At 45.1% G+C, this 144179-nt stretch overlaps 1 protein-coding gene across 4 annotated transcripts; it reads left to right on the top strand.

Moving 5' to 3' along the window:
* The first annotated feature begins 6783 nt into the window (after nt 1-6783).
* PPP1R12C (protein phosphatase 1 regulatory subunit 12C) lies at nt 6784-98994 on the top strand. 4 transcript variants are annotated; one of them, XM_077259570.1, is made up of 22 exons: nt 6785-7248; nt 50361-50491; nt 51810-51928; nt 54273-54432; nt 54519-54663; nt 54950-55024; nt 56371-56459; nt 57682-57821; nt 66470-66558; nt 75007-75189; nt 83832-83926; nt 84180-84323; nt 84589-84679; nt 89567-89686; nt 91316-91397; nt 91487-91587; nt 94839-94894; nt 95058-95151; nt 96121-96225; nt 96571-96621; nt 97479-97529; nt 98295-98994. In XM_077259570.1, the coding sequence occupies exons 1-22, from the start codon at nt 6916-6918 to the stop codon at nt 98379-98381; spliced, it is 2541 nt and encodes an 846-aa protein (XP_077115685.1). In that variant the 5' UTR covers nt 6785-6915; the 3' UTR covers nt 98382-98994. The 4 variants fall into 4 exon arrangements, with proteins under 4 accessions (XP_077115686.1, XP_077115685.1, XP_077115688.1 ...); XM_077259571.1 differs by lacking the exon at nt 84180-84323 and having other exon boundaries at nt 6784-7248; XM_077259572.1 differs by lacking the exon at nt 75007-75189 and having other exon boundaries at nt 6787-7248.
* Nucleotides 98995-144179: the final 45185 nt, after the last annotated feature.

The following is a 144179-nucleotide window of genomic DNA, read 5'->3' on the forward strand; positions in this document are numbered from 1 at the left end:
CAAGACTGGATTATGGGTCTGCAACCATGGCAACCCCAAAACAACCAAATCATGCATTTTATGCAAAACAAGAAAACGTATAACCTCCCGATGTTCAGGAGTCATACACATGGTAACCTGTGTCCAAAACTGCGGTTTATTTTCTGCCAACGGCGTAGCATCAATACCCCTAAGAGGGATAGGATTTTCTAATGGCTCAAGAACAAAACCACAGCGCTTGGCAAATGACAGATCCATAAGACTCAGGGCAGCACCTGAATCTACAAACGCCATGGCAGGATAAGATGACAGTGAACAAATCAAAGTTACAGATAGAATAAATTTAGGTTGCAAATTACCAACGGTGACAGGACTAACAACCTTAGTTAGACGTTTAGAGCATGCTGAGATAACATGTGTAGAATCACCACAGTAGTAACACAAGCCATTCTGGCGTCTATGAATTTTCCGCTCATTTCTAGTCAGGATTCTATCACATTGCATTAAATCAGGTGTATGTTCAGACAGCACCATAGGTGAATTTGCGGTTTTGCGCTCCCGCAACCGCCGGTCAATTTGAATAGCCAGGGCCATGGAATCATTTAGACCTGTGGGAATAGGGAAACCCACCATCACATTCTTAATGGCTTCAGAAAGGCCATTTCTAAAATTTGCGGCCAGTGCACACTCGTTCCACTGAGTCAGCACGGACCATTTCCGAAATTTTTGGCAATACACTTCAGCCTCGTCCTGGCCCTGAGACATAGCCAGCAAGGCTTTTTCTGCCTGAATCTCAAGATTGGGTTCCTCATAAAGTAAACCGAGCGCCAGAAAAAACGCATCAATATCCGCCAATGCCGGATCTCCTGGCGCCAGCGAGAAGGCCCAATCCTGAGGGTCGCCCCGTAAAAAAGAAATAACAATTTTCACTTGCTGAGCGGAGTCTCCAGATGAACAGGGTCTCAGGGACAAAAATAATTTACAATTATTCCTGAAATTCCTAAACTTAAATCGGTCTCCGAAAAACAATTCAGGAATCGGTATCTTAGGTTCTGACATAGGATTTCTGGTAACATAATCTTGTATGCCCTGCACACGAGCAGCAAGCTGGTCCACACTTGTAATCAAGGTCTGGACATTCATGTCTACAGCAAGCTTGAGCCACTCAGAGGTAAAGGGGAAAAGAAAAAAAAAAATGAGAGAGAGGAAAAAAAAAACAACTCAGAATTTTCTTTCTTATAATCCCGCTTCTGCAATGCATTTAACATTTAATACTGGCCTGGCAAACTGTTATGACCCCAATGGCGAGGGTCTCAGAGAAATAGGTAAGTCTGCGAAGTACAAAAATCCAGCTCATAGGGCAGTGGTAACTGGGTTGACCATATATCTACTCCTAACGCCAACACTAGAAGTAGCCGGGGAACATGCCTACGTTGGTCGCTAGATGTCTCGCGCCAGCCGGAGAACTAACTACCCCTAGAAGAGGAAAACAAAGACCTCTCTTGCCTCCAGAGAAAGGACCCCAAAAGTAGGATACAAGCCCCCCACAAATAATAACGGTGAGGTAAGAGGAAATGACAAACATAGAAATGAACTAGGTTTAGCAAAGAGAGGCCCGCTTACTAATAGCAGAATGTAGTAAGATAACTTATATGGTCAACAAAAACCCTATCAAACATCCACGCTGGAAATTCAAGAACCCCCGAACCGTCTAACGGCCCGGGGGGAGAACACCAGCTCCCTAGAGCTTCCAGCAAGGACAGGATACAGATTAAGTACAAGCTGGACAAAAATGCAAACAAAAAACAAATAGCAAAAAGCAAGAAAGCAGACTTAGCTTAATCTAGCAGGAACCAGGATCAGTAGACAAGAGCACAACAGATTAGCTCTGATTACAACGTTGCCAGGCATTGAACTGAAGGTCCAGGGAGCTTATATAGCAACACCCCTGAACTAACGGCCCAGGTGAGCATACAAGGGATGACTGACATACCCAGAGTCAAATCACTAGTAACCACTAGAGGGAGCCAAAAAGCAAATTCACAACAGTAGAACATACATGCAACATTTTCTGACTCCAGGCCAGAAGGGGGAATTCTGAACCCGGTTTAAGGGGAGCTTCCCTATATATATTCTGGCTTGGAGGAGGAGTTAGCGAGTGGAGGTAGTCGTCAGTAGGAGCCAGTAGTGGAGGAGAGTGAGAGAGAGAAGAACTGGAGCCGTGCAGACACGAGGTTCTGCAGCTCCTGACAGGACAGTCTGCAGAGAGTGTGAGGGGAGAAGAAGCACAAGAGAAGTGAAGAGAGGGGAGGGGAGCTGCGACTGGGCTCCATCCACGCTAAAGCGCAAGAACTGGATACCAGGAGTCCGAGGCTGTGTGGGACTGTATGCCCCACAGCAGAAACCAGAGGGCAGGGGATTTCAAGTCACCTGTCCACAACCACACCCGAAGGCCCAGCAGCTTATAGAGCCCGGAGTCTCCGCACCTGTAAAAAGGCTTGAGTTGCCTGCCATGCGGTACTGTCCTACATACAGGACATAGAGAGAGAGGACCTTGTGTGAAGCCTCAGGCAGCAAGGGATGCACACTACAGCGCAGTAAGGAAGGCTTCCAACCCCACCTGGCTAGGGGGATTCCAAATCGCTTCCAGGCTGGCCGGACCTCACCATCACCTGTGATCCGTACCCTGGACTGTGCCTGCAATCTACCAGTAAAAGGTAAAGAGACTGCAACCTTGTGTCCTCTAATTCTTTCTGGCACTACACCATCTACTATATCTTTGCCACTACACCGGGAGCCCTGGGGACTAAGCTTCACCTGTGGGAAGCCATAACATCCCTGCTGCAATAACATCATCCCCAGTGGACCCCTTTAAGCAGCATTGGTCATCACTGACCGAATACCACAGGTGGCGTCACGAACATTCTTTATTCAAAACAACCCCTTTTAAGACTTTCCCTTTAACTTGGACGCCCAGGGCCATGGACCGGGTCACTGTCCCTGTGACTACCCCTTTAACGACCACCGAACCCGGTACCGAGAATCCCCTAGGCCCTAGCGGGCGCTCCAAGTACTCACTGTAACCTTTAGTAGTTTATAAATTATTCTGTAACCAATGCTATCAGCATATTTTGCAACAATAAGGTTGCAAAGCTCTTGAGACAGCTCACTTGGTTTACCCATCATGAGATGTTTCTTATGGGACACCTTAGTAATGAGACACCTTTTTATAGGCCATCAGTTGAACCAGCTGATATTATTTTCACTAAGTGGCAGGACTGCTGTCTAATTACTGATATATTTCATCTGGTGTCTTGACTTCCCAGGGTTTTTTGCACTTTTCTTTCTTCATGTGTTCAATACCCTGTGTAATTTCACATTATTACACTTACTTTAATTTATGGACATGATTCCTTTGCCTTCGTGGATTGGATGGGTTGTTACTGACATCTGGTGAGAATTTCATTGTAATAGCACCTTTAGAAATATAGTTACTTAGAAAATTGGTGATTTAATACAAATTTCACATGCTGTATACTAGATGAGAAAAGAAATACAAAAAAACAAGTTCTCACACAACAATGTCAGCTATGTCACTGCTCTCGGGATAATTTTGAGGCAAAAATGAGAAACTATATTGGTCCTGAAAACCCAAAATTAATCGTTTTCTTGAAGGACTAAAGGTTACGTGTGGATTTGTCTCAGATATTGCTGTGGATTTCATCTGCAACATTGCAAATTTCTGTGCAGCTTTGGTGCAGATTTTTCCCAGTTGTTGCAGGTTGTATGTCTGCAATAATCCATCATGTGAGAGCCGAACCGGTTGCAATGACTAATTGCCATAATCCTTCCTATTGTCACCTGCGGTTCTTGCACTGAGCAGACGCTGTGTGCCCAAGGTAGGGGCTATTTGCACACTGCGGGCTTTCTGGGACACTACACAGGACGGATTCATTAGTTGCTATAAGACCTCAAACACGTATAAACCGACATATACCGCAACTTAGTATTCCCGGACCCTACAAACGGGATTCACACTGGGATCGCGGAGGAATATAACCATGGATGACATGATAGCACATCCTGGCATAACGTGACTCAAGGGAATAACATTAATGGGTACAGGGGTGCAGTAGCCCCCAGATCCTGGAGTATAGAGAAGATCAATACTATTCATGTAGTATAGATATATTTTTTATGAAATGCCGAATTTACTTTTAGGTTCTGGCCGAGCACCATAGCCATACACGAGACTGGACCGGCTATTCCCATTGCTACTAGAGATAATTGACAGGTCCATTTCTGTGCTACTAGAGATGATTGACAGGTCTCTTCCTGTGCTGCTACAGATGACTGACGGTGTATTTCTGTGCTACTAGAGATGATTGACAGGTCTCTTCCTGCGCTGCTGGAGATGATTGACAGGTCTCTTCCGGTGCTGCTGGAGATGATTGACAGGTCTCTTCCTGTGCTGCTAGAGATGATTGACAGGTCTTTTCCTGTGCTGCAGGAGATGATTGACAGGTCTATTCCTGTGCTGCTACAGATGATTGACAGGTCTCTTCCTCTGCTGCTAGAGATGATTGACAGGTTTCCTCCGATGCTGCTAGAGATGACAGACAGGTCTCTTCCTGTGCTGCTAGAGATGATTGACAGGTTTCTTCCTGTGCTGCTAGAGATGATTGACAGGTCTCTTCAGATGCTGCTAGAGATGATTGACAGGTCTCTTCCTGTTCTGTTAGAGATGATTGACAGGTCTCTTCCTGCGCTGCTGGAGATGATTTGACAGGTCTCTTCCGGTACTGCTGGAGATGATTGACAGGTCTCTTCCTGTGCTGCTGGAGATGATTGACAGGTCTTTTCCTGTGCTGTTAGAGATGATTGACAGTTCTCTTCCTGTGCTGCTAGAGATGATTGACAGGTCTCTTTCTGTGCTGCTAGAGATGATTGACAGGTTTCTTCCTGTGCTGCTAGAGATGATTGACAGGTTTCTTCCTGTGCTGCTAGAGATGATTGACAGGTCTCTTCAGATGCTGCTAGAGATGATTGACAGGTCTCTTCCTGTGCTGTTAGAGATGATTGACAGGTCTCTTCCGGTGCTGCTGGAGATGATTGACAGGTCTCTTCCGGTGCTGCTGGAGATGATTGACAGGTCTCTTCCTGTGCTGCTAGAGATGATTGACAGGTCTTTTCCTGTGCTGCTGGAGATGATTGACAGGTCTTTTCCTGTGCTGTTAGAGATGATTGACAGTTCACTTCCTGTGCTGCTAGAGATGATTGACAGGTCTCTTCCTGTGCTGCTAGAGATGATTGACAGGTCTCTCCCTGTGCTGCCAGAGATGATTGACAGGTATCTTCCTGTGCTGCTACAGATGATTGACAGGTCTCTCCCTGTGCTGCTACAGATGATTGACAGGTCTCTTCCTGTGCTGCTAGAGATGATTGACAGGTCTCTTCCTGTGCTGCTAGAGATGATTGACAGGTATTTTCCTGTGCTGCTGGAGATGATTGACAGGTCTTTTCCTGTGCTGCTAGAGATGATTGACAGGTCTCTTCCTGTGCACCTGGAGATAATTGACAGTTCTCTTCCTGTGCTGCTAGAGATGATTGACAGGTCTCTTCCTGTGCACCTGGAGATAATTGACAGTTCTCTTCCTGTGCTGCTGGAGATGATTGACAGGTCTCATCCTGTGCTGCTAGAGATGATTGACAGGTCTCATCCTGTGCTGCTAGAGATGATTGACAGGTCTCTTCCTGTGCTGCTAGAGATGATTGACAGGTTTCTTCAGATGCTGCTAGAGATGATTGACAGGTCTCTTCCTGTGCTACTAGAGATGATTGACAGGTCTCTTCCTGTGCTGCTGGAGATGACGGACAGGTCTCTTCCTGTGCTGCTGGAGATGACGGACAGGTCTGTTCCTATGTATCCTATGTATAATCACCTGTAGCTGCGCTGGACTAGTCCGGTCTCTGGCTATAGTTGCCAGATGTTGACTATGTGTTACAGAGACATATATATCCCAAGCTGCAGGTGGGATCTGATTTACGCCGGCCGCGGTTTGTACAGTGTGAATTGCTTGTATGGCGCAGTCGGCCGTATAAATCGGCACACATTGCACGGATCGGCCGGCGGCTCTTCACACACACAGTTGGGCTACATTATTTAATATGTATTATCAGGTTATATTACCCTACAAATAAATAAATACATTAATAACTAAACCCTTTTGGTCTTAAAATCACTATTTTCTAAGTTTCAGTAAACGTATTATATGTAGCTGTTCACATTGTACAAGTTGCATTCAAGGTAATAGAGACAGTTTGTAAAAAACAAAGCAGTCGGGTACAAAATAAATAATAAATGTGTACAGGGTGCTACGGTCCGGAGCACAAGGCGGAGGGAGGGCGGACACCGGCACCGGCTGGACAGACCCTTGCAAATATCAAAAAGATGCAGAACTTTGGGATTCCGCTCAGTTTCTGCACCGAAAAGTCAGCGAAACAACTCAGTGTGCACAAAAGATAAAAACAGACGCGTTTCTTTGGTCTCCTGGAGCCGGTGCGGACGGGACACGGGGCTGTATGCGGAGCAGCACCGCTGGTGTCCTGCAGGTGTCGCTGTGCTCCTGGTATGTCGGCACGGACGCCCCTGCCGCGATACAGCCCCGCCGCCCCGTGATAACGGTCAGTAGCGCACTCCAGGGGGCGGCAGCTGTGGGGTCTCGTACAGACACCCGTGTACTGTGGGAGTAATGACACCCGACCACAGGCCCCCGGCTATAGGAACTACAGCTCCCATCGGGCCGTGAGGCGCAGGCTGGTGACGTCATCACGCAGAGCAGCAGTCTGGCGGCAGGAATCTGAGGCGTAAGGGCGGAGGAGGAGGAGAAGGGGGGCACAGGCGGCGGCGGCACAAGGGAGAGACATAAACAAAACATGGCGGAAGGAGCTGCCGCCGCTGCGCAGGCGAAGGAGAGGCGGAAGGAGCAGCTCCGGCAGTGGGCCCGGTCCTGCACCAACCAGGAGGCGGCGGAGCCACGGTGGCAGCGGCGCAAGAGGAGAACGGGGGACGGCAAGGAGGAAGATGAGGGGGAGCCGGGCAACCGGGGGGACGGCGACGGCCGCACTGTGCGCTTCGAGCGGGCGGCGGAGTTCCTGGCAGCCTGTGCCGGGGGAGACTTACTGGAGGCGGAGGACATGCTGCGGGGACAGGCGGGGGAGGAGGTGATCGACAGCACCAACACGGACGGCATCAGCGCCCTGCACCAGGTCAGACACCGTGTGGATATAGTGTGTATGCATATATATATACTGTGTGTGTATATATATATATATATATATATATATATATATATATATATACTGTGTGCGCCCTGCACCAGGGCAGACACCGTGTGTATATACTGTGTATATGTATACTGTGTGTGTATGTATGTGTATATATACATATATACATATATATATATATATATACACTGTGTGTGCACTGCACCAGGTCAGACACCGACACCGTGTGTATATACTGTGTATATACAGTGTGTACGTATATATATCGTGTGTGTATATACCGTGTGCGCCCTGCACCAGGTCAGACACCGTGTGGATATAGTGTGTATGCATATATATATACTGTGTGTGTGTACTGTGTGTGTATGTGTATATATATATATATATATATATATATATATATATATATATATATATATATATACATATATATATATATATACACTGTGTGTGCACTGCACCAGGTCAGACACCGACACCGTGTGTATATACTGTGTATATACAGTGTGTACGTATATATATCGTGTGTGTATATACCGTGTGCGCCCTGCACCAGGTCAGACGCCGTGTGGATATAGTGTGTATGTATATATATCGTGTGTGTTTATATATACTGTGTGTTCCAGGTCAGACACTGTGTATATACTGTGTGTGTGTGTGTATGTATATGTGTGTGTGTGTATATATATATATATATATATATATATATATATATATATATTTGTGTGTGTATATACTGTGTGCATCGGGTCAGACTGTGTGTGTATGTATACTGTGTGTGCGCACTGCACCAGGTCAAACACTGTGTGTATATATACTGTGTATGTACTGTGTGTATTCTGTGTGCACCAGGTCAGGCACTGTGTGTGTGTGTGTGTATATATATATACTGTGTGTGTGTGCCCTACACCAGGTCAGACACTGTGTATATACTGTGTGCACCAGGTCAGAGACTGTATACTTTGTGTATATACTGTGCGTGTGTGTATGTACTGTGTGTGTGCGCGCGCTGCTCCAGGTCAGCCACTGTGTGTGTGTATATATATATATATATATATATATATGTGTGTGCCCTACACCAGGTCAGACACTGTGTGTGTATATCCTGTGTGCACCAGGTCAGATACTGTGTGTATATATTTACTGTGTGTGTGCACACTGCACCAGGTCAGCCACTGTGTGTGTATATGTATATATATATATATACTAGATGGTGGCCCGATTCTAACATATCGGGTATTCTAGAATATGTAGGTAGTATATAGCACAGGCTACGTACTATATTTCACAGTGACGTAGTATATAACATAGCTACGTAGTATATAACATAGCTACGTAGTATATAACATAGCTACGTAGTATATAACATAGCTACGTAGTATATAACATAGCTACGTAGTATATAACATAGCTACGTAGTATATAACATAGCTACGTAGTATATAACATAGCTACGTAGTATATAACAGCCACGTAGTATATAACATAGCCACTTAGTGTATTGCACAGGTATGTAGTATATTGCACAGGTATGTAGTATATTGCGCAGGCATGTAGCATATTGCGCAGGCATGTAGCATATTGCGCAGGCTCGTAGCATATTGCGCAGGCTCGTAGCATATTGCGCAGGCTCGTAGCATATTGCGCAGGCTCGTAGCATATTGCGCAGGCTCGTAGCATATTGCGCAGGCTCGTAGCATATTGCGCAGGCTCGTAGCATATTGCGCAGGCTCGTAGCATATTGCGCAGGCTCGTAGCGTATTGCGCAGGCTCGTAGCGTATAACAGAGCCCAGGCTCGTAGCGTATAACAGAGCCCAGGCTCGTAGCGTATAACAGAGCCCAGGCTCGTAGCGTATAACAGAGCCCACGCTCGTAGCGTATAACAGAGCCCACGCTCGTAGCGTATAACAGAGCCCACGCTCGTAGCGTATAACAGAGCCCACGCTCGTAGCGTATAACAGAGCCCACGCTCGTAGCGTATAACAGAGCCCACGCTCGTAGCGTATAACAGAGCCCACGCTCGTAGCGTATAACAGAGCCCACGCTCGTAGCGTATAACAGAGCCCACGCTCGTAGCGTATAACAGAGCCCACGCTCGTAGCGTATAACAGAGCCCACGCTCGTAGCGTATAACAGAGCCCACGCTCGTAGCGTATAACAGAGCCCACGCTCGTAGCGTATAACAGAGCCCACGCTCGTAGCGTATAACAGAGCCCACGCTCGTAGCGTATAACAGAGCCCACGCTCGTAGCGTATAACAGAGCCCACGCTCGTAGCGTATAACAGAGCCCACGCTCGTAGCGTATAACAGAGCCCACGCTCGTAGCGTATAACAGAGCCCACGCTCGTAGCGTATAACAGAGCCCACGCTCGTAGCGTATAACAGAGCCCACGCTCGTAGCGTATAACAGAGCCCACGCTCGTAGCGTATAACAGAGCCCACGCTCGTAGCGTATAACAGAGCCCACGCTCGTAGCGTATAACAGAGCCCACGCTCGTAGCGTATAACAGAGCCCACGCTCGTAGCGTATAACAGAGCCCACGCTCGTAGCGTATAACAGAGCCCACGCTCGTAGCGTATAACAGAGCCCACGCTCGTAGCGTATAACAGAGCCCACGCTCGTAGCGTATAACAGAGCCCACGCTCGTAGCGTATAACAGAGCCCACGCTCGTAGCGTATAACAGAGCCCACGCTCGTAGCGTATAACAGAGCCCACGCTCGTAGCGTATAACAGAGCCCACGCTCGTAGCGTATAACAGAGCCCACGCTCGTAGCGTATAACAGAGCCCACGCTCGTAGCGTATAACAGAGCCCACGCTCGTAGCGTATAACAGAGCCCACGCTCGTAGCGTATAACAGAGCCCACGCTCGTAGCGTATAACAGAGCCCACGCTCGTAGCGTATAACAGAGCCCACGCTCGTAGCGTATAACAGAGCCCACGTAGTATATAGCAATATAGGCACTATATGCGTGGTTAAAAAAGACTTAAAATAAAAAATAAACATATACTCACCTTCCGAAGACCCCTTGAAGTCCTGGCGCCAGTGTGCGGTGCACGCGGCAGCTTCCGCTCCCAGAGTTGGTATGAGCGCAGGACCTGTGATGACGTCGCGGTCACATGACCGTGACGTCATGGCAGGTCCTTCTCGCATAGCATCCTTGGCACCGGAACCTGCCGCTTGCACTGCCGAGGACATTGGACGACGTCGCAGGGTGACAATAACCTTTTTTTTATTATTATTTGCAACATTAGATCTTTTTACATAGTAATAGTAAAAAGTTGGGGACACACAGGGTTAATAGCAGCGTTAACGGAGTGCGTTACCCGCGGAATAATGCAGTCCGTTACCGCTGGCATTAACCCTGTGTGAGCGGTGACTGGAGTGGAGTATGCGGGCGCCGGGCACTGACTGCAGGGGAGTAGGGAGGGACTAATCGGACTGTGCCCATCGCTGATTGGTCGCGGCAGCCATGACAGGCAGCTGGCGAGACCAATCAGCGATGCGGGATTTCCGTGACGGAAGTTGCAGACAGACAGACAGACGGAAGTACCCCTTAGACAATTATGTATATAGATGTGTGTATATCTACTGTGTGTGCACCAGGCCGGTGACTGTATATGCTGTGTGTGCACCAGGCCGGTGACTGTATATGCTGTGTGTGCACCAGGTCGGTGACTGTATATACTGTGTGTGCGCACCAGGTCGGTGACTGTATATACTGTGTGTGCGCACCAGGTCGGTGACTGTATATACTGTGTGTGCGCACCAGGTCGGTGACTGTATATACTGTGTGTGCGCACCAGGGCGGTGACTGTATATACTGTGTGTGTGCACCAGGTCGGTGAATGTATATACTGTGTGTGCGCACCAGGTCGGTGACTGTATATACTGTGTGTGCGCACCAGGGCGGTGACTGTATATACTGTGTGTGCGCACCAGGTCGGTGAATGTATATACTGTGTGTGCGCACCAGGTCGGTGACTGTATATACTGTGTGTGCGCACCAGGTCGGTGACTGTATATACTGTGTGTGCGCACCAGGTCGGTGACTGTATATACTGTGTGTGCGCACCAGGTCGGTGACTGTATATACTGTGTGTGCGCACCAGGTCGGTGACTGTGTATTGTGTGTATATACTATTTGTGTATATACTGTGTGCACTGCACCAGGTGAGAGACTATATACTGTGTGTTTATACTGTATGTACACTGCAGCAGGTCAGATACTATATACTGTGTGCAATGCACCAGGTCAGAAACTACCGTATATATTGTGTGTGTGCCCTGCAGAAGGTCAGTTACTATATACTGCGTGTGCCCTGCGCCAGGTCAGATACTATATACTGCGTGTGCCGGGCAGAAGGTCAGATACTATATACTGCGTGTGCCCTGCAGAAGGTCAGATACTATATACTGTGTGCCCTGCGCCAGGTCAGATACTATATACTGTGTGTGCCGGGCAGAAGGTCAGATACTATATACTGGGTGTGCCCTGCAGAAGGTCAGATACTATATACTGTGTGTGCCCTGCAGAAGGTCAGATACTATATACTGGGTGTGCCCTGCAGAAGGTCAGTTACTATGTACTGGGTGTGCCTTGCAGAAGGTCAGATACTATATACTGTGTGTGCCCTGCAGAAGGTCAGATACTATATACGGTGTGTGCCCTGCAGAAGGTCGGTTACTATATACTGCGTGTGCCCTGCAGAAGGTCGGTTACTATATACTGCTTGTGCCCTGCAGAAGGTAAGTTACTATATACTGCGTGTGCCCTGCGCTAGGTCAGATACTATATACTGTGTGCCTTGCGCCAGGTCAGATACTACTGTATATACTGTGTGCCCTGCGCCAGGTCAGATACTACTGTATATACTGTGTGCCCTGCGCCAGGTCAGATACTACTGTATATACTGTGTGCCCTGCGCCAGATCAGATACTACTGTATATACTGTGTGCCCTGCGCCAGGTCAGATACTACTGTATATGCTGTGTGCCCTGCGCCAGGTCAGATACTACTGTATATGCTGTGTGCCCTGCGCCAGGTCAGATACTACTGTATATACTGTATGCCCTGCGCCAGGTCAGATACTACTGTGTGCCCTGCGCCAGGTCAGATACTACTGTATATACTGTGTGCCCTGCGCCAGGTCAGATACTACTGTATATACTGTATGCCCTGCGCCAGGTCAGATACTACTGTGTGCCCTGCGCCAGGTCAGATACTACTGTATATACTGTGTGCCCTGCGCCAGGTCAGATACTACTCTATATACTGTGTGCCCTGCGCCAGGTCAGATACTACTGTATATATTGTGTGCCCTGCGCCAGGTCAGATACTGCTGTATATACTGTGTGCCCTGCGCCAGGTCAGATACTACTGTATATGCTTTGTGCCCTGCGCCAGGTCAGATACTACTGTATATGCTGTGTGCCCTGCGCCAGGTCAGATACTACAAGTGCGTCTCACAAAATTAGAATATCATCAAAAAGTTAATTTATTTCAGTTTTTCAATACAAAAAGTGTAACTCGTATATTATACAGAGTCATTACAAACAGAGTGATCTATTTCAAGTGTTCATTTCTGTTAATGTTGATGATTATGGCTTACAGCCAATGAAAACCCAAACGTCATTATCTCAGTAAATTAGAATACTTTATAGCACCAGCTTGAAAAATGATTAAAAAATCCAAAATGTTTGCCTACTGAAATGTATGTTCAGTAAATGCACTCAATGCTTTGTCAGGGCTCCTTCTGCATCCGTTACTGCATCAAACGCGGCGTGGCATGGAGGCGATCAGCCTGTGGCACTGCTGAGAGGTTATGGAAGCCCAGGTTGCTTTGATAGCAGCCTTCAGCTCGTCTGCATTGTTGGGTCTGGTGTCTCATCTTCCTCTTGACAATACTCCATAGATTCTCTATGGGGTTACGGTCAGGCGAGTTTGCTGGCCAATCAAGCAGAGTGATACTGTTGTTTGTAAACCAGGTATTGGTACTTTTGGCAGTGCGGACAGGTGCCAAGTCCTGCTGGAGAATGACATTTCCATCTCCAAAAAGCTTGTCGGCAGAGAGAAGCATGAAGTGCTCTAAAATTTCCTGGTAGACGGCTGCGCTGACTTTGGTGTTGATAAAACACAGTGGATGTACACCAGCAGATGACATGACTCCCCAAACCATCACTGATTGTGGAAACTTCACACTAGACCTCCAGCAGCTTGGATTGTGGCCTCTCCACTCTTCCTCCAGACTCTGGGACCTTGATTTCCAAATAAAATTCAAAATTTTACTTTCATCTGAAAACAACACCTTGGACCACTGAGCAACAGTCCAGTTCTTTTTCTTGGCCCATGTAAGGCTACTTTCACACTAGCGTTAACTGCAATACGTCGCAAATGCGTAGTTTTGCTGAAAAAACGCATCCTGCAAAAGTGCTTGCAGGATGCGTTTTTTCTGCATTGACTAACATTAGCGACGCATTGCCACACGTCGCAACCGTCGTGCGACGGTTGCGCCGTGCTGTGGCGGACCGTCGGGAGCAAAAAACGTTACATGTAACGTTTTTTGCTCCCGACGGTCCGCTTTTTCCGACCGCGCATGCGCGGCCGGAACTCCGCCCCCACTTCCCCGCACCTCACAATGGGGCAGCGGATGCGCTGGAAAAATGCATCCGCTGCCCCCGTTGTGCGGCGGAGACAACGCTAGCGTCGGGGACCTCGGCCCGACGCACCGCGACGGGCCGAGCCTGACGCTAGTGTGAAAGAAGCCTAAGACGCTTCTGTTATTGTCTATTGGCCATGAGTGGCTTGACACAAGGAATGCGACACTTGTAGTCCATGTCCTGGATAAGTCTGTGTGTGGTGGCTCTTGAAGCAATGACTCCAGCAGCAAGTCCACTCCTTGTGAACCTCCCCCAAATTTTTGAATGGCCTTTTATTCAGTCGTCATGACAGCACTAACGAGAGAGGGGATCCGCCCTTCAGGGACAGGAAACCTACAGAGATAAAAGGGCGGCACCTCTCTCCCGCATCAGTTGGTTTCCTGTCCCTGACAGGGGACCCTGCAGAGGCCTTTTGAAGAAAGGCGAAGAAATTAGGACCCAGGTCCGACTCACCGATCCTGGAGGCGGGATGGCCCCTTCCCCGGTGTTGATCGCGACGCTGGAAGTGCCGCACCACAGAGGGCTGTGGGGGTAGGCAACAGCACGGCAGGAGCAGCCTTCAGGGGGAGTGCTGGCTCGAGTGGTGTCCCATCGCCAGGTGCAGGTAAGTATTGTGTGGGAGGCCCTCCGATACCCATCTGGTGGCACACATCGCAGCGGCGGTACTTTTGCGGCCGGCACTGTGCGCTGGAGCGTCCCCTCTGCACGGGCGTGTTATGCGGTGCATCGCAGCGGCGGGTTCTTAGGTACCGGCGTCGGGGCTAGAGCTTCCCCTTTACACCGGCATTCTATGCAGCACGAGCGCTGCGCTCAGCGTCCCGGAAACGGCGCACCGGAGGTGACGCGCATAAGGGGGGCGGTGCTTAGTCCGGCAAGAAGCAATGACGCTCGGCGCATGCGCAGTGCGTCTATGGAAGAAAAAACATGGCGGCGCCCAGCGTTCTTCCCTGCATAATCGGCGTGGGGGCGTTCTTGGTAGAATCTTGCGGCGGTACTTCCGGAATAAAGCTGTGAGTACCATTGGAGGGGTCTTGGGGAAAGGAGGGGCCTCCCACACACTGGCTGGCACCAGGCAGTTCACCGGGATTGGCCTGCTGTCCCCCCATCAGGGGGAGGTACCTTTAGGGGGCCGGCTATTTAAAGATTCATCGATGGCTGCCTCATGCTTCGTATCCATTGTTACAATGGAGTCTCAGGAGCAGGAGCAGTTGCCTTCTGAGCAGCAGCAACCCCTGGAGAAGCCCCATGCAGCAAACATCCAGCGACGTTCTAGTGGCAGTAGTCGTCCTGGAGGTAAAGCTGATCAATCTGCTAAAGCCGGAAAGTCCTCGAGCCGGATGGATATTGCTTCGGTGGAGAGGGTCCCCCCGCAATCTTCGGTACCACTCGGACACTGTAGGAGAAAATTCCTTTCAGTCTCAGGATCAGTTATCAGTCAGAAAGCTAGTATTCCAAAGATCTTGGAGTTCCTGCAGAAAGGTCTCGAAATGGGGCTAGCTACAAGCACCCTCAGAGTCCAAGTTTCAGCCTTGGGGGCACTGTATAATTGTGGGTTAGCTAAAAATTATTGGATTGCTCGGTTTATTAAAGCGGCCGCTAGATCAAGACCCATCGTTAAGAATAAACTAGCCCCGTGGGACTTAAACTTAGTCCTCTCAGCGTTAACGGAACCCCCCTTTGAGCCTTTAGAATCTGCATCTATAAAGATCCTGTCCTTAAAAACTGCTCTTTTGATTGCTCTTACGTCTGCTAGGAGAGTTAGTGATTTGCAGGCCCTCTCTAGACTAACTCCATATATGCAGATTAGAGATGATAGAGTAGTATTAAGAACTGATCCCCTCTATCTCCCAAAAGTAGCATCTAGGTTCCACAGACTCCAGGAAATAAATCTCCCTACCTTTTGTCCTAATCCTAAAAACCCAAAGGAACTCAAACTCCATACATTAGATGTCAAAAGATGTCTTCTTAAATATATTTCTTTAACAGATTCCTGGAAAAAAGACAAATCCCTGTTCATATCCTATCAGGGAGTCAAAAAAGGGTTTAGAGTGTCCAAAAACACCTTGAGTAGATGGATTAGGGAGGCAATTTCTCTGGCTTATTCAGCAGGTGGCCTAGAAGTCCCGGAAGGCGTAAAGGCTCATTCCACTCGTGCCATGGCATCTTCCTGGGCAGAGAGATCGGAGGTGTCAATTGAGGACATATGTAAGGCGGCCACATGGTCATCTCCGTCTACTTTCTTGAATCACTATAGATTAGATCTTGGTAGCTCCAATGATCTCACATTTGGTAGAAGGGTGCTGGAAGCAGTAATCCCACCCTAATACTCTTTTCTCTGTAATTCTCTCGTTAGTGCTGTCATGACGACTGAATAAATACTCAAGCTACTTACCAGGTAGCGGTGTTTTTCAGGAGTCCATGACAGCACTCCTATATTCCCTCCCTTTCTGCTGGTATGGGTTTCATCACGATAAGTATATTCTAATGTAGGTTAATTTTCTACAAAATTTAGTCACAAGGTGAAATGTGTTAAGATATTTATGTGTTACTAATCAATGGAGGTCCTCTCATGCTCTGTAATCCAACTGATGCGGGAGAGAGGTGCCGCCCTTTTATCTCTGTAGGTTTCCTGTCCCTGAAGGGCGGATCCCCTCTCTCGTTAGTGCTGTCATGGACTCCTGAAAAACACCGCTACCTGGTAAGTAGCTTGAGTATTTCTGAACAATCCTTTCAATGCTGTGATTATCCTGGTTGCTTGTGCATCTTTTTCTACCACACTTTTTCCATCCACTCAACTTTCCATTAATATGCTTGTAAACTGCATTCTGTGAACAGCCAGCTTCTTTATCAATGGCCTTTTGTGTCTTACCCTCCTTGTGGAGTGTATCAGACTGCCTTCTGGAGATCTGTCAAGTCAGCAGTCATGATTGTGGAGCCTACTGAAGACCTTTCTAAATTCTTAGGAAGCCTTTGCAGGTGTTTTTTTTGCTAATTCTAATTTACTGAGATAATGACGCTTGGGTTTCATTGGTTGTAAGCCATAATCGTCAACATTAACCCCTTTCTGATGTTGGGCGTAAGTCAGAATCCCTCCCTTTGACCTGGGCTCCGGCGCTGAGCCCACATCTTTCTCGGCACATGTCAGCTGTTTAGAATAGCTGACATGTGCCTCTAACAGCTGCGGGTGGAATCATGATTCCACCCGTGGCTGTGAACATGACAGCGGCATTTAGCACGCCGGAAATCCCGCTTATTGGTCGGCGCTCAAAGCAAGTCATCATTTCTGCTATACACAGACAATCTGATCATCGCCTGTGTGTAGCAGAGGCGATCAGACAACTGCAGCTTCTAGTCTCCCATGGACAGTATTGAAGCATGCAAAAAGTAAAAAAAAAAAAGTTTTTAAAAATATAAAAAAAAAATACAAGAGTTCAAATAACCCCCTTTCACCCATTCGAAATAAAACAATAAAAAAATCAAATATACTAGTTTGGTATTGCCGCATTCAGAATCAACTGATCTATCAATATAAAAAAAAGAATTAACCCGATTGCTAAACGGCGTAACAAGAAAAAAATGTAAACGTTAGAATTATTTTGGACGCCGCGACATTGCAGTAAAATGCAATAATGGCCGATCAAAAGATATGTACACCAAAATGGTATAAATAAAAATGTCAGCTTGGCTTTCACCCAGCCCAAGATCATAAAAAATGGAGACGCTACAGGTCGTGGAAAATGGCGGTTTTTTTTTCACCACTTAAATAAAAAAGCCCCTATACATGTTTGGTGTCTATGAACTTGTAATGACCTAAGAATCATAATGGCAGGTCAGTTTTAGCATTTAATGAACATGGTGATTAAAACCCCCCAGAAAACTGCAATTGCACTTTTTTTTGCAATTTCACCGCACTTGAAATATTTTACTCGTTTTCCAGTACACGATATGTTAAAACCAATGGTGTCATACAAAAGTACGACTTGTCCCACAAAAAACAAGCCCTCACATTGCCTGACAAGCCTTCACATGGAGTTATGGCTCTGGGAAGAAGGGGAGCAGAAAACGAAAACGTAAATCCGAAAATATCTCCGGTCATGAAATATTTCCAGTCATGTCCAAGAGATGAGGATCCTGAGCAGAGGACCCCTCACCCACCATTTGCAGAATCATGTTAGATTTGATAAATATGCGTTTGCATTTTCGAAACCCGTGAACCCCATTAATGTCGTGGCGTGCTTTAGCCTGTCCAAAGCTTTCCAGGTTTGATCTACAGCCCTGACACAGGAGCTGTAAAGATTATGGCCGTGTCTCGGATACGATCTACAGCCCTGACACAGGAGCTGTAAAGATTATGGCCGTGTCTCGGATACAGGGGCTCTTGCCCTTCTAGTCCTGGCATCTGTGTGCCCTGTACTTCCAGTAGCCGCCATCCACCTCCCACAGCAGATGTCACAGATGCAGGCTTTCACTCAGCATCTTATCTCTGCAGATTGTTGGCAGGTGCCCAGTGACAGCAGGAAGGAGCTGTCAGTCAGGAGCCTTAAAATATCCGTCCGCCTGGTTATATCTCGGTTGTGCTTTTACTGGGTGACAAGTATTGAGGAAGCCGCTTTACATGAAGGCGTCGTAGTGGCAGAATGTGTCATTTATCTTGGTGGTAGAATGTTATATTTTATATACAGTATATCTCAAAAAAAAAAATAAAGGGAACATTTACACACAATGTAACTCCAAGTCAATCACACTTATGTGAAATCAACCTGTCTGGTTATGAAACAACACTGATTGTGAATCAATTTCTCCTGCTGTTGTGCAAATGGAACACAACAGGTAGAAATGATAGGGAATTAGCAAGACAACCCCTATAAAGGAGTGGTTCTGCAGGGGTGACCACAGACCATTTCTCTGTTCTCATTATTTTGGGCTGTTTTGGTCACTTGCATTTTGTCAATGCTCTCACCCCTAGAGGTACTGTACAGTAGCATGAGGCGGTTTCAACAACCCACAGAAGTTGCTCAGGTAGTGCAGCTCATCCAGGATGGCACATCAATGCGAGCTGTGGCAAGAAGAGTAACTCTGTCTGTCAGCACAGTGTCCAGAGGCTGGAGCAGATACCTGGAGATGTGGAGGGGGTCGTAGGAGGGGAACAATAACCTACTGTAGGAGCTATTGTATATAGAGGAACCTCTGCCATTGTTAATGGGGTCCACACATAGTTGTGGGTCATCATATACATCATTCATTGTTTAATGATTCTTGGGTATATTTTAATTAACATGATTCTACAATATGCCTGTTATACTAATTGGTCATAATGCCTCCCACTTTTGCAAAAATGTGATATTGTCTAAAGTCTGGGCATAATTTACACTAGCATAAAATTATGATATTTTTCAGTTCATCATTCTGAAGATTGGCGGGGTTGTTGCCTGTCAATCTGTGGGCTCCGGAGTGGAACACATACTTTTAGCATCTCCTAGTAATGAGTGATGTGGGCACTGATGTGGTCCGGGTCATGCGCATCAACGCGTTCCAAACTTCGGTCATGCGCAGGCATCAAATATGCAGACACCGATGGGCTGTATGCGTTCCACGGAGGAGCATACGTGGTTCCGACAATGCACACTAACACTCATCGTCTTGCTCTTCAAGCCTTCCAGACACGTGAAGGTGTACGATGGACCTCTAGCGATGGGTTATTTGGCGCTTGCTCCTTATAATCATGGGGACAAACCTATATACCCATTAACATTAGTGTTTCTCCCCTTGTACAGGAACTACCTGGTCCATATGAGGAGCAGCAATTATATGATCTTTTTAAACAGGTGCATTAATTTTCAGACACAAAGGGTACCGTCTCACAGTGGCACAACTGCAGTTTCAACAAAAACTGCACTTTATTCCTTCCGAACGCTGATCTGTCACCAGATTTTGTAATATGGACCTCTTACAATATTAGAAGGATCTCATACCTGATGCAGTTGGTGTACATGGAGAATCCCCTGTCTGAATAGATTGAAGGTTAGCCATCTATCCTGATTGACAGCTCCTCATTATCCCTCCTCCCTGCTGAGAACTCACACTGATCAGTACAAGCTGCTGCTTCCAGCCTGTGTCAGCAGAGACTGAATACACTTGGGCTCATGAGCTTTATACCTGGACTCAAAACTCTTACCGTAAAGGGGTCCACTGCTAGGGCACGTGCACAATGCTAAGCTAAGTGACTGGCCAGAGCGCTGACTCTTGCTGTTCCTGTAATATCACTGCTGTAGTCAGCAGAAGTTTATTTTATGTATATTACACTCTTTTCTGAAAAGTGGGCTACCCCTTTAAGAACGGCTGCAAATTTTAATAAAGTGCTGCAGAATACGTTGGCGCTCTATAAATACAAATTATTATTATTAATAAGCAGTGAATTTCTAAAAGTTCTTATTTTTTACATGCACAATCTGAGAATATCCTTCTACGAAGATGGGACTGTGTTCCCAGATGCGCTTGACCTTGTGGGCCCCTAAGCCGCCTTTCCCTGGAGCAGTTTTTTTTGTGGTCTGCAGCATGTATTTCTGCCTATAGATGGGACATGCAAGGCTCGCTACAGTGAATGTGAACAGGCTCCAGCGTTTTAGGTTGCGCCAATTCCTCTAAATAGGGCAATCGTAATGATGACCCCCAGGGCTCTTTAGTATACTAGTGATGAGTGAACATGCTCGTGTGCTAGCCGAGTGTTTTCGGCGTGCTCGAAAAAAATGTCTGAGTCCCCGCGGCTGCAGGGATTTTCTTCTGCTCCCGTTCAAAAGCAAGATCTATTGACTGTTTGGACAGGCGACATCTTCCAGCCGCTGACCTGATCTTTGCGCTCTGCAATGCTGCAAACAACTTTGCCTATGAAGCAGAGTGCAGGGGTGCCGAAGTGGGGTGCCTGCAGTCAGTATCAGAGCTGTGCTTACAATCTGTAGAGAAAAGAGCTTGTAAGTGCTGCTCTCTTTGCCTAGGAGACCAACCTCCCCTCTAGTAAACTGCAGATGTGGCTGGTAAACAGGTCAGCGAGCAGTACACGATAGGATTAAGGCACACGATGCAGATTTCCTGCTGATCCGCAGCGTTTTTTACCGTGCAGAAACGCTGCAGATCCACAAGTGATTTACAGTACAATGTAAATCAATGGAAAAAAAAAAATGCTCTGCTAATGGTGCGGAAAATTCCACGCGGAAACAAAGTAGCATGTCGCTGCTTTTGTGCGGATCTGCAGCGTTTTGGTACCCATTCCATTATAGAAATCCGCAGGGGGAAAAACTCAGTAAATCCGCATCAAATCCGCAGCTGCGTTTTCTGCCAAGAGATGCATTATCCGCACAAAAAATTCCAGAGGCAAATCCGCAACGTGGGCACATAGCTAGCCTAATGCCCTTCGTTCCTGAGAACAAAGAGGATTTTTAGTAAGAAGTAAATTGAAAGCTGCTTGCTTTAGAGAAGTCAGAAGGCCGCATAACTCAGGCAAGGATCTCAATGTAATGCTCGGACTGGCTGGTGGCTCACCCGAATGTTACAGTTGCATAGAAATATGTGATGTCCCCATGGCCAGTCCGAGCATTGTGTTGTGATCCTCGTCCGATTCTTACCTTACAATCACTTTGCAATGTTAGCAATTAACGATTTTGAGATTAACACTTTAAGGCCTAATCACATGTGTGGTTTTTTTTTGTAACTGATTGCCACCAAATTAGTCCATATATATACAATTTGAATTATATACGATTCTACTAATCTAGATGAGCAGTTCGATTCACAGGCCACATCAGTAATCCATGGCTGCTGGGCTGGATCCCATCAAGCCTCCCCTTACCTGACGGCAGCTCCGGCTCCTGTTTTTGATTAGCCAGCCTGGCACTACACACCTGATGTCACTCAAGGCCAGCTAGTCAAAAGAAGAGCCGCAAGTGCTGGTGGGTGAGAGGCGACTCAGGCGGCGGATGCGGGTGGGTGAGAGGTGACTCAGGCGGCGGGTGCTGGTGGGTGAGAGGCGACTCAGGCGGCGGGTGCTGGTGGGTGAGAGGCGACTCAGGCGGCGGGTGCTGGTGGGTGAGAGGCGACTCAGGCGGCGGGTGCTGGTGGGTGTTAAGCGACTCAGGCGGCGGATGCTGGTGGGTGAGAGGCGACTCAGGTGGTGGATGCTGGTGGGTGAGAGGCGACTCAGGCGGCGGATGCTGGTGGGTGAGAGGCGACTCAGGCGGCGGATGCTGGTGGGTGAGAGGCGACTCAGATGGCGGGTGCTGGTGGGTGATAGGTGACTCAGGCGGCGGGTGCTGGTGGGTGAGAGGCGACTCAGGCGGCGGATGCTGGTGGGTGAGAGGCGACTCAGACGGCGGATGCTGGTGGGTGAGAGGTGACTCGGGCGGCGGATGCTGGTGGGTGAAAGGCGACTCAGGCGACGGATGCTGTTGGGTGATAGGCGACTCAGGCGGCGGATGCTGGTGGGTGAGAGGCGGCCGATGCCCCATAGATACATATGAAGCTGTGATGGTCGGGAGAGCTGCTGCCAGTCCATGCAGAGCACATATATGAATCGTACATTCACTGACTACTAAAATGTGTCAGTATAATCATCAACTCCTGCAGCTATATATATAAAATTAGAACAATTGGAGTCAAGCAATGATATTGGGTAAACAAACAATTTATAATAGTAACAACATGGACAAAATATTTGTAATAGAAGTACAGATACACTAGTAATTAAACCAGATATCAAAACAAATGAAGGACACCCGAAGAAGCCTACGCGAAATGCGTGTAGGGGCTGCCTGTCCTTTCATACGACCATTATGGGTGAGAATTCATTTTTGATTAGTTATTTCACTGGCTGTATTTAAAGCGCATAAATGTTTACTTCATGATCTTATTGATCAAAGAATTTGGATTCTCTGGTCGGACTGATGTTATTAGCGTTCTTCTAGGGACTTCTTTACCTGTGTCCTTCATTTGTTTTGATATCTGGTTTGATTACTAGTGTATCTGTACTTATATTACAAATATTTCTCTGACGCCCATGACGGCACCACGGAGAGAGGGGATCCGCCCACCAAGGACAGGAAACCTACAGATAAAAGGCCGGTACCACTCTCCTGCATCAGTTGGTTTCCTGTCCTTGATGGGAGACCTACAGACTTACCAACAGGAAGATCGTCGTGGGATTCCGGGGCCAATCAGTCCAACTCAGGCAGCGGGGGGTCCCCCTGCCTCGGCTGGTGTGACTCGAGGCACCACCGCTGGGGCTAGTGGGCCTCTAGGGTGTGCGGGGGAGGTGGCATGGAGTTCGCGGCCACCTCCCCAGGTAAGATGCATGCAGCAGCGACAACATCCAGGGGGGTCCCTCTGTGGTTGTGGGGAGAGCGGCGCAGCTCTCCCTTCAGAGCATTAGCCTGCACACTGCAAAAGCCGGGGGTTCCGGCGCGCAGCATCCCGCACGTCAGGCGATTAGCCTGCACATTACAAAAGCCAGGGGTTCCGGTTCGCAGCGTCCCGCGTGTCATGCGCGGCGCCATCTTGGATGGACTGCGCGTGCGCGGGATTTGGCCACAATTCTCCCGATTTTTCGCGATGTGGGCCATTGCGCATGCACCGGCGGCAAAGGCGCTACTGTGCAGACACGGGCTTGAAAAGATGGCAGGAATCCCCGCCACATAAAAAGGGGAAAGGTTGCCAGGTCAGGCGCTTCTGTTGAGCCCTACCAGGCATCATGAGCGACCTAGAGGCATCACCCCTATCAAAATCACCACCAGCATCGCCACAGCAGCAGCAAAAGCGACGACAGCAAAAAGGACACCAAGATGTTACCGGTAAAGAACGCCAAAGGTTCCTGCACAGCAAGGAGTCCAGTACGGCGTCTGGGAAAAGGACAGATGCAGAGCATCCCCAACCGGGGAAGAAAAGTTTAGGCAAGTCTAAGCACAGGATTTGTGCCCTTTGTAAAGAAGACCTTCCGACCACCTGGGAGAAAAGACTTTGTAGCATGTGTATACAGCAAAAGTATCCAAAGGGCTTCCTGGGTTTGCAGCCGGCCTCAAAACCCTGATAAAAAATCAGGTGGAAGACACTTTCAGGTGCCTAAAAGGTGGTAAAAAACGAAGGAAGACTAGACACCGGTCCCCATCCCCTGGGTCTAATACTACGGATAGAGAGGATGCGGACTCGGATTCGTCTAACTCCTCCTCTTCTTCTTCATCATCCTCTTCTTCCTCTGGGGGTCACAGTTGTTTTCCCTTGGAAGACACAGATGGCCTCATTAACCCTTTAATAACAGCCAATACGTCTTTTAACTGACCTGAGATATAAGAGAATAGCGTGCCCATACAGGTGACAATCCAGCAGTTGTCGCTGTGCACTATAGCTGACAACTTGCTGCATTAGCCACGATCAGTGTTTGCACCCTCCAAATCTGTTTAACCCCTTAGATGCTGCTGTCAATAGTGACTACATCAATATAAATGGTTAACAGAGTGGAGACTTCCTCTTCATCCCAATCGGTGCCCTTAGATCATGATTTTGTGGTCCTGATGTTTGCCATGGCAATTCACAACCAAATAGCGGCCTTAGAGTCTGACGGCTATAGTAATCTGTTCAGAAGTTAGAGGCATTTAGGTGGTAAAAATACACATTTTCATTTCTGTCATGCCACTTTGCATTAATTCATGAAAAGCACCTGAAGAGTTAATAAACTACCTGACAGCAGTTTTCAGTATGTCAGGGGGTGCTGTTTCTAAAATGGTATCACTTTTGGGGGTTTCCAAATATATGGGACCCCTAAAGTCACTTCAAACATGGATAAATTCGTAAAAAATAAATTTTGTAAATTTCCTTGAAAAAATGAAAAATTACTGCTACATTTTTAAACCTCCTAAAATGCTAACAAAAATAAAATAACATTTTATAAATGGTGCTGATGTAAAGCAGACATGTGGGAAATGATATTTATTAATGTTTTGCTGTGGGATGACTATCTGGATTAAAGGGATAATCATTCAAAGTTTGAAAATTGCTAATTTTGTAACATTTTTCTCAAATTTCTGATATTTTTTATAAATAAACACAAAACATATTAACCTAAATTTACCATTATCATAAAGTATAATGTGTCATGAAAAAACATTCTCAAGATCACTGGGATTTGTTGAAGCGTTCCAGAGTTATTACTACATAAAGTGACACTGGTCAGATTTCAAAAATTTGGCTCCGTCACTAAGGGGTTAAAGCAGTTAGAAGCACTATGGGGTTAGTGGACCCTCACCCCAAAAGATTCGGTACAGGACATTATGTTCGGGGGTCTTGAGCAAAAAAAGAGGAGAGCATTTCCCCTTAACGAGACAATATCCGCACTAATCAAAAAAGAGTGGAAAAAACCCATCATTAAGGCGTTAACACCAAAATGAAAGTACCCTTTTGAGGATGAATCTTGCTCCTTCTGAGAAAAAGCCCCCAAACTAGATGTCACCGTAGCTAAGGCATCAAAGAAATTCGCCCTCCCATTTGAGGACATGGGGGTCTTGAAAGACCCCATGGACAAAAAGGCGGACGCCTTTCTCAAAAGTTCCTGGGAAGCAGCTGGGGGAGGTCTAAAACCGCCAGCCGCCGCCGCATGCACAATCCCGTTCATTAATGGTTTGGTTAGACCAACTGGAAGGCCAGCTAAAAGGGAAAACATCCCGAGACTCCATACTAAACACCTTACTGGTGATGAGGGGAGCCGCCACATTTTTGGCAGATGCTTCCGCCGGTTCAATTAGGTTAGCTGTTAGGTCGGCAGTTTTCTCTAACGCGGCTAGGCGTGCCCTCTGGCTTAAGTGCTGGCCAGGGGACCTGCATACAAAGTCCAAGTTGTGTACCTTTCCCTGTGAGGGGGAATTTTTATTTGGCCCCACCTTAGATGACATCTTAGAGAAGGCGGGGGATAAAAATAAATCTTTTCCCTCCCTGGGTTTCCCTTCCTACAGAAGGCCCTTTCAGAGCAAGAGGTTTTTCCGAAGGAAGCCGGGAAAAAAACAGGAAAAATTGGAGGATAAGAGAAACAAGAATAAAGGGTTCTTGTTCAATAAGAGCCCCAGTGACAACAAGAAACCTTCCCAATGAAGGTTTGGCCCGGGTGGGGGGAAGACTATCCCTCTTTCTCTCGGCCTGGGAGAAAATTACCGTATTTTCTGGTGTATAAGACGACTGGGCGTATAAGACGACCCCCAACTTTTCCATATAAAATATGGAATTTGGGATATGCCCGCTGTATAAGACGGGGGTCATCTTATACGCCCAGTCATCTTATACGGCGTGTGGTTCCCAGGGTCTGAAGGAGAGGAGACTTTCCTTCAGGCTCTGGGATCCATATTCATGTTAAAAATAAAGAATAAAAATAAAAAATATGTATATACTCACCCCTCTGAGAAGCCTGGCTGTCACTGCTGCAAGCGTCTGCCTCCGTTCCTAAGAATTGCAGAGCATGAAGGACCCTCGATGACGTCGCAGTCCTGTGATTGGTCCGTGACCGCTCATGTGACCGGTCACCTGACCGTGACGTCATCGAAGGTCCTTCACGCTCTGCAATTCTTAGGAACGGAGGCAGACGCTTGCAGTGGTGACAGCCAGGCTTCTCGGAGGGGTGAGTATATACATATTTTTTATTTTTATTCTTTATTTTTTACATGAATATGGATCCCAGGGCCTGAAAGAGAGTTTCCTCTCCTTCAGACCCTGGGAACATCCAGGATCGCTCCCTGCACATGCCGTACCTGGCGTATAAGACGACCCCCGACTTTTGGGACAATTTTTAGGGGTTAAAAAGTCGTCTTATACGCCGGAAAATACGGTACCTGCAGTCCATGGATCCTGAACATAATAAAATCGGGTCTGAAACTGACATTTCTCAATCCCCCTCGCCCCTCCTTTATGATAACATCACCAAGGTCTTCAGTGGAAGAGCAACTGGCATTGGAAAACGAGGTCATTGAACTGGTGAACAAGGGGGTTCTCCTGGAAGTTCCCCCACAAGAAAGAGGGCAAGGATACTATTCCCCTCTGTTCCTGAGGAAAAAAACGGACTGGTCATACAGGACTATCATAAACTTGAAAAACCTAGAAGTACAAACATTCAAGATGGAAACAATAAAGACATTGATAAAAATGCTGTTTCCTCGGTGTTTCATGGTAGTCCTGGACCTGAAGGACGCTTACTATCATGTCCCTATCCACAGAGATCACCAAAAGTTTCTCAGGATAGCAGTTCACATGAGGGGGGGGGGGGTGTTACATCACTTTCAATTTTCAGCCTTCCCTTTCGGGCTAGCTATAGCTTCAAGGGTATTCACCAAGCTAGTCGCAGAGGTAATGGCTCACCTGAGGGAACAAGACACCCTGTTCGTGCCATACCTAGACGACCTTTTGGTAATAGGTTCCACTCCCCAACACTGCAGCAAACAACTAGAAACAATAATGCGCTCTCTAGAAAAGCTGGCTAATAAATCTAAAAAAATCCAGGTTGTTACCTTCCCAGATCCAGGAATATCTATGTCTCAGTCTAGACTCCGTGAGACAGGAATGCCGCCTTCCTGCAGAAAAAATATTGAGGCTGGTGTCCAAAATGCAAGCTCTCCCCCCATATCGCTCCGCCAAGCTATGTCCCTCTTGGGGTCCATGACTTCATGCATTCCTGCAGTCCAATGGGCAAGCTCCATTCGAGAGACCTTCAATGGCAAATTTTGTCAGAAAAAGTCTCTCTAAGGGGGCATTTAGAAGGTCGGTTCAGTTTATCTCCGCACACAACTCGGTCACTAACCTGGTGGACATCACAAACAATCTTTCCAAAGGGGTCCCGTGGGTAACCCCAATTTCAAAAATAGTAACTACAGACGCACGCCCCAGCGGGTGGGGGGCTTATCTGAATGACCTATTAGCCCAAAGCACTTGGTCACCGTCCCTCGCAAAAGAATCCTCCAGCATGAAGGAACTACTAGCGGTCAAGTTCGCTCTACTAGAGTTCTTGGAGTCCCTTCACTCCCACCATGTCGGGATCATGTCAGACAACAGGGTAGTAGTAGCGTACCTGACTCATCAAAGGGGGTACTCGCTCTCAAAAACTGATGGAGGTAGCCAAGTCAATATTCCACATAGCCGAAAGCAACCTTCTATCCCTGTCAGGTCTACACATAAAAGGGGTGGACAATTACAGAGCAGACTTTGAGTCGTTCCAGTCTAAAGCAAGGGGAATGGGAGCTAAATCAAGCACTATTCACCCAAATTACAGAAAAATGTGGGGTTCCAAGCATAGACCTCTTTGCAAACAACCTAAACAAAAAAGTAAACTCATTTTGCTCCATAACCCCATTGGGGAACCCAGTAGCGTTGGATGCGTTCCTGATTCCGTGGCTCCATCAGCTAGCTTATGCATTTCCCCCAATTGCTCTGATTCCGGCAGTATTGAGGAAGATTCGGGAAGACGGGGCTCATGTGATCTTAATAGCCCCGTTCTGGCTGAAGAGGCCTTGGTTCTCTTGGATGATGAATGTCGATATCCAGCCCGTGGGTACTTCCAGACCTCCCAAACCTACTCTCCCAAGGCCCAGTTCATCATCTGCAAGTTGCGAGCTTACACTTGACAGCTTGGCATTTGAGAGGAAGCTACTAGAAAGCAGAGCGTTCTCTCCAGGACTCGTATCTACTCTATTACAAAGTAGGAAACCAATTACAACAAAACAGTATGGGAAAATATGGAAAAAATTCCTTTCATCATCGGGCACTAAAATAGGTGAAGAAGTCCCTCTTAAATCCATCTTAGAGTTCCTACAAAATGGGTTGGAGATTGGTCTAGCCACGAGTACCCTGAAAGTCCATGTGACAGCATTGGGAGCCCTAGTTAACTATGATTTGGCAGGGAATCGGTGGGTTTCCAGGTTCATCAGGGCAGCAGGTAGATCGAGACCACTTCCAGTAAAGGTTACCCCTCAATGGGATTTAAATTTTGGTCCTTAAAGCCCTTACTAAACCTCCTTTCGAGTCATTAGGAGATATCCCATTGAAAATCCTATCCCTCAAAACATCCCTGCTCGTCGCCCTCACCTCTGCTCGTAGAGTTAGCGACATACAGGCCTTATCTGCTAACCCTCCTTACACACAGTTCTTGGAGGATAGGGTTGTTCTCAAAATAGACCCAGCATACCTCCCGAAGGTAGCATCCCGGTTCCATAGAACCCAAGAGATATCTCTTCCCTCCTTCTGTCCCCACCCTAAAAACATGGAGGAAGAATCCTTGCATACACTAGATGTCAGGACATGCTTCTCTTTTTGTGTGTTTTCAGGGTCCCCAGAAGGGGAAAAAAGCCTCCAAAGCCACTTTGGCAAGATGGTTCACGGATGCCATCAGCCTAGCATATTCATCAAGTGGAATGTCTGTCCCGGGAGGTGTCAAGGCTCACTCAACGAGAGCAGTAGCAACTTCTTGGGCGGAGAAGGCCGGAGCTTCAATTGACCAGATATGTAGAGCTGTTACCTGTTCCTCACCATCTACATTCTATAGGCACTATAGATTGGACCTTATCTCCTCTTCAGACCTTATCTTTGGTAAAAGGGTTCTGGAAGCGGTGGGCCCTCTCTGAATGTACAATCTCTGCAAATCTCTCCATGGTGCCGTCATGTGCGTCAGAGAAAAATATAGTTCTTACCGATAACGGTATTTCTCTGAGCCCATGACGGCCCCCGTACATTCCCTCCCTTCACTTATGGGTGTGCACAATAATATAGTGCCATATGTTAATTATCTGAACAAGTTACGTGGTATCTCAATTAGGTTTAAGTAATGTTAAAATAAGACTCTATTTCCTAGTCTCCCATCGTTCTCTAGTAAACAACTGATGCGGGAGAGTGGTACCGCCTTTTTATCTGTAGGTTTCCTGTCCTTTGTGGGCGGATCCCCTCTCCGTGGTGCCGTCATGGGCTCAGAGAAATACCGTTATCGGTAAGAACTATATTTTTTTTGTCCGTGTTGTTACTATTATAAATAAATTGTTTGTTTACCCAGTATCATTGCTTGACTCCAATTGTTCTAATTTTATATATAGGCATGGATGTCTGCATGAGCCCTTACACTAATGGGTTAAATGCTGACAGTAATAAAAAAAAAAATTATGGTCAATAATTAAAAACCTGTTGGAGAATTGGCATTACAATTTGTGGATGGCTCTCCACTGCTGCAGCCAGTCATGGTCAGAGGTGGGTGGCATGCTACAGCTGAGCCCGCCCAGTGACTGACTGCAGTTGTGACATTTACCGCTGCAGCCTGTTAAGAAAGAGTGGACAGGAGAGGGAGCACTGGAGGAGGGGAGTAAAAAACACTTAAAGGGGTGCCCAAAACCTGAATGTTTTACCCTTTAAGGTGCCATGTGTATGTGATGCAGTTCCTGAAGGTGCTTTTTGTAGTCTTAGGTGGGTGGTGCTCTCTCGTCCCCCCACCCCTCGGCCTGACTACAACCTTAGATCCCGCACACTGATTGGGATCGTTTAGCAATGTATTAGGAATGTGTGGCTGTGTCCTCCATGCTGGCTGATAATCAGCACATAGCAGGGCTTCCTTCCTAGCACTGACATATTCTGCTATACCAGGGAGGGGTCGCTCCACCGATCAGTAGCAATTCCAAACATCGGGTGTTAAAAATGTGGACATTTCTGTGTTCTCCTCCCTAATTTCCCTGCGACATTCACTCGGCAAAAGCAAAATTGTCAACTGTGCATTTTGTAAGAAAAGGTGAGATAAGTGACTGCCAGACTCGTGCTAAGCCACTTATTTCACAGGTAAACCAAGGGTCGGATTGTCTAAATTCCAACTTATTGACCCATACGCCCTATAACACGGCCTCCCTCGCTCCCAGGTAATGGGGATTGTGAATAGAAGCTGATCTGCTAATAAACAGTGTGCTGTGCACTTACACTGGCAGTCACCAATCTGATATTGGCGACCTATTTTCATGGTAAGTACTCCAGCCCCATCAGGTCTAAGGACTTATTTAATATTGTCTATATTGTAAAAACTAGTGACATCTATTTTTTTATTTTTTTTTCGTTCCTTATATTCTTGGTTAATAAAATTGCATAAAACGTCAGTGCGTAGGCCAGGACAGGATCGCCCTGCAGCACAGGGGATAAAAAAGTATGCAGCATAAATTAATTTGAAATTCGCAATGAGTAAATTAACACTGAGATTTACACGTTTTCCTGTATGGTTAAATGTTTGGAAAAATCTTGTCTTTCTTTCTGCTACTGTTTGATTAAAACCTAATGGTATATTCACACGTTGCATTTTTTTCTGCTAAAGAACGCAGCTTTTTACTTTACCAGCAAAGTGAATGAGATTTCTTAAGTTTTTTACTTGCAGCTTTGAAGCAGTTTCATATCTGCAGGATGTTACTTCTTTCATTGTTCTTTCAGCTTTTTTACTCATTCAATGAATGGGGGAAAAACTGCATAAAAAATGTGGAGAAAAAAATGCCACTTTTTTCCTTCAAACGAAAAATATCTGCAGTTAATTTTTCGGCTGCAAATACTGACCATCTGCACATAGCCTAAAGTTATATTCACACCCAGGTTTTGCTTGGTTTTTGGGTGCAGATTGCATGTGTGATTTGACTGTGGTACATGTTTTAATAACGTTTTAATCACAAAAAAGTCACATTTGCTGAATTTTTTGCAGTGCTTATTTTTCTTTCACTTACTCAATTCTTAATTGAAAACAATGCTGCAATAATTGACATGAGGCTGTTTTCAAAGTTAGGGAAAAAAGTGTGCACTTAAGATTTCTGAAATTTCATAGCTTTAAGGGTAAGTTTCCACGGTCAGGAACCAGCAGCGCTTTGGATGCAGCACATGTCCTCTCTGTCCAAAGCTGCTTTTGAACGCAGGTGATTCCTCATGTGTTCACTGAACCGTGCGGAATCACCGCTCCCAATACATTGAGCGGGAAATTTATCTTGCGGAGACTGAGCATCTCCACACGATAAATAGACATGCTGCAGTCTGGAAAGATGCACCGCATGTCTGTCTCCGCAGGAAAGCCGGAGGTGTCACTGCACGCATAGTGGACATGGGATTTCTTCAAATCCCATCCACTATGCTGTAACATCTGTCCGCTGCGGGTTTGACCCTGCGGATGAATACAGCATCCGACCCGCAGCGTTTACTGACCGTGGGAACATACCCTTACTGTAAAACACATGTTGTTTGCATAAAAAAAATCTGCAAAAACTCTGCGTGAATATGGTCTAAGGCTTCATTTGCGTGGTGATCTGTATAACACCTGACATATTTTTTCTAGTATAGTATAGAATTAGACTTGTATTTCTGATTTTGGTTACTTTTTTCTTATTTAGCCTTTGACATAGTCTTGGCACCCATGAAATTGTTCCAGAAAATTAAGTATTTCTCTTTAGAAAATTATTGCAATTATAAACGTTTTGTTATAAACGGTTTATTTCCTTTGTGTGTATTGGTACAATGCAAAAATAGAGATAAAAAGGCAAAGGCAGCAAAACAACCCCAAACATCTTTGACCCACCACCATATTTGACTGTAGGTACTGTGTTCCTTTCTTTACAGGCCTCATTCAGTTTTCGGTAAACGACAGAATGATGTGCTTCACCAAAAAGCTCTATCTTGGTCTCATCTATCCAAATGAAGCTTTCCCAGAAGGATTTTGACTTGCTCACGTACATAATAAATTGCAGTCTAGCTTTTTTATGTCTGTCAGCAGTGGGGTCCTCCTGGGGTCATATATATATCTAATGGGTGTCTGATCTGCTGTGGGATGCAGTTAGTGAAATCTGTTGCTGTATCCGTTGTGTTTTGCTCCCTGGTTTCTCGGAGTTTTACAGTCCCACATAGAATAACACTGGGGTCAGGATAGATCATCTGGGAAATTATCCACCCAGCAGTCAGATGTCTCACAATCGGAAGTCAGAAGGCTTTTTATCTAATGATCCCCCATTACTTTTCCAGAAATGTCTGTTTTCTGTAGCCTTCGCTTCACATGATCACTTCCTCTCCGGTCCCCGCCACAGATGTTGTGCGGTTTACGCCAGCTTCTATGGGAATACGATGCTGTAATTTGTAGTTGTGGTTGCTGCGCTGAACTTTTATTATCCCTTATAGAAAAGTAACATTGAGCAATCGCTTTACTACGTTTAAGGCAAATCTGTCTCCAGATTTCACAATGCAAGCTGCATAATACCCCGATTTGAAAAAAATGACAAAACAAAGTTATTTTATTTTCCTGTTTAGTTGGTATCTCAGTTCCTCACGTTTCAGGACTTCTGTTTGCGGTTCTTGAATGAGAACTTTCCATTCTTAATTCTACTGGTATACATAGGACCCTGTCCACATAGTGCATGCCATAAGTATGCTTTTTTGGCATATATCGAGGAGGTATACATCTGCTTAACATTTTTCTAAGTGGATAGAATAGTCTATAGAGGCATCCTGCAAAAAAACAAACAAACAAAAAACAACTCTGTATATCTGTTATTTCTCGGCGTATGCTTGGCGGCGTATGCTCTTTTGCCTTGATTCTCCTGCTAATGCAATAAATACAGCCCACAATGGACAAAAATAAACCCGATCTCTCACACATGCTCATAGCCATGTGTCATAAATTTCAATCGGAGATCACATTGCATTACATAGAACACTCCAACAAACAGTCAAATATACCTGAGAAAAAACGGAGTCCAAGTTAAGAAAAATATATATACCAATTTTTTATTCTGCTAAAAAGTCAATACACAATAATGCTGTCATTTAACAGTCAATAAATAGATTATACAGGGAGCAAGACTAAAGGTACCTTCACACTGAACGATATCGCTAGCGATCTGTGACGTTGCAGCGTCCTGGATAGCGATATCGTTGAGTTTGACACGCAGCAGCGATCTGGATCCTGCTGTGCCATCGTTGGTCGGAGCAGAAAGTCCAGAACTTTATTTCGTCGCTGGACTCCCGCAGACATCGCTGAATCGGTGTGTGTGACGCCGATTCAGCGATGTCTTCACTGGTAACCAGGGTAAACATCGGGTTACTAAGCGCAGGGCCGCGCTTAGTAACCCGATGTTTACCCTGGTTACCAGTGTAAATGTAAAAAAAAAAAAAACACTACATACTTACATTCCGGTGTCTGTCCCCCGGCGCTGGGCTTTCCTGCACTGTCAGCGCCGGCCAGCCGTGAAGCAGATTACAGCGGTGACGTCACCGCTGTGCTTTCCGGCCGGCGCTCACAGTCAGTGCAGGAAAGCACAGCGCCGGGGGACAGACACTGGAATGTAAGTATGTAGTGTTTGGTTTTTTTTTACATTAGCCCTGCGCTTAGTAACCCGATGTTTACCCTGGTTACCCGGGGACTTCGGCATCGTTGGTCGCTGGAGAGCTGTCTGTGTGACAGCTCTCCAGCGACCACACAACGACGAAACAGTGACGCTGCAGCGATCGGCATCGTTGTCTAGATCGCTGCAGCGTCGCTAAATGTGACGGTACCTTTAAGAAAACACTGAAAGTAAACCGTGACAACCCCTACACGTGTCTGCATGTATTGCATAGTAAAGTGCTAGCAGTGCTTATAATAGTGACAGTTATAGGGCCGGGAAGGTTACCTACTGCATGTTAAACATCCCACAGTGGGGTCAGAGTCCAGTACAATACACTAGAAGTCAGTCCCGGTTCCATAAACCTTACCCATTATGCAGACTCCCGGAGGTTACCACCGAAGCCCCAACGTGCGTTTCGCGTCGGCTTCGTTAGGGGGCAGTGCTGTGCAGTGTGTGGGCCACTTTTTATACGGTCCATAATCCTCCTTTCAGGTGCCACTCATTACGGCGCATGTCCCACATCAGTCGCGTCGGGAGTTGCATCACACGCGGCAAGCACCATGGCGCTGCGGTTCATGGTCGTGTACCCATGACATCATAGAGGGAGTGTCGGGCATATTACGCACAGAGGGAGCGTCGGGCATATTACGCACAGAGGGAGCGTCGGGCATATTACGCACAGAGGGAGCGTCGGGCATATTACGCACAGAGGGAGCGTCGGGCATATTACGCACAGAGGGAGCGTCGGGCATATTACGCACAGAGGGAGCGTCGGGCATATTACGCACAGAGGGAGCGTCGGGCATATTACGCACAGAGGGAGCGTCGGGCATATTACGCACAGAGGGAGCGTCGGGCATATTACGCACAGAAGGAGCGTCGGGCATATTACGCACAGAGGGAGCGTCGGGCATATTACGCACAGAGGGAGCGTCGGGCATATTACGCACAGAGGGAGCGTCGGGCATATTACGCAGAGAGGGAGCGTCGGGCATATTACGCACAGAGGGAGCGTCGGGCATATTACGCACAGAGGGACTGTCGGGCATATTCCTGGTGAATGTCTCTATCTAGTGCACTGAATAGTAAGGTTCATCTGTTGGGAAAGCTGGAACCTCTTATCTCGGCTACATGGTGACTTTAGGTTGAAACTGTGAACACTTTGTCTTGTCGCTTTAGATTTCCATTAAGTTACGGCTGCAGCGGCTCCCGGGCTGCTGATCCTGATTCATGGTATCGGTAGCCGTTTCTCTGCGTCACCGCCTGGGATTTGTAACCGGTGACACTGCCTGACCCGAGGTCGTAAACCACCACCAATAAAAGCTGATTTAGTTGCTGATTTAGGCAGGCCGATACTGATACACACAGCAACCGTTTAATAGCTTCTGTGTATAGGTTATTCTCTGCAACACAAAGTGCTGTCGAGAAGAATTATTCTGAAGTCCCTTTAAAATTTGTTTCACCGGACGAATGAGCCTGCTGGATGATTATTATGAACAAGCCCTGATAACTGACCAGATTAGAGCGAGTATGCGCTCCTTGTGTAAGGCTGTGTTCACACTTGATTTTCGACGCTCCATTTGTCTGCTTTGTTTGGGGAAACAAAACTGCAAATGGAAGCAGATTATTTTTAACAGGTCTTTGTGTTCTCGTTGTGTCCATTTTTAGAATGGTAGAAAAAGCGCAGCATGTAGAAAACATTTTTTCTAATCTTTTTTTTTTTTTTTAGTTTTCATACATAAAAACAAACGTAGACTGGACCCACAATAATTAACGGGGCCCCTCTGCTTCCAGGTATTCGCTGCTCGTATCTGTTAAAGCTTATAGCCACTAAAATAATAATATAATAATAAAATAATATTAATAGTAGCAGGATCAATGCTACACCTCCCTCTGATGGACCCTGTGGAGGCGCTAATGGCTGCCATATTGCATCCACCCCAGTGTAATGGTGCCGTGTAATTCATGGGTCCAGGTCCTGCCCTTGTGGCTGTGAGGACTGCAGGCGTCTGGGATATTCAGTACTCTGGACGGGGACGGATGGCAGGCAATGTCTCCCTTGTTTTTCCATGACTTCCTAAAATTTCGGATCCACTCCAGACTTATGTGTCTACCCGTACACACAACATTCTGCTTCATATTGTCTGAAGATTTCATGTTTTTTGGGAATTTATTAAGGCGTTTGGTATAGTCCAATGTATTAGAAACCAGAATAGTGATCAGAATTATGTCCCAATTTATAAGCCCCAGATTAGCCCTGATGTCCTATAATAAGGTCTGTTTTAGATAGAAATTGGCCTCTGATTTTTGGTCCGTGGCAGGTTTGCCCAGTATTTGGGGTATAAGCTCTCTCTACACTCCCAATGACTGACTATCTTTTGGCTGACCACGATATTATTATTATTATTATTTATTTATTTATATAGCACCATTAATTCCATGGTGCTGTACATGAGAAAGGGGTTACATACAGGGTTATAGATATCATTTACAGTAAACAGGTTTACAGTGACACACTGGTACAGAGGGGAGAGGACCCTGTCCTTGCGGACTTACATTCTATGGGATAGTGGGGAAGAGGCAGAAGGTAGGGGTGAGGCGGCGGCTCGGTTATTGTAGGCTGTAGGCTTTCCTGAAGAGATGGGTTTTCAGGTTCCGTCTGAAGGATCCGAGGGTGGTGGATAATCGGACGTGTTGAGGCATGGAATTCCAGAGGATGGGGGATATTCGGGAGAAATCTTGGAGGCGATTGTGTGAGGAACGAATAAGTGTGGAGGAGAGTAGGAGGTCTTGGGATGAACGAAGATTACGTGAGGGAAGATAGTGGGAGATTAGTTCAGAGATATAGGGAGGGGACAGGTTGTGGATGGCTTTGTAGATCAGTGTTAGTAGTTTGAACTAGATTCGTTGGGGGATTGGGAGCCAGTGGAGGGATTTGCAGAGGGGAGAAGCAGGGGAGTAGCGAGGAGAGAGGTGGATTAGGCGGGCAGCAGAGTTGAGGACAGACTGGAGTGGTGCAAGAGAGTTAGAGGGGGAGGCCACAGAGGAGGGTGTTGCAGTAATCGAGGCGGGAGATGATGAGAGCATGCACAAGAGTTTTGGTAGATTGTGGGCTGAGGAAGGAACGGATTCTGGCAATATTTTTGAGTTGGTGGTGACAGGAGGTGGCAAGAGCTTGGACGTGAGGTTTGAAGGACAGGGCAGAGTCAAGAGTTACCTCGAGGCAGTGGATTTCAGGAGCGGGAGAGAGCGTGATGCCGTTTACCATAATAGATAGATTGGGTAGGGGGGATACGTGAAGTGGGGGAAAGATGATGAATTCGGTTTTGTCTACATTGAGTTTTAGGAAGCGAGAGGTGAAGGAGGATATGGCTGACAGACACTTCGAGATTCTGGACAGCAGGGAGGTGACATCTGGGCCAGAGAGGTAGATCTGAGTGTCGACTGCATACAGGTGGTACTGGAAGCCATGGGACTTTGAGTTGTCCTAGGCCAAGGGTATAGATGGAAAAAAGTAGGGGTCCTAGGACAGAGCCTTGAGGGACTCCAACAGAGAGAGGGCGGGATGAAGAGGTAGTGTGGGAGTGGGAAACGCTAAATGTGCGGTTGGATAGGTATGAGGCAATCCAGGACAGGGCGAGGTCTTTGATGCCAAGGGAAGAAAGAATCTGTAGCAGTAGGCAGTGATCGACTGTGTCGAAAGCAGAGGACAGGTCAAGAAGGAGGAGGATGGAGAACTGTCTGTTAGCTTTGGCTGTGACTAGGTCATTAGTAATTTTTGTCAGGGCAGTTTCGGTGGAGTGGTGGGGGCGGAAGCCAGATTGGAGGTTGTCAAGGAGAGAGTTAGATGAGAGGTGGGAGGAAAGTTGACCATGGACATGCTGCTCAAGGAGTTTTGAAGCAAACGGGAGCAGTGATATGGGGCGATAGCTGGGCATAGCAGTTGAGTCAAGGTTAGTTTTTTTGAGGATGGGTGTGATGGTGGCGTGTTTGAAGGCAGAGGGAAAGGTACCAGAAGAGAGTGATAGGTTGAAGAGATGGATTAGGGCTGGAATAAGCGTGATAGTGAGGTTGGGGAGCAGGTGGGAAGGCATGGGGGCAAGTGCACAGGTGGTGAGGTGTGATTTTGAAAAGAGGCGTGTAAGCTCTCCTTCAGTGATGTTGGAGAGGGAGGTTATTAGGGAAGGGCAGAAGTCTGGTATATGGAGTGGTTGGGGTGGTGGACAAGTAAAGGTTTGCCTTGTTTGGTCGATCTTGTTTTTGAAGTAGGTGGCAAAGTCCTTGGAAGAAATGAAGGGAGTTGGAAGTGGCAGTGGTGGGCGGAGGAGGGAGTTAAATGTGCTGAACAGTTGTTTTGGGTTGTAGGATAGTGAAGATACAAGGTTAGTGAAATAGGTCTGTTTAGCAGAGGTGAGGGCTGATTTGAAGTCAAATGTAGCTTGTTTGAAGGCAGTGAAGTCGTCTGGCAGGCGTGTTTTCTTCCAACGCCACTCGGCAACCCTGGATGCTTGTCGAAGTTTTTTTGTGACATTGTTATGCCAAGGTTGCCTATTGGTTTGTCGCACTGTGCCATGCATGAGAGGGGCGACTGAGTCTATGGCTGATGTGAGGGTCGAGTTATAGAAAGCGGTGGCGCTGTCCGTGTCGTGCAGTGAAGATATGGAGGACAAGGGTAGAAGAGAGTCTGAGAGTCTGTGAGTGTCTAGATGTGCGGGCAGGTGAGGAGGACAAGGATAAGAAGGTGAGTAGATGGTGGTCAGATAGGGGGAAGGGAGAGTTTGTGAGATTAGATAAGGAACAAAGGCGGGTGAAGATGAGGTCTAGTGTATGTCCGTCTGTGTGGGTGGCTGTGGTGGACCAATGGGTGAGTCCAAAGGATGAGGTAAGGGCCAGTAGTTTGGAGGCTGGTGGGTGTCAGTAGGGATATTAAAGTCGCCCATGATGATGGTGGGGATGTCGGCAGAGAGAAAGTGAAGGAGCCAGGTGGAGAATTGGTCGATGAAGGCAGTGGCTGAGCCCGGTGGTCGGTATATGATGGCCATTTGTAGATTGGTGGGAGCGTAAATACGGACAGAGTGAACCTCGAAGGGAGGATAAGGGAGGGTGGGGGTTGGATAGGGTTGAAGGAGCAGTTTTTAGAAAGGATACCCACTCCTCCACCATGTCTGTTGCCAGAGCGAGGAGTGTGGGTAAATTGGAGGCCACCGTAACTCAGTGCTGCAGGCGAGGCTGTGTCAGGGGGCGTCAGCCAGGTCTCAGTGAAGGCTAGGAAGAAAAGGTTGCGAGAAGTGAAGAGATTATGGACCATGTGGAGCTTGTTGCAGACAGAGCGGGCATTCCAAAGTGCCCCAGAGAGGGGAAGCAGTGTGGTGGGGGTCAATTGCACAGGTTTTAAGTGTGAGGGGTTGCGGTGGTTTCTCATAGTGTGAGAAGGATAGGGTAAGGGGTAGTAATGTATGAGGCTTGGGGCAGTATTGGGGGATGTGTCACCAGCAGTGAGAATAAGCGGAGAAAGGGAAACAGGTGGGTGAAGGAAAGTGAGGATTAGTGGAGCAAAAACGGTTGGGATAATGTGAGCATGTTAAAGAGCAGGGGAGGAAAAGCAAGGCAAGAAAATTTAGAAGATAGTGATTAATCTTACCGTCTGGCCGATTTCTGGACTATTTCTGATGACACTTTAAAGATGTCACTTCAAATGATGGCACATCTGACCAAGGCCACATCTGACCAGTACCATGCAACTTATACCATTTGAAGAGTCCATGAAATGAATCCAGGTAAGAGAGGAAGAGGGAGGAGAAAGGAGGTGGGGGATAGTTCACAGCAGGGAGCAATTCACAGATTGCAGTTAATAGTACATTTGATTAGCATCAAGGTTGGTGAAGGATAGGATAAGATGGGTGGATAGAGCTACGTGTGAGGAACATGTGCATATCAATATGCATTCAGCAAGCTTGAAGTATGAAACATGGAATTAAAGTCAGGGAAAAAGCAGCAACATACCAGCAGTTAGAAGAGGGATAGAAGCACAAGGGATTCAGAGGGTGCAGTGGCAAGTTCAGATTAGGAGACAGTTCCCACATACCAGCAGTTAGAAGAGGGATAGAAGCACAAGGGATATCCCGAGTCCCCCCATTTTCGGCCTATAGAGGACTTGGTCCCTATACATCTCATACCTACAATATAGATTTAACTTCTTTAATTCTACAGAAAACCGTTTTTATTTGGTATGCAAATGGTGGCTTCTCTGCGCACCCTTGACGTGGCCGAGGGCTCTGTGTACCTTTCTTAATAAAGGTGCTTGATGATAATATTTTTTTTTTTTATAATAATCTTTTTTTATATAGCGCGAACATATTCCGCAGCACTTTACAGACATTATCATCGCTGTCCCCAATGGGGCTTACAATCTAAATTCCCTATCAGTATGTCTTTGGAATGTGGGAGGAAACCCGCCCAAACATGGAGAGAACATACAGACTCTTTGCAGATTTTGTCCTTGGTGGGATTTGAACCCAGGAATCCAGCGATGCAAGGCTACAGTGCTAACCACTAAGCCACCGTGCTGCCCTTGATTGATCTTACTAGCCAAAAGTGAGCCCTGCCTGAACACCCAGTGCTGCACATCTGCCCGCTCTCCTGTCTGCAGCACTCGCAGACAGGAGAGCGGGATGAGAGTCTCTGCCAATGACTGGCGTTCATATACTTTATGTATTACATTTTTTTACAGTGTTTTCTAGGCAAATTGCGCTTTTCCTTTACTTTATAAATCCTATTTATTATCCAGCGTCCATTGTAGACCGGGAGTCCATGAAAAGTTTGGGTTTCTAAGCAGGGGAAAAAAAGCAACAAAAATAAGAAAATCATATAAATTGGACTAAATAGAAATAAGTCTTGGAGAAATGCTTTGAGCGGCACGGGAAGCCGGAGTCTCCTACAAGGGCAGGAGCGGCTTCAGGGTCCGTCCTTGGCCCTTGGGTTCGGGTATAAAGCTGTCCATGGTTATTTGTCACAGCTGAGTAAAAGTGCCGCAGGACAAATATAACAGATCTGTGCATACAGAGGGCGCGGGGCAGATTTTGGGGTTGTCATACATTTCTCTTTGGAGCTGAGCGAGGACTTGAGGCAGTTATGGCACGGCAGGACTGGCAGCCACTCTATAAATAATGTGTCTATCTTGTGATGATACTGACGAACAGACTACCCACTCATGAAAAAAAAAAAATCGCTTTGGTATATTGACCCTGTTTATTGCAGAAGTGACTATCCTGTGTATGGAGAGCGCGGAGTGTCTTAACTCTTTCACCTCTGACTTGTATTGGGATTATCACATAAGGAAATGACAGGAAGTGATGGAATTGTGGAGTCACCTGGACATTGAACTCTGATTTTTTTTTTCTGTCTATTCTCAAGTCTACAGTTGTGGCCAAAAGTATTGACTCCCCTGCAATTCTGTCAAATAATACTCAGTTTCTTCCTGAAAATGATTGCAAACACAAATTCTATGTTATTATTATCTTCATTTAATTTGTCTTAAAGGGAACCTGTCACCTCCAAAATGGCTGGTGAGGTAACATTACAGAATGCTGTAGATAAGCTCCTGATGCCGGTGAGCTTACCTCACCAGCCATTTTGGGGGTGACAGGTTCCCTTTATATGAAAAAACACAAAAAGAATTGTCCTAAAGCCAAATTGGATATAATTCCACACCAAACATAAATAAGGGGGTGGGCAAAAGTATTGGCACTGTTCGAAAAATCATGTGATGTTTCTCTAATTTGTTACAGGAAAGATACTCTAATATGTGTAATTAACAGCACCTCTAACTTACCTGTGGCACCTAACAGGTGTTGGCAATAACTAAATCACACTTGCAGCCAGTTGACATGGATTAAAGTTGACTCAACCTCTGTCCTGTGTTCTTGTGTGTACCACATTAAGCATGGAGAAAAGAAAGAAGACCAAAGAACAGTCTGAGGACTTGAGAAACCAAATTGTGAGGAAGCATGAGCAATCTCAAGGCTACAAGTCCATCTCCAAAGACCTGAATGTTCCTGTGTCTACCGTGCGCAGTGTCATCAAGAAGTTTAAAGCCCATGGCACTGTGGCTAACCTCCCTAGATGTGGACGGAAAAGAAAAATTGACAAGAGATTTCAACGCAAGATTGTGCGGATGTTGGATAAAGAACCTCGATTAACATCCAAACAAGTTCAAGCTGCCCTGCAGTCCGAGGGTACAACAGTGTCAACTCGTACTATCCATCGGCGTCTGAATGAAAAGGGACTGTATGGTAGGAGACCCAGGAAGACCCCTCTTCTTACCCTGAGACATAAAAAAGCCAGGCTGGAGTTTGCCAAAACTTGCCTGAAAAAGCCTAAAACGTTTTGGAAGAATGTTCTCTGGTCAGATGAGACAAGAGTAGAGCTTTTTGGGCAAAGGCATCAACATAGAGTTTACAGGAGAAAAAAAGAGGCATTCAAAGAACACGGTCCCTACAGTCAAACATGGCGGAGGTTCCCTGATGTTTTGGGGTTGCTTTGCTGCCTCTGGCACTGGACTGCTTGACCGTGTGCATGGCATTATGAAATCTGAAGACTACCAACAAACTTTGCAGCATAATGTAGGGCCCAGTGTGAGAAAGCTGGGTCTCCCTCAGAGGTCATGGGTCTTCCAGCAGGACAATGACCCAAAACACTTCAAAAAGCACTAGAAAATGGTTTGAGAGAAAGCACTGGAGACTTCTAAGGTGGCCAGCAATGAGTCCAGACCTGAATCCCATAGAACACCTGTGGAGCGATCTAAAAATGGCAGATTGGAGAAGGCACCTTTCAGATATCAGGGACCTGGAGCAGTTTGCCAAAGAAGGATGGTCTAAAATTCCAGCAGAGCATTGTAAGAAACTCAATGATGGTTACCGGAAGCGGTTGGTCGCAGTTATTTTGGCTAAAGGTTGTGCAACCAAGTATTAGGCTGAGGGTGCCAATACTTTTGTCTGGCCCATTTTTGGAATTTTGTGTGAAATGATCAATGTTTTGCTTTTTGCTTCATTCTCTTTTTTGTGTGTGTTTTCATTTAAGACAAATTAAATGAAGATAATAATACCAAAGAATTTGTGATTGCAATCATTTTCAGGAAGAAACTGAGTATTATCTGACAGATGTGACAGAATTGCAGGGGTGTCAGTACTTTTGGTCACAACTGTAGGTAGCCATGTTCCAGACTGTAGACACACATGAGAGATATGCAGCCAGTGGGCATTGCCTCTTCCTGCAGATTTCTGCTCCAGTGTGTGATAGTCCTCGCTCCCTGCGGTAGTTGAACACTAGACTTCATTCAAACATCAATTTATTTTATTTTTTTGCATATGACATAAATTAGCCTCTGTGTTCTTCATACTATAAGTAGCACCTCAGGTTTAGATAGTAGAAAATAGGGAAAAAAAGTAAATTTCCTACTAAAAACTTAAAACCTTCTTGGTAGTGGAGGGGTAAATTTTGCTAATTTTAATGCACATGGGTAGAATAGGGAGACTAGAGAGCTGTTCTTAAATGGGCTATCCTGGACTATTTTGTTTTTTTCTCTTGTGAGTCTAAGAACGTACGGTCAGGTAGTTGCTAACGATTTACTTATTTTGCCCGCTGTCGGCTCAGAGTGATCACAGACCGCTCCTGCCGGCGATTCTGCTGCTTCATTTAGCCTCATGTCAGCAGCCGTTTCCCTTCCAGACTGCGGCAGACGTCATGCTGATGGACAGCCGGCTCCCCGCAGTTAGGTAGTGGGGAGCCGTCTGTCAATGAGCATGATGTCTACAGTGATGCCTTGTTAGCAGAGCAGAATGGAAGAGAAAAAGCTGCTTTGTCTATGTGCCGTCAACACAAGCTACACAATCGCTGGCAGGAGCAGTCTGTGACCGCTCTATGCTGTCAGAGTTCGGTGCCGGGTACATCAGGTAAGTATGTAGCAACTACCTCCCTGTTGGTACTTGGGACCATAGGAAAAGAAAATAGTCCTAGATAACCCCTTTAAGTGTTCTTCTTCAGCACACACATGTACAGTACATGCACACTCTTCTCTCCTACATACACGCTGTCAGTTGTCAGCCGCGTATAATTCTTCTCTTCTCGGCAGCACAGTCCTCGCATGTAATCCCGTGCTGGCAATAATAATGCAGAATGCATGTTTATAGATTAATTTCCCATCGTCCGTTTTCTTTAATGTTCCCCTCCGTGTCTATATGGATTAATTCACCGAGTTGTTCCGTGCCTCATGTATCCACCATTTCTGTAGGGAGTCCCTGCACTTTGGGTACAGATCAAAAATTAGTGCACACACTACAAAAAAAAAAAAATGGCGGCTAATCCTTTCTGAATCTGCTGCACAATCCTCCTGTCGAACATGTAGATTTTTCTGCAGATTTGAAAGGCGTGACCTCTGCAATGTAACCCCATGCGGCAGACTGAAAAATCCATCAGTATCCAGCACAGACAATATTCCACAAATGTGTTGCTCTTTCATCCTCTTGGCTGGCGCTGCTACCTGCTGAGGATATTTAGTGCACATTTCTGTACAGGGTGCATTTATCCTAAGTGCGTGGTGCACAGACCTGTAGGCTGATAATGACCTATATGTCCATATTTGCAAGACGTGATACATTTTGCAGTCAGAATTTGCACTGGGAATAGAAGACTATTTCCATTCCTCCTCCTCCCGATCGTTGTGTCTCCTTTTGTGTAGAGCGTTTCCAGTTCTGTCATTAGTCAGTGTGATCACGTTGTGTTACATGTAGGTGTAGTGGGATCCTGCTCCTCGCTGCTCTGCACAATCTGTCACCGCAGTCATAGTCACTCTTCTGCAGACTTTTGGCAAGTTTATTCTGGACACAAGCCGTGATCATCTCCTGGCTGAAGACAGGAAGCCTTAACAATAGCAGACAGGCAGTTACCGAAATAACCCACTTACTGTTAAAGGGGAAGGCTCCTCCTTTGAACCCTTTAAATAAAATATTAGAGTGGGTGTTACTGCTGAATCGCCTGCATGGCCATAACTTTACATTAAAGGGGAACTTTGGAGGAAAATGCAGCTTCCTATGATCATTTATTGGGGGTGCAAATAGTATTCTGACTCCTGTACTGGGTGGGCTTGTGCGGTTGTTTAGCAGTAAGAGCCGAGGCCGGAAGATGACCTTTTTGATCGCCATTTACAAGGTTGTCTCATCTGTCTAAATGGGTAAAATTGCAAAGCTCTTGTTAAAACAAACAACCTTTCAGCTTACTTTTTATTAAAAATCCTTTCAATTGCAAAGAATGTAGGGATTTGCCATTTCTGATTATTAGAGATTCTATGATAAAGGGCCAGTTGTGCCTGAAACGCATCAGATATACTTAGATCTCCATATATTATGCTTTTAACTTGAAGAAACTCAAGATTATATTTTAGACACTGGCTCATCTCCCTTTACTCATAAATGGGTATTGTCTGATAATGCTTAAAAATATAAGCAATTTTAGAAAAAAAAAATAAGACCGGAATAATCCCTTTAAGGAAACTCTGCTCCGATATCACAGGCTGCTGATGTGAATTGGCGCCATAGAAGCAATATACAGTAGATGAAGCTCATAGCACCTCTTCATCGTGATCCATCTGTCATGTGATCGTGGGGTGCTGGGAGAAAGCAGGACCTCCCGGGTCCGAACAGGCCCAAATCGTCTGTGCAGTGCAGGCAGGAGGCTAAATTTTCCCTGTAACTTGGGCTAATATACCAGCCCCGATTACAGGGGAAATTGGATAACGTTTCCTTGAATTGACCTGAATGGTTACCCGTTCAGAACATGAAATCTCCATCACTCCTGCACTCGGCTGCAGGGCCTATTAGTGGATGTTATAAAGGTGCTGGACGTGGCTGTGACAGCCGGCGGAAAGTGTTGGCAGCGGAAGCACCGCTGGGAAAGCGATCAGGGCAGTGGCGCTCCTCTGATAGCTGCTTTCCAGTAAACCTCTCGGCTGGCCCCGTCATTAGCAGGACAGAATTCTCTGCAGCTGGAAGTGGATTTGCGATGGATAATGACATCAGCAGAGCTCCTCTTGTGTTTTAAGCAGGGAAAATACTTTTGTATGGATGAGGTAAACATTGGCTGTAATCTCCATCCACGTTGTTTCCCAGTAGGGGATTAAATCATGTAGGTTCCGTGCCAGACGCGTTAATCAGAACGACCCGTGTGTTTCATGAGCGGAGTGTGAGACATGGCTAGTGGCCAATGTGACTATGTTTTGTGAACTCCTGTTCCTTTTCCACATGATTTTCCTTCACTCCCTAGGACATTTGTGCTAGATTAACTATATTACACTACAATGACACTTTTTTGTTGTTGTTCTGGTTAGGTGAGTAGGGGTTACGTGGGCTTTGTGACCACTTTGTGATATCACAAGTTACAGAGAAAGAGGCATAAAACATAGGCCACATCTGCAGATAAAATAAATGTATACGTTGGCTGTAATTATACATATTATTACTACTAAAACCGTTTTCATTTAGTTCATAAAGTCAAGATAAATCATACACACCGGGCCCAGGTATGCCATTGGCTTGTGCTGGGCAGGACCCAGGTATGCCATCTGTTTGTGCCGGGCAGGACCCAGGTATGCCGTCTGCTTGTGCCGGGCAGGACCCAGGTATGCCGTCTGCTTGTGCCGGGCAGGACCCAGGTATGCCGTCTGCTTGTGCCGGGCAGGACCCAGGTATGCCGTCTGCTTGTGCCGGGCAGGACCCAGGTATGCCGTCTGCTTGTGCCGGGCAGGACCCAGGTATGCCGTCTGCTTGTGCCGGGCAGGACCCAGGTATGCCGTCTGCTTGTGCCGGGCAGGACCCAGGTATGCCGTCTGCTTGTGCCGGGCAGGACCCAGGTATGCCGTCTGCTTGTGCCGGGCAGGACCCAGGTATGCTGTCTGCTTGTGCCGGGCAGGACCCAGGTATGCCGTCTGCTTGTGCCGGGCAGGACCCAGGTATGCCGTCTGCTTGTGCCGGGCAGGACCCAGGTATGCCGTCTGCTTGTGCCGGGCAGGACCCAGGTATGCCGTCTGCTTGTGCCGGGCAGGACCCAGGTATGTCGTCGGGCCCGGATAACACCATTCATTGACTTCATTGACTTCCATTGCCCAGTGTCGTTCTGCTAGTACAGTAATCTCTGGAGGCAGAATCTCGGGGAGATCTATGTCCGGCCTATAGATCTTAATAGTAAATTTCTCTGACATCAGATCACAGATATCATTTTATTCAGCTTCCTATTACCTCTGTGCCCATATAGACCACTTAGGAGGGTTGACCCAACTGATGGATTCTCTTTTTAAAAGGGTTGATCACTTTCAATAAATTAATACCCCTGGCTGCAGGTTATTATAAAGAAACAAACAGCATGGTGGACCCGGGGAAGGTGAGTACAGGACAGCTTGTTTCTTTACACTAACCTGCAGCCTAGGACATCCATTTACTGGAAATCTTTGAAGGCGTTTCCACGTACTTGGAGAAATAAAAAGGCATCATGAGTTTAAAAATGAAAAGTGGTTTGTATGATGAACGTTGTGTGCGAAAAAAATTCTTTGCGCATCTACCAGAGAGTAAAAATGCTGACTTTGATCAGTCTTCCTTCTACACCCCGCATGCGCCCTGCATGCTTAAGGGTATGTGCACACGTCCGGATTTCTTGCAGAAATTTCCTGAAGAAAACCGGAAATTTTCTGCAAGAAATCCGCATTTTTTTTTATTTTTTTTTGGGGGGGGGGGGGGGTTTTCCGTTTTTTTCGCGGTTTTTTTTAGCATTCTGCAAGCGTAATTAGCTTGCAGAATGCTAAACTTTTCCAAGCGATCTGTAGCATCGCTTGGAAAACTGACTGACAGGTTGGTCACACTTGTCAAACATACTGTTTGACAAGTGTGACCAACTTTTTACTATAGATGCAGCTTATGCAGCATCTATAGTAAAAGATAGAATGTTTAAAAATAATAAAAAAAATGGTTATACTCACCCAGACATCTCCTCAGCGGCGTCCGTTCCTCTTCCTATAGCTGCTGTGCGCGCAGGACCTTCCATGACGTCGCGGTCATGTGAGCGGTCACGTGAGCGGTCACATGACCGCTCACGACCAATCACAAGACAGTGACGTCAGAACAGGTCCTTCACCGCACAGCAGCTATAGGAACCGAAGCGGCAGCATGCAGCGGTGAGGCGGGAAGACATCGAGGGTGAGTATAGGACTATTTTTTATTTTAATTCTTTTATTTTTGACCAATTATATGGTGCCCAGTCCGTGGAGGAGAGTCTCCTCTCCTCCACCCTGGGTACCAACCGCACATAATCTGCTTACTTCCCGCATGGTGTGCACAGCCCCGTGCGGGAAGTAAGCAGATCAATGGACTCCTAGGTGTGCGGAATCCCCGCAATTCCGCATTTTTAATGAACATGTTGCTTTTTTTTCCGCGATGCGATTTTTTTCGTGGAAAAAATCGCAACATTTGCACAAAAAATGCGGAATACACTGTAAATAATGGGAGGCATATGTTAGCGTTTTTTTCGCGTTTTTATCACGTTTTTATAGCGAAAAAAACGCGGAAAAAACGCGAAAAATCCTGAACGTGTGCACATGGCCTAAGGAGCAGGCTGCCATACATTCTTATCTCATAGTTTTGTCAGGTTGTGACCTCTGTATCCACTGAGGCTACAGAAATGATTAAGGTCCCAGGAATGAGCAAGGTGTGAAAGCAGGGCCTCAGCTGTGGATTCATCCTAGTAAAGTGTGCGCCAAGATCTGTGATGGTGCCAGGGCCTTGGCACGCCGTAGTGCACCATCTGTGGGGTCATGAAACGGTGTAGTATACTGGCGAACGTAGAGGGTGCAGCTGCTGCCCTCATATTTGCAGAATTGAAATCTGTAGATTGAACTGAGTAATTAGAAGTTGACAGTCGTGCCACTTTGTGGACATGTTCTACATTAGTCTAGGCTTCTCTACAGTTCAGGTCCAGGCTTCTGAAGCTGAGCAGGGAAACTCGGGCACAAAATGTTGCTGTTGTGTTTTTTCAGGAAACTTTTTTTTTTTTTTTTCCTTGTTTTTTAAGGACCCCTGAAATACATTTTTTTTATTTTGTTCACCTTAACATAACAATTATTTTTATAAAATGCACATGTTGTTGTTTTTTCTCTCACCTGATTAGTAGTGATGAGTGAGTATACTTGTTGCTCGGGTTTCCTTGAATATTTCGGCGTGCTCAGAGATTTAGTTTTCGCCGCAGCTGAATGATTTTCGACTGCTAGACAGGCTGAATATATGTGGGGATTCACTAACAAACAGGCAACCCCCACATATATTCAGGCTGTCTAGTTGTCGCAAATCATGCAGCTGAGGCGATGAAAACTAACTCTCCGAGCACATCCAAATACTCGGGGACCACCCGAGCGTGCTCAGGGAAACCAGAGTAACGAGTATACTCGCTAATCACTGCTGATAAGTAATGGTGAGTTGAATTGGCAGCATTATTTTACATTTTATATAACCTTTGGGGCAAAATTCAATATTTAATCTGATTTCCCATGTAACTTGGACCATTATATTAGCCCCAGTTATAGGGAAAATGCAGCCTCATGGCTACATAAGAGCTAACTGGGGCACCAAGGACCTAGCGGCTCGTGCTTCCTATCTACACACAGCAATCACCTTTCTTGGGGCTGGAGGAGGAAGCACTGTCAGTACTTCTTATATTGTTAAGGTAAATAACATGGAGAAAACCAGTAATATAAATGTATATGCTGTATAATTGTCATCACAGGTCGTATTATTTATTTTGCACCATCTCATCCACTTTATTGGTACTGTAATATGCAATGAATCCTCCCCGGCCTCACAAAGTTCTTGGCTTATCTCTTATTTAACCGCATGAGTTCTCTCCGAGGTGGTAACCGAGTTGTAGACTAATTGAATCAGTTGAATCGCCTGTTGTTGTATTTTGTGTTTTTTGTTGTTGTTTTTTTTAGAATTATTGACAGTATCATTATTTCTTTCCTAGGCCTGCATAGATGAAAACCTAGAAGTGGTAGAATTCCTAGTAAACCACGGTGCCAATGTGAATCAAGCGGACAACGAAGGATGGACGCCTTTACATGTCGCGGCTTCCTGTGGCTACATGGAAATAGCAGAGTGAGTGGAAAAACCAAAAGGGCAGAGGAGCGCGCTACAGGCCCTCGTGCACCATGCCACTCCAGTGTTAGCGGTTGGACAAAGTAAAATCTCTGAATCCTTACCGATTTCTTACGTTACTTTTCATCTTTGTCCTTTTGGCCTCCGATGTGTAGGGAGCACCACATTGGCCCCCGGAGTCTGGATAAACCAGCATAGTTCTAACACGACCAATGGCTTAGTTATGGTTTTCAGACCCGTGGTCGCCATTTTCCATCTAAACAGCAATAGGTGTGAAATTTCGAGAAAGTGAGAGATGTTATATCAAGATTAGCGCCACTAGGTCGCAACAAATCCACCAAGTTTATGCATGGTCCCTACTGATGTAGTCATTGGTGTGTTTTATCCTATTTTATTACTCCCTTTCAATTTATAAACTGAATTTTTTTTCCGAAATTTTTAAAACACTCCTGTATTTTTTTTAGTATTTCTTTTTCTTTCATTTTTTTAATGCATGGTTTAATCCCTACAGGAAAGATATATATCTTGGTACCGTGGTTTAATCCCTATTAATTTCACACGAAGGTACCTGTTATTGCAGCTAGTTCGTATACTTATAGAAATTGTGTGGTTGTCGGCTCACTACGTCTTGCAATTCGCACATGGGTAAAAAATATGCACCGTGGCATAGACTTATATGGGTAATTTAGATCCGTTACTTTGTCTCCTTTTTATTTTTTTGCAAACGCGCACCCCCCAAAATAACAATGAAGACTAGCTGACGATCTCTGGCTGTCCCATTTAGATTGAATAGAGCGGTTGTATGTAAGATCGATCACCACTCCATTCACAGGGGCTCTTCAAAAATCCAGTTGTTTTTCAATCAGTGGGTAGTAAGGTATTTTTATTTTAATATTTCTTTTATTTTAGTGCTTTTATTTTAGTAATTGTTTTTTATTTTAGTGTTTCTCATACCAAAGTAAAAGAAAATACTAAAATAAAAAATACTAAAGCAAAAGAAATACTAAAATAAAATATACTAAAAAGAAAATACTAAAATAAAAAATAATAAAGCTAAAGAAAATGCTAAAATAAAGAATACTATATTAAAAGAAAATACTAAAATAAATACTAAAGCAAAAATACTAACGTAAAACAAATACTAAATTAAAAGAAAATATGAAAATATTTTATTTGTCTTTTATTATAGTATTTTTATTTTAGTATTTTTTTATTTTGAGTATTTTATTTTACAAATTGGAGATCTTAATGTATTTTTTTTTTTCTTCCAATGTTTTTAAAGCTGTGAATAAGACTCCTTTACATCTCCTCGTCTTAGGTATCTCCTAAAGCATTCGGCGAACATCGCTGCTGTGAACAGTGACGGGGATGTTCCACTGGACATTGCCGAAGACGACTGTATGGAGACCCTGCTCCGCGCTGAAATCACGAAGCGAGGTGAGGGTCCTGGCACTCGCTAATCTTCCTCTAAACAGCAGCAATTAATCCAGAACAGGAAAAGCCACTTCATGCTGGAAAATGAGGCTTATTGCCGGCAACGACCCTTAACTACACAGCAAAACATTTCCACAATGCAAAAACGCCTCCCGAATCATTTATTCCAGGAAAGCCTAGAAGATTAAATAATTTATGATGCCCAAGGCAACGTGTTATACAGAACGGGGACTTTAAAGGCCAAATGGGGTCTTCAGCCAAGGATCTGTGTGTCTCCCGCACTCCATAATTCTAGTGATGTCCTATTTTGCAGCCCCTGTTCTAGAAAAAGCCCCTCTGAGGAATAATTAGCTGTGCAGTTTGGATCCCAGCAGCCATGTGTGGTGGTTTTCTTCTCAATCACCTCTCGGTCTCGGGGAAGTTCTTGTTCCCATTGACTAGTAGGTATGATTGGATTGAGCAGCGCTCCACACATGGAGGATCGAGGGGTCATTTACAGGGTGCGACCGGAGGACACTACCACCTGTGCAGACATCTCTGCTGTTCGATAGTCCTAGTACTTTTATAATAATCTCCATCTAGTAAGGACAAATCAATCAGTATTGATTGAGCGGTGTGCGATGCTGAGCGGTGTGCGATGCTGAGCGGTGTGCGATGCTGAGCGGTGTGCGATGCTGAGCTTGTGCATTGTTACACAGGAGCCAAGATGAGGACACAGCTGCAGTGTAAAGCATGGAGAAAAAATAGGGGAAGGGCAGCAGCTTGAGCTAAGATAAAAGACAGCAGACTGGATTGCGATACTGGGAAAACGCATCCGCCCTCTATTCATCATTTGTGGGTTTTTGAAGTCACACTTTTTTTTTCTTTTTTTTTTTTCTTCTTTTTGTCTTGTGGTATTCATTTACGATTTTTTTTGCCCCAAATTCTTTAAAATGTCGCATTAGATTCCTGACTTTGGAACAAATTTTGCAGTTTTTTATTCTTTTGCACAAAAATGTCTGGTTTAAAAAAATATATATATTTATTCACAATCCATTAATCTGCAAAAAAAAGAAATACATCTGGTAATCTCAACTTGTGCACAATGTGACCAATAACAAAAAAAACAAGCATACACATAAAAAGTAGACTTTAAAAAAAAAAAAAAGTGCAAATGAAGGATAGGTGAAAAAGACCAAAAACTACACAAAAATGCAGTAAAGATTGGGGCCCATTGGGTTTCTTTTATATAAGAGACCTGAGCTGTGATATGGCTGTTGTAAGAGTTATCAGTGGGCCAGGTTTAGCACAAAGAAGGGAACCCTGCTGTGATTTTCCACATGTCATCGTGCCTGTTCCTAGCACCACTCCGGCTCTGTACCCCATTTGTATCCGCACAGCGGTTGACTGCTGAGATGCAGATCTGCATGGCTGTTCTTAGCACCAGTCCAGCTCTGTACCCCATTTGTATCCACACAGCGGTTGACTGCTGAGAAGCAGAGCTGCGTGCCTGTTCCTAGCACCATCAGAGTCTAAACAAAAGAAAGTCAAAACTGCACCCTTTTATATATAAATTGAAGGTCTCAGCGGACACATGGGCGCACGTCCAAAACCAGGGAGCCCATCCCGGCCAGTACCAAGACCACAAAGAACAAAAAGACAGCGCCACAATAGATGGTGTCTTTTTGTTCTTTGTGATCTTGTTCTTAGCACCAGTCCGGCTCTGTACCCCATTTGTATCCACACAGCGGTTGACTGCTGAGATGCAGATCTGCATGCTTGTTCCTAGCTCCAGTCCGGCTCTGTACCCCATTTGTATCCGCACAGCGGTTGACTGCTGAGATGCAGAGCTGCATGCTTGTTCCTAGCTCCAGTCCGGCTCTGTGTGTATCCGCACAGCACTTGGCTGCTGAGATGCAGAGCTATGTACCTGTTCCTAGCACCGGTCCTGCTCTGTACCCTGTGTGTATCTGCACAGCACTTGGCTGCTGAGATGCAGAGCTATAATAAGATGTGATCTGTAGTGCTCCAGTTAATGCTTGCTGGAATGGATAGTCTCGGGGGACTTACACTGCAGAGTTCACCGTCTAATTATTTATAGCCAGGATGATTACTAAAAAGGTTACTAAAAAGGCTTCTGTGCACATCCATTGGGGCTACTGCCATTTTGCACCTTGTTGGGTATTCCAGGCTTGGAGATAAATAGACACGTCACAGTCTTATATGTCAGAGATGCTACCAGGTCCTGACACCTAGCAGGATGGACCTAGGGGTGACAGGAGACCCCCAACCCCTAAAGAATTGCTCTGCATTTTATTAATTACGAGGTGCCAGTGTCATCCTGTCTTTTGCATTGTCATCTTTGCAGGCATAGACATCGAGGCAGCCAAGAGGGAGGAGGAGGAGGTGATGCTGCAGGATGCTCGGCAGTGGCTGAATGCGGGGAACATGGAAGACATCAGGCATCCGAAGACTGGGGCCGGTGCCCTGCACGTGGCTGCAGCAAAAGGCTACGTAGAGATCATGAGGTAGTGTGATGACATGGCCGGCCATTCTGTGCTGCGTGTACCCCGAGATGGCCATTCAACCCCGTCTCTCCGCATTCTCTGACCAGGCTTCTGCTTCAGGCCAACTCTGATCCAAATGTTCGGGACAAAGACGGCTGGACGCCCCTGCATGCCGCTGCCCACTGGGGAGTGGAGGAGGCCTGCCGACTCCTGGTGGAAAACTTCTGTGACATGAGCGCCCTCAATAATGTGGTAAGGCATGGTTGTTCCTACGTCTAGTTTTCTGGGGTTCCCCTTCCTCTGATTATCATCTTATGATGCCGAATGGTGTAGAAACCCCAGAAAATGGCTATCCTGGCTCCATCCGTGATAGTTTAGTTGCTTTTTTCAGTAAGGAGAAGCCTTTTTTGTATGTGTAGGGTATTATTTACTGTTGCGTCAGTACATGTCAGTGGATGGTAAGGGATGCCCACGTATCCACCCACGTGAGCTGCTTCTGACCTGGTTGCGTCCTTCTCACCAGACTTTCTGCTTTCAGGGGCAGAGGCCTTGTGATGTTGCAGATGAGGAGATCGTTAGTCTTTTAGAAGAGCTGCAAAAGAAGCAGGAAGATGTAAGTAATACTTCCGTCCACATCTTGCCTTTTTCCCATTCTCCTAGTCTTTCCCTGCATTGGCACTGTATGACTGACCTGCACATTTACTGAAGAAGATTTCTGAGTGTATCTGCATGTGAATAATCCACTGCTGAATCCAGGACGACTCTAGATGAGTCATTTTACATTATTTATTATATGTTGTGGAAACTTTCCGCTTGAAAATAGACAGCAGATTTTAGCATTTGCAATTTTTTGGCTATTTGCAAAAAGGAAACGTGCAGGCAACCTGCGAAATAAACCCCGCATGGCACATCCAGGTTTTGCTGCAGATGATCCATGGTTATGCGGGTAAATCTATCTTGTATGCATGCAGCCTTTAAAGTGTAACTGTCGTAAAAGATTTTCTATGTTAGGGCTCATTCCCACTTGTGATGATATCGGACGAATGCAATCCAATTAAAAATCAGATTGTATTCGGACCAATGTTACTCTATCATTGCTGAGAGCTGATATTTTTAGCCTGGGGGGGCCGTATCCATGGCTCTTTCTTAAGGCTATTAATATCAGCCTGTAGCTGTCTGCATAGCCTTTGCAGGTTATTCATTATAGGTGGACCCCCTATTTTAATAGCCAGTAAAGACTTATACAGTTGTGGGCTGATATTAATAGCCTGAGAAGCTTCATGGGTATTACCCCCTTCCCAGGCTATATACATCTGCCCCCAGCCGACTACTTTCCCTCTGCTGGTTAACAAAATTATGCGGGAGCCCACAACTATTTTTTGAAAAAAAATTAATTAAAATTAATTACATGTACAGTAAGCTGCACACACTGTACTAATTGTATTTGTCACATACATCTATATATCTATCTATTGTATATGTATTTACTATGTGTAAGCCATCTCTTCTATCCTGTCGGCTCTTGCAGTGATTTTACACGGCACCTGAATTGCCGGCTTTTATTCTATCTATTATATGTGTGTCTGTATCTATGTGTGTATGTATATATGTATGTGTGTGTATATATCAAAATTGGACCGATTTTTGAAATCGCTAGTGACTCCAGCCTTATAAGCACTGCGTGGTGCTCCTGAAGGCACCTCCTGCATGAGCTGCGAGCCGTGTACAGGTTCTATACGAGGTCTGTAGACATGTTCATTCACTCTGGGATGTGACTGGACCATAGAGTCACTAGTAAACCCATGCACCACCCTGTGTGCTTCTGTCCGGTGGCTTTTATACTTGAAGTATGTTGGTGGCAAACTCAACGGGGTTTGATGAATTGCAAGAAAAATATTTTGGCATAAATGGCTGCAAACATTTTTTTATCCCACTGATAGATTTCCATTGTCTTTGCAGTTGCGGAGTGAAAAAGAAGCAAATCTTAAAAGGGCCGTCATCGATACAGGCATGGACCAACAGACTGTAAATACAAGTAAACACCGGAGGTGAGCCATATTGTGGAGCATTGCTGCAAACCTGCGCGTAAAGGACTATACTCTGTGGGCCAGTGCACGGAGCACAGATTAGCTGTGGATTAGTCACGGATTTTCCATGCAGAATTTGCATAGAGAATCACCGTACTGTACAATGCATCCGAATCTGACCCCCTGCGGTAAGTACCCGGGATCCATTGCTAATACTTTCCTAATACTGGTTCACATCAGGCAGTAATGGATCCTTCTACTATCTTTGTATCCTTCTGCTGTTACTGGGAGAGTTGGATTTGTTTTATTAGTTGCTGAATTTCTTACAATTTGTAAGGGAATTTTTATTTTTGTATTTACTTTTGTTGTTGTTTTTTTTAATATTTATGTAAAACTTCTTCAGCTTAAAGACTACAATGATGTGACACTGGCTGCATTCACCGCCTGATGTCGGTGCTTTATCCTTTCGTGACCCCGCAGTGTCAGCACTTTATAAGCCTTATAACTCTGTGATCCTCCTACACCCGTGTATCTCAATGCAAACACAGCGAGTGAATATCCGTAAGGGCCGCGGCCCATTCACAAGCCGTGCTGTAGAAAATCCCTGTATCCCATAGACTCAATTAGAAATAGACGCCCCTTATGTATTCTCACCTACGGTCAGATCTAATAGGCATTGTTAGGCCTGCGGTTACCTTCCCTGCCCTCCTCGCAATCATACTGTATGAGTGGGGGGCTGACAGAGGGAGCGCTCTCCCTCCGTGAGACATGCAGCCGCCGGGACTGGAACATACTTTTCGAGCACATCGAATAAACTTTTAGCACCCGAGCATGCTCAGATAACACATTATCCCAGCACATTGACTCATCACTAGTTAAATCCTTTCCTACTAATAGTCAATACCTACCGCCACGTCCAGCTGACTACGCCAGTTTTTTAGCAATTCTTCAACAGGAGCGAATACAATCAGAGACACACATTACATTTCCATATGACCCCCATCCATTAAAGGTGAGATACAGATTTTTCTCCTTCCACTAGCTGTGATCTTCACACCTTTTATTTTAGTCCTTTTCATCAGTCGGCTTTTTTTCTTCTTTTTTTTTTGCCTTCACTTTGCTGCAAAAATAATGAGCAAAGAGCTGTGCGGCACTCTGTGCATTCCCAGCAGCGGACTTTTGTCTCATACCTCTGAAGTCTGCTTTACTGTGATTTTTTTTTTTTTTTTTTTTTTTTAAATAGAAGCTCTGTGTGTCGAATGAGCAGCAAAGAAAAGATATCTGTCCAAGACCAGTCAAAGGAAAGGAAGACCCTCGGAATGATTACTGTCGGCGATGAGGAAACCTCCTCCAGCTCTGAAGAAGACGACTCCTCCGTGAATGGTAAATGCATAAAATGCTGCATTTCTTACATACTTTATTGTGAAATTTCTATGAGCTTTACATTTATAAATAAAAATAAATATAATAAAAATATTTTTTTATTATATTTTTGCATTATCTGTGCCGCCGTATTTTCAGAGAGACGTCTTTTTCTATACCGTTGTGAGGTATTGTTTGTTTTTTTGTGTTTTTTGCAGGATAAGCCGTCATTTCTATTTGTACTGTTTCATGATATATTAGTCTTTTACAATATTTTTCCATTTTTGGGGAGGGTAAAGCAATTAATAGGATAAGTATTATTATTAAATAGTATTTGTTTCCATAATTCTTCATGTGATCATTCCTAAAATACTTTTTTTTAATAATTTGTTATTTTTATTGCTTCAGGAAAAAGTGGGCCATTTTATTTTTTGATATATACAGTAATGGCTGTAAGTGTTGACACCTTTAACCCCTTTCTGACATTAGACGTACTATCCTGTCGAGGTGGGGTGGGCCCGTATGACCACCAACGGGATAGTACGTCATATGCGATCGGCCGCACTCTCGGGATCGCGGCCGGGTGTCAGCTGACTATCGCAGCTGACATCCGGCACTATGTGCCAGGAGCGGTCACGGACCGCCCCCGGCACATTAACCCCCGGCACACTGCGATCAAACATGATCGCAGTGTTCCGGCGGTATAGCGAAGCATCGCGCAGGGAGGGGGCTCCCTGCATGCTTCCTTGAGACCCCCGGAGCAACGCGATGTGATCGCGTTGCTCCGAGGGTCTCTTACCTCCTCCGTGCAGCAGGCCCGGATCCAAAATGGCCGCTGCATCTGGGTCATGCAGGGAGGTGGCTTCACAGCGCCTGCTCAGAGCTCCAGTTCCAAAGATGCTGTGCCAAGAAGGACCTTCGTGACGTCACGGTCATGTGACCGCGGCGTCATCACGGTCATGTGACCGCGACGTCATCTCAGGCCCTGCTTGCACAGCAACTGAGACCGGACAGCCGCGTGCAGCGCTGAGAGTTGAGTATAGCATCATTTTTTATTTTAATTCTTTTTTTTTTTTTACACTATTTATGGTTCCCAGGGCCTGGAGGAGAGTCTCCTCTCCTCCACCCGGGTAGCAACCGCACATTATCCGCTTACTTCCCGCATCGTGGGCACAGCCCCTTGAAGAAAGCCCGCAACGCGAAACGCGCGTCGGGGCATGCTGTATGCACAGTGACTGCGCTATCACCTCCTGACATGGGTAAGCCTTGCCTCTAATTGCTGCTGTCCTGCAATTGCACTTTAGCATTAGCACTTTCTTTAGGACGGTATTAGTGGTACTCTCTTCACCTGTGAGTGGCCAGATACTTATATAGATTTAGGTCCCTATACCGGATATGTAATACATTTTTTACTATTCAATTCTAGTCTTGCGGCTTACTGTTATGGGTACAGGGCTAATATGCTAGTGATATAACCACCTACTGACCCATTTCTCAGTGGTGCCTGTGTGCGGCCATTGTGCATACTATTTAGTGCTCTTTTATCCCTTTCCAGACACTCGTCCATAGAATTTATGTGTATATATATTGGGCCCGTATGTTTTCTCTTTTTTGTATTTGGAGTCTATGTTGAACTTAATAAAATTTATATCTAATCAGATTTGGAGTTGGCCCTGTGTAGTTCTGAGTCTTGAGCTCCTTTCCTCTTATAGGTATCATGCGGGAAGTAAGCGGAACAATTCATTTCTATGGGTGCAGAATCGCTGCGATTCTGCACAAAGAAGTGACATGCTGCGGGTTGTAAACCGCTGCGTTTCTGCGCGGTTTTTCCCGCAGCATGTGCACTGCGGTTTGCGGTTTCCATAGGGTTTACATGTTAATGTAAACGCAATGGAAACTGCTGCGGACCCGCAGCATCAAAATCGCCGCGGATCCGCGGTAAAAACCGCAAAGTGTGAACATGGCCTAAAACTGTCCCACTAGTTAACCCCTTCAGTGAACACCGTAAAAAAAAAAAAAAACTGAGGCAAAAACAACGCTTTATTATCATACCGCCAAACAAAAAGTGGAATAACACGCGATCAAAAAGACGGATATAAATAACCATGGTACCGCTGAAAACGTCATCTTGTCCCGCAAAAAACGAGACGCCATACAGCGTCATCAAAGTAAAAATAAAAAAGTTATAGTCCTCAGAATAAAGCGATGCAAAAATAATAATTTTTTCTATAAAATAGTTTTAATCGTATAAAAGCGCCAAAACATAAAAAAATGATATAAATGAGGTATCGCTGTAATCGTACTGACCCGAAGAATAAAACTGCTTTATCCATTTTACCAAACGCGGAATGGTATAAACTCCTCCCCCAAAAGAAATTCATGAGTAGCTGTTTTTTGGTCATTCTGCCTCACAAAAATCGGAATAAAAAGCAATCAAAAAATGTCACATGCCCGAAAATGTTACCAATAAAAACGTCAACTTGTCCCGCAAAAAACAAGACCTCATATGACTCTGTGGACCAAAATGTGGAAAAATTATAGCTCTCAAAATGTGGTAATGCAAAAAATATTTTTGCAATAAAAAGCGTCTTTCAGTGTGTGATGGCTGCAAATCATAAAAATCTGCTAAAAAACCCGCTATAAAAGTAAATCAAACCCCCCCTTTCATCACCCCCTTAGTTAGGGAAAAATTTTAAAAAGTGTTTATTTCCATTTTCCCATTAGGGTTAAGGCTAGGGTTAAGCCTACAGTTAGGGTTGGGGCTAAAGTTAGGGTTGGGGCTAAAGTTAGGGTTAGGGTTTGGATTACATTTACGGTTGGGAATAGGGTTGGGATTAGGGTTAGGGGTGTGTCAGTGTTAGGGGTGTGGTTAGGGTTACCTTTGGGATTAGGGTTAGGGATGTGTTTGGATTAGGGTTTCAGTTATAATTGGGGGGTTTCCACTGTTTAGGCACATCAGGGCTCTCCAAACGTGACATGGCGTCCAATCTCAATTCCAGCCAATTCTGCGTTGAAAAAGTAAAACAGTGCTCCTTCCCTTCCTAGCTCTCCCGTGCCCCCAAACAGGGGTTTACCCCAACATATGGGGTATCAGCGTACTCGGGACACATTGGACAACAACTTTTGGGGTCCAATTTCTCCTGTTACCCTTGGGAAAATACAAAACTGGGGGCTAAAAAATATATTTTGTGGAAATTTTTTTTTTTATTATTTTTACGGCTCTGCGTTATAAACTGTAGTGAAATACTTGGGGGTTCAAAGCTCTCACAACACATCTAGATGAGTTCCTTAGGGGGTCTACTTTCCAAAATGGTGTCACTTGTGGGGGGTTTCATTGTTTAGGCATATCAGTGGCTCTCCAAACGCAACATGGCGTCCCATCTCAATTCCTGTCAATTTTGCATTGAAAAGTCAAACGGCGCTCCTTCCCTTCCGAGCTCTCCCATGCGCCCAAACAGTGGTTTACCCCCACATATGGGGTATTAGCGTACTCAGGACAAATTGGACAACAACTTTTGGGGTCCAATTTCTTCTCTTACCCTTGGGAAAATAAATAATTGGGGGCGAAAAGATCATTTTTGTGAAAAAATATGATTTTTTATTTTTACGGCTCTGCATTATAAACCTCTGTGAATCACTTAATGGGTCAAAGTGCTCACCACACATGTAGATAAGTTCCTTAGGGGGTCTACTTTCCAAAATGGTGTCTCTTGTGGGGGGGGGTTTTCAATGTTTAGGCACATAAGGGGCTCTCCAAACGCAACATGGCGTCCCATCTCAATTCCAGTCAATTTTGCATTGAAAAGTCAAATGGCTCTCCTTCGCTTCCGAGCTCTGCCATGCGCCCAAACAGTGGTTTACCCCCACATATGGGGTATCGGCGTACTCAGGACAAATTGTACAACAACTTTTGTGGTCCATGTTCTCCTGTTACCCTTGGTAAAATAAAGCAAATTGGAGCTGAAGTAAATTTTTTGTGAAAAAAAGTTAAATGTTCATTTTTATTTAAACATTCCAAACATTCCTGTGAAACACCTGAAGGGTTAATAAACTTCTTGAATGTGGTTTTGAGCACCTTGAGGGGTGCAGTTTTTAGAATGGTGTCACAATTGGGTATTTTCTATCATATAGACCCCTCAAAATGACTTCAAATGAGATGTGGTCCCTAAAGAAAATGGTGTTGTAAAAATGAGAAATTGCTGGTCAACTTTTAACCCTTATAACTCCGTAACAAAAAAATTATTTTGGTTCCAAAATTGTGCTCATGTAAAGTAGACATGTGGGAAATGTTACTTATTAAGTATTTTGTGTGTGACATATCTCTGTGATTTAATTGCATAAAAATTCAAAGTTGGAAAATTGCGAAATTTTCAAAATTTTCGCCAAATTTTCGTTTTTTCACAAATAAACGCAGGTAATATCAAAGAAATGTTACCGTTATCATGAAGTACAATATGTCACGAGAAAACAGTGTCAGAATCACCGGGATCCGTTGAAGCGTTCAAGTTATAACCTCATAAAGGGACAGTGGTCAGAATTGTAAAAATTGGCCCAGTCATTAACGTGCAAACCACCCTTGGCGGTAAAGGGGTTAAAATTGTTCCAGATAATTATTGCAATTACACATGTTATACGCATGTTTGTTTCTTTTGTGTGTATTGGAACAACACACAAACAAAACAGAGAAAAAAAAAAGGAAAGTTGGACATGCAGTTGTGGCCAAAAGTATTGACAGCCCTGCAATTCTGTCAGATAATACTCAGTTTCTTCTTGAAAATGATTGTAAACACAAATTCTTTGGTATTATTATCTTCATTTAATTTGTCTTAAATGAAAAAACAAAAAGAATTGTCCTAAAGCCAAATTGGATATAATTCCACACCAAACATAAAAAAGGGGGTGGACAAAAGTATTGGCACTGTTCGAAAAATCATGTGATGCTTCTCTAATTTGTGTAATTAACAGCACCTGTAACTTACCTGTGGCACCTAACAGGTGTTGGCAATAACTAAATCACACTTGCAGCCAGTTGACATGGATTAAAGTTGACTCAACATCTGTCCTGTGTCCTTGTGTGTACCACATTGAGCATGGAGAAAAGAAAGAAGACCAAAGAACTGTCTGAGGACTTGAGAAACCAAATTGTGAGGAAGCATGAGCAATCTCAAGGCTACAAGTCCATCTCCAAAGACCTGAATGTTCCTGTGTCTACCGTGCGCAGTGTCATCAAGAAGTTTAAAGCCCATGGCACTGTGGCTAACCTCCCTAGATGTGGACGGAAAAGAAAAATTGACAAGAGATTTCAACGCAAGATTGGGTGGATGTTGGATAAAGAACCTCGACTAACATCCAAACAAGTTCAAGCTGCCCTGCAGTCTGAGGGTACAACAGTGTCAACCCGTACTATCCGTCGGCGTCTGAATGAAAAGGACTGTGTGGTAGGAGACCCAGGAAGACCCCACTTCTTACCCCAAAACATAAAAAAGCCAGGCTGGAGTTTGCTAAAACTTACCTGAAAAAGCCTAAAACGTTTTGGAAGAATGTTCTCTGGTCAGATGAGACAAGAGTAGAGCTTTTTGGGCAAAGGCATCAACATAGAGTTTACAGGAGAAAAAAGAGGCATTCAAAGAAAAGAACACGGTCCCTACAGTCAAACATGGCAGAGGTTCCCTGATGTTTTGGGGTTGCTTTGCTGCCTCTAGCACTGGACTACTTGACCGTGTGCATGGCATTATGAAGTCTGAAGACTACCAACAAATTTTGCAGCATAATGTAGGGCCCAGTGTGAAAATGCTGGGTCTCCCTCAGAGGTCATGGGTCTTCCAGCAGGACAATGACCCAAAACACACTTCAAAAAGCACTAGAAAATGGTTTGAGAGAAAGCACTGGAGACTTCTAAGTTGGCCAGCAATGAGTCCAGACCTGAATCCCATAGAACACCTGTGGAGAGATCTAAAAATGGCAGTTTGGAGAAGGCACCCTTCAAATATCAGGGACCTGGAGCAGTTTGCCAAAGAAGAATGGTCTAAAATCCCAGCAGAGCATTGTAAGAAACTCATTGATGGTTACCGGAAGCGGTTAGTCGCAGTTATTTTGGCTAAAGGTTGTGCAACCAAGCATTAGGCTGAGGGTGCCAACACTTTTGTCTGGCCCATTTTTGGAGTTTTGTGTGAAATGATCAATGTTTTGCTTTTTGCTTCATTCTCTTTTGTGTTTTTTCATTTAAGACAAATTAAATGAAGATAATACCAAAGAATTTGTGATTGCAATCGTTTTCAGGAAGAAACTGAGTGTTATCTGACAGAATTGCAGGGGTGTCAATACTTTTGGCCGCAACTGTAATTTCACACACAATCCCAAAATGGGCAGAATTGTTTGCACCTTTCCAAAATTGTGGATAAACAACTTTGTTTCAAGCGTGTGATGCTCGTTCAAACTCCCCTGTGGCAAGTAACAGGTGTGGGCAATATGAAAATAACATCTGAAACCAGATAAAAAGAGAAGTTGACTCAATCTTTGCATTGTGTGTCTGTGTGTGCTATGCTAAGTTTGGAGAAGACAGAGGAGAAGAGAACTGTCTTGAGGACTTGAAGCCTTGAGATTATTGATATTTTTCAACAATTTTAGTTCAAGTCCATTTCCAGAGATCTTGTTGTTCCTTTGTCCACAGTGCACAATATAACCAAGAAGTTTACAACCCACGGCACTGTAGCTAATCTCTAGACGTATATGGCAGAGAACAATTGGTGAAAGATTGCATTGCAGGATAATCCGGACGGTGGATAAGCTGTCCCAATCTAGTTTTATAGAAATTCCAGCAGTCCTGCAGGCTCAGGGTGCATCAGTGTCAACGCAAAGTATCCATCAACATTAGAATGAAATGAAACGGTATGGCAGGGAACCTAGAAGGAACCCACTGCTGACACAGAGACATAAAAGGCTAGACTGCAGTTTGCCAAAATGTACGTGAGTAAGCCACAATCCTTCTGGGAAAGTGTCTTGTAGGCAGATGAGACAACGATAGAGCGTTATGGTAAAGCACATCATTCTTCTGTTTGCTGAAAACTGAATAGGGCCTACAAACAAAAGAATGTAGTACCTACAGTCAAATATGGTGGAGGTTCAAAGATGTTTTGGGTTTGTTTTGCTGGAGATTGCTAACAGACATTGGGTCGCAATGTAGTGCCCAGTGTTAGAAAACTGGGTTTGTGTCCTATGTCATTGGGCCTTGCAGCAGGACAATGACCCCAAACATACTTCAAGAAGCCCCCAGAAATGGATGAAAACAGCGTTCTGAAGAGGCAGCAATGAGTCCAGATATAAATCCCATTGAACACCTGTGGAGAGATCATTGCTGTTGGGAGAAGGCGCCTTCACATATGAGACCGGGAGCAGTTTGCAGAAGAAGAGTGGTCCAAAACTCCAGCTGAGGTAGAAGAAGCTTGTTGGTTGCTATAGGAAGAGATTGATTGCAGTTATTTATTCCACAGGGTGCACAACTAAATATTAAGTTGAGGGTGCCAACCTTTTTTTTTTTGTCCTATTTTTGGGGCTTTGTGTAAAATTTTGTCAAATTTGCCTTTTTTTCTCTCTTTGTGTTGTTCCAATACACACAAAGGAAATAAACTTGTATAACAAAACGTGTAATTGAATTAAAATCCAAGCGAAGAAAAGAGACCCGTAGAAGCGCAGCAGCGCGAAACGGCCGTCGTCTTTTTGTCCACGTTCTCCCTCAGTGTGCCCGCACATGTTCTGAATAAAGGACTATCGCACAAGAAAGACCGGTGAGTGCACTTCTGTTTTTTCTTCGCTTGGATTTTAACGTTTTACTATGCAAGTGCACCCAGAGTCTGAAGTCAGGCATATTTGGCACAGCAGCGTTATTTGGCTGAATTGTTTGTGGTAGCGGTGAATTTGAAGGCACATCGGTGCTGTGGACTCATTCCTCTTCACAGTTAGTGTAATTTAATTAATCTTCTGGGGAAAATACTTAACTTTCTGAAACAATTTCAAGATGGCCAACACTTTCTGCTATGACTGTATATCTAAAATATATGTATATAAATAAATGTGTTTTTTATAGATTTGTGTCCCTTGGGGAGTTTAGCCTTTGATCAATGTTGTGCATCATGTAGCCTGCGTTTTTTGCAACATGCATGTGAACTACTCATCCTCTGCAGTTAGAATTGGAGCTTACGGTTTTCTAGAAAAGTCAGAGCAGCATTAGCGGTGCCATAATGGGTTTCTGATACTTGGCGAGCGCACATTTACTGAAGGGTCTGACTTCCCTTTTGCACAGACATAAATCAAACATATTGTGCGTTCACTGAATATTTCAATAGTTGGGAATGGAAGATGGTTCCATCGCCTCCCATAATTGACCTACCCAGTACCGGGACTGGTAGCGCTGGTTTCCCAATTGTGTAATGCCACCATCTACTGGACAAAATGGAGTCGATCCACCTATAACATAAAATAAATGTTGAACCTGTGCATTGTGCAACGCCATATCCAGGAATATTTCAGATTGCCTTCACCTCCCTCCCAACATTCTTGTACTCTCGAAACATTTCTAAAATTATAAGAATCGTCCTGATCATTTCCGTGCAAGTATTCAGATTTCCCTTTATTGACATTTTAATTTAACATTTTTTTTTTTCTTTTCTCAGATCCTAAAACAAATGTGGAGGTCAATGAAAATGGATTACAGCCAGAGCCACAGAACAGCATTGTGAGACCGACTTCGTCTGACCAGAAGGTAGACCCAAGTCTGTTGTTGGCATTCTGTAGGAAGTGTCTCCTGATCAGTAGTCGTCTCATGGTTTTTCCTTTCCTGTATATCTATCTTTATTAACGTTTCTCACCAGATCTTTATCAATATTCAGCTGTTCCTTGCTTTAGTGCAGTTTAAAATGTGTCCTCTATGTATGTTAAAGAATTGTCACATAGGGAATGACTTCTCTATGGAAAGATGGCTTCAAAAGGGAGGTCTTCATAGCCATGCTGGACATTTCCACTCTAGTTTATTAATAAAAGCTCTGGCCCTTTAAGGGGCATGCTGAGGTTGGGCTGTCTTGACTGCATATGAGATCTGTGTTGCTATACTCCATGGATATAGAGACCCATGAAGAAATGCAAGATGGATTCTTGTGTACCTCGGAGAAGGAGCTACAACTTGACAGTGTTTGTTTTGGGCTCTTTTTTTGTATGTAGTGAATGATTCAGGCTAACTCTTTAGAAGCAGCTGTGTCTTTTAGTGGATTGACCCTCTGCAAGCAGCAATGCCCTCTTGTAGATAAATCCTTTGCCAGCAGCTATATCCTCCTCTAGTAGATTTACCATTTACAAGCAGCTATGTCCTTTTCTAGTAGATTTACCATCAACAAGCTGCTATCTCCTCCTCCAGTAGTTTTACAGTTTACAAGCAACCATGTCCTCCTCTAGTAGATTTACCCTTTACAAGCAACCATGTCCTCCTCTAGTAGATTTACCCTTTACAAGCAGCTATGTCTTCCTCTAGTAGATTTACCCTTTACAAGCAACCATGTCTTCCTCTAGTAGATTTACCCTTTACAAGCAGCTATGTCTGCCTCTAGTAGATTTACCCTTTACAAGCAGCTATGTCTTCCTCTAGTAGATTTACCCTTTACAAGCAACCATGTCCTCCTCTAGTAGATTTACCCTTTACAAGCAGCTATGTCTGCCTCTAGTAGATTAACCCTTTACAAGCAGCTATGTCTTCCTCTAGTAGATTTACCCTTTACAAGCAGCTATGTCCTCCTCTAGTAGATTTACCCTTTATAAGCAGCTATGTCCTCCTCTAGTAGATTTACCGTTTACAAGCAACTATGTCCTCTTCTAGTAGATTTACCTTCAACAAGCTGCTATCTCCTCCTCCTCCAGTAGTTTTACAGTTTACAAGCAGCCATGTCCTCCTCTGGTAGATTTACCCTTTACAAGCAGCTATGTCCTCCTCTAGTAGATTTACCGTTTACAAGCAACTATGTCCTCTTCTAGTAGATTTACCATCAACAAGCTGCTATCTCCTCCTCCAGTAGTTTTACAGTTTACAAGCAGCCATGTCCTCCTCTAGTAGATTTACCCTTTACAAGCAACTATGTCCTCCTCTAGTAGATTTATGGTTTACAAACAGCTGTTTCCTCTTCTAGTAGATTTACCATTTACAAGCGGCTATTTCCTCTTCTAGTAGACTAACACTTTGGAACCAGCCATGTCCTCCTCTTGCAGGGTAACCCTTTAGAAGCAGCAGTATCCTCCTTCTTTATCTGGGCTGCAGAATACACACGAACATCTTATTTCATGTCTGATGTATAGCAACATTGTATATGTAGTAACGTTCAGGCTCCTGACTGAAGGCAAGCAAGGAGAATTTTCACCTGATTTGCAGTTGCTGACTTGCTGTCTGTCGGGATGCACTGGTATATTCAGTTACCAGGTTTGTTCTTAACTTTTCTTATATTTATTGGAAAGCCAAGTAAATGGATTAACTTAAAGATGGTTGTGTAGACAAAACGGGGAAAAATTTATTTTGTTCTCACTGAATTGTGAAGCCACATTTACAAGAATCTTCATTCCCCTGTACAGATGGTACATCCCAGAACTTTCACTCAGATAAAATGAAAGTAAAACTTGTTTCTCTGCAAAATTAGGGAATTCACCAGAATTGCTGATGATACGTATTTGAGAAAAGTCTTATGATTTCGTACTCTGACATTGAGTTTTTCCTCAGAAGTGATAGGGCCAGTTTAAGACTGACAGTGTGGTGTAGTATTGCTGCGCTAATATTGGTGATGATCTGGTGAGAGAGGTTCTGTGTAGTAATATAAGATAAAGACCATGTGCAACGTTGTCACAAGATCTCCACAACTCTACTAAATGGATACGACAAAGTTGGTTGTCAACTTTTGGGAACAAATGTATTTATTATTTGTTTTGCTTAAATTCATGCATTTGGGGTTTGCAGTTTGGTGTCGTTAAAATTTTTGCACCTATTGGCCTTTGCACACTCTTGGTTTCGCTGCACATTCAAGTGTGCAGGAAACTGTGGTCATAAATCCGCTGGGAATAGCTCAGGAAAAGACAGATAAAAGAGCAATCATCTGTCTATCAGAACTTTAGAATGAGCTCACTGATGGACTCTCGGTTAACTCATTGTGCAGCAGAGTGTCTATAGAAGGCAAAATAATTAATGAAGCGCAATTGAAAAAAAATATATATATTTTTTTAAGCTCCAAATACATGCAATTAAGTAAATAAAAGGTCACCTGAGGTGGACAACCCTTTTAATACTGCAGCTAGGATTGTATGATCCCCATGCCTTGTATCTGAGAATTGTACCATCCACATGGATACTTATTAGAACAATGAACGCTCTTAATTTACTGGTTCAAAAAGTATATTTACTGCCGTTAATGGTTAATGGCAGCATGACTTTTAGGTTAAAACATTGTCGTTTTAGGATGTTGCTTCTTTCCCCCATTATTTCATTGGCCCCATGCATGTTCCAGTGCAGTACACGTCTCGAGCTTGTGGAGTGACAGCTTTTCATCTTTAAAGTGTAGCTCCTACTATACATAATGTTACATAATGCTAAAGTCCATTGTGTCCTTCTCACCAGGCATTTGCCATCAGAGAAGACTCTGGACCCAGTGTACATTAGTCAACCAATACAGCCCAAAACTGCAATACCCCATAGTTATAGGGGTAGTGTCAAGTTATTAAAATGCTTTAATTAGCTTCAAAATAGCAAGTTTGTAGTTGACTTGCTTTTTCTGTCTGTTGTCATTCTCTTGCAAGGAGAGCTTTTATCTTGCACAGTGTACAGCTGGTTTCCATAAAGCTCAGCCACTTGTGCCTGCCCTAATCCTGGTTGTGATTGGGCAGTAGTTCCATTCCAGGAGAGGGGTTAACTCCTAACATACCAGCCACCTCTCTCCACCCCATTGCTTTCAATACAGCATTTCATTTCAGCATTAGATGGTGAAATGCGATAGGAGCATGGTTTCCATCGGCTGTTTGCATGGTGCTGGGCGCAGCTGGCAGGTATTGTGCGACTGCCCTGTTATTTGGAATAATACCTGTTCAAAAATCTGGCAAACGGTCAATGAATGATGCGTCTAATGCCTCCCGATGCAATACTCAACGGTGGTGAATCAGCTTTTAAATAGAAATAAAATGAAGGCGACATTTGAGTTCTGTGCAAGTTAATATTATTATTAGGAAGGGTCCTGACAATAGGATGTGTATTTGGGGGATCAACATCCATTTGGGGAGCCTACACTTCAAAGGCCTAGACCATTTTTGGCTTTGATCTGGAGCTACACTTTAAGGTGCTTCTTTCAGGCTGTGTGTGGAGGGCTTGGTGAGAGCTTACTGACGCTGGGTGGAAGCTTTAGGCTAATGGGCTTATTCTGTCACATTGTGCTTATGTTAATCAGATATGTTTGCTACTTCTGGACCGATCTCTCTTCTGTCTTTGTCTTTTCCCTTTCCGTCTAACCACTTTTCATTTTCCTCCTCTGGCACCTTGTCCCTTTCATCCGAGGTGACTGGTCTTTTTATTTTCTTTCTTCTTACACTTCTGCTGATTTTTAATTTCTCTCTATTAATTTTTCCATTCCATTTCCCCCATGGCTTCCCGACTTGCTCCCTCTTACCGCGTGGTTGTCTCCGTGCGCCTGCTTGTGTGTCTCCTTCCATCCCGCCAGCCCCTTCTCACCTTTGTCACTCCCATTTTGCCCCTTGCTGGACCGGTAGGTCCCTCCATGTGGCGTCAGAGCTTGCGCAAAACCGGCATCATTCTGGTGCCCCAGAGAGGCCAAAAGGCTGCGGTGAGCAACATTTGTCTTGTTTGTAGTGTATGCCTGTGCCTGTTCATTTTGGGTTTTGTGTTTATTGTATTTTGTTTTTTATTTTTTATTTCTTCCCCTCATTTCTTTCCTCTTGTTACTCTGTTTTAGAAAGTAAAATAAAAACTTTGGTTTGTTAAAGTTTCCCTGTAAAATATTTTTGTGTTTCTTCTGCAGGTTAAATAGGACTTGACATAAAAATTCTGGCGTATATTTTCTCAAAAATTGTGTTTGTCGTTCTGTTATTCCTCCTGGAAATGCATGAATGAATTGTTAGCGTTGTTATCAGTACGGTGGGGCTTTGCCGTCTGACGTCTTTAGCACTGAGTGACAATTGGGTGTTACCATTCTCTTTACCAATCCAATCCAGCATACATTTCCCAAAGCAATAACAAAAGGAACGGGGTTGCTCAAAAATGAGTGTACCCGGCTAAGCAAGGTTTCGCCCATCCACCCCAACTCTCATACGTTGCCCAGATCCGGCTAATCAGAGCCAAGTAAGAGTCTGTTATTGAGGCTCCTGTCCAGCGGTCACAGATTCGCACCAATTCCAACACTCATTAACCATCCAGTGGATAGGCGATAACTTGCTTACATTTGATTACTCCCTTATTGAAAAGTATTTGCTAAAACGGACAAGTCGGGGAGCGGAAAGTGCAGCTCTCTAGTCACCCACATCAAACACTTACAGATCCACCTCTAAAGTGGATCCGTTATTAGAGCATGGGGAGAGGTCCGAACTATTACTAGTCCATATGGTGCAAATGTATTGGTTAATGCAGAATACAGGGCCCGTATAATAAAGATTTAAACGTATTGCCCAAATTGCAAAATCCTCATCAACATGTAAAAAAGATTTTTCATCCTGAATTTTTTATTTTAAAGGGAACCTGTCACCCCGTTTTTTCCGTATGAGATAAAAATACTGTTAAATAGGGCCTGAGCTGTGCATTACAATAGTGTATTTTGTGGACCCCGATTCCCCACCTATGCTGCCAAAATACGTTACCAAAGTAGTCGTTTTCGCCTGTCAATCAGGCTGGTCTGGTCAAAAGGGCGTGGTGTCTTCCCCCAGATCTTGCTTAGTTTTCCGTTGGTGGCGTAGTGGTGTGCGCATGCCCAAGGACCCAAATCCACGTCACAGGGGAGTGAAAAGAGCGCGATGTGCTGTATTTCATTGGTGATCAGTGGGCGCGGCCATCGTCCATTGGCCGCGCGTGTGCAGAAGCGGCGCTCTGCTGGCCGCAGCTTCAGGAAAATGGCCGCAGCTTCAGGAAAATGGCCGCGGGATGCCGCGCGTGCGCAGATGGAGATCGCGGCGGCCATTTTCCTGAAGCCGAGATGCGAACTCTGCTTCAGGAAAATGGCCGCCGCGATCTCCATCTGCGCACGCGCTGCATCCCGCGGCCATTTTCCTGAAGCCGCGGCCAGCAGAGCGCCGCTTCTGCGCACGCGCGGCCAAAGGAAGATGGCCGTGCCCACCGATCACCAATGAAATACAGCACATCTCGCTCTTTTCACTCCCCTGTGACGTGGATTTGGGACCTTGGGCATGCGCACACCACTACGCCACCAACGGAAAACTAAGCAAGATCTGGGGGAAGACACCACGCCCTTTTGACCAGACCAGCCTGATTGACAGGCGAAAACGACTACTTTGGTAACGTATTTCGGCAGCATAGGTGGGGAATCGGGGTCCACAAAATACACTATTGCAATGCACAGCTCAGGCCCTATTTAATAGTATTTTTATCTCATACGGAAAAAACGGGGTGACAGGTTCCCTTTAAATCACCAAGCTTTTAGGCTTCTTACATTTTGTGCTTTTCGGACCAGTATTAGAGCCGACCTATCCTGTTTGTTGTCCTATTGAAGAAAAAAATCATCTTCAAGTGACGGATCCACTTTATTATCATGGAGAACTGCAAATATAAGCCTCGGGACGTTTCGCCTCGTCCTTCATCAGGTGGCAGCTTCATGCCACCTATATCAACCATGGCTCAGCTCACCCCATTCTATCACTACAGGTCATGCCTGCTAATAGGGTACATTCATTCACCTCTTTATTTTGTGTTGTGCTGATGGATTTTGCTTTGGGTAGATCGTTCATGCAATTCCTTTAAGCTGAATGTGATATCGGTGAGAGCGGACAGTTACACACGATGACTGTAGACCCTTTTTTGGCTTTTTTTTTTTTTATTTTATTTTTTTTGCTATACATCCGACAGATCCGATGACTTACAGACAAGATTTTTCTTTTTCACCCCGGATTCTGATAAATCTCCCCCAATGTTTGGTTGTTTATCCTGAGCAGAACATTTGCCGCCTCCACCCCAGTCACCAATGACGTGCACTATATGGACAAATGTCCTACAGGAGCTCTTATCTCATTAATATGGAGTTGTTCCTCCACTCGTCTGGTAGGACTTTCTGTAAGATTCTTGAGGGGTCTGGAGAATTTTTGCCCAATCATTTGTGAGGCCCGGACCCTAATGTTATGGAGAAGCTTGTGTCACAGTCTGTTTGAGGTGTTGGATGGGCTTGAGATCCAGGCTCTGCGCCCAGTCATGTTCTTCCACAATAAACTCCCCCAACTATGTCTCTATGGAGCGTGTACTCTGGGGCCTTCCCCAAAACCGTTAAAACAAAATTGCAAGTTACAATTATCCAAAATGCCTTATTTGCTGTTAGGAATAAGATTCCCCTCCACTGGGAACATGAGGCTGAGGCCGACCCCTAGTAAACAAGCCCGTAGAATTATTCCTCCTCCACATTGCAATCGGGGTAACGTTCCTCAACCCCAGACTCGTCCATCAGTGTGATCCGTCACTGCGCACAACCGTCTGCTCCAGAGATGGAGATGACCTCCAGTTATGGAGTCAGTAGAGCGTTGGTGACTCTTCTGCCCTCTGCTCCTCGGCACTCGCTGACCCCACTGTTACATTATGGGGTCTGCACTTTGTGGCAGACTTACTGCATTTCCTCCTACTTTTCAATAATGTCACTCACAGGTGATGGGGGAAGATTTAGGAGGAAGAAATGTAATGACCGTATTTGTTACCCCGGTGGCTTCTATTACAGGACCGCGGCGCTGGTGTCCGTGAGCTCTGCACCACCGGCCGCTCTGTCACATGTTAGTAATGGCAGCTGGCATGGCGGGGCACGCATGTCATCCACCTGGGGGCAGTTGGAGGATCGGACATTTTACACCTGGGAGTGGTGGGGAGGGGAAAAGACACCGTATGTTATACACCTGGGGTGTGTGGATTGCCAGGTATTATACAGTGGAGGTCATGGGGCGTGGATGGAGAGACCTGACTTCTCTGATTATTGTCCCCATACATTTGTCCATATAGTGTATGTATGGGTGTTCTTGGAACCACCACAGGCCGCAGTGCTCTGCACTCTTCTCCCATCTCTTTCCGCCACCACAGGCCGCAGTGCTCTGCACTCTTCTCCTCCCATCTCTTTCCGCCACCACAGGCCGCAGTGCTCTGCACTCTTCTCCTCCCATCTTTTTCCGTCACCACAGGCCGCAGTGCTCTGCACTCTTCTCCTCCCATCTCTTTCCGCCATCACAGGCCACAGTGCTCTTCCCTCTTCTCCTCCCATCTCTTTCCGCCACCACAGGCCGCAGTGCTCTGCACTCTTCCATCTTTTTCCGCCACCACAGACCGCAGTGCTCTGTACTCTTCTCCCATCTCTTTCCGCCACCACAGGCCGCAGTGCTCTGCACTCTTCTCCCATCTTTTTCCGCCACCACAGGCCGCAGTGCTCTGCACTCTTCTCCCATCTTTTTCCGCCACCACAGGCCGCAGTGCTCTGCACTCTTCTCCCATCTCTTTCCACCACCACAGGTCTCAGGGCTTTGAACTCTTCTCCTCCCATCTTTTTCCGCCACCACAGGCCACTTTTGGATTGACAAACATCATGATACATTCATGATTTAGTCTACAATCTGTTTTCTGACTGTCTCTCCGAGCTAAAGAAAGTGCTGCGGGAAAAGAAATGCCGCTACGTCTACTCCAGGGCAGTGTGTGTGTGATCGGATGTGTATGACTATACTTTTTTTTGCCTCCATCCATTCCAGCATTTATTTGACCATCGTGCTGCCTCCTCCTTGGCTTTCAATGATTTTTCTCTTTTATATACATGTGCCCCCAGTCTCATAAGGTGACAGCCATAGCTGCCTCCATTATCCCACATGCGTCGGCTGATACTTCAGTTCTTTTCTATATGTATATGCCAGAGGTGATTTTAATTTTTTTTAATTAAGTGGCAAAATGGAGATGTATCCATCACAATTCCCCATACATACCCTTCTTCCATATCTGTAGTTCTCTGGGGCACCGAGCAGCATCACAGAGAGATGCCAGGTTTCCTTTTCCAACTTGAGGGCAGGCTTACGGAAAACTGGCAGCTTCGGGGCTCTGCAGGATGCCAGAATAGAGGACAGTAGCTTCAAAGAGCCAGGAATCAAGCGCTCTGCTTCCAGCCCCCGACTGGACACCCCAGAAAGGGTGAGCAGCTTCTTATTTTGCTTCTGTTGATCAGTAAAGTAAGAGCAGATACACACATAAATAGAATTTGTCAGCAGGTTTTTGCCACCTAATCAGAGAGCGGCATGATGTAGGGGCAGAGTTTCTGATTCCGGTGATGTCACTTAGGGTACCGTCACACATTGAAATTTTCATCGCTGCGACGGCACGATTCGTGACGTCGCAGCGTCGTATAATCATCGCTCCAGCGTCGTAGACTGCGGTCACACGTTGCAATCACGGCGCTGGAGCGATGCCGAAGTCCCCGGGTAACCAGGGTAAACATCGGGTAACTAAGCGCAGGGCCGCGCTTAGTAACCCGATGTTTACCCTGGTTACCAGCGTAAACGTAAAAAAACAAACAGTACATACTCACCCGTCGGTGTCCTTCAGGTCCCTTGCCGTCTGCTTCCTGCTCCGAGTGCAGCCGTACAGTGAGAGCAGAGCGCAGCACCGCTGCGCTCTGCTCTCACTTTCCGGCCGGCACTCAGAGCAGGAAGCAGACGGCAAGGGACCTGAAGGACACCGACGGGTGAGTATGTACGGTTTGTTTTTTTACGTTTACGCTTGTAACCAGGGTAAACATCGGGTTACTAAGCGCGGCCCTGCGCTTAGTTACCCGATGTTTACCCTGGTTACAAGCGAAGACATCGCTGGATCGCTGTCACACACAACGATCCAGCGATGTCAGCGGGTGATCAAGCGACGAAAGAAAGTTCCAAACGATCTGCTACGACGTACGATTCTCAGCAGGGTGTCTGATCGCAGTAGCGTGTCAGACACAGCGATATCGTAACGATATTGCTAGAACGTCACGAATCGTAACGTCGTAGCGATGGAAATTTCAATGTGTGACGGTACCCTTACTGGGCTGCTTGTAGTTTTGATAATAGCTTGCTGATAAAACTGTTATTGTTATCACTTGAGGACTAGTAAACCTAAACTTGTGTAGTCCTCTTGAGCTCCGCATAACCCCACCCCCACATCTAATTGGCTGCTTTCTGCCTATACACAGAAAGCAACCAAACAGTGGTGTGGGTGGGGTTATACAGATCTCAGCATTCAGAGAGCTGCTAGATCTGCAATAGATAAATCAGGGATTTTATCAAAATGGCAGCAAGCAGCTCAATAAGTGATACATCGCAGGAATCGGGGTCTCTGCCTCTACATCATAATGCTCAAAAAAATTTAAAAAAAAGCCCGGTGACAGATTCTCTTTAAAGTTTTCTCTGTCAATGCATGTGCGATGTCTAAACAATGTTTTCCAATCACTGTTTGGATCGTAATACGCTTCTTGTCTCATGCCATGACACGTGACTGACAGGGGCACCGAGAGCCACTGTGGGGGGTCTTTCCCATGCGTTTTCTCTTCCGAAGTAAGATTAGATTAGATTTTGGAAGGAGTCTGGAAGGCATGGACTATATATTACTTTTCTAGGCAGTCGGGTAGCTCACTTGTGATAGCAGATTTATACTTTTTTGCAAAGTTGGAAAAACAAAAAAAGCTGCATAATCCATGATCATCCTGGACTGCCTTGTTCGGTGTCTGTCATTTCTGTAAATTGAAGCTGGCCGTCTAGGGTATACAGTCATTTTAAAACATGTGCAAAAAACAAAAGTGTGTCCAATGCTAACTAGGTTATATGGATGGAGGAAAAAAAATGAAAAGGCAATAAAATGTTAAAGTCCTACATATAAGCTCCCGCTGTGGGTAATCCCAATGTCTGCGCCCCTCTCCTCCTCCTCCAGGAAGCTGGGATGTTTGGGAAGTTGGGGTCCACACACTGCTGGACTGCATTTCAGCTTTTCGTCCTGTAAGTTCTTGCACGTTTCCTTTCCAAAATTGGAGAAAATAGATAACATTTTATTAACAAAAAATAGCTAAGGTGTAATAATGAATTGTGTGCCTGGTGGTGAGACTTTGCTTGCACAGACTGGATCCGTTATAGCCACCATTCAGTCCTAGAGGGGTTTTACAATTTAATAAAAGTGGTCTACAAGTTCTGTTATAGGGTATGTGCACACGATTGGCATGTGCTGCTGCAAAACGTATGTTGGCAGGAAAAACGCAGCGTAAGATGCGCACGAGACTTCAGAAATCTCATTCACTTTACTGTATTGTAAAACACTGTGTTTGTTACAAGGCAAAAATGCAGCTTGTGAACATAACCTCTACTTGTAAAATAACGGCAGGTTCTCACCTTTCCCTGATTCGGTGGCGGCTGCCCCGGTCTCTGAATTGGCTGCAGCGGTCACATCACAACTACAGTGCACATCACTGCTGCAGCCAATCGCTGAGCACAGCAACTGTGCCGATATACACGGCAAGAGCTCAGTGATTGGCTGCAGTGCCAAAGTGGAAGTTTTCTTTTACAGACACATTACATGAAAGGACCCCCCCACCAGGCACATGACATAAAGGGACTACCCCCCCACCAGGCACATGACATGAAGGGACTGCCCCACCATGCACATAACATGAAGGGACTGCCCCCCACTAGGCACATGACATGAAGGGACTGCCCCCCACTAGGCACATGACATGAAGGGACTGCCCCCCACTAGGCATATGACATGAAGGGACTGCCCCCCACTAGGCACATGACATGAAGGGACTGCCCCCCACTAGGCACATGACATGAAGGGACTGCCCCACCATGCACATGACATGAAGGGACTGCCCCCCACTAGGCACATGACATGAAGGGACTGCCCCCCACTAGGCACATGACATGAAGGGACTGCCCCCCACTAGGCACATGACCTGAAGGGACTGCCCCCCACTAGGCACATGACCTGAAGGGACTGCCCCCCACTAGGCACATGACCTGAAGGGACTGCCCCCCACTAGGCACATGACCTGAAGGGACTGCCCCCCACTAGGCACATGACCTGAAGGGACTGCCTCCCACTAGGCATATGACCTGAAGGGACTGCCTCCCACTAGGCACATGACCTGAAGGGACTGCCTCCCACTAGGCACATGACCTGAAGGGACTGCCTCCCACTAAGCATATGACCTGAAGGGACTGCCTCCCCACCAGGCACATGACATGAAGGGACTGCCCCCCACCAGGCACATGACATGAAGGGACTGCCCCCCACCAGGCACATGACATGAAGGGACTGCCCCCCACCAGGCACATGACATGAAGGGACTGCCCCCCACCAGGCACATGACATGAAGGGACTGCCCCCCACCAGGCACATGACATGAAGGGACTGCCCCCCTACCAGGTACATGACATGAAGGGACTGCCCCCCCCCCCCCCCACCAGGTACATGACATGAAGGAACTGCCCCCCCCCCCCCCCCACCAGGTACATGACATGAAGGAACTGCCCCCCCCACCAGGCACATGACAAGAAGGAACTGCCCCCCCACCAGGTACATGACATGAAGGGACTGCCCCCCCCCCACCAGGTACATGACATGAAGGAACTGCCCCCCCCCCCCCCCACCAGGTACATGACATGAAGGAACTGCCCCCCCCCACCAGGCACATGACATGAAGGAACTGCCCCCCACCAGGCACATGACAAGAAGGGACTGCCTCCACCAGACACTTCACATGGAGAGACCACTTCCGCACCAGACACTTCACATGAGGAGAGACCGCCTCCGCACCAGACACTTCACATGAGGAGAGACAGCTTCCACACCAGACACTTCACATGAGAGACCGCCTCTGCACCAGACACTTCACATGAGGAGAGACAGTCTCCGCACCAGACACTTCACATGAGGAGAGACAGTCTCCGCACCAGACACTTCACATGAGGAGAGACCGCCTCCGCACCAGACACTTCACATGAGAGACCGCCTCCGCACCAGACACTTCACATGAGGAGAGACAGTCTCCGCACCAGACACTTCACATGAGGAGAGACCGCCTCCGCACCAGACACTTCACGTTGCTTCTCATCCATGGCTTCAGTCTTGGTGATATTTACACTTCACAAGGTTTGTTCCTAGTCTTGCTCTTTCCAATAGCAAAACCGCTGACATGTGTGATATCTAATATATAAAGCTGAATGTGTGTGTGTGTGTATGTATGTATGTATGTATGTATGTCCGGGATTGGCATCTGAACCGTAGCAGCTACAGCCACAAAATTTTGCACAGTCACACGTCTGGACCCCGAGAGCGTCATAGGCTATGTTGTGAGGTGAAATTTTAACCCCGCGCTTTCCAATTCACCAAACAATTTTGCCCCTATCTACATAATGGGGAAAAAGTGAAAGGAAAAGTGTTGGAGGCGTCGCAGCTACAGGCACAAAATTTTGCACAGTCACACGTCTGGACCCTGAGAGCGTCAAAGCTATATTGTGAGGTGAAATTTTAACCCCGCGCTTTCCAAGTCACCAAACAATTTTGCCCCTATCTACATAATGGGGAAAAAATGAAAGGAAAAGTGTTGGAGGCAAATTAACAGCTGCCAGATGTGAACAAGGGGGACTTAAAGAATGACAGCGATGGCACCAAAGAGTATATACTGTACAGTTGCTAAGGTGGGGCCCCAACATGGGATAATCACACCACCACGGGGATATGAACACACACACAAAATGCGCCACACACTACCACGTGCTCGAACACATATACCACCCTCAGTGCACATTTCACCACACATACACCAACCTCGCCACATAAAAGTAGAAACACAAAAGTCGCCGCTCAAAACTCGCCACGCGCAAAACTCTCCACATGCAAAACTCGCCACACGTGCAAAACTCGCCACACGCAAAACTTGCACACGCAGAAAAATTGCCACACGCAGAAAAATTGCCACATGCACAAAAGTTGCAACACATGCAAAAGTTGCCTCACACAAAACTTGCACATACTCAAAAGGCACCACACATAAAACTCGCCACGCGCAAAACTCGCCATGCGCAAAACTTGCTGCACACAATTTGCTACACTAACCTGTCACATGCAACTCGACACACAAAAAGTTGCTACACGCATGTCGCCACACAAAACTCATCTCACAAAAGTCCCTACATGCATGTCGCCACACGCAACTCAACACACACAACTTGACACACGAAACTCGCCCTAAAACACACACAAGTCTGGTATCCTTCAAAAATAAAAATCTGATTAATAAGCAGACAAACTACAAGAGCAACAAATGTACCATATAGGAATCCGGCAGCTGTCAGTCACATGACCAGTCTATTATGTGTATGTGTGAGCTAATATATACTGCCAGGGGGTGGGCTTACTGTTGGCTGGGGATTTATCAGGCTGCCATTTTAGCTTACAAATACTGAGGTAAAAATACTGACCAAATAACGTGTGAACGAGGGCTAATACAGGAGGAGATGGCATACAGCTATATACTATATACAGGAGATGACACACAGGTATATACTATTTACAGGGGAGATGACACACAGGTATATACTATATACAGGAGGAGATGACACACAGATATATACTATATACAGGAGAGATGACACACAGGTATATACTATATAGAGGAGGAGATGACATACAGATACATACTACATACAGGAGGAGATGACATACAGGTATATACTATATACAGGAGGAGATGACACACAGGTATATACTATATACAGGAGCAGATTACCTACAGGTATATAGTATATACAGGAGGAGATGACACAGGTATATGCTATGTATAGGAGGAGATGACATACAGGTATATACTATATACAGGAGATGACACACAGATATATACTATATATAGGTGAGATGACACACAGGTATATACTATATACAGGAGATTACATACAGGTATATCTAATATATAAAGCTGAATGTGTGTATGTATGTATGTGTGTATGTCCGGGATTGGCATCTGTACCGTCGCAGCTACAGCCACAAAATTTTGCACAGTCACACGTCTGGACCCCGAGAGCGTCATAGGCTATGTTGTGAGGTGAAATTTTAACCCCGCGCGTTCCAATTCACCAAACAATTTTGCTCCTATCTACATAATGGGGAAAAAGTGAAGGGAAAAGTGTTGGAGGAAAATTGACAGCTGCCAGATGTGAACAATGAGGACTTAAAGAATGAGAGCGATGGCGACAAAGAGTATATACCGTACAGTTGCTAAGGTGGGGCCCCGACATGGGATACTCACCACACACGGGGATATGAACACAAACACAAAATGCGCCACACACTACCACGTGCTTGAACACATATACCACCCTCAGCACACATTTCACCACACACACACACCAACCTCGCCACATAAAAGTCGAAACACAAAAGTCACCACTCAAAACTCGCTACATGCAAAACTCGCCATATGCAAAACTAGGCTCACGCAAAACTCGCCACACGTGCAAAACTCACCTCATGGAAAACTCACCTCATGCAAAACTTGCACACACAGAAAAATTGCCACATGTACAAAAGTTGCACCACATGCAAAAGTTGCCTCACACAAAACTTGCACATACTCAAAATGCACCACACATAAAACTCGCCACGCGCAAAACTCGCCATGCACAAATCTTGCTGCACACAACTTGCTACACTAACCTGTCACATGCAACTCAACACACAAAATGTTGCTACACGCATGTCGCCACACAAAACTCATCTCACAAAAGTCGCTACATGCATGTCGCCACACGCAACTCAACACACACAACTTGACACATAAAACTCGCCCTAAAACACACACAAGTCTGGTATTGTCCTTCAAAAATAAAAATCTGATTAATAAGCAAACTACAAGAGCAACAAATGTACCATATAGGAAATACGGCAGCTGTCAGTCACATGACCTGTCTATTATGTGTATGTGTGAGCTAATATATACTGCCAGGGGGGAGGGCTTCCTGTTGGCTGGGGATTTATCAGGCTGCCAATAGCAACCAATCACAGCTCAGCTTCTATTTTGCTACAGTTAATTAACCTGAGCTCTGATTGGTTAATATAGGCAACAAAGACATTCTCAGTATAACAAAGCTAATATATGTTGTGAAATGCTTCTATTTGCTTAGTTTTTGCCTTTTAATAATTACATTTCTATCTATTTGTTTTGTGGTTTTTGTGTGCAGAATAAATTTTTGTTAACACATTCTATTTTGCTAACAGCAGTCATTAACCCGGGCGAAGCCGGGTAGTACAGCTAGTATGTAATAAAATCCAACATATTTAAAAGTGGCATTCCCTGGGTTCCAACATTTCTCACCGTTGTCGCATGGCAGCTGTGTGGACCTCAGCCCAAAAAAGTTTTCATCTCCACATCCCATCCTGGAAAGTCTTACTTTTTATATATATATATATATATATATATATATATATATATATATATATATATATATATATATATATATATATATATATATATATATTAAAGTGAAGGTGAAACTTCTGAGTTGCATTTCAGTGCTTTGTTACATAGTCCTTCTTTGTTCTGCTGTCTCATAGCCAGACATTTGGGAGATCCTTCAGAAGTGGAAAAGAAATCTAGAAGCAGTGGCAGCGAGCAGCAGTAAACCGTTGCGCAGTCAGCTGGAAAAAAGCTTCCAAGCCTCAGTGGTAGGGACCTGGCCGTAGTATAGAAGTCATAGAGACGGAAACCAAGCCTGCTTATAGACATGTGAATGCTTCGTGACCTGTGGTAGATCTACCCTGTATAATAAGTGTGCTGTTTGTCACAGTGATGTAGTAATACTTGTGTGGTGTTATTAATATGGTTTGTAAGACTGAAAGACGACACAAGTCCATCCATTGCAGCCTGTTTTCCTGAGATACAACAGCAAAATCTTGCAAAAGACTAAAGACCATTTTCCTCGTCTCGGGAAAAATTCTAGCTAGGCTCCAAATCTAGAAATTAATATATCTCTAAAAGTAAAAAATAAAGAAAACCGGAGTTCAGGATCTGCATCTTTGTGCTCCGCTTACACTCCTTTTTGTTAGGTGTCCCACGTTTTTGGACGGCACAATAACATAATGGAGGCAGTGTTTTGTGGTTTACTTTCTTTTCTGCCCTCCATTTAGTTATTAGCCATTGATAAGAAGGACTTAGTAATCTAGACAGACAGATGTCCTGGTTCAGATGAAGAGGCTATCTGAGAAACACAATCACTCTGGTCTATGCGCCGTGTCTTTTATATTGCTGCTTAACTTACTACTGTCAAGTGTGTCAATAGGCAAGAAAAAAAGACCCCCGAGCTGGGAGGAAACTCCTACCCACTCTATTGGTTTTCCACCTCTTTTTTTTTTTTTCCCTCATTCCTACGCACATTAGCTTTGGTGGATGCATAATTTCTACAAGGGCGGGGACAGGAGAGCGTTGGCGCGGGACAGGAGAGCGTTGGCGCGGGACAGGAGAGGGCTGGGACTGTCACCCCTGAGAAGAAAATAAATGATCTATCTGGGAGGGGGTGAATCTGTAGGCTAACAAAAATAATGTAGTTGTGTCAAAACGTCTAGTAGAAGAGTACTGAATGTAAATATGTGGTAGTGTGTGTCCTATTCCATACCATACACAGCTTGTAGCATGTCCTATACTATACTTGTACGCCCCGTTGTTGCTTCTCCTGGTGTGTCTGTGCCTTCATTTTGGCACCTATGGACAAGTGAAAATAAATGATTATTTTCCTATTTCTCCCCCCTTAATCTCCTAGAATAAGGAGCCACGTATGGCTCGTATTCCTCCCACACCAACAAGGAGAATATTCGGCCTTCCGGATACAGACTCTCTGTCAGACGCTAAGAAAGAGTGAGTATCACAAGCGCCATCCATGGTCGACCCGACCACAACCTGGTATCGCCTACCTGTGATCTTCTCCACAAAGCACCTAACCCGATCGTTCTGTGTCTGTTTCTCCACTAATCACCCACAAACCATATCATTGTATCACGCTGTACTAACTTCTAGTTATTGGAGTACCAGTATGGACTGTAAAGTCTCGGCTAAACGCTTTTTGTAACGGTTAGAAAAAAAAAAATCTTTACTTCGATCATCTTAATAGAGACTTAGAAGGTGGACTACAGATGAAACTTGACATGGTTCCCACCACACAATCGCACACAAACACTTTGTCCAGCATGACTGCCACCTCCTCCACCTCGTCCTCCAGCACCAGCTCCAGTACTGATCCCAAAGACAAGCGAAGGTAAGACACTGCACCTGCATGTTCTTCTAAAAAATAAAACCTTCTGGGGGCTACCTCAAGCATTCTTCTGCTTGAGATAGCCCAGAAACATTATCTAATTACACTATTAGATTAATTTTTAGAAGAGAGTAAGATCCCCCCAAAAAAAGAAATTAAAAAAATGACGAGGCCGCAAACTTGTCAACCTTAATGTGAAAGTTGCCGTCTTCGAGACTGGCTCTTTTAAATGTTCATTCCTAATAAAACTGTTAATTCTTTTCATCAGGTCGTACCAAACCCCTGTTCGGGATGAAGAGTCAGAATCTCAGAGAAAAGCTCGCTCTCGGCTCATGAGGCAGTCACGGCGATCTACTCAGGTGAGTCTTATACTTGTGTTAATACTCCCAAGAAATTATGAGATTGTGTTTACTAGCATTCCTACTATTTTTTGCAAAGCAGTGCAGAGAAAATACCCATTGGTGGGAGCAAGCTAGCTGTGCCCCCCACCAAGACCCACCCAGGACTTCCTCACTGACTCTTTATAATGCCAGCTGTGAGTAGAACATGAAGTGACCCCCTGGAACACTTCACGCGAAGGGAACACCTTCCCCCCAGGCACTTCACACGAAGGGAACACCTTCCCCCCAGGCACTTCACATGAAGGGAACACCTTCCCCCCAGGCACTTCACACGAAGGGAACACCTTCCCCCCAGGCACTTCACACGAAGGGAACACCTTCCCCCCAGGCACTTCACATGAAGGGAACACCTTCCCCCCAGACACTTCACATGAAGGGAACACCTTCCCCCCCAGGCACTTCACATGAAGGGAACACCTTCCCCCCCGGGCACTTCACATGAAGGGAACACCCTCCCCCCAGGCACTTCACATGAAGGGAACACCCTCCCCCCAGGCACTTCACATGAAGGGAACACCCCCCGGGCAGAACACCTTCCCCCCAGGCACTTCACATGAAGGGAACACCTTCCCCCCCCAGACACTTCACATGAAGGGAACACCTTCCCCCAGGCGCTTCACATGAAGGGAACACCTTCCCCCAGGCGCTTCACATGAAGGGAACACCTTCCCCCAGGCGCTTCACATGAAGGGAACACCCCCCAGGCGCTTCACATGAAGGGAACACCCCCCAGGCGCTTCACATGAAGGGAACACCCCCCAGGCGCTTCACATGAAGGGAACACCCCCCAGGCGCTTCACATGAAGGGAACACCCCCCAGGCGCTTCACATGAAGGGAACACCCCCCAGGCGCTTCACATGAAGGGAACACCCCCCAGGCGCTTCACATGAAGGGAACACCCCCCAGGCGCTTCACATGAAGGGAACACCCCCCAGGCGCTTCACATGAAGGGAACACCCCCCAGGCGCTTCACATGAAGGGAACACCCCCCAGGCGCTTCACATGAAGGGAACACCCCCCAGGCGCTTCACATGAAGGGAACACCCCCCAGGCGCTTCACATGAAGGGAACACCCCCCAGGCGCTTCACATGAAGGGAACACCCCCCAGGCGCTTCACATGAAGGGAACACCCCCCAGGCGCTTCACATGAAGGGAACACCCCCCAGGCGCTTCACATGAAGGGAACACCCCCCAGGCGCTTCACATGAAGGGAACACCCCCCAGGCGCTTCACATGAAGGGAACACCCCCCAGGCGCTTCACATGAAGGGAACACCCCCCAGGCGCTTCACATGAAGGGAACACCCCCCAGGCGCTTCACATGAAGGGAACACCCCCCAGGCGCTTCACATGAAGGGAACACCCCCCAGGCGCTTCACATGAAGGGAACACCCCCCAGGCGCTTCACATGAAGGGAACACCCCCCAGGCGCTTCACATGAAGGGAACACCCCCCAGGCGCTTCACATGAAGGGAACACCCCCCAGGCGCTTCACATGAAGGGAACACCCCCCAGGCGCTTCACATGAAGGGAACACCCCCCAGGCGCTTCACATGAAGGGAACACCCCCCAGGCGCTTCACATGAAGGGAACACCCCCCAGGCGCTTCACATGAAGGGAACACCCCCCAGGCGCTTCACATGAAGGGAACACCCCCCAGGCGCTTCACATGAAGGGAACACCCCCCAGGCGCTTCACATGAAGGGAACACCCCCCAGGCGCTTCACATGAAGGGAACACCCCCCAGGCGCTTCACATGAAGGGAACACCCCCCAGGCGCTTCACATGAAGGGAACACCCCCCAGGCGCTTCACATGAAGGGAACACCCCCCAGGCGCTTCACATGAAGGGAACACCCCCCAGGCGCTTCACATGAAGGGAACACCCCCCAGGCGCTTCACATGAAGGGAACACCCCCCAGGCGCTTCACATGAAGGGAACACCCCCCAGGCGCTTCACATGAAGGGAACACCCCCCAGGCGCTTCACATGAAGGGAACACCCCCCAGGCGCTTCACATGAAGGGAACACCCCCCAGGCGCTTCACATGAAGGGAACACCCCCCAGGCGCTTCACATGAAGGGAACACCCCCCAGGCGCTTCACATGAAGGGAACACCCCCCAGGCGCTTCACATGAAGGGAACACCCCCCAGGCGCTTCACATGAAGGGAACACCCCCCAGGCGCTTCACATGAAGGGAACACCCCCCAGGCGCTTCACATGAAGGGAACACCCCCCAGGCGCTTCACATGAAGGGAACACCCCCCAGGCGCTTCACATGAAGGGAACACCCCCCAGGCGCTTCACATGAAGGGAACACCCCCCAGGCGCTTCACATGAAGGGAACACCCCCCAGGCGCTTCACATGAAGGGAACACCCCCCAGGCGCTTCACATGAAGGGAACACCCCCCAGGCGCTTCACATGAAGGGAACACCCCCCGGGCGCTTCACATGAAGGGAACACCCCCCGGGCGCTTCACATGAAGGGAACACCCCCCGGGCGCTTCACATGAAGGGAACACCCCCCGGGCGCTTCACATGAAGGGAACACCCCCCGGGCGCTTCACATGAAGGGAACACCCCCCAGGCGCTTCACATGAAGGGAACATCCCTCCAGGCGCTTCACATGAAGGGAACATCCCTCCAGGCACTTCACATGAAGGGAACATCCCTCCAGGCACTTCACATGAAGGGAACACCCCCCAGGCGCTTCACATGAAGGGAACATCCCTCCAGGCGCTTCACATGAAGGGAACATCCCTCCAGGCACTTCACATGAAGGGAACACCTTCCCCCCAGGCACTTCACATAACACGTTACCCCCAGGCACTTCACATGAAGGGAACACCCTCCCCCCAGGCACTTCACATGAAGGGAACACCCTCCCCCCAGGCACTTCACATGAAGGGAACACCCTCCCCCCAGGCACTTCACATGAAGGGAACACCCTCCCCCCAGGCACTTCACATGAAGGGAACACCCTCCCCCCAGGCACTTCACATGAAGGGAACACCCTCCCCCCAGGCACTTCACATGAAGGGAACACCCTCCCCCCAGGCACTTCACATGAAGGGAACACCCTCCCCCCAGGCACTTCACATGAAGGGAACACCCTCCCCCCAGGCACTTCACATGAAGGGAACACCCCCCCCCCAGGCACTTCACATGAAGGGAACACCCCCCGGGCAGAACACCTTCCCCCCCAGGCACTTCACATGAAGGGAACACCTTCCCCCCGGGCACTTCACATGAAGGGAACACCTTCCCCCCGGGCACTTCACATGAAGGGAACACCTTCCCCCCGGGCACTTCACATGAAGGGAACACCTTCCCCCCGGGCACTTCACATGAAGGGAACACCCTCCCCCCGGGCACTTCACATGAAGGGAACACCCTCCCCCCAGGCACTTCACATGAAGGGAACACCCTCCCCCCAGGCACTTCACATGAAGGGAACACCCTCCCCCCAGGCACTTCACATGAAGGGAACACCCTCCCCCCAGGCACTTCACATGAAGGGAACACCCTCCCCCCAGGCACTTCACATGAAGGGAACACCCTCCCCCCAGGCACTTCACATGAAGGGAACACCCTCCCCCCAGGCGCTTCACATGAAGGGAACACCCTCCCCCCAGGCGCTTCACATGAAGGGAACACCCTCCCCCCAGGCGCTTCACATGAAGGGAACACCCTCCCCCCAGGCGCTTCACATGAAGGGAACACCTTCCCCCAGGCGCTTCACATGAAGGGAACACCTTCCCCCAGGCGCTTCACATGAAGGGAACACCTTCCCCCCAGGCGCTTCACATGAAGGGAACACCCCCCAGGCGCTTCACATGAAGGGAACATCCCTCCAGGCACTTCACATGAAGGGAACACCTTCCCCCCAGGCACTTCACATGAAGGGAACACCCCCCAGGCACTTCACATAACACGTTACCCCCAGGCACTTCACATGAAGGGAACACCTTCTCCCCAACTTCTCCCCCCCCCCCCCCCCCCCCCCCCCAGGCACTTCACATGAAGGGAACGCCTTCCCCCCAGGCACTTCCCCTGAAGGGAACGCCTTCCCCCCAGGCACTTCACATGAAGGGAACACCTTCCCCCCCAGGCACTTCACATGAAGGGAACGCCTTCCCCCCCAGGCACTTCACATGAAGGGAACGCCTTCCCCCCCAGGCACTTCACATGAAGGGAACTCCTCCCCCCCCCCCCCAGGCACTTCACATGAAGGGAACTCCTCCCCCCCCCCCCCCCCCCCCCCCAGGCACTTCACATGAAGGGAACGCCTCCCCCCCCCCAGGCACTTCACATGAAGGGAACGCCTTCCCCCCCCAGGCACTTCACATGAAGGGAACGCCTTCCCCCCCAGGCACTTCACATGAAGGGAACACCTTCCCAGCCCCCCCTCCCCCCCCCCCCAGACACTTCACATAACACGTTACCTTACCCCCAGGCACTTCACATGGAGGGAACACCTTCCCCCCAGGCACTTCACATGAAGGGAACGCCTTCCCCCCCCCAGGCACTTCACATGAAGGGAGCACCTTCTCCCCAACCCCCCCCCCCCCTCAGGAGCTTCACATGAAGGGAACACCCCCCAGGCGCTTCACATGAAGGGAACATCTTCTCCCCACGCTCTTCACATGAAGGGAACACCCAGGCACTTCACATAACACGTTACCCCCGGGCACTTCACTTGAAGGGAACACCCCCCGGGCACTTCACATGAAGGGCCACCGACCCCTATCAGACACTTCACATGAAGGAGAGCTGTGAGCAGGACAGCAGTTGGTCATAGATAGATAGATAACTTGATATATTTTGTCTTTTTTTCTATTAGGGTGTTACTCTCACGGACCTAAAGGAAGCTGAGAAGACACTTGGAAAGTCTGTAGAAATCCAGTCCACTGAGCAAAAAGATAAGGAGCAAGCAGACAAGGACCAGACTGCAGAAAATCCGGTCAGTGCTTCTTTCCTCCTACGTTTTTATTGAAGCTTGTGACTGTAAAGGGGTTGTCCAGGAATGTGATGTAGATGATCCATCATTAGGATAGACCAGATCGATCAGTAAGTGGGAGCTTAGCTGCAGTACCCAGGGAAGGCCACTCCACGGCGTACGGAGCTGTGCCGCTATGTCCGCGGGAGCGAATAACTACTGATCTTTATGGGAGCTTGGCTCCAGACTCCCACCACTCTGATATTGATGACCTATACCTCGTACATGTTATCAGGATCATTTAGTAGACCCAGTTTATGCTGCTTTTTTATTTTACATTTTTTGCAGAGTGATAAGCATAGGCATCCATTGTAATGGAGTAACACAGGTTTGTACAATGATCTTGCCACATCTGTATCAGGAAATAACAGTACAGAGGATATCCACCTGAATGAAAAGAGCAAAGCAAAAATGACAATAGCATTACTTATCAAGAACATAATCCCCTACCTGATATCCAGTGTATATGTACAGTGCAGTTCAGGCGCGGGCTCAGCTGAAACATTGCTCCATTGAAACCAAGGCTTTGTATATATTGAGATTAATGTTGTATGTGGACGATCGCAGGTTTAAGTCCCTTAAGGGGACTAAACAATGTGAAGGTAAAAAAGTATACTGTATATAAAGATTTGAGCAAAGTCATTTCCCCCCTTTAAAATAAAGATGCTAAATATATTCGTAAAAAAGGAAAAAATATATAAAAAAATACACACTGTATCGCTGCACGTTTTAAATCAATTTGTAAACACCGTAATTAAAAAAAAAATAAAAAACAAAGCAATTGTGGGTTTCCAGCTGTTGCCAGTCTGCAAAAAAAAAAATGCAATAATCAAAATTTCTGTATCTGTCGGAGAATTGTATCAATAAACATGTTCGTTCCGGATCAGGGCACAAAGACTAGCCTTCGCTCTGCTTCATCATCTGGAGAATGTAAACATGTGTCTCAGAAAATAGCCACAAAATAGTGTAAAACCAAAAAAATTACTTTTCAGTGGGTTTTTTGTTTGTTTTTTTCCACTGCTAAAATAATAATCACTTAAAACAAAATTGGAAAAGTGTTGCATTGCATTACTTGTCCTGAGAAGGTGAATCATGACACCAGGCCGTTTTTTCTACTTGATGAATGCTGTAAATACAAAACTCCAACAAAAATAAGCAATATCAAAACCACTTTTTTATTTATTTATATATTTTTTTTGCAATATTACTGCCGTTGGATTTTTCCCTTCATTTTTCACTACAATACATGGTAACGTAAACGGTACCATTCAAAACTCCAACTCTTCCCACATAAAGTAATCCCTCATACATCTATGTCGGCAGAAAACAAAAACTTACGGCCCCAGGAAGAAGAGGAAAAAACGGAGACGTACTGCGGGAGGAAGGGGATTAAAGAAGGGGAGTTGTACAGGTATAAAGTGTCTCGTCCAGCTGAGATCAGGTGTAGGGCGATGTACAATTTAACTGAAAGAATCAATGCAGATTTGCTTTTGACAAATTTGTCCTACAGATGAGCTTGGAGAACAGGAAAGTGTCGGAAATTCAGGACAAAATCATGTTTAATTCATTCTCTCTTTCTGCTTTTGCAAACAGGATCAGGGCCGAAGATGCCGGTTAGCACCGAACACTGAAACTGTCGCACCTGTAAATACTGTGAATTCGCCAACAAAGAAAGGTTCTACATTATTACATTTTTTTCCAATTTGTATGCGTCCTTTGTTTTTTGTTTTTCTTAAAATACACTTTTTTTTTTTTCTACTGTAGAACTTGAAAGTGTTAGTAAAGAAGAAACCGAAAATCTGAACCATTTGACAACAAGGGACCGAAGGAGATGGAGAAAAGAACTGCGATCGGCAAATATGGGGGTAAATTCTTATCACTGGCTCACATGTACTGTATTTATGGGTGTCTGGGGGAGAAAGCCCTCTCTAATTGTCCACAAAGTAAGACATTAAAGGGAACCCGTCAGCAGGACTGTGCACAGTAACCTGCAGGCAGTGTCAGGTCGTTATACTGATTACACTGATACCCGGTGATGGAATCTGTCTTGTGGTTGTTGTGTAATCTGTATTTTCAGTTAATGATATGCTCATGCCCCGGGGCGGCCTGTGGGGGGCTTCATGTGGTGCCCTGATTAGGTATTCATAATGCAGACTGCTGCTTTACTTTTATATCATGCTATAAATAAATTCATCAGAAAAAAGTAAAAAAAAGTATCTGAAAATGGTGCCGCCCATGCCTGCGTAGTAGCAGCTATAGAAGCCATTGACTTTCAGAGTAAGTGTGCCAGCGTCATCCGGTCTAAGATCTGTTTAATAGTACTTGTAGCTTAAGTGTTTTTTAGTTAGTTTTTGTTCGCATGGCCAAACGAAGGCTTGTTTTTGATGGTTCTCAAAGACACTATTCACTGCAACCCCTTCCCGCATAAGCCGTCCATGTCGGGGGTCTGCATGTGTGGGGACGCTCAGCCACCGAGTTCCATGTTGGCTAGCAGCATTCCTATAATCGTCTGCTTTCCTGAGAACCCATGGTTGGTGTGCCTCACCTGTACTGTAGATGGAGTATTAATGTCTGAGTCCTTCCCATCCGTGTAGTTAACCCTTCAGTGCACAGGATCCCGGGGTCAGAAGAGGCTGGCACAGGATTATGCAGCGGCCATCTTTCTGCAGCTTGTAGTTCCGGGGCTCGTCTCCCTTTGCAGCGTGCCTTGTACATTGAGTCCAGATGAATCTATTCACTGTTCACACATGAAGTTTCTGTTTGCATTCCTAGAATAGTGGGTGTTTCACAGTCACAAGCTGATTTACTGCCATATGTGTCATAAATGACCTCACCCAGAAACCGATGGTGACAAGGCGATATACGACCTGTCCTGACGGCTTACCAGTCCTTGTCCTTGTGAAATTCTCCATTGCTTGGAGATTCCTTGTTTATAGCAGCATATTCCTCCCGGCACTGAGATTTGTGGATTGTGCCTGTGCTGACCCTGAACGGATGAAGTCAGCCTATTTAGTCTAGTGTTATATGTTCATGGGGTCCCAAAGGATTCCCCATACTACCGCACCTATCCTAAATGCTGTGTTTCATAAAATCCCCAATATCGGGCCCTTTAATATATCAGGTCACCTATCAACTGCTGACAACTGATCGCGGCTCCATCTTCTAACTGTCCAGGTGAAGGCAGATACCAGGTGGTCTCAAAGCATCACAAACTTATATTTACGCTGAAAGGAGTGAATCTGCATGCATGAAATTAAGACACATTCTTACCCCCACGTGGCTGCAGATCGCTTGCTCCCCACCTCCGTGGCGGCAGATCACTTGCTCCCCACCTCCTCCACCCCTGTGGCGGCAGATCGCTTGCTCCCCCCCTCCTCCACCCCTGTGGCAGCAGATTGCTTGCTTACCACCTCCCTGCAGATCACTTGCTCACCCCCGTAGCTGCAGATCACTTGCTCCCCACCCCTGTGGCGGCAGATAATTCGCTCACCACCTACCACACCCCCGTGGCGACAGATCGTGTCTGCGCCTTTAACTCCAGTCAACTTGTTTTTTCATCCCTCACCTCCCAGGAATAATTATTATTAATAATATATTAATTTCATTGTTTTTTTTCAGTATAGCACTATGTGGGCAGTTTTTTTTTTTTCTGTTTTTTCTTTTTGTGCAATTTTTTTTTTAATGACACAACTTGGAGGGGTACTCCGGGAAGATAGACAAATTATCCTAATGCTCATCTTTTCATAGACTCTTAGGATAACATGAATAGTGCTGTTTTCCATTCTCACAGTAGCTGTAATTCTGTGACGCCGGAGCTGCTCCTCACTGCTCCCTCTCCCTTGTGGGACGTTAACTCACACATCAGTGGGTGTGGCCTGCTTCCCGCTGCTAGTAGCTTATAGTTCCCTGATGACATCTGCTTGTATTCAGTTCTACATCAGGGGCATGGCCTACTCCATGATATAGGACTGCAGGAAGGAGAAATTAGCAGCGGGGAGCAGGCCGCGCCCCTGCCACGCCCCCTGATATCGGACTCAATAGAAGATCATTGGGGCTGGGAGCAGGCCACACCCCCGGTGTGACACAGGAACCTCCCAGATGTGAGGGGGAGCAGTGAGGAGCAGCTCCAGCGTCACAGAATTACAGGATGGAAAACGGCACTATTCAGGTTACCCTAATAATCTATGAATGGATGAGCATTAGGATAATTATTTATCTCCCCGATGTACCCCTTTTTATAAGCTGTACAGTACGTTGAATAGCATAGAGAAATCCATGGAGTAAATGGAAAGAAAAGTATTTTGGACATTGTTGGGTTCCATTTTTAAGAAGTTTACATTTAATTTCCTAATATAAGTTTTTGAAAAAACACAAAAACTGAGCTTGGATTACATTTGGCACACATGCAGCACATAAACGCATGTTCACATTGGCCATAAAGCAAACAAAACCTACAAGAGAAAAAAATGAGCAAAACCCTGCCGTGACTAAATAAGTAAGAAGCAAAAGTGCATTTAAATAACACAGGGTTCCTAGTAATACTGTTTTTGATCCAAAATGGCATAAAAGCCATCCCACCATCAACAAGGTGCCCTGATCGGGATGGGACCTACACTGTCTAATATTAAAAAAACCTTACCATGTGTCAGTGTTGACCTCTGTGTGTGAATAAGAGCAGAGAGAAGGATGGGGTCCCAATCTATGGACACCAGTCTGGGGAAGCTTTTAAATGTAATCTCCAGCTCAGGATAGGGAGGCCACACTGCAGCTTGCACAGAAAGCAAAAATACAATGAAAAAACACAATAATTGAGTTTGGATTAAGTTGGTATACATGCAGCACATAAACACATGTTCACATTGGCCATCGGGGCACTTTGTCAACGGTGAGGATGGCCTTTATGCTATTTTTTGATCAAAAACAGTATTGCTAAGAACTCTTGAGTTATTTAAAAGCACTTTTGCTTTGTACATCACGTATGCTGAGGAGTTAAAGATGCAAAGCTTTGAGTTACTGAGGACATGGCGGGGTTATCAGTATTTACTTGGTTGCCCTTTTATTACCATCGCGGGATGTTTATTCAGGAACACCTCATTAAATGCGTTTGGTTTTGCAGGTTACGGACAGTGAGGACACCGAGGCTGTAAACCACAATGACACATCCGGGCACAGGTAATTGTCTCTTCCTAGTTATTCTTTCTATTCCATAAACTTTACGACTGCCCCATCTGAGTACATGGCCCCCTGAGTGACAACATGGCAGCGCTTAGCTCCAGGAATTGTCAATTGTTCACTCACAACGCCATACATTCAGCAATTGCTTTACTGATTGCAGGATAACAGAAAGCGCCAACAGTATTTCGCCGTTCAGAGCGGGGACATACTCATTTCCAAGGCACAAAGATGAGCCTGACAAAGATTACAAAAAGGTACGTGGAGATTCTATTCACCGAAATCCTGGGGGAAAATGTTTTGTAATCTCTTAAAAGAGAAGAATTATCTGGGTAGAAAGGCAAAATGAGCAATTGTAAGTGCACAGTGCTGTGTAATATGATGACTGCCATATATTAAGAGGATGACTTTGATGGGAGGAGGAGGATGAGGGTTTCTCTATGGACGGAGTAGACTAATCAGTAGGACTAGGGGTGGGCAATTGATCAAATCCTTTGTTATTGGAAGAATTTTTGCCAACCTTAACCCCTTCCCGCAAAAGGACGTAACTGTACGTCCAGATTGCAAGTACGTCACCAAAATTGGAAATATAGTTACGTCCCAGGGTTGACACAGCAGCTGTACCCATGGTATCCACAGCAGAAGCTGGCTGCTATACACAGCGTAGCTCTTGTTGCATGGACTGGGACTGGCTCCGGTCCCAGCACACTCCTGTCAATAGTGATCGCTTCATGGGAGTAGTTACATATTAGACTGACAGAGGGAGCAATCTACTATCAGCACCCCAGCAATACAATCACTGGGTACTTCTGGTTGCTTAGGCATCCTGAGGTTCAACAATTACCTCCTTGTATCTCGGCGGACCTGATGGATTATGCACTGCATAAGCAGTGCAGTGTATTATCAGTTTGATCAAAGGACCGTGTGGGATTTAACGGCAAGTATGCAATTTGCACACTTCAGGCCACATTCTGACTAGACGTTGAGCAAGGCTGCGCACATCTAGTCGGCATGTGACCGGATGTACACAAATCACATATTTGCGGTCCCAGGGCTGGAGAATCCTGACACAGTGGTTGCAGACTTGCCTGGCAAACCCCTTTAACGCTGTCCGTCATGTAATATAAATATAGCCTTTTTTTTCCCTTTTAACTATTTTCTTGTGGTCAGACATTTTATACTTTTCTTGATGTGATAAGGAGCCATGTCTTCTGTTTGTTCCACAGTTATATGAAGATTTAATTTCTGAAAATGAGTCGCTGAGAGATCAGCTACAAGAGGCAGAGCTGAAACTCACCCAGATAAGGCTGGAGCTGGAGCGGGTCACGCAGGTATAGGTTTAAAGCACGTACGCGCTGTATGGCGGTGTCGTGTGGCTAATGACGCAATCGCATCAGCATTTCAGGCATTTATTGACATCTGGCCAGGAGGATTTTATTACCAGTAAGCGGCATATTTTGTACCCTGCCAGTATCACTCCTGGCCGGCATTTCTGCCCTGTTGTGCAGTGATACGGACTGATGGGCCTTCCCATAGATGAAGTATACCGGTCAGGGTGGTGCGGTTTGTAATAGAGGTCATGTTGGTTGTCAGTAGAAAAATAAAAAACGCCAATTGGGATGTTTGACTGAAGTCCTAGAACTTCATATTGACTATTTGGTCTTTTTCTTTTCCAGCGCCAGGAGCGACATGCGGAGAGACCTGCCTTGCTGGAGCTCGAGCGATTTGTATGTATTTTGTTGGCTGGTTAATAATTAATTTTCACCATTTTATTGCTAAAAATATGAGCCAGTTATTGGATGATCAATGACAGGTCCAATAGATTCAGACCCCCTGAGATGCGGATGAGGCTATTGTACATGCCTGTCCAGGTGATATCCTGCATACCAGTTACTTATTAGGTGACCACTGCAGCTAATCACTGGTTCTACCGAACTCTAGGACATCCCCCATCAATGGCAAATTAAAGTAATGGCAAATACATTTATAAATACGGTGTCTTGAAATGATCCACATAGTCCTAAAATTATTTCTGATTGGGTGTCACATTTAGAGGGGATTTCACATGTGTTATTCAGATCTCTACATTTCAAATGGGCACAGAGTTGCAAAGTATTTGCAGTTACTCAGCTTGTAAAGCGAAACTCCCAGCAGGTAATCTGAGAACAGCATGATGCAGGGGCTGAGATCCTGATTCTAGTGATGTATCACTTGCTGGGCTGTTTGTTCTGATACATTCCTAGCAGTGCTCAGAATACTGAGCTGTGTATAGCCCCACCCACATCACTGATTGGCTGCTTTTTGTGTACACTGTCAGAAAGCTGCTAATCAGAGCTGGGGGCATTGTTGGACCAAGAGGCATGAGACACCTAGTCCTGTAGTGATAATCTCCTGCTGATAAAACAGCAATAAACAGCAAGCAAGTGACTCATAGCTGGAATCAGGGTCTCTGCCCCTGCATTATGCTGCTCTCAAATTAGATGGCAAAAACTTGCTGACACATTCGCTTAAGTAGATTTTTAAGTTGAAATGCTGATAAAAGTAGAATGACACCATAATCTTTACTTGCTGTGTCTTCCCATAGGAAAGAAGAGCATTAGAACGAAAGGCAGCTGAACTTGAAGAAGAGTTAAAGGTAATGTCTCCTTTTCCATCTTGGCTATGTAGATCACGGTCATTTTTTTAGAGTCCTGATATGTTATAAGTTTATATGAATGGGAAGTATTGGGGCTGAGATGTCCACCGATGGCCATTGGAGTGCTCTCCTTATTTTAGCCTATTGAGGACAACTTGGAGGTTAATCCATTATCAAATCAAAACTTGCAAAGAATTATTAAGTGTCAGAGTGGTGGAGGACAACCACTGTGACCCCAATGGTCACAACAATGGAGTGATAGTTTGTATGTGTGACCACCTCTCCATATACTGTGGGTGAGACTGGTGGAGATAGCTGAGCAATGTAGTCTGCTTTCTTCAGAATCCCCCAGTACTTCTGATTGATGAAGACCTAGAAGCTGGATTCTCACCGATCATAACACGTCATCACCTTTTCTATTGAATAAAATCTCACAATCTTTAGAACGTAAACGATAAGCGTTCCCATGTAGAGGGAAAAAAAAAATTACCTGTCTTGGTCATGGGGTGGTCACAACGTCTTGTCACCAGATCTGATGACCCTTCCTGCACAATCATGGCCATCACATGGACACCAGGACAGACTTTTATCCATTGGATGTAGCTAATGATGGTCCCAACCTGACGAGTGCAAGGAAAGAAGGAATAGATGCCGAAAGTATTTTGGAATGATATAACTTTTCCTTTATTTATGGAATGGAGAATGTCCCTTTTAAACGATGGTTGTAAGGACCAGTCTTTGACTTTGTTTCTGATCTCGTTCTAGGTTCTCTCCGATTTGAAGGCAGACAATCAGCGACTGAAGGACGAGAATGCAGCGCTGATCCGAGTAATCAGTAAACTGTCCAAGTGAAGCAGGGTATCCTCATTCTGATACACAATCTTCAGCCTGTCCGGGCCAAAAAACAGTCCTACATGTCTGCTTGGCAAAAAAAACAAAACAAAAACACTGTCTTCCCGGACTTGGCAGCCGAGGCCGAGAAAGCTGCATTGGGAACAGAAAAGACGTCTTGCTTGACATTGGGCCGCACAAACTGGAGCCAGACTTTTCAGAGCCAGCTCCCCCGTCTGCGAATGTCTAGGAAATCTAAGATCCTAGTTTCTAAAATAGTTTTATTCTTTTTTTTAATGTATAATCTATAAATATATACTAGTATGTATATTCACATGTCCTCCCCAAGTGATGGCACTGGCATCGGGTGATGCCCACGGACAAGTTTAATTCATTGCCATAACCAAACATCTGTTTAACCACTGGACCTCCCCGTCTGTCCCACTGTGATCTCCAGCAATCCCAGCGTGTCTGTAGAAAATACCCGATGTGTCCATACAGCAATAACCAAGGGTCGTCGTCAGATCGCACCTATTTATACTGTGCAGTTACCGCTTTGTCCACAGCCGTGCACTAAATAACCAGATCGTTCAATAAAAATGGTGGATGTAGGTAACGCACCCTCCTGATGTGAGCACGCGCGTCGGGGTATTTTGATCTCGTGAGCCGCTGCACTGTTTCCGCCTTTTTGTTATATGTGTAGTACAGTAGTGACTGAAGCTGACGGAGATGGCGACTGACTTAGTGTGTAAACTACTGCCAGTACAGCGCAGCTTTCCCGCCCCATCTATAGGGTATTTGATTTCCCCCCACTAATGGCAATTACAAGAATCTGCCGATCCTGCCTATTGTGTATAGGGCCTCGGCACTCTCAGTAGAAGATGTCGGGGTGGTGGTGATGATTGGGCATATTACGTTTTAGCCACTTTGTTTCTAATATCGTCTTTCATTCCTCTTCCCATGCTTGTCTGATCTGTGTACATGAGTATGGAGGGTTGGGGAAAATGGTCATCGGCTCAAGGGTTTGGCCAACGCCTAGTGACAGTGTGGTGGAAAGGATCCAGTGTTCTGCATTTTTCGGCGTGGGGGCAGACTTTTTTTTTTTTTGTTTTAACTCCATACTAGACTAGTTGTGATGGGCGCGGGTGCTTGTTACTCTGGTTTGCCCAGGGTGCTCGGGTGTGCACCTAGCATCGTGGGTGCTCGAGTGACATGTTAGTCCCCGTGGCTGCATGTTTCATTTCTGTTAAATGGCAAAAAAAATGAGGGATTGCCCGGGTATGTTTTTTGGTTAACATGCGGCCGCAAGGACTCAAACATGTCACACGGGCACCCCTGATACTCGGTGCATACTCGGGCACCCTGGGCAAACTCGAGGAACCAGCACCTGCGCTCATCACTGGTGACTAGTGAGGCTTTTCCTTGTTTGTTCCTGGTGAACTAATTGTATGAATTAGCCCCTAGAATTGCGGCCAGGCAGGGCACAGTCAGCATCTGACTTGCTATTTGTTTTTTTTGCTTTTTATTTTATGTACAGGCGTCAGAATTTCATCCTGGGTGGGGATATAATGTCTGCCACATTCTGAAATTTTTTATTTTTTTTTCATGCAACCATTCTAGCTAAACTTCTATATTCTACCAGCATTTTCATTGCCTAGAGATTGATGAGTGGTCAGGTCCTGAGATGTCCACCGATCTCTCAAAGACCCCCAAGCAGCGCACAGCGCCTGCCTGACCGTGCCGCCAGAGCAGAGTACAGATTACATTTAGCGTATTAAATCTGTACTCCGTCGTTGGTGTGCACTTATTGGGGGATTATTGAGCAATCTATGGCGGTCCCAGGATCACGACTTCCACCGATATGCAGGCAATTAAAGGGTCTACAAACTATTATTTAAAAAAAACCATAAAGTTTAGTTTTTAAGATGAGCATCCCCTCCACCTACCACCAGACAGACGCTGAGTATTGCATTGATGTGATGCAGGTAGAGGTTGCAGTATTTTGTTGTTCGTCCGAGTCTGTTGAGCAGATCAGACATTTACTGTCCTGCCGTTTATATCCCCTTATATCAAACCGTATGTCCGAGATTGCACCGCGCATCCATGGCTGGCCTACAGACCTGTGATCGGGGAGCTCTGCGGCGTCCGCCATCCTATTCTGAGCTGTAGCAGAGCCGTGTGTGCGCACTGGTTACAGCCTAGCTCCATACTTTCCCAACTTATCAGGACCAGCAGCCGTGTGAGAGCGCGAAAGGGTTTACATTCCTGTATAATTGCCATTTCTAATTTACTTTGTCACATTCGCTCATTATTTCTGAGATCCCTCTGCTTGCTGTCAGCGAATGGAAAAAAGTGTTTTGTTTATTTTTGGGGAAATGATGAATTAAAATGCAAGGTATATTAGAAAGTTGTGTAACTTTTTATGCAGTTAAAGGGAAAGTTCATTTTTCAATATTTTTCGTCTGTATGTCCCAGCTCTTGTTCAGTAATATTGATAGGGCAGAAGCGCTCTTCTTATTTTCAGGATGTACAGTTTGAACAATTGTTGGAGGTCTTAAATCCTGGACCCCCACCACTGATGAACACTACTGAACAGGGGCTAGAACATGGCAAAACTTCTTTATAAGTTTAGTTACCCTTAAAACTTTATTTGCATGTCACTGTAAACCACCCGTAAGCCATCTTGGCCAACAGACCCGCACAGTGAGTTTGTGTGTGTGACCCTCCACCAGCTTCTTTATTTTTTTTTTTTTTTTCTTTTTTATTTTCACTTTTTCATTTTCCTTTTTTCTTTTCCTTTATAATTTTTCCTGTTCTTTTCTCCCCCCTTTTTTCTTTCCTTTTTTTTTCCTATTCTTTATTTTCCTTTTTTCCATTTTTTTATTTTCCTTTTTTCGTTTTCCTTTTTTCCTTTTTTTTTTTCCGGTTTTTCTTTTCCTTTTTTTTCTTTTCCTTTCTTTACTTTTTCGTCCTTTTTTTTTTTTTCATTTTATTTTGTATTCCCTTTGTCTTTTTTTTTTCTCTTCCTTTATTGTTTTTTTCATTTTTTGTAAATTTTTTATTTTCCTTTTTTTTTTTTTTTTTTCGTTTTTTCTTTTTTCCTTTTTTCTTTTTTTTTTTTTCCTTTTTTCCCCCTTATTTTCCTTTTTTTCGTTTTCATTTTTTTATTTTCTTCTTTCTTTTCCTTTTTTCTTTTTTCCTTTATTTTCCTTCTCCACAAGCATTCGGGAGTTTTTTTCCATTAGATATCTATTTCTTTTCAATTACCAAAATAGTGTTGCCTAAATGTATTCTGCAATTCGGTGTCATAAACACTTTTACATAATTTAGCTTCTATCACCTCTGTTTTGCACTTAACGCTTATTCGCACGTTGCGTTTTGGTTGCAATAAAAAAAAAACAAAAAAAAAAAACACCTTTTGCAGTACCAACAAAGTGAATCCGATTTCCTACATCTCATACACACTACTTATTTTTTCTTTGCAGATCTCAACCTTCTGCAGCATGTTAATTCTTTCAGCGGTTTTCCTGTGTTTTTCATTCATTCATTCAAATCAATGGGAAAAAGTGGCTCTTACAAAAAGGGTATATTTTATTCTGCTTTCTTCCTGCCAACAATCTAATTTTTGCTGCAGACAAACATGCAAATGCTAAATGTGTGCACAGAAAGAGCTCACTGAGAAGCCCTCCGTGAGCTCATTCAGTTTGAATGACGGGAATGTATGGAAGACTTTTATCTTATGTGATCGGCAGAGAGGAGCTCGGGAAGAAGACCAAGTTGAATGTGCAGGTGTGTGATGCATGTGAAGCACTCTATGGGTTGCTCTGTGCTACCTGTAGATCTCGCTGCTTGGGAGCCATTGTCTCCTCTCCTGGAGGGAGCAGTGATGTGCTCAGTCTCCGAAACAAGGGCTAATGACTGAAGCGGATGTAGTGGCTAGGAGGCGTCCGTAGCGTCACCCCAATAGCGTGGTGGAGATGAGTGTGTTATATGGCGATATCGCATGCTGAGTCCAGGTCTCTGCTCTTTACATGGACGTTCCCTTTTAGAGGCTCTGGTTACGTGGAGCTGCCGCCTTCGCCGCCGCATGTTGCACTCTGCTGCTCCTCTCCCCTCCTGAGTATTACTGCCAACTCTTCCCTATGCCAAGGTGTAGCCCACCGAGGTGGCCCCCGCTTCTCTGTATCTTCTGAGTTTAATCTGTGCCATGCCAGTTCAATGACTAAACAAAACCGACAAACTGCAAAAAAAAAGAAAATCAACTAAATGACTTGTATTTGTATATAAGGAAAATTATTTTATATACATAGTGTTGAAATGTGCAATATGCATGAGTTTTTGTTTTTTTTGTTTTTTCCAGAGAAATATAAATATATATAATGTATTTGTTACAGCAGATACAGCTGCAGTCTCCGATCCCTCCGGTCCGGCACGGGTGCGCAGTACATTTATCTAATGCACTGCACGCACATGTCGCGCTGAAGAGGGGGTAAAGCACATGAAAAAAATGAGCAAAAAAATAATTAAAAACTATATATGGTAAAGTGTCTTGTTGTTTCTTGTTTTATGCATTCCTGTCCTTACATACTAAACCTGTTTTGGTGCACGTACCATTTTAAATACCGTATGTCCAGCAGCTGTCCTGACTCTCATGCCCATACTCTCCTGTTCCATTGGGTGATTCTTCTCTATCAGCATTCTCCCAGCACTATCAGAGCTGGAACTTCCTTTCCCATCAGTTCCCAGCATGCATTGCTACTGCCATATTGCCCAATTGCTTGCCTGTCTTGAAAGGAAAGCCCACTCTGTTATGCCTTTATCCAGTTTGACAGCAGAGAGGCTCCACTTCTGTAATCTGTCTCTACTGTGAGAGACATATAACACTTAACAACATTTTGGAGGGGTGAATCCAAGTTAAAATCACACAATTTTAAATAAACTGATTCGCAGATTAATGCAGGGAGCATTTAAAAGGAATCTGTCAGTAGGTTTTTGTTAATCTGAACAGGGGCAGAGACACTGATTCCAGATCACAGGTTACTGGGTGCAGTAGTTGTGATATCATCAGTTTTCTCTGCTGCAGAGCTTGAATGCTGAACCCTGTATAACCCCGCCCACATCACTGATTGGTCGCTTTCTGCCTATACAAAGCTGCCAATCAGTGATGTGGGCATGGTTAGACCAGGAAGCCTGTAGTGATGATCTCCTGCTGATAAAACACTGATTGTATTAAAATGGCAAAACACAGACTAGTAAGTGATACATTGCTGGAATTGGGGTTTCTATCACTCCATCATGATGCTCTTAGGTTAGTTAGGAAAAACCTGCTGACAGATTCCCTTTAAGATCAAACACCATAACAACTAAAGGCCTCATACATATTTAAGTATGACCATAATGCTGACAGCCATGCACATTTAGTCAGTATGAGGCCATACCTGTGCAGTGACCCCAGGGTGATGAACAAACCATCTTTCTGGGAATATTCCTTGAATGAAATGTCTTTTGTCTGACTTTCAGCCTAAAGGAATCAAACATAACTAAATTTCCAATGTTGCGTGCCGGTGATCAGTCTGCTAAAACAATCAGCTGTACTTATACGGTTTCATGGCTGCGAACCTGAAATCTTTAATTTTCATCAATTTTAGGCCGGTTTCCTTCATAGGTGTCTGAGTGCAGACATCGGTGCACAGAGCGGCCACGGTTCTCGTGAACCAAACCGAACAGCCTCACATGTGACTCTAATGCTTTCAGGTTCTAAGGTACAACAAAAGCTGATCTGGGTTATAAGCTGGTGTTCGTGAAGAGTGTAAGACCATGTTCACACTGAGGCCATTTCATAGACAAAACCCAAGAAAAAAATGAAAAAATACCCTATAGTAATAGTATATGTAACTATAGGGTACTTAGTTATTTTTTACTAATAAAAACAAAAAGTGTAAGGGTATGTGCACACGTTCAGGTTTTTTTGCGGTTTTTCGCGATAAAAACGCTATACAAACTCATTAAAAACGCATACATTATGCATCCTATAATTTAGAATGCATTCTGCATATTTTGTGCACATTTTTCCGCGAAAACGCATCGCGGTAAAGAAAAGCAGCATGTTCGTTAATTTCGCGGATTTTCCGCGTTTTCCCCTCAATTCTATGCATTGGGAAAAACCGGAAAAAAAAGCACAAAAAACGCGTCAAAAACGCACACAAAAAAACGCATGCGGATTTCTGGCAGAAATGTCCGGTCCGGTTTTTGTCAGGAAAATTTCTGCAAGAAATCCTGACGTGTGCACATACCCTAAAAGCCATCCCACCACGACAAGGTGACCCATCAGGACGGTCCTAACCTATCTCTAGTATTTATTATATCTTTACCATGCGTCAAATGACCTCAATGTGAATAAGGGCCGAGCAGGATCGGCCATAGGTTATCTTGGAGCTTGATCAGGAACAAGTAAACAAAGTGAAGAAAAAAGTGAAATGGCTCAATGCCTGCAAGGGTATAGTTTCACCAGGCAACATAGCTCCAGTCAGCATGTTTCTCCACCAGACTGCTTAGGAGCGGAGTAGCATGTCTGTGTTCTTGTATCAGAGTGAGGTTGAGGTGGACTTCATTCTGGTAGAGGAAGAAAATGATGCTTGGGCTGCCTGTCTCACAGGTCCTGCTCTGTCTCCAAGCAAATCTGCCTGTAGATGTTTTATGCTCTCCTCCAGGACAAATTGAATCTAAGCACTAGAGAGTGTACAGGTCCCCGGAGAGGTGGGCAGTGTGCCTGGGCTACAGATGACTAGTTTTAATACCTCCATCTCAGGTGGAGCCAGCAACGGACAGGGCCAAACTACTGAGGATGAGCAAGGGAGTTCAGGGCCAACGCAAACCAGCAGCTGACTTCAGCGTGCAAGTGATGGGCAGCGCATGACTTCCCTGCCACGCGCTACTAGTGACTTCCATGCTAACGTCAGTTGCCGGCCTCTGATAAGCCGGCAGCTTGTAGTGCAGTGCACGGACCCAGCGGGTCTCTGCGCCACAATAGTTTTCAGCTGAAATAGCATTTAGTATCCGGCCCCCTCCCACATAGGCCCCCTCCCACACTGTAGTGCTTACAGTCGCCGCTCACAATGCTATGAGCAGTGACTATAGCCGCCCTGTGCAACTGAAAGCGGGGAGCTCCCAGGAAGAATAAAGTTAATTTTCTCCTGGCAGCTGCTCTTTCAGTAACATAGCCGGACAGCATTGCCACACTAATAACCTGTGAATAAACCCAATATCTGCAGGTTAATAGCATTTGGTGACATGACCGGTTTCCTTTAAAATTCAAAAAGGCACTAAGAGGTCAGCAATGGCTGGCACAATATAGAATAAATACATATGGAGCTTATTAAAGAAAATTTCCCCCTAAACCGTGCTGGTTCTGCATGTGATGTAGTGCAAGCAGACATGGACTGCCCACCGGTGAGTCGGAGAATCCTCTGGTGGGCCCCAGACCTGAGTAAATCCCACCCTCTCAACCCACTGCAGAAGCTACAAGGGCATATTATATTGTGGGCAATCTGGCCTACCTGTCGGGCCCGAGACTTTACGATGAGGGGCATAAAGTCATAGTTATTATTTATTTCATTATTAATAATTTATAAAAAAAAACTTATAGTCTTGTAAATAAGGGTAGTATCATAGTCTTATATTTTTGTCGTTAGGAGGTCAGTATTATAATTTCTATATTTATGGCTATAGACGCATCATATATCTAGGGGAACATTTATGAAGCCCCGTTTTCTGTATTCCATTCTTGAATTTATAACCTGCTGGAGTAAAGTGTGCCAAATTAATAACTTTGTGCTTTAGACTGTAAGTCCTGCAAAAAATGAAATCTGCGTCAGCCGTGATCACTCAAATTTGTTGAAAATTCCACTTACGACACTTTCTGATGATAGTGCTCTAATGTACAGGGGATAAAAAAATCCCTCAGTGTTTAGTGATTGCTAAAATTCAAACAGCAGATGATCGCGCACTAATATTAATAATGTCACATTTATTGTCACCCGATGACTCAGGTGAACCAGTTTTCTGTACGTACAATTCCTTTACTGTGGTTCATTCATTAATAGTGTGCTAAAATATGTACATCTCCTTAGCAAAATAAGGGTGGAGGTGCTAAGGTGGATTCATCGGAAGTATCAGTCGCCTTTTCATAAGACGTGTTTCGTTATGCAACAACAGGACTTTTCAACAACTAATCCTGGAGTTTCCAATAGTCCAAAAGGTGATGTTCTCCTGCAGGAAAGTAGTTAAAACTTAGCCTTTTATCATCTGGTTTAAAAAATAGTTGAAAAAAAACGCGTTTTGCATAAAAAGAATCCTTAGTTATTACCGACTGTAAAGACCAATGTACCAGGGCGCCACACATTTTTGTGAACTTGTTGGAGTTAATATGGCGTTGAGTGGCAATAAGAGTCTTTACTTTTCTGGGAAAGGTCGACAAGATTTGAGATCAGATCCTATAGATGTTGGGTTGCCAGCAATCGGCATTAGTTTGTTTTATGTGTTCGGCTGTGTTTTGTTTTTTTAGTTCACTACTGTGCATGGGGTTTAGCATTTCCATTAACCTGATTTATCACTTTCAACTTTTTAAACAGTAGCAAAATTTGTCGCAAGTGTGCCCCAGTCCCCTCTTTGGAGTAACATTTTACACACTAGTATTTTTTGCCTCATTTTGCAAAACAGGTTTTTTTTTAGTTCAAAAAAGTTCCAAAAATGGATAAAGACAGTTTTAGTTAAAGACCGGTTTTGACTTTGCAAAATTTCTGTAGCGTGTGCGCCATCTTGATAAATTTGGCACAAAAAAGTCAGCGAATACACGAAACGCAAATGATGACTCACAGCCGGAGAGTGCAGAAATTTGTCAAGAGCCTGGAAAACACTTTTACTTAAAGGGGTTGTCCACTACTTTCAATTAACCCCCTAATGAATTGTGCAAATACCTTCCGTTGCCATTTTCGCCTATGAGCGGCGCTATGGCGGCGGCTGAGTCCGGGTCACGTGACCGCCAGGCTGCAGCCGCCGCTTATTTCTGCCGCCGTCACGTCAATTTCCAGACTCTGGAAATTGACGTGACGTCAGCAGCAGGCGTGACCCAGCCTCACAGCAGTCACTCAAGAGTGACTGGGCTGGGGGCTGCCTGCGGGGCTGTGCTGGGGGCGGGCGGGGCTAGGCAGGGATGATTGTGCGAGCGCCGGGGGTCTGCGTGCCGGTATGTGAGGGCCGGCGCCGCTATGTGCGGGCACCGGCGGTCTGCGTGCCGGCGCCGGTATGTGCGGGCGGTGCTGGGGTCTGCGGTGGGTCTGCTGCAGGGGTGGTCATTGGTGTGTGTGTGTGTCTCTGTGCAGGCATCGTCCAATGGGACTACAAGTCCCATCGAGCTCTGCCTGCTACAGTGACAGTGAGTGATACATTAGCCAATGATGGGACAGTAGTAGTCCCATCATCCGGCTAATGTGTTGAATGTAAAAAAAAAAAACACATATACAGTACATACATACAACACACACCATGTAACATGTGACAACATGCGACATGCAATGACGTGACATACAACATACGACATGCACCATGCGACGAGATGCACCATGAAACATGCGACAACATGTGACATGCAGCATGCGACATGCGATGACGTGACAACATGCGACGACATGCACCATGTGACATGCACCATGCGACTACAAGCAACATGCGGTGACATGTGACAACATGCGATGACATGTGACGACATGCAACATACAACATGTGACATGCCACATACAGTACATACATACAACATACATATAGACATACAGTACATACACTCACCGGCCACTTTATTAGGTACACCATGCTAGTAACGGGTTGGACCCCCTTTTGCCTTCAGAACTGCCTCAATTCTTCGTGGCATAGATTCAACAAGGTGCTGGAAGCATTCCTCAGAGATTTTGGTCCATATTGACATGATGGCATCACACAGTTGCCGCAGATTTGTCGGCTGCACATCCCAAAGATGCTCCATACAAGGCAGGATGGATCCATGCTTTCATGTTGTTTACGCCAAATTCTGACCCTACCATCCGAATGTCGCAGCAGAAATCGAGACTCATCAGACCAAGCAACGTTTTTCCAATCTTCTACTGTCCAATTTCGATGAGCTTGTACAAATTGTAGCCTCAGTTTCCTGTTCTTAGCTGAAAGGAGTGGTACCCGGTGTGGTCTTCTGCTGCTGTAGCCCATCTGCCTCAAAGTTCGACGCACTGTGCGTTCAGAGATGCTCTTAGGCCTACCTTGGTTGTAACGGGTGGCGATTTGAGTCACTGTTGCCTTTCTATCAGCTCGAACCAGTCTGCCCATTCTCCTCTGGCATCAACAAGGCATTTCCGCCCACAGAACTGCCGCTCACTGGATTTTTTTTCTTTTTCGGACCATTCTCTGTAAACCCTAGAGATGGTTGTGCGTGAAAATCCCAGTAGATCAGCAGTTTCTGAAATACTCAGACCAGACCTTCTGGCACCAACAACCATGCCACGTTCAAAGGCACTCAAATCACCTTTCTTCCCCATACTGATGCTCGGTTTGAACTGCAGGAGATTGTCTTGACCATGTCTACATGCCTAAATGCACTGAGTTGCCGCCATGTGATTGGCTGATTAGAAATTAAGTGTTAACAAGAAGTTGGACAGGTGTACCTAATAAAGTGGCCAGTGAGTGTATAACAGAGTACATATTCACCATCACTTGTCACCTTGATCCACAAAGCCAGTGTCATCTGTAAAAAATATTAAAATAATAAACACTATACTCCCTGATCCGCAGAAATCCAATTAAAACGAGTGTCCCTCAACGATCTCCCGTGGAGAGCAGGAGCATCAGCTGATACGACCGCTCTCCAGGGGCTCCAGGAATACAATGATGGAAGGTATCCTTCCACAATGTATTCCGACGCCCCTGTGAGAAAATAGTCCCTAGTCTCACTTTTGGCATTGCTGTGTGAGAAAGTTCCCACGCAGCTTTTTGCCATAAAGTGAGACCAGTGAACTATAGTAACCTCTCAGTGATGCACTGCAGGAGCCATTGTCTCCTGTCAGTATGTCACTGAGGGTCCTATAGAGCAGTGACATCACCCGATATCACTGTTCTATAGGGGAGATCGTCGTGGGACACTCGTTATTAATTGGACTGTGTCGGACAGGTAGTATATGGTTTATTATTTTACGTTTTTTGCAGGCGCTGAAGTATGGTAAGTATGGTGAAATGAAGAATATTAAAATACTTTTTTCCTAGTGTGTGTGTTTTATTAACCCTTTATTACTATTGGATTAATAACGGATAGGCGTCTTATTGACGCCTCTCCGTTATTAACCCGGCTTAATGTCACCTTACAATAGCAAGGTGACATTAACCCCTTATTACCCCATATTCCACCCCATATCCCACCACTACACGGGAGTGGGAAGAGGGGCTAAGATGCACCATTTCTGGGGCGCCTGCGGACTGGTATTTGTAGCCGGGGGGGGGGGGACCAATATCCATGGCCCCTCTCTAGGCTATGAATATCAGCCCGCAGCTGTCTGCGTAGCCTTTCTGGCTATAAAATATAGGGTGACCCCACGTCATTTTTTGGGGGGTCCCCCTATTTTAATAGCCAGTAAAGGCTACGCAGACAGCTGCGGGCTGATATTCATAGCAGGCTACAAATATTGGCCCCCGGCCATCGGCTTTCCCCCTCTGGTGCAGAAAATTGCGCGGGAACCCACGCTGTATTTTTCAGTTTTTTTTATTAAACACTCATTAAGGCCTCTTTCATACTTGCGTCGGTACGGGTCCGTCGCTATGCATCGGGCCGACGTACCGACCCACGTTGTGAAATTTGTGCACGACGTGGGCAGCGGATGCAGTTTTTCAACGCATCCGCTGCCCATTCTGAAGTTCGGGGAGGAGGGGGCGGAGCTTTGGCCGCGCATGCGCGGTAGAAAATGGCGGACGCGACGGACAAAAAAACGTTCACTTAAACGTTTTTTCGTGCCAACGGTCCGCCAAAACACGACGGATCCGTTGCACGACGGACGCGACGTGTGGCCATTCATCGCGATCTGTCACTAGTACAAGTCTATAGGTAAAAAACGCATCCTGCGAGCACATTTGCAGGATCCGTTTTTTTCCCAAAAAGACGGATTGCTAAAAACGCAAGTGTGAAAGTAGCCTTAGAAACATCGGCCTTTCTGTTATATATCTATGGATATATCTATCTATAGATATATTTATAGATAGATACATCTATAGATACATAGATGTATCTATCCATATATCTGGCTGCTTTCACACATCAGGTTTTTGCCGTGAGGCACAATCCGGCGAGTTTTGAAAAAACAGATCCTTTTTTTCCGCCGGATCCGTTTTTTTCTCATAGAGTTGTATTAGCGCCGGATTGCGCCTGATGGCCACACGTTTCATCCATTTTTTTTGCTGGATCCATCAAAAAAGCTGTTTCCGCCGGACTGAAAACGCATAGAGGAACGGTTTTTCTGCCCAGCGAAAAAACCCACAGCGATGGATCCAGCGAAAAGCGAATGAAACTGAGATGTGAAATTATGAATCCGGCCTCTGAATCCATTTTTTCATGCATGTTTCCATTCAAATCATGCACATTTTCCGTTTATTTATTTCCAAAAACTGCATCAAAACCGTGCAAAAAACGCACCAAAAACAGCATCAAAACTGCATCAAAACCTGGTGCGGTTTTGATGCAGTTTTGGTGCAGTTTTGATGCCTTTTTGATGCAGTTTTTTTTCTGCGGTTTTGATGCAGTTCTTGGTGCGGTTTTGATGCAGTTCTTGGTGCAGTTTTGATGCAGTTTTTGGTGCGGTTTTGATGCAATTTTTGGTCCGTTTTTGGTGCAGTTTTGATGCAGTTTTTGGTGTGGTTTTGGTGCAGTTTTGATGCAGTTTTTGGTGCGGTTTTGATGCAATTTTTGGTGCAGTTTTGATGCGTTTTTTATGCAGTTTTTGTGTGTTTTTTATGCAGTTTTTTGTGCAGTTTTGATGCGCTTTTGGTGTGTGTTTTTTGCGCGGTTTTGATGCGTTTTTTAATTCGCTTTTGGTGCGGTTTTTGCGCGGTTTTTATGCGTTTTGGTGCGTTTTTGAAAGCTAAATAAAAATGTATTACTGAACAAAAAAAAAGATTTGTGATGTCATTATTGTCCAACCTCCTCTTTTACATTTGTCCAACCTACACTCCATTACACACACAGACAGATAAAATGGATAGACAGATCTACATATAGATAGATCTATAGATGCATACATCTATCTATAGATATATCTGGATAGATATAGCTATTGATAGATGTATGGATAGCGTAGGGTGTGTGTCCACTGTCTGGATTACATCCGAATGAGCTGCAGATTGGATGCTGCGTACTTGTAGTCCCATCGGATGATGCCTGCACACACAACCCAAAAGACCCCCCCGCACACACCCGAACAGCCCCGCACACACCCGAACAGCCCCGCACACACCCGAACAGCCCCGCACACACCCGAACAGCCTGCAGACCCAGCACACACATACATTCACACAGTCACCGCCCACATTCCGCCCACACACTTCCCTCCTCCCAAACTGCAGCGTTTCTCGGACCCACATCCGCAGCAAAACTGCAGATCTTTTTTACATCTGCGGTTTTGCTGCGGATGTGCCCGACTCAATGAAAGTCTAAGGGTATGTCTCCACGTTCAGGATTGCATCAGGATTTGGTCAGGATTTTCCATCAGTATTTGTAAGCCAAAACCAGGAGTGGAACAATCAGAGGAAAAGTATAATAGAAGCATATGCTCCACTTTTGCATTTATCACCCACGCCTGGTTTTGGCTTACAAATACTGATGGAAAATCCTGACCAAATCCTGATGCAATCCTGAACGTGGACACATACCCTATGGGTATGTGTCCACGTTCAGGTTTGCTTCAGGCTTTGGTCAGGATTTTATGCAAGTAAAATCCTGACCAAAACTGCACCTGAGGTCACTGGCAGGTCACCTGCGGTGTACCTGCGTGTTTTGCTCATTGTAGCAACATGCTGCGTTTTGAAAAAAACGCACCGCATGTGCGTTTTTGCGGCAAAAACGCATGCGTTTTTTAATGCATAGTGGAGTCGGGATTTCATGAAATCCCCTCCACTATGCTGTAACATCTGGACGCTGCGTTTTTGACGCTGCGGAAAAACGCAGCGTCAAAAACGCAGCGTTTCCTGAACGTGGACACATACCCTAAGGGTGCAGAAACGCTGCAGTTACGCACAAAAGAAGTGACATGCTGCAGGAAAAAAAAGCTGCGTTTCGGTGCGGCTTTTTCCACAGCATGTGCACAACAAGTCTGCAGCTCCCATAGACTTACATTGGTTGTTGTGCTCTACACTGCGGATTTGATGCAATTCCGTGCGGCAAAAAACCCTGCGGATCTGCAATCAAATCCGCAACGTGTGCACACAGCCTTAGCATTTAGTGAACCTAGCAAAAAAGCCAAGCAAAAAACAAGTGTGGGATTGCACTTTTTTTGCAATTTCATTGCACTTTGAATTTTTTTCACATTTTCTGTTACACGACATGGTAAAACCAATGGTGTCGTTCAAAAGTAGAACTTGTCCCGCAAAAAATAAGCCCTCACATGGCCATATTGACGGAACAATTATGGCCCTGGAAAGAAGGGGAGCGATAAACAAAAACAGCTCCAAGGGTTAAGGGGTTTAGAAACATGGATATGGACATATCTATGGAAATAGACATAGATATATCTGTATGTATCTATATCCATCCCATATCTATCTATCTATCTATCTATCTATCTATCTATCTATCTGTGTGTAATGGAGTGTGGGTTGGACAAATGTAAAAGAGGAGGTTGGACAGAAATGACATCACAAATCTTTTTGAAGCTAGAGGAGGGAGGGGTTTGGGTGTGTTTTGGAGTGGGTGTGGTAGGTTCATGCTTAGTGGCAGTGCAATGCATCATGGAACTTGTAGTATTAGAGCACAATAAGTCAGGAGAAAGGAAGTTGTCGATTAACCCCATGAGAGCTGGATCCAGCACTAAAGATGTGCTGCTACAGCATGATAAAAGGTAATATTGCTGAAATACAGTAGATGTTTTCAGTGGCACATAATAGCAAGATTTATGAAAAAAAAAAAAAGATTATAGTAGTGGACAACTTCTTTAATATAAAGGATAACAATAAGAAGACAACCTAATACCATTATTCCGCCAATCGCACCCCCTAAATTTTTACAGTAGGGGCAGCATGCTTTTAACCGCCCCAGCCAATGCATAACATTTTGCATAGTGATCTTAGGCTTGTGTGCAAAAATCCATTTCCTGAAGTATCTGATGTACAGGTCTTATGTGATGTCACTTCCAGATGCAGTTTAACACTTTTTAGTAAGTCATATAAAGGAGGACAGGCAATTTCTATGATCAATGAGGTTTTGGTAGTCCTCGATGCCCCCAGAATTGAGCGGATGTGACAAAACTCGCCTGTTTGCGTGGTCTTTCCTTAGGAAATTCAGTTTACGGAGAAGTTATTCTCCATTAACTTAATGTCCCTTATCATATCTGGGGCCTCTCCTGAACCCAGAACATAATGTAATATGTAAAAAAAATTCCTTATACTTACATCTCACCTCTCCAGCACCTCCGCTCCTCACTGCCACCCATCCCTTCCTCGACACATGTTCTGAATCCAACTGCTTGCGCTGAAATCCCGGTGAGGGTTCTGCGCAACTGCAAGAAATGTCAAGGTGTCATACCGTGTATTGTGACCTTGCGCTCACATGTACATAACTATGTAAGCTGCGTAGACCAGAAGATGTGTCGAGGACCGAAGGGGTGACTGTGAGGAGCTAAAAAGGTGTTAAGGTGAGTATGAGTATTTTTATTTAACCTTTTGACGTCTCTTTACTAGTGATGGGTGAGCACGCTCAGTAAAGTTCGGGGTCCGTGCCTACTCTTTTAGGCACAGACCCCAAACATGGACTTATCCAGGAAGTCAGTATTACTGTTTGGTTTTGGCACCCCGAACATCGCCAGTGGCTCTGTCGGCGCTAAGATTATTACCACCGATCAGAGTGCCAGCAACTGTAACCGGTGGGAAAAAGTGTACCTCTGGTCAGAGGCGTTGGCTATTGAGAGAGTACTACTTCCATCAGCCTACGCCTGCTGCCGCTAATAACAGAGAGAGCAGTCTCAGCTGATGGGAGTATTTATCAGCTGGTGCCTGCACTATAAATAAATTGAAAATAAAATAACGTGGGGTCTTTTCTATTTTTGATAACCAGCATGGCAAAACTGACAGCTGCAGGCTCCAACTCTCAGCTGTCCGCTTCATCATGGCTGGTTATCAAGAATAAACTGGTCCCCATGCCATTTTTAAAAATTATTTAAATAAGTTATTTGAAAAACGAGGATGGTCCCCCCCACCCACACATTTTTGACAACCAATCTAAAGCAGACACCTGGGGGCTGGTATTCTCAGGCTGGTAAGGGGCAACGGATATTGGCCAACCTCAGTCTAAAAATTGCAGCCCCAGAAAAGGCACATCTATTAGATGCGCCAATTCTGGCTCTTTGCCTGGCTCTTCCCACTTGCCCTTTGATGGTGGCAAGTGGGGTTAATGTCACCTTTGTATTGTATCAGGTGACATCAAGCCCACGGCTTAGTAATAGAGAAGCGTTTATAAGACGCCTATCCATTACTAACCCCATAGTCCATATTGAAAATAAAAAAAACACCAAGAATAAAGTCCTATATTTGAAATAAAAATCAACACCCTGTTTTGTTTAACACATTTTTGAGACCAGCCCGTGCACCAGTAGAACAGAGGTTTTATCATGCCCGGCAGCCAGCGTTCTGTCAGAACGTGTCTTCAGCGCTGCTGATGGTGTCCTGACGGATAAGCGTGTCCTGGTTGCTGCAGTAATATTATTCTTCCATCAGGGGGAGTGATATTACGTCTGAAGGTAATAAAGGAGCTCATCTTTCCAGGTATCACAACACACTTCACACTCCAGACCACCAGGGAGAGTTATGCTCCTATCTAGTAGGGAACTCCTCACAGAAGGGTAAAACTGGTGGGTTGGATAGGAAGTTAGGGAGAAGCAGACTGGGCTTTGCCCAGGTAACATCTAGTCAGTGAGAAGCTGACTGGGCTCGGCCCAGGCAACACCTGTCAGGCAGACAGGGTGAAAGGAGGAACATCTGAGCTGCAGACAGAGGGTCCCTGTCCGGGGTGGGATCCTGGCAGAGGCCTAGCACGAGACAGAAAGCTACGGAGCTGCGCCTGCCCCACGTGTGGCAGTATCCTAAGAAAGGACACAAAGAGAATTGTATTGTAGAGAGTGAGAAACGAAGTCACAGCACAAGGAGAAAACACCAGGAGTTCTGCCCTGAAATAAACTGCCTCCTTCTGAGGCGCGGAGCCGGTGGCCGGAACACCGAGGGAGTAATTGACTCTACACATTACTTCAGAGACCGGCAGGACAGTCAATTCCAAGTTGGCTGCTCGACCTTAATACCTATGAAGACACAGTGGCAAATTGTGGGGGTCTAGGGTCCCTATAAACAAGCCTCAGGCCATCAGTCAAACGGGTTTGTCCTATCCATACCATCTGGGGGACAGAGAGAGAAAGACATCTAGAACATCCACAAAGGTTGTGAGGACTATCCCGTGGTGCTCAGCAGGGAAGTACTACAACACCCAGGCGCTAGAGGAAGGCTATTGATTTCCACCTGGATAAGAGAACTCTGGATTTGCCTTCGGACCGGCCGGACTCTGCCTACCCTGTGGTCTGCACCCTGGACTGTGGATGCTGAAGCTTCCAGTAAAAGGTAAAGAGACTGCAACCTTGTGTCCTCGTTATTCACTGCACCTTACAACATCCACCATCACCACCTACACTTCTGGGAAGCCCTGGGGACATACAGTCATATGAAAAAGTTTGGGCACCCCTATTAATCTTAAGCTTAATGTTTTATAAAAATTGTTTTTTTTGCAACAGCTATTTCAGTTTCATATATCTAATAACTGTTGGACACAGTAATGTTTCTGCCTTGAAATGAGGTTTATTGTACTAACAGAAAATGTGCAATCTGCATTCAAACAAAAGTTGACAGGTGCATAAGTATGGGCACCCTTATCATTTTCTTGTTTTAAATACTCCTACCTACTTTTTACTGACTTACTAAAGCACTTTTTTTGGTTTTGTAACCTCATTGAGCTTTGACCTTCATAGCCAGGTGTATGCAATCATGAGAAAAGCTACTTAAAGTGGCCACTTGCAAGTTGTTCTCCTGTTTGAATCTCCTCCGAAGAGTGGCATCATGAGCTCCTCAAAACAACTGTCAAATGACCTGAAAACAAAGATTATTCAACATAGTTGTTGAGGGGAAGGATACAAAAAGCTGTCTCAGAGGTTTAACCTGTCAATTTCCACTGTGAGGAACATAGTAAGGAAATGGAAGAACACAGGTACAGTTCTTGTTAAGGCCAGAAGTGGCAGGCCAAGAAAAACATCAGAAAGGCAGAGAAGAAGAATAGTGAGATCAGTCAAGGACAATCCTCAGACCACCTCCAGAGAGCTGCAGCATCAACTTGCTGCAGATGGTGTCACTGTGCATTGGTCAACTATACAACGCACTTTGCACAAGGAGAAGCTGTATGGGAGAGTGATGCGAAAGAAGCCGTTTCTGCAAGCACGCCACAAACAGAGTCGGCTGAGGTATGCAAAAGCTCATTTGGAGAAGCCAATTTCTTTTTGGAAGAAGGTCCTGTGGACTGATGAAACCAAGATTGAGTTGTTTGGTAATACAAAAAGGAATTATGCATGGCGGCAAAACAACACAGTGCGTTGTATAGTTGACCGATGCACAGTGACACCATCTGCAGCAAGTTGATGCTGCAGCTCTCTGGAGATGGTCTGAGGATTGTCCTTGACTGATCTCACCATTCTTCTTCTCTGCCTTTCTGATGTTTTTCTTGGCCTGCCACTTCTGGCCTTAACAAGAACTGTACCTGTGTTCTTCCATTTCCTTACTATGTTCCTCACAGTGGAAATTGACAGGTTAAATCTCTGAGACAGCTTTTTGTATCCTTCCCCTGAACAACTATGTTGAATAATCTTTGTTTTCAGATCATTTGACAGTTGTTTTGAGGAGCCCATGATACCTCTCTTCAGAGGAGATTCAAACAGGAGAGCAACTTGCAAGTGGCCACTTTAAGTAGCTTTTCTCATGATTGCATACACCTAGCTATGAAATTCAAAGCTCAATGAGGTTACAAAACAAAAAAAAGTGCTTTAGTAAGTCAGTAAAAAGTAGGTAGGAGTATTTAAAACAAGAAAATAAGGGTGCCCATACTTATGCACCTGTCAACTTTTGTTTGAATGCAGATTGCACATTTTCTGTTAGTACAATAAACCTCATTTCAAGGCAGAAACATTACTGTGTCCAACAGTTATTAGATATATGAAACTGAAATAGCTGTTGCAAAAAAAACAATTTTTATAAAACATTAAGCTTAAGATTAATAGGGGTGCCCAAACTTTTTCATATGACTGTACTTCACCTGTGGGAAGGTATACCATCTTGCTGCCATAACATCACCCCAGCGGACCCCTAAGCAGCGTCGGTCACCCTTACCGAATACCACAGGTGGCGTCACGAACATTATACAAACTACACCTTTAATTGGACACCCCTCAAAAAGGGCCACGGACCGGGTCAGGCCACCGTGACATTCCCCGAACCGAAGGACCCGGTACCGAGTACCCCATTGCCCTTAACGTGGGGCGCTCCAGGCGTATCTGGCTGTTCCCTCAAAGTGTAGACCTCCAAAATTTCATCAAAATGAGCAAAGTCATGGATCACCAATGACTTTTGCACCCCAGTCGCAGACTGGTCAGACAGGGTGATGGTGTAGTTTTTCGTGTCATGTATTGATCTCGCGTTATTGCAGTCTGCGCCATCTTTGTGGTGTTTTCTGCGCCTGCTGTTGCTACTGCTGCTGATGTTACAAACAGTTTTCTGAAATGTGGAGACTCCATATTTGTTCTCCATCTGGTGGGTTGCCCGTATAAGTAGGTCTCCCAGACAGGCAGGACTGCACTTACATTTAGGCTACTACCTGTGTTACTTTCCTTTCATTTTTACGCCAATATTACTGTATGAAATTGATGTTTGTGCCATCTGAGTGTGGCTAGAATAAAAAAAAATAAATAAAAATTGGAGGTGTTGCATGAGGTGTGAGGTCTCCCAGATAAAAAGGCTTACACCACTTCGAACTCTATAAGGGTCCATACATCTGTCCAACATGTGGGGGCAGATGGAAAGGGGGTGTGTTTTTTTTAATTTATTTGGGGGGCAGCTCCAAATTTTGCATCGGGGCCCATCGAATTCTAGTTACGCTACCGGTAACCCACGAGTACAAAGTACCCCAGGGCCCTGTCGGGCGACACACAGACATTCTATGGAGGAGCTAGAGGCAGACACGGACATGCTGCTGCAGGTTCTCCTGAAACGACCGCTACAGTTCTCAGTAGAGCTGTATGAGCACAAACTGTCATCTCCTATCTCCGTAATAGAAAATCTGTTTTAAATTAAGACCGATTTTACCCGTAAATTGAGAATTTTGAGAGTGAATGATCAGTCCAGGAGGAGAAAGAAGCCGATTTATCTGTGATAAGATATAATACAAACTCTAGTTATTTTCTTGTGTATTGTGAGAAGAAAATTGAAAAGGATGGTTCTTTTTTTAGTTACATTGATGACAATCAATATCCTTTTATTTGGCCTATAAGAGGAGTCCGCACACTGTGTCTAGGACTTCTCAGGCTTCTCTGTACATGATCACATACAGATTCCTGAAATGTAACACCGCCACTTTCCTGACTTCAGTACACACCAGAGATTAGCGCCATTCAGTCTCCATGTGAAGTGGCACGAGGTTACCCTGATAATTCCCATAATCTCGCATGACATAATGCACACTGTAATTTCAGTGTCTAGCTTCCGCATAGGATCTGTCTCCGCACACGGACACACTTGTGTGGGAGTTCCTGCCATACAGCTCAGATCACCTATTGCAAAGAGACAGACATGTCCTTGGTTTGTTCTTAGTAAAACGTTTCCTGATTGATTAAATAAGGAAACGGCTTTATTTTATGTTTAATCACATTTGGTATTAAATGGTAGTGTGAACTTATTTGTAATGACCTGTGTGGGGTCAAGAAGACCAGCATTTAAAGCAAATCTACCAACTCTGTCATGTGGCACCAGAGTCTCCTGAGAAGGGTAGATGAGGTTTATAGGAAACTGATCCAGCAGCCATACTGGGTGTCCATAATCAGGGCTATCATCAGGGCATTACTGCTCTGTTGTACGGAGCTCCTGTGTATAATGTCACTGGTGATCACTGTATTTTACCTGTACACTGACTATATACAGAGCTCCTGTGTATAATGTAATCGGTGATCACTGTATTACCTGTACACTATACACTATATACAGAGCTCCTGTGTATAATATCACTGGTGATCACTGTATTACCTGTACACTATATACAGAGCGCCTGTGTATGTTATTGGTGGCCACTGTATTACCTGTACACTATATACAGAGCTCCTGTGTATAATGTAATCGGTGATCACTGTATTACCTGTACACTATACACTATATACAGAGCTCCTGTGCATCAGGTCACTGGTGATCACTGTATTACCTGTACACTTTATACAGAGCGCCTGTGTATGTTATTTGTGGCCACTGTATTACCTGTACACTATATACAGAGCACCTGTGTATGTTATTGGTGGTCACTGTATTACCTGTACACTGACTCTTTATACAGAGCACCAGTGTATAATGTTATTGGTGGTCACTGTATTACCTGTACACTATATACAGAGCGCCTGTGTATGTTATTGGTGGCCACTGTATTACCTGTACACTATATACAGAGCGCCTGTGTATGTTATTGGTGGTCACTGTATTACCTGTACACTGACTCTTTATACAGAGCACCTGTGTATAATGTCACTAGTGATCACTGTACAGGGTGGGCTACCATGGTCACCACCCATCTTGAAAAGTTTTCTCCCCTCCCATATACTAATGTGCCACAAACAGAAAGTTGATATCACCAACCTTTCCCATTTTATTTAGGTGTATCCATATACATGGCTCACCCAAGTGTATCCATATACATGGCCCACCTTGTATATTGTTTTCCCTTAATATTATAGACAATTTTATCTTCTTCATTACATATAGTGTTCTCCTTTTTATATTAATGTTGTCCCTTTTAATATACAAAGTCCTCACTCAGCCTTGCAGTCCCATACTGGAGGATGAAATCCATATGGAGGGTGCCGGTCCCGCTCATGAAGTTCAGCCAAGTAATGAAATTGCAAGAAGGAAAAAAATCAGCACATCCATCCAACAAATATGTCAAAAAATTTAATTGCAAAACCTTTAAAAACATGGATTCCAAACCTGACGCGTTTCTAGCCTCCAAACTCCCTTAGGCTTGATATATTTTATTCATTGTTGGATGGATGTGCCAATTATTTTCCTCCTCACAATTTTGTTATATACAGTATCTTCCCTTTTTATATTATGTGTTCCCTTAATATATACAGTGTTGTCCTTTATTAACACATACAGTGTCCTCCCTTATCAGTATAGATATGAGGAACTGACAGATTTTGCATTCTTTTATTCTTGCATTCATACACCCACTGATGGCATTTTTGTATTTTTTTTTTGCTATCTTTATCCAGGACATCTCACCAAACAAGTTAGGGTACTGTCACACAGTACCATTTTGATCGCTACGACGGTACGATTCGTGACGTTCTAGCGATATCGTTACGATATCGCAGTGTCTGACACGCAGCAGCGATCAGGGATCCTGCTGAGAATCGTACGTCGTAGCAGATCGTGTGGAACTTTCTTTCGTCGCTTGATCACCCGCTGACATCGCTGGATCGTTGTGTGTGACAGCGATCCAGCGATGTGTTCGCTTGTAACCAGGGTAAACATCGGGTAACTAAGCGCAGGGCCGCGCTTAGTAACCCGATGTTTACCGTGGTTACCAGCGTAAATGTAAAAAAACAAACAGTACATACTTACATTCCGGTGTCTGTCCTCCAGCGTCTCAGCTTCTCTCCACTGTGTGAGCGTCTGCCGGCCGGAAAGCGAGCACAGCGGTGACGTCTGACGTCACCGCTGTGCTCGCTTTCCGGCTATGGCGCTTACACAGTGGAGAGAAGCAGAACGCCGGGGACAGACACCGGAATGTAAGTATGTACTGTTTGGTTTTTTTACGTTTACGCTGGTAACCACGGTAAACATCGGGTTACTAAGCGCGGCCCTGTGCTTAGTTACCCGATGTTTACCCTGGTTACCGGGGACTTCGGCATCGCTCCAGCGCCGTGATTGCAACGTGTGACCGCAGTCTACGACGCTGGAGCGATAATCATACGATCGCTGCGACGTCACGGATCGTGCCGTCGTAGCGATCAAAATGGTACTGTGTGACAGTACCCTTAATTGAAAGTTTCTTTGTGTCCTGTGATGTTGTTATCTAGAAATGCCTTTCCTACCTGATTAAGAAATTCCTTATCACAGTGAATGTCTCATAGGGCAGGGCATGACAAAAATGCGAACTATGTTTCATTGTAAAGGCAGCAAAGGGTTAATTGTATTCACGGTGGGCGCTACCCGTGTTACCGACTATCCTCCTCCCAATGCTTGTCAAACTGGTTGAGCTACATGTAAAAATATTTGTCTGTCTCTAGACTTGGGAAAAATATCAAGTTCATGCTTAAAGACTAGCTGTAAATGGAAACATTATGACTGGTATTAGTGCTAAACGCCAGTGTTTCACAGCTCGCAGCCAAACAGTCGGTCCAAACTGTAATTATATGGGTATATAATGAAAGATCAAGGCAACACTAGCACACTGCTATCCCTGGGGTAGATCTGGAGGGGGCAGTGGCACAAACCCCACCATTATGTTCTCTTTTTTTGGCCCCCTTGCCGCTCAAGACTTGAGCTAGGCTTAGATCAGCATTCCAGTATTGCCCAAAGCGTTTCTTTAAAAATTACCTTTTACTATTTTTTTTTTTAAAAACCGGATCAGGCCGCCGGATCCACCTTTTTCCGGATCCGGCACCTTCCGGCTCCCATATGCTTCCATTCTAGCAAACAGTCGGAAGCGCTGGATCTGGCGCTTCAGGCTTTTTCGCCGGAGACAAAAAATGTTGCTATGGACATTTTTTCAAGAAACCAGAAGCGGCAGATTTGCCGGATCCGGCGAAAACTGGACGAAACGCAATGTCATCCGGTGCAATCCAGCACTAATACAAGTCTATGGGGAAAAAACCTGATCTGGCGGCAACATTCGCCTGATCCGTTTTTTTGAAAATTAGCCGGATTTAGCCTGACACTGAAAACCTGATGTGTGAAAGTAGCCTAACATATGCAGATCCATAAAGCAATGGCCAAAGCATATCCACAGATATAGGCAATCCCTTTAGAAGCTGCTGATCTCCTCAGAGGGATCATGTAAGATGGCATGTGACTTTATAGATCAAGGAGATTCAGAACTTCAGTCTCCAAGATTTAAGCTGAGGAAATAAAATTTGAGGTCAAGTGGATCCTTTTCGAGAATAAAATAAGTTTATTGTGTCGACCTTGTATATATTTAAATATTTAAAAATCACCTATAATGTCACCATATGCACAAGAATAATGCTTGCTGGACTTGCTTATCTTAGTGGGATATTCTAAACATTCAATGTGTGGGAGAAATTGTTTTGGCACATGTCAAAGTGAAAAAAGAAAACTTTTGGAAATGTTGACTTTCACCATGAGACGCTAGAGAGAAGACAGAAGTGGTTTATCATCAGTTCTGTCTTTTCTCTTATTCTTAATGGGGTTTTACAATTTAAGAAAATTAGACCACAAATACTCTATAATATCTAAAAGAGCAAATCAGGAACTTACCCTCCCACGATTCAGCGCCGACTCTGTCGCTGCTCCGGTCTTGGTGTTTTGGCTAGGTCGGCATAGCTGCTACACCCAGTGATTGGCTATAGAGTTGATGCTCACTTTTGATGTGACATCACTGCTGAAGCCAAAGCCCAAGCAGTGACGATGAGCTGGAGTTTGACCCATGGAGGGTTAGTACTCAGGCATATGTGTGTTTGAGGTCAAAATTCCTTAAACTGAAAAATCCCTTTAAAGAAGAATAGTCTCCAGGTCAAAAGTGAGCATTTTTTTGCTCTTATATTATTCCTACTGCCCACCTAACGATTCTGTTTTATTTTAATTCTTCATATGGTTTAACAGATATGGTCCTTTTTATATAGAGCTAATTTTAAGTGTTTACATGGGGGCGGTGCTTACAGGGTGGTAATTCAACACAGCCTTATGCCAGTCTCACACGTCCAGATAATTCCGGTACCGGAGTTATCCGTGTCCGTATTCTCACGTGGCACATCAGTGTGGCACACGTGTGCAGCCGTGTGCCGACTGAGGACGCTACAGTAAGCGCTGTCCCCAGTGTGTGGTGCTGAAGCCGGAATTCATTCCTTCTCTCCAGCAGCGCCCCCTGTCCCCTGTGCGCCCGCCCACTGGCATTAAAATACTCACCCGGCTCCCTCGATGCTTCCTCTCAGCGTCGCAGCTTGTCCTGTATGAGCGGCCACGTGGTGCCGCTCATTACAGGGATGAATATGCGGCTCCACCCCTATGAGTATTTTAATGCAAGAGGGCGGGCGCACAGGGGGTGGGAGGCGGGATGTAACCAGGAACTTTATTTTAACCACAAAAAAAATTAAAAAACATTGATTTTTCAATCCTTCTCTCCAGCGAACGCTGCTGGAGAGAAGGAATGAATTCCGGCTTCAGCACCACACGCAGGGAGGACAGCACTTAGCTCTAGCGCTGTCTCCTGCAACGTCCGCGTGGTACTCAGTCGGCACACGGACAGCATCCATGTGCGGTACATGTTTACACGGACCCATTGACTTTAATGGGTCCGTGTGATCCGTGCGCTCCCACGAACACTGACATGACTCCGTGTTTTTCAAACGGACACACGGTCCGTGAAAACACGCTGACATGTGCAGAGACACATTTATTTTAATGTGTCTACGTGAGTCTGTCTCCGGTACGTGAGAAAACTGTCACCACACGTACCGGAGCCACTGACGTGTGAAACCGGCCTAAAGATACACCCCAGAGGATCCTGTGAGTCACGCCCCCTTAGTAAAGACTATAAAAACTAGCACTAAGTAAAAAGATTCATATCTCTGTGACCGTATGGTGGATTAAAAACAGAAAAACAAAACCTGAATACGCAAGGGAGAAGCAGGAATACAATAAAGGCAAAAACCGACCGTTTGACTAGGAGACAGGTGTGAGCAATGCTAATGCTTTGAATCCTAGGATCGCAGGGTGTCTGCCAGGGATAACAGATAACAATAAACAAAATGCAATTTTTTGAGATCTTGTATAACCTCTGAGGAACCTGTATTGTAACAAATATATATAATAAAAGAAAAAAAAAATTAGTAACTTCACCACCGCCCTCGAAAAATACAAAGAACCAATTATTTAGGCCAAAATTATTTTTATTGTACATACATTGTACAGAGGTAAAAAAAAAAAACCTACACGTTAGGTATCCATAAATGCCTGAAGAATTAATTCAACAAGTTATTTTACTTGAAACATGAACAGTATGAAAAGAAACACACACAAAAAGAATAAAAAAGCTTTTTTTGATGTTCTTGTAAAAAAAATCAATTACACAGCATAAAAAAAATTAAAATTGCATAAAATGATACCTCAAACAGCTATTGCATGAAAAAATAAGTGAAAGAAGTTATGATTGCTAAAATACAGAGAGGCAAATACGTGAAAAATTGGTTGTTTATTAAGGACTTTTCAGGCATGATCATTAAGGCGTTAAGAATAGTGATGAGCGAGGATGCTCGGATATCCTTGGGTGTTATCCGAGTATCTCAGGCATGCTCGTATATTATGTTCTAGTCCCTGCCGCTGCATGATTCGCGGCTGTTCGACAGCCACAACACATACATGGATTTCCTGTTTGATAGGCAATCCCCACATGTGTTGAGACTGTCTAACAGCTGCGAATCATGCAGCGGCAGGGACTAGAACATAATATACGAGCACACCCAAGATATTTGGATAACACCCGAGCATGCTCAGATAACACCCGAGCACATTTGCTCATCACTAATTAAGAAGCTATAAGGAAACATGAAATCTTAGCTAGGGAATCCTCCTACTTCCTATTGTCCTTAATTGTGCCATAAAAGTATTATTGTGCCAAGACTTGGCAGCACTTTTTATATCCATCCTGAAATTATAACCTGGTCAGTTATCAGGATACAGTGTTTCCATACTAGTTTCTATGAAAGACTGGAGGAGTAAATAGTCTGCAATGACGTTCTAACATGGCAGTAGCATGCTGTTGCGCAGCTGTGAGACTGGGGAAGCCGGCTGCCTGACACAGCCCAGCTCCCTATAGAGAAGGCAGAGATGATTAATTACCGTCTCTGCCTTCCTGATCACTGTATCACTGAATAAGCGTTGTGTATACAGAAAATAAACCTCTAATGGCACTTCCTCCTACTGACCTGTTGGTCATGGGCTCACAGGGTGTGGGAAGGGAGTAGGAGCTGCTATAGCTTAGGAGACCCAGCCAGATCTGCAGGGCAGCCAAGAGGGTGAATTTGCACTGTAATTAGGTAAAAAAAAATTATTCAGGGGTATCTCAGCTGAAAATCCCTTGTTACATGAATCAAGAGAGCAGCATTTGAAGTTTCACATCACTGATCTGTCAGCAGCAGGCAACAAACACAGCTCAGCTCTGCACTGCCTGGTAATTACAAGCTCTGTTGTAGAGAAGTGCAGGGGAGTTGAGCTCTGCTAGAAACTGGCTAACAACAATGGAAAACCACATAAGCAGCTATGGTGATGTAGATGGCAGAAGATAAAACTGTACAGGAGCAGAGAGTGCAGAGAAACATAAGGTGAATTCTAAACTTGGATTAGCTTGATGACAACTCAGAAAAGGACTAGTCATCATGAGCATACAGGAGGGGTCTGCAGCACTGAGTGATTTATGTCCTAATGGTTTGCACCAATTCATACGTGTATGTCTCTGGACTCCACAATAGCTGGCGCCAAGGTGAGAGATGAGGCTTGTACACGATTTTCTTGGATGAGTGCTATCCGTGATTTTCGTGGATAGCATTTGTACCTATAATGTTCTGTGGGGCTGTGCAATTTCATCATCGGACTGAGTGGTCCATGAAAAAAAAAAAATGGAGACATTTCCAATTTTGATCTAAGTGATCAAAATCAGCAATGCAATCGGATGACATCTGAGTGCAGTCCGATTTACACGAACTGACAGAATGGAGAATGTTTTTTTTCCTCATGTCTGAGAAAAACTGATCCCACTTTGATCAAAGTCTGATCAGAGTAACCGGACCGTTGTTTTTCAGATGTGGAAATAACGGTTGTGTGATCCTACCAGCACCGCAATGAAGAACATAAATAAAGTCTAATAATAATAATATCAATAATACTTTCTAGAAATGTACAGTGACACGGACAGGACTGTACTAATGATGACTTTTCTTGCTCCATCATTATATCATGACGGATGAACTTTGATATAAATATGCCATAACTCAGTGTGAACTGAGCCAATAGTGATTAATTTTCTGAATTGTGAGATCTATTGTGACATGTGAAGGAAGCAAAGATGAAGTACTCATACAGTAAAACAATAGAAAAGGTGATCAATAAGGAAACAAAATTTAGCAAAATAATTGAAAGCCCCAAATATCGGGTAAAATCAGAACTTCCTTGCTCAGCACTGAAGTGGTTTCTCAATACAGGGTAAGGTTTTTGAGGGTCCGATCATTGGGACACTCAATGACTGCTAGAACCAGGATTCTTCCAGGAGCAAATTTTGGGAATGCTCTATGGTTCAGCAACTGGTCATGCGCTATTCATTCCCGAGAGACGAAGAACAATAAGGTAAGGTGGATCTCAAAAAAATGGGAAGAGCATTATAATTGCCCACCAATGGTGACAACCAATATAATTGTCATTACATTTTTCCCAGTGTTCCCAGACTTCTATATATCAATTTTCTGAAGCCAGGTGCCAAAAATCTCCCTCAACCTTATCACACTGTTTAACGTGACTCAAAAAGGTCTACGTAAAGTGAGCCATTGGTCTTCTGGGAGCGATAATGGTGGCCATATGAACAGGATGTCCCGGTGTCACCAGACTTCTCAGAGTTGGGTGTGTGGTGGAGCGTTTTCCTGAGGTGTTCTCCTAAATCGTAGAGGAGGATCTGTTTATTTTGACTCAGTTAGTTGTGACAGGGAAGAATGGGTTAGCAGCTGCCTCCTGACACCCGAGCTGATGCCACATGGCCGTGTATTGTGTAAGAACAACGTGAGCAGACACCTGCGTTGTGCCAACGTTTCAGTGCGTGTGACCTAACACATTCTGTTACTTCCAGGAGATATTGTCCTATTCAGTACAGATTAAGAAACCGGTCAACGCCTTATAGGGCTATAAATAACCCAAGGTGGAGGCTGAACAAAATATTTCTTATTGATTTCTGACATGTGCCAGGGACATTGAACTGAAAATTGTATTTTTAAATTATTTTTTTTCAATAATTCCACACTATAATAAAGAATTCTAAATACATATAACACTTAGTTCCGACATTTGCTTTTGTGATTCATCGGGATTGTCAAGGATTATAAAACCAGGCTGAAGAGAAAAACATGGTTGCCTTTTTCCCAAAACAGTGCCACCTCTGTCTTCTGTCACTTCAATTGTATTGAGCTACAATACCATATTCAACCCAATGACCCATTTGGTTTTGTTCTCGGAAGGAAGCAGCCATGTTTTTATCAACCCTTTAAAAGAAACTCCTCTGGATATGTGTTTGTTTATGAGTCTGGAGTAATAGAAGAAGAATGTAGAAGCCGCTCCTTATCGTCACGGGTGAAATTATGTACATACCTGAAGAAGATGATGATCGGGGACTTGCGTCTCATTGTTTGTCTTGGTGCACCGCTACAAAACAAAAATGGAACCAATAAGCCCAATTTTTACTGTAATTTTTCAGAACCCTTTCACCCTTTATTCTCTTTTTATAGTGAACCATACATGTTCGATTGATGTCACATCTCACCAAAGTTGGCCAGATCTACCACCCAACGTCTCATATCTACTGGCAGCTTTACTATTTTCATAAAATGCCAAACCAGCACCATGTTTTAAGAACTTGCCACTTGTCTGAACTTTTAGGTAAATTTACCTGGCTGGTTCTACATGGTTTAGAAATGACAAGGACCTTGAATCACTAGGTAGGTGAGCAACACCTGACTGGCAGAGCACCAATGCATCTGAAGACCAGGATTTCAACGTTTTGACCCACATATTCCTGGTGGCTATTATGTAAGGATTACTAACTGCTACAATTGACAGATCCTTCGAGGCTGTTCTTAGTCTTGGGTCTAACTTAATTTCTAAGTATCGTCCTGCCAGAGACTCAGCACTGCTTGAACTTCGGCATTGACTGTTCTGAATATTACGTCAAAGCTCCCAACTAAGAAAAAATGTCACCACTTAAGCCTCATTGTAGCGAGCAGCTAATCGGGTACAAACGATTGTTAGAAAACCTCAATCACCAAATATCAGCTCGTGTAAACATGCCGGTAATTATCTAATGAACAAACAATACATTAGTTAAATGGGTAATTGATAAATAATGCCAAAATTAAAATCATTATCAACAGCACATCCTACTGTGTAAACAGGACACATAGTGCCGATAATGATACAATTCTGTGAGCACATCTCATTAATGAGATGAGATACACATTCACAGATTTTTCTTCTGTGTCCTCTTTACTGCTGCACATTCACAGATTTTTCTTCTGTGTCCTCTTTACTGCTGCACATTCACAGATTTTTCTTCTGTGTCCCCTTTACTGCTGCACATTCACAGATTTTTCTTCTGTGTCCTCTTTACTGCTGCACATTCACAGATTTTTCTTCTGTGTCCTCTTTACTGCTGCACATTCACAGATTTTTCTTCTGTGTCCCCTTTACTGCTGCACACTCACAGATTTTTCTTCTGTGTCCTCTTTACTGCTGCACATTCACAGATTTTCCTTCTGTGCCCCCTTTACTGCTGCACATTCACAGATTTTTCTTCTGTGCCCCCTTTGCTGCTGCACATTCACAGATTTTTCTTCTGTGTCCACTTTACTGCTGCACATTCACAGATTTTTCTTCTGTGTCCCCTTTACTGCTGCACATTCACAGATTTTCCTTCGTGCCCCCTTTACTGCTCCACATTCACAGATTTTTCTTCTTTGTCCCCTTTACTGCTGCACGTTCACAGATTTTTCTTCTGTGTCCCCTTTACTGCTGCACATTCACAGATTTTCCTTCTGTGCCCCCTTTACTGCTGCACATTCACAGATTTTCCTTCTGTGCCCCCTTTACTGCTGCACATTCACAGATTTTCCTTCTGTGTCCCCTTTACTGCTGCACATTCACAGATTTTCCTTCTGTGTCCTTTTTACTGCTGCACATTCACAGATTTTTATTCTGTGTCCCCTTTACTGCTGCACATTCACAGATTTTCCTTCTGTGTCCCCTTTACTGCTGCACATTCACAGATTTTTCTTTTGTGTCCCCTTTACTGCTGCACATTCACAGATTTTCCTTCGTGCCCCCTTTACTGCTCCACATTCACAGATTTTTCTTCTTTGTCCCCTTTACTGCTGCACGTTCACAGATTTTTCTTCTGTGTCCCCTTTACTGCTGCACATTCACAGATTTTCCTTCTGTGCCCCCTTTACTGCTGCACACTCACAGATTTTCCTTCTGTGCCCCCTTTACTGCTGCACATTCACAGATTTTCCTTCTGTGCCCCCTTTACTGCTGCACATTCACCGATTTTTCTTCTGTGTCCTCTTTACTGCTGCACATTCACAGATTTTTCTTCTGTGTCCCCTTTACTGCTGCACATTCACAGATTTTCCTTCTGTGTCCCCTTTACTGCTGCACATTAACAGATTTTCCTTCGTGCCCCCTTTACTGCTGCACATTCACAGATTTTTCTTCTGTGTCCACTTTACTGCTGCACATTCACAGATTTTCCTTTGTGTCCCCTTTACTGCTGCACATTCACAGATTTTCCTTCTGTGTCCCCTTTACTGCTGCACATTCACATATTTTTCTTGTGTCCTCTTTACTGCTGCACATTCACAGATTTTTCTTCTGTGTCCCCTTTACTACTGCACATTCACAGATTTTTCTGTGCCCCCTTTACTGCTGCACATTCACAGATTTTCCTTTGTGACCCCTTTACTGCTGCACGTTCACAGATTTTCCTTTTGTGTCCCCTTTACTGCTGCACATTCACAGATTTTCCTTCTTTGTCCCCTTTACTGCTGCACGTTCGCAGATTTTCCTTCTGTGTCCCCTTTACTGCTGCACATTCACAGATTTTCCTTTGTGCCCCCTTTACTGCTGCACATTCACAGATTTTTCTTCTGTGTCCACTTTACTGCTGCACATTCACAGATTTTCCTTCTGTGTCCCCTTTACTGCTGCACATTCACAGATTTTTCTTGTGTCCTCTTTACTGCTGCACATTCACAGATTTTTCTTCTGTGTCCCCTTTACTACTGCACATTCACAGATTTTTCTGTGCCCCCTTTACTGCTGCACATTCACAGATTTTCCTTTGTGACCCCTTTACTGCTGCACGTTCACAGATTTTCCTTTTGTGTCCCCTTTACTGCTGCACATTCACAGATTTTTCTTCTGTGTCCCCTTTACTGCTGCACATTCACAGATTTTCCTTCTTTGTCCCCTTTACTGCTGCACGTTCGCAGATTTTCCTTCTGTGTCCCCTTTACTGCTGCACATTCACAGATTTTCCTTTGTGCCCCCTTTACTGCTGCACATTCACAGATTTTTCTTCTGTGTCCACTTTACTGCTGCACATTCACAGATTTTCCTTCTGTGTCCTCTTTACTGCTGCACATTCACAGATTTTTCTTCTGTGTCCCCTTTACTGCTGCACATTCACAGATTTTTCTTCTGTGTCCTCTTTACTGCTGCACATTCACAGATTTTTCTTCTGTGTCCCCTTTACTGCTGCACATTCACAGATTTTTCTTCTGTGTCCTCTTTACTGCTGCACATTCACAGATTTTTCTTCTGTGTCCTCTTTACTGCTGCACATTCACAGATTTTTCTTCTGTGTCCCCTTTACTGCTGCACACTCACAGATTTTTCTTCTGTGTCCTCTTTACTGCTGCACATTCACAGATTTTCCTTCTGTGCCCCCTTTACTGCTGCACATTCACAGATTTTTCTTCTGTGCCCCCTTTGCTGCTGCACATTCACAGATTTTTCTTCTGTGTCCACTTTACTGCTGCACATTCACAGATTTTTCTTCTGTGTCCCCTTTACTGCTGCACATTCACAGATTTTCCTTCGTGCCCCCTTTACTGCTCCACATTCACAGATTTTTCTTCTTTGTCCCCTTTACTGCTGCACGTTCACAGATTTTTCTTCTGTGTCCCCTTTACTGCTGCACATTCACAGATTTTCCTTCTGTGCCCCCTTTACTGCTGCACATTCACAGATTTTCCTTCTGTGCCCCCTTTACTGCTGCACATTCACAGATTTTCCTTCTGTGTCCCCTTTACTGCTGCACATTCACAGATTTTCCTTCTGTGTCCTTTTTACTGCTGCACATTCACAGATTTTTATTCTGTGTCCCCTTTACTGCTGCACATTCACAGATTTTCCTTCTGTGTCCCCTTTACTGCTGCACATTCACAGATTTTTCTTTTGTGTCCCCTTTACTGCTGCACATTCACAGATTTTCCTTCGTGCCCCCTTTACTGCTCCACATTCACAGATTTTTCTTCTTTGTCCCCTTTACTGCTGCACGTTCACAGATTTTTCTTCTGTGTCCCCTTTACTGCTGCACATTCACAGATTTTCCTTCTGTGCCCCCTTTACTGCTGCACATTCACAGATTTTCCTTCTGTGCCCCCTTTACTGCTGCACATTCACAGATTTTCCTTCTGTGCCCCCTTTACTGCTGCACATTCACCGATTTTTCTTCTGTGTCCTCTTTACTGCTGCACATTCACAGATTTTTCTTCTGTGTCCCCTTTACTGCTGCACATTCACAGATTTTCCTTCTGTGTCCCCTTTACTGCTGCACATTAACAGATTTTCCTTCGTGCCCCCTTTACTGCTGCACATTCACAGATTTTTCTTCTGTGTCCACTTTACTGCTGCACATTCACAGATTTTCCTTTGTGTCCCCTTTACTGCTGCACATTCACAGATTTTCCTTCTGTGTCCCCTTTACTGCTGCACATTCACATATTTTTCTTGTGTCCTCTTTACTGCTGCACATTCACAGATTTTTCTTCTGTGTCCCCTTTACTACTGCACATTCACAGATTTTTCTGTGCCCCCTTTACTGCTGCACATTCACAGATTTTCCTTTGTGACCCCTTTACTGCTGCACGTTCACAGATTTTCCTTTTGTGTCCCCTTTACTGCTGCACATTCACAGATTTTCCTTCTTTGTCCCCTTTACTGCTGCACGTTCGCAGATTTTCCTTCTGTGTCCCCTTTACTGCTGCACATTCACAGATTTTCCTTTGTGCCCCCTTTACTGCTGCACATTCACAGATTTTTCTTCTGTGTCCACTTTACTGCTGCACATTCACAGATTTTCCTTCTGTGTCCCCTTTACTGCTGCACATTCACAGATTTTTCTTGTGTCCTCTTTACTGCTGCACATTCACAGATTTTTCTTCTGTGTCCCCTTTACTACTGCACATTCACAGATTTTTCTGTGCCCCCTTTACTGCTGCACATTCACAGATTTTCCTTTGTGACCCCTTTACTGCTGCACGTTCACAGATTTTCCTTTTGTGTCCCCTTTACTGCTGCACATTCACAGATTTTTCTTCTGTGTCCCCTTTACTGCTGCACATTCACAGATTTTCCTTCTTTGTCCCCTTTACTGCTGCACGTTCGCAGATTTTCCTTCTGTGTCCCCTTTACTGCTGCACATTCACAGATTTTCCTTTGTGCCCCCTTTACTGCTGCACATTCACAGATTTTTCTTCTGTGTCCACTTTACTGCTGCACATTCACAGATTTTCCTTCTGTGTCCCCTTTACTGCTGCACATTCACAGATTTTTCTTGTGTCCTCTTTACTGCTGCACATTCACAGATTTTTCTTCTGTGTCCCCTTTACTACTGCACATTCACAGATTTTTCTGTGCCCCCTTTACTGCTGCACATTCACAGATTTTCCTTTGTGACCCCTTTACTGCTGCACATTCACAGATTTTCCTTTTGTGTCCCCTTTACTGCTGCACATTCACAGATTTTTCTTCTGTGTCCCCTTTACTGCTGCACATTCACAGATTTTCCTTCTTTGTCCCCTTTACTGCTGCACGTTCGCAGATTTTCCTTCTGTATCCCCTTTACTGCTGCACATTCACAGATTTTCCTTTGTGCCCCCTTTACTGCTGCACATTCACAGATTTTTCTTCTGTGTCCACTTTACTGCTGCACATTCACAGATTTTCCTTCTGTGTCCCCTTTACTGCTGCACATTCACAGATTTTCCTTCGTGCCCCCTTTACTGCTGCACATTCACAGATTTTCCTTCTGTGTCCCCTTTACTGCTGCACACTCACAGATTTTCCTTCTGTGCCCCCTTTACTGCTGCACATTCACAGATTTTTCTTCTGTGTCCCCTTTACTGCTGCACATTCACAGATTTTCCTTTGTGACCCCTTTACTGCTGCACATTCACAGATTTTCCTTGTGTCCCCTTTACTGCTGCACACTCACAGATTTTCCTTCTGTGTCCTCTTTACTGCTGCACATTCACAGATTTTTCTTCTGTGTCCCCTTTACTGCTGCACTTTCACAGATATTTCTTCTGTGTCCCCTTTACTGCTGCACATTCACAGATTTTTCTTCTGTGCCCCCTTTACTGTTGCACATTCACAGATTTTTCTTCTGTGTCCCCTTTACTGCTGCACGTTCGCAGATTTTCCTTCTGTGTCCCCTTTACTGCTGCACATTCACAGATTTTCCTTCTGTGCCCCCTTTACTGCTGCACATTCACAGATTTTTCTTCTGTGTCCCCTTTACTGCTGCACATTCACAGATTTTCCTTTGTGACCCCTTTACTGCTGCACATTCACAGATTTTCCTTCTGTGTCCCCTTTACTGCTGCACATTCACAGATTTTTCTTCTGTGCCCCCTTTTCTGTTGCACATTCACAGATTTTTCTTCTGTGTCCCCTTTACTGCTGCACATTCACAGATTTTCCTTTGTGACCCCTTTACTGCTGCACGTTCACAGATTTTCCTTCTGTTATCCCTTTACTGCTGCACATTCACAGATTTTCCTTCTGTGTCCCCTTTACTGCTGCACACTCACAGATTTTCCTTCTGTGTCCCCTTTACTGCTGCACATGCAGCGCCCCAGAGTCCTGGTCGTTGCAGTACTGATGCTCTGCCGCTAAGGGGGGCTATGGTACGTCTGATGGCACTGAAGGAGTTCACCTGACCAGGTATCACAGACACCAATACACTTCACAGTCTGGCCACCAGGGGGAGCTAAGGGTACTATGTATTAGGCCACTCCTCACAATCTGGTAAAACTGGGGGTTGGATAGGAAGTTAGAGGGTGTTGCAGGGAGAGACTCAGGGGGGTCCCTGTCAGGGGTGGGATCCTGGCAGAGACCTAGCAAACAGAGAGAACGTTACGGGACCGCGCCTGCACTAGATAGCGGCGGTGCCCTAAGAAAGGACAAGAAGCAAGGTATATTGTGCTGAGTGAGAAACGAGATCAACGCAACAAGGAGAAATACCAGTAGGAGTCGTGCTGTAAGACGAGGCAACATCCTACTGAGGCGCGTAGCCGGTGGCCGGAATGCCGAGGAGGTACTAGGCTCCAAGCAGTACTTCAAACCTACGGCAGGACAGTCAGCTATAGGCGGGCTGTCACACACCAATCACCTACGAAGACATAGGGGGCAACCAGTGGAGAGGGGCGACACTAGGGTCCTGGAAGAGCTCCGAGCCTACCCGTCATACGGGTGCGTCCTAGCCATATCATCTGGGGGACGAAGAAGAACATCAGAATCGAGTTGTGAGGGAACACGAGAAACAGACACAACAGTTGTGGGGACTATCCCGTGAGCACAGCAGGGGAGGACCGCAACACACAAGCGCTAGAAGGTAGGCACAGATTTCCACCTGCAAAGGGAACTCTGGAGGTGCCATCGGACCGGCAGGACTTGCGCAGCCTGGTTAACCGTATTCCGGACTGAGGATCCTGAAGCCTTCAGTAAAGAGGTAAAGAGACTGCAACCTGGTGTCCTCGTTATTTACTGTGACCAGCACTGCACCGCACTACCACCACCATCCACACCTTTCATTGGGCGCCCCTCAGCAGGGTCACGGACCGGGTCTAGCCACCGTGACAACCCCAGAGCAGAGACCCAGAGGCCTGGTACCGGGTACCCCTCGGCCCTGCGGCAGTAGGGGCGCTACACACACTCACAGATTTTCCTTCTGTGTCCTCTTTACTGCTGCACACTCACAGATTTTCCTTCAGTGTCCTCTTTACTGCTGCACATTCACAGATTTTCTTTCTGTGTCCTCTTTACTGCTGCATGTCGGCATATTTTCCTTCCTTAATATTACTGCCTTTGCAGCTTAAACAAACTACATCTAAGGTGGCCATACACATTATATAAGTGTCAGTCTTACCCTGACAGCTAGTTCTCCAGACTTCCTTATAAACTGTTTGGTGAAAAAGATGATAAGCCCCTACTAGACCCCTAATATCTACTGTGGGAGCAAAGTATTCATCATGTTGAAATCCAACATTTGTCCTCAGGAGAGAGGATAGAAAGCCATAGAGCCTCCATATATCAATCAATACTGATGAAATTAGTAAGAGGGCAACATTGTGTCATGTTTGGATGGAAAAAAAAAGATATTCAGAATTTCTTCTCTGGTGACTAGAGGACATTCATTAGCTATGGTGGAAAGGCGATTCCGGCATCGAAACAGGAAAGGGTCCTTTACAGTTAGAGCAGTCAGAATGTGGAATCCCGACCAGAAGAGGTAGTAATGGCCGACACTATATCAACATTTATAGAAGAGCTGGAGGCTTTTCTCATAACAAATGTCATTGTGGGTTATAAATAATCCACCAATAGATAATGTATACTTAATGCCATCAAGTTCAACTTTTATTGATTAAGTCTTTTTTTTTCAACCTTTGTCACTAGTGTACAGTATGTAACTAAAGTCTAAGTTATAAAACAAAAAGTAAAGAAGAAATGTTTTCTAAGCTCAAAATATTTTTTTTCCCCAAGTTTAATTTATTTTAACCCTATATATTCCACAGTGCTTCTATTTTATTGAGCTTGAGAGGTTGTCAAACCTTCTAGTCACGCCTCTCTGGGCATGATTGACACCGTAGCATACAATACACCTTATGTAAGGACCTTTATGTAGGCCGTCAATCACACCCATGGAGGCAAGATTAGATGATTTTAGGCAGGACTAGTCCTGGAGGGGAAGGAGATTCATGGACTCTTGCTGGTCTGGTCTTGCTTCATTAGCATATGTAATACTGAAGAATTAAAGCTCATTTTTCAAAGAGTACAGGGTTAATAAGCCCCAGGAACACCTCACCTAATGGGAGTCTTGGTTTGGACCGCACTCATTTGTTGGGCATGCACATAGTAATGTCACAATCATTTATTCCGGCAGCTTTACCCTTTAATTGATTCATTGATTATTTTCTGTTCCTTTTCAACCTTTATTGGCAAAAGTTGTGAGATTGTGAAACGGTTTACAGTATCTTTACGACTTGTAAGTCAATATCTCGGAGACAATTGCGTACACTAGGACACGTCCTTTCACGGACGCTGCAGAAAATGTTCTTCACCTTATTATGTATCTCCGGATTGTTCTCAGATATTTCGAAAAGCTTGTGCTAAGAAAAAGTGTTATCCAGAACAAATAAACAGACTGGAACCAACTCATCCAAGATTTTACCCCAGAAATGTGTTCTAAAAGCTTTGAAAAGTTGCAAAAAAATTTTTGCAACCTTCTATTTCTACCATACCAGGAACGTATAGTGCTAGATGCCAGTTCTATACAATACCTCTGTAGAGCACATACATAAAAACAATAAGGTTAAAGGGAATGTACAGCAATAAAACCACTCAGAATGTTAGAAAAAAAAATAAAAAAAAATAATATATATATATATATATATATATATATATATATATATATATATATATATATATATATATATAATCTTACCAATCCCCTGCCGATCCAGTGTGACATACGAATGGTCAGGGATGGCAAGGTAGGCATTTTATAACTTCAGGAACAAATTTAATTTTCTTCATTTATAGTTCTATAACCACTTTTAAATCTATTTACTCTCTAATTGGATCCATTCATGTTCTCTTTTCTTCTCCGGCTGGTGCAGACCATCATGACAACGTCTGCCAATCATTACTTGGTCATTTTCTGTGTAGGTACATAAAAAGTGCAGCATCGTGACTCAGTGGTTAACAGTGTAGCTTTACATCTCTGGGGTTCTGGGTTCAAGTCCCACCAAGGACACAATCTTCAAGGAGTTTGTAGGTTCCTCCCCTGTTTTTATGGGTTTCCTCCCACACACCGAAGACGTATTGATAGAGAATTTAGATTGTGAACCCTGGTGGGTACATTGATGATATATCTAAAGTGGTGTGGAATTAAAGCACTACTCCAGCATTTTTTTTATTGTGATGGTCCCTGCAGCTAATATTATGCCTACCATTTGCTGTCTTCAGCTCTTCCCAGTGCCACTCATTTTTTTCATGCCATCTTTTGAAAGCAACTTCTGACTGACCGGCTACCAGAAGTAGAAGTAGCGGTCACAAGTTCTCAAAACTTTCTGTATCTATATGTGCAAAACTGAATATTCAATAACTGTTTCTATAATACACCTTTTAAAAATATTTTTTCCAGTGGTATCACTTACAAAATAAAATAATCAGATTTTAATATGGAGGTCATCACTTTGACAATATTTTCTAGCTGTGATGTAGCCCGGGTTACAGTGAGTGTATAGATACCATCATTCTGTACATTGCTGGGGCCGATCTGTGCTTACCTGCAGGCGGACAGGGGAAGTCTGCATAGTTCTTCTGGCAGTAAATACAGATGTTGCAAAGCTGTCAAAATATTTATAACGCCTTTTTCACGCAGACACTTCAAGACACCATGAATTTAAAGCATTTTTGAATAAAAACAAACAAGAAAAAATTGATAACAAGAGCATGTTACATTAAAAAGACACAAACCAAAATTTTTTATAGTTTTACTTTTTAATAATTTCTTTAATGCCTTAAAGAGAGCTAATCAGCACAAAATGAGGGTTTGAACCCAGCACTGTGCAGTTTTTCTTTTTAATTGCATTTGCAAAAATTTCAACATTTGTTTTTTTCAGTCAAGATGGGGTGCAGAGTGTACATTAATGAGAAAAAAATGAACTTTTTTAAATTTACCAAATGGCTGCAATGAAACAAAGAGTGAAAAATGTAAAGGGGTCTGAATACTTTCCGTGCCCACTGTACAAGGATCGGAATAAGGAGTCATGCATGCAAGGATGGGGATAAGGAGCCATGCAGACAAGGATGGGAATAAGGAGCCATGCATACAAGGATGGGAATAAGGAGCCACGCATACAAGGATGGGGATAAGGAGCCATGCAGATAAGGATGGGGATAAGGAGCCACGCAGACAAGGATGGGGATAAGGAGCCACGCAGACAAGGATGGGGATAAGGAGCCACGCAGACAAGGATGGGGATAAGGAGCCACGCAGACAAGGATGGGGATAAGGAGCCACGCAGACAAGGATGGGGATAAGGAGCCATGCAGACAAGGATGGGGATAAGGAGCCATGCAGACAAGGATGGGAATAAGGAGCCATACTGACAAGGATGGGAATAAGGAGCCACGCAGACAAGGATGGGGATAAGGAGTCATGCAGACAAGGATGGGGATAAGGAGCCATGCATACAAGGGTGGGGATAAGGAGCCATACAGAAAAGGATGGGAATAAGGAGCCATGCAGACAAGGATGGGGATAAGGAGCCATGTAGACAAGGATGGAGATAAGGAGCCATGCAGACAAGGATGGGGATAAGAGCCATGCAGACAAGGATGGGAATAAGGAGCCATGCATGCAAGGATGGGGATAAGGAGCCATGCAGACAAGGATGGGGATAAGGAGCCATGCATGCAAGGATGGGGATAAGGAGCCATGCATGCAAGGATGGGGATAAGGAGCCATGCAGACAAGGGTGGAAATAAGCAGCCATGCATACAAGCATGGGGATAAGGAGCCACGCATACAAGGATGGAGATAAGGAGCCATCCATGCAAGGAAGGGAATAAGGAGCCACGTATACAAGGATGGAGATAAGGAGCCATGCATACCAGGATGGGGATGAGAAACCATGCAGACAAGGATGGGGATAAGAAGCCATGCAAACAAGGATGGAGAAAAGGAGCCTCGCATGCAAGGATGGAGATAAGGAGCCATGCAGACAAGAATGGGGATGAGGAGCTGTAGTGAAATATGTATAAATATATATGTGTGCAGTGAACTATGTATAGGTTTATTGTGTGACTAATAATAATGTAACATCTGTCCTGAAGGCTGAAGGTCTCACCAGGTGTTAATATGTATTTTCTTGAGAAGGCAGTCTACTGTCTCCAATCTCACCAGGGGGTCATGCTGGGAACCAAGAAGAAAGGGAACATTTGACATCTCCTAGCTCTTTGAAGAGATACTGTATGTAAATTACAGCCTGACACTATCTATCTGTGGGAAGCTTTACACAAAGAATCTCAGAAAAAATAATATATTCAAGCAATTAGAATATCAACTTCAGGGGCTCGTCTAGAAATCTGACCTCCAGGGTGACTCTATAATTTTGGCTTGTATACATTCAAAATTGTTCACATGTGAGGGCAGCCTGGAAAGCTGATGTGATCCAGTCTATATTCATCCTACCCTCAGGGAGCAGAAGCAGACTACAAGTTAGCTATTTCTGTAAGTTTTTTCCTGTTTATTTTATACTTATTTTTGCATAACTGTATGTCTTTCTATTACCATATTTTTGTATCTTTTTCTTTACTGTAAGCACTGTAGTTTTTGTATTAAAGCATAAACTTTAACAGTTGAACCATGTATGTTCTAAACAATCCATAGCCTAAGGTGTGTGAGCCTTATGAGTGGTGGACAGTATTGGTAGTATTTCCGGGACTCATCGCCCGTGTTTCGGTGAGTGGTGGCTGCGTGTATGAGCGGGTGTGTGACCTGGGTTGGTGTGTGATTTATGCTCCCATCACAGCATAGGACAGAGGTTGAATGCTGGACTGAGAGAGGGGAGATAGATTAACCCTTGCAGGCACAACCCCAAGTCACGTGCTGAGAGCGGATACGTGACGAATTAGCGGCAGCGCGGAGAGAGGGATCCTTGACAGGAGCCCATACAGACAAGGATGGGAATAAGGAGCCACGCATACAAGGATGGAGATAAGGAGTCATGCATGCAAGGATGGGGAGAAGGAGCCATGCAGACAAGGATAGGGATGAGGAGCCATACAGACAAGGATGGGGATGAGGAACCATGCATACCAGAATAGGGATTAGGGGACAATGCATACCTGGCTTATACTCAAGTCAATAAGTTTCCCAGTTTTTTTAAGCAAAATTAGGTGCCTCGGCTTATACTTGGGTCGGCTTATACAAGAGTATATATGGTAATCAAGTTTTTCTTTGAAAAAATTGCCCAGATCATCAGTGCAGGGGTTGGTTCTTGGGGCCTGACCTTATTGATTGAAGAGTGAATGAAAAGTGTCAAAGTCACATTTCTGGGATGGTGTAAAGTGGCAACCAAAAGTTCTGCATTTTTTAAAAAGTGTGATTATTTCTGTCTGGTTGTTGTGATGCCATTTTCCTGGAGAGGAATTGAAAGTGCGTGAAGTTGTTATAATGCAAGCCTTCATTTTAACCAAAATGCTTTAGAATATAGGTAAGGTCATTTAATGAAGGAAAACTGTCAAAGTTTTGCATCTGCTATTTATTGATCACAACTAGTGTTGAGCGATACCGTCCGATACTTGAAAGTATCGGTATCGGAAAGTATCGGCCGATACCGGCAAAGTATCGGATCCAATCCGATACCGATACCCGATACCAATACAAGTCAATGGGACTCAAGTATCGGACGGTATCCCTGATGGTTCCCAGGGTCTGAAGGAGAGGAAACTCTCCTTCAGGCCCTGGGATCCATATTAATGTGTAAAAGAAAGAATTAAAATAAAAAATATTGCTATACTCACCTCTCCGACGCAGCCTGGACTTTACCGAGGGAACCGGCAGCGTTGTTTGCTTAAAATTCGCGCGTTTACTTCCTTACGTGAAGTCCCGGCTTGTGATTGGTCGCGTGCCGCCCATGTGGCCGCGACGCGACCAATCACAGCAAGCCGTGACGTCACGGGAGGCAGGACACGCGCGCATTTTAAAATGCGCGCGTGTCCAGCCTCCCGTGACGTCACGGCTTGTGATTGGTCGCGTCGTCCATGTGGCCGCGACGCGACCAATCACAAGCCAGAACGTAATTTTAAAATCCTGAAGGACCTGAAATTACGTCACGGCTTGCTGTGATTGGTCGCGTCGCGGCCACATGGGCGGCACGCGACCAATCACAAGCCGGGACTTCACGTAAGGAAGTAAACGCGCAAATTTTAAGCAAACAACGCTGCCGGTTCCCTCGGTGAGGTCCAGGCTGCGTCGGAGAGGTGAGTATAGCAATATTTTTTATTTTAATTCTCTCTTTTACACATTAATGTTGTTTCGATACCGATACCCGATACCACAAAAGTATCGGATCTCGGTATCGGAATTCCGATACCCGCAAGTATCGGCCGATACCCGATACTTGCGGTATCGGAATGCTCAACACTAATCACAACACAGAGTAATTCATTGCTTACAATACCATAACTTAGTGCTTTGTAGCATAGCCTCTTGCTTTAACCCCTTTCCGACATTAGTCATAATAGTACACCGATGTGGAACTCCCCCTGTTTGGTGCGAGCTTCGGCGCTGAGCCCACACCTTTCTAGACACATGTCCGGTGATATATACAGCTGACATGTGCCATCAATAGTCACGGGTGGTTTCGCGATCCACCCGCGGCTGTTAACTATCTAAATGCCGCTGTCAATTTCTGACAGAGGCATTTAACTCATGCTTACTGTAAGCGTGTCATAAGTCCCGCCCATCGGTGACCGCGTCACATGATTGCGGGTCACCGATGGGTCAGCATGACAACCAGAGGCCTCCAGCAGACTTCTATGGTTGTCATTGCCGGATTGTTATGAGGCCGCCACCGGAGGTCAGCGCTAATAGCAAGTGAGCATTTCTGCCACACACAGGTGATCTGATCATCGCCTATATGTAGCAGAGGAAATCAAAGTAGTGCAGCTTTTATTCTCCCATGGAAACTATTGAAGCATGCCAAAAGTTTAAAAAAATGTTTTTAAAAATATAAAAAAAATATAAAAGTTCAAATCACCCCCCTTTCGCCCCATTCAACATAAAGCTATAAAAAAAAATTCAAATATACACATATTTGGTATCGCCGAGATCAGAATCGCCCGATCTATCAATGTAAAAAAATAATTAATCCTATCGCTAAACGGCGTAACGAGAACAAAATTAAAAACGTCAGAATTATGTTTTTTTGGTCACCGCTACATTGCAATAAAATGAATTAATGGGCGATCAAAAAATCGTATCTACACCAAAATGCTATCAATAAAAACATCAGCTTGATGCGCAAAAAATAAACCCACATCCAGCCAAAGATCAGGAAAAATGTAAACACTACGGGTCTCGGCAAATGGTGCGATTTTTTTACCAAATTTTTTTAACCACCTAAATAAAAAAGAACCTAGACATGTTTGGTGTCTATGAATTCGTAATGACCTGGAGAATCATAGTGGCAGGTCAATTTTAGCATTTAGTGAACATAGTAAAAAAAAAAAACAACACAACAACTGTGGAATTGCACTTTGTTTGCAATTTCACTGCACTTGGAATTTGTTTTCCACTTTCCAGTACATGATATGTTAAAACCAATGGTGTCCTTCAAAAATACAACTTTTCCTGCAAAAAAAAGCCCTCAGTTGGCCATATTGACGGAAAAATAAAAAAAGTTATGGCTCTGGGAAGAAGGGGAGCAAAAAACTCAAAAACAAAAATACCTCTTGTGATGAAGGGGTTAATTACTGCACCGCACTGACGGCGCAGTGAAGCCGCTCGGGTATTCAGGACATCCTGATGGATCTTGCTCCATTCCATTTGCAAATCTGCAAATAATTCATCTATATTGCTATTGGTACGAGCCCCAACTCATCCCAAATGTTCTCTATAGGGTGTAAATCAGGAGATTGGCTCGGCCATTGCAACAGGCGAACATTTTTCTTTGCTAA

This window comes from Ranitomeya variabilis, chromosome 4 (assembly GCF_051348905.1).
Source record: "Ranitomeya variabilis isolate aRanVar5 chromosome 4, aRanVar5.hap1, whole genome shotgun sequence".
Lineage (NCBI taxonomy): Eukaryota > Metazoa > Chordata > Amphibia > Anura > Dendrobatidae > Ranitomeya > Ranitomeya variabilis.

Bases quoted from the DNA above. Each gene is read 5' to 3' on its own strand.
- PPP1R12C (XM_077259570.1), top strand. From the start codon at position 6,916: ATGGCGGAAGGAGCTGCCGCCGCTGCGCAGGCGAAGGAGAGGCGGAAG. The intron at 7,249-50,360 runs GTCAGACACCGT...TTTCTTTCCTAG, and splicing joins GCATCAGCGCCCTGCACCAG to GCCTGCATAGATGAAAACCT. The intron at 50,492-51,809 runs GTGAGTGGAAAA...TCCTCGTCTTAG, and splicing joins GGCTACATGGAAATAGCAGA to GTATCTCCTAAAGCATTCGG.